This window comes from Rhinopithecus roxellana, chromosome 6 (genome assembly GCF_007565055.1).
Source record: "Rhinopithecus roxellana isolate Shanxi Qingling chromosome 6, ASM756505v1, whole genome shotgun sequence".
Classification (NCBI taxonomy): Eukaryota; Metazoa; Chordata; class Mammalia; order Primates; family Cercopithecidae; genus Rhinopithecus; species Rhinopithecus roxellana.
Window position 1 is genome coordinate 19,762,090 of NC_044554.1, and position 144,179 is coordinate 19,906,268.

The 144,179-nt window shown below is 36.9% G+C and overlaps 1 protein-coding gene across 1 annotated transcript; it reads right to left on the reverse strand.

Moving 5' to 3' along the window:
* Positions 1-41,194: 41,194 nt before the first annotated feature.
* GNAT3 (G protein subunit alpha transducin 3) lies at positions 41,195-102,943 on the reverse strand. Its single transcript, XM_030933041.1, has 8 exons — positions 102,688-102,943; positions 83,092-83,134; positions 77,243-77,384; positions 67,590-67,747; positions 62,948-63,076; positions 45,049-45,178; positions 44,703-44,856; positions 41,195-41,419 (listed from the first exon to the last, which is right to left on the reverse strand). The coding sequence occupies exons 1-8, from the start codon at positions 102,803-102,805 to the stop codon at positions 41,229-41,231; spliced, it is 1,065 nt and encodes a 354-aa protein (XP_030788901.1). The 5' UTR covers positions 102,806-102,943; the 3' UTR covers positions 41,195-41,228.
* Between the last annotated feature and the right edge of the window lie 41,236 nt (positions 102,944-144,179).

The following is a 144,179-nucleotide window of genomic DNA, read 5'->3' on the forward strand; positions in this document are numbered from 1 at the left end:
CTTCATAAATTATATATAACAATATTTGCCATACTCAAGGTCTGCAAATTTTGTGGGGAAATTTTGTGAGAGATAAAACATAAGAAAAAAAAGTTAAAAACCATGGAAGTACTTTTCATAACTTATTGTAAATAAGTTAGTCATTAAATTTCTAAAGGAAACATATTTCTGAATAAGAAAGACGAAAAAAAAAAACCTCTAGACATGAGAACTTTAAGAGCTAGCTGGCAATACACAAAGATGCTTTTAAAAATGTTATCCATCCATATGAAAAGGAGTGGAAATTGAAACTGTTAACATTGCTAACCATGTCTGGGAACAAAGAGAACTGGCCTATTATTCTGAGATGTCACATATTTCCAATGATAAGGTTCTTATCTGTTTTTTTAAAAAAAAAAAAAACATTATTCTGATATTCTCTACTAAGCTTATCTTTTTATCTTCTTTCCAATTTCTCTGCATTTCTGTCTTTGAATGTGTATTTCAGAAAATTGGGAGTTAACATCCTTAGCTCTGATCAGACTAGACTAATTCAAGGTCTATGTCTCCTCATTACTTTCAATAGTTCAATAAGACCTATTGACCAAAAACAATACTCAGAGTTTTCCTATAAAAACTAATATGTGCTATTAAAAACAAACAAATGACTCATTTCTGTCCGCTGTCTTGATTGATGCTGAATTAACTTTAGCAGTGCCTGCAAAAACAAGCTAGGTTTGACTTTGAGTGGCTTCGCTATGTATTTGACAGATCAGTCACTTTGAAAAAAGTAGTCCCGTTTTCCTGTCACTTACCTTCATTGTATTGTGGGAGTAAAAAGCTTGGTGAAATCATGGTCATATATAGTATTAAATTTTAAAAAATCTGACATTGCTATCTTAGAGGACAAGTTTTCTATGGAATAACTGGCAACCACAGCTAAAAGTCTGTTCTTGGTGTCATCTTTTACTCAACAAGTAAATAAATCACGTTGCTAGAAGATGTATGGATACTCTGTCATATGTACATGATCACAAACATCTAACACTTCATATTTTCCATTTGCGGATTAGGATAGAAAATTTCGAATAAAGAAAATTTAATGTTACAGGCTTTGAGATGTCACTGCAGTTTGTTTGTTTGTTTGTTTTTTGAGATGGAGTCTCGCTCTGTCACCCAAACTGGAGTGCAGTGGTGTGATCTTGGCTCACTGCAACCTCTGCCTCCAAGGTTCAAGCAATTCTCATGCCTCAGCCTCCCAAAAAACTGGGATTACAGGTGCACACCATCACGCCCAGTTAATTTTTGTATTTTTAGTAGAAACAGTGTTTCACCATGTTGGCCACGCTCATTTCAAACTCCTGACCTCAAGTGATCCACCTGACTCAGTCTCCCAAAGTGCTGGGATTAGAGGTGTGACCCACCACACCTGGCCTGCAGGTTTAAAAAGAAGCATGCACTGTTTCACATTAAAGTATAAAGTAGATCTGGTATTCTATGAAATTTCTTTAGTCTCTGCTTCTTTTAGAAAAAAGTAAATAAGGGCAGAATTCCCTCTCTGCGTTCTCTACATTCCAGATTAACTGACAGTGCCAAATTAACTAGACAAGAAGTAAATATATAAAACACAGGTTCTGTCTGAAATTTAAAGTAGTTTTTTCTAATTCTGTAAAGGAAGTCAAGGGTACCTTGTTGGGGATAGCAGTGAATCTATAAATTACACAATAGCAAAAACTTGGAACCAATCCAAATGCCCATCAATGATAGACTGGATGAAGAAAATGTGGCATATATATACGATGGAATACTATGCAGTCATAAAAAAGATGAGTTCAGATCCTTTGCAGGGACATGGACGAAGCTGGAAACCATAATTCTCAGCAAACTGTCACAGGGACAGAAAAGCAAACACTGCATGTTCTCACTTATAAGTGGGAGTTGAAAAATGAGAACACATGGACCCAGGGAGGGGAACATCACACACCAGGGCCTGTTGAGGGGTCGGGGCTAGCAGAGGGATAGCATTAGGAGAAATACCTAATGTAGATGACAGGTTGATGGGTGCAGCAAACCACCATGACACTTGTATACCTATGTAACAAACCTGCACGTTCTGCACATGTATCTCAAAACTTAAAGTATAATAATAAAAAAAAGAGAATGGTTCTACTACCATACAAATTTCCTGAGTGTGATGTATTAATTAACCGTATTCAGTAAAATGCAACATCATACGGGACTTCTGTAAAACAAGGATCTGTGCCAAGAATAGTTTTCAGAAAAAAAAAAAAAAAAGGAAGATGTGAAAGTCTAAACTGATAATTTAGAAATGAAAGTGGAGTTAAACCAGAGTGTTATACTTTCAAAATGAAAACGCTTTAAGAAAAAACAATTTTCAAAAAGGTTATTTGAATGCTTAGTAGATTTATTTGTTTAAATATGTTTAATTTTATTTTGATATTTGTATTAAGATATAATTCACATACCATATAATTCACCCATTTAAAGTGCACCATAGCAAGCCGAGCCTGGTGGCTCGTGCCTGTAATCCCAACACTTAGGGAGGCTGAGGCAGGAGAATCATCTGAGGTCAGGGGTTCAAGACCAGCCTGGGCAACACAGTGAGACCCTACAAAAAATTTAAAAATAAGCCAGGTGTGGTGTTGTGTACCTATACTCCCAGATACTCAGGAAACTGAGGTGGGAGGATAGCTTGAGCCCAGGAGGTTGAGGCTGCAGTGAGCCAAGTTCATGCCACTGCACTCCAGCCTGGGCGACAGAGTGAGACCCTGTCTCAAAAAAAAAAAAAAAAAAGTTAAATTAAAAAGAGTGCAGTATTTTTTCATATATTCATGCTTTCACAACCATCATCACAATCTAATTTTAGAACAATTTCTTTACTGCTAAAGGAAACCTTGCATGGATTAGCAGTCAATCAGCATTATCACACACTCCTATTGTCCAATAAGATCAATTGTTATTCTGCATTCTGTCTCCATAGATTTGCCTATTGTGGATATTTTATGTATATGAATCAGACAATATGTGGCCTTTTGTGATTGGCTTCTTTATTTACCATAATGTTTTTCAAGGTTCATACATTGAACACAAAATCATTCCATGTACCAATATGCCATTTCTTTTCATTGTTAAGTAATACTTCATTGTATGGATGTGCCACATTTTACTGATCCATTCATCAGTTGATGGACATTTGCATTGCTTCTACTCTTTGGCTATTGGGAATAATGCTGCTGTAAACAACTGCCTATCTCCACAATAGGCAAATCTATGGAGATAGAATGTAGATTTACAATTGATCCTGCTGGAAGATGGGAGTGGGTGATAATGCTGATTGACTGCTGATCAGTGCAGGGTTTCTTTAAGCAGGGAAGAAAATGTTTTAATATTACATTGTGATGCTGCTGTAAACATTTATGCACAAGTTTTTGTGTTTTCTATTCTCTTGAGTATGTAAATAGGAGCGGAATTACTGCATCATGTAGTAACTCTATGTTTAATTCCCAGGAAGGGTGTAGTGATGTTATTGTTATGGGATCAAGTCACAAATTGACTCTTGGAATTAACTGGCGAGTCCATTCTATACCAAGCTCACATGGTGGTTACTTTTACCTGTCAACCTGGCTAGGCTCTGGTCAAACAAAAGTCTAAATGTTTCTATATTGTACTTGTTAGATGTGATGAACATTTTAATCGGTTGACTTTGAGTAAAGCGGATTGCCCTTCATACTATGAATAGGTCTCATGTAATCAGTTGAAGGCTTTAAGAGCAAAGACCGAGGTTGCCCAAATAGGAAGGAATTCTATGTGTTTCCAGCCTTTGGACTCAAGACTGCAACACAGACTCTCAGACTTTTCAGCCTACCAGCCTACTCACAGATTTTCGACTTGCCAGGTCCCACACTCATATAAACCAATTTCTTAAAATAAATATCTCTGGATATATATTCATCTTCCTGACCTGTTTCTCTAAAGAGTCCTGTCTAATCCACCACATGATTTAAGATTAAGGGAGACGTAGTTTCACACAAGACATCAAGGTTCTGGTAAGAAGGACAAGAGGTACAAAATATGTGTTGGATGATAAAATCAATGTGGATACTACTAAAAATCTTCTGATGTTTTAATCTAATATCCAACTTGCTCTGAAAAGTTCGCTTGCAATGTCACTTTCTATATTAATACACACAATAATAACACAAATATTTTATTTTTTTGAGATGAGGTCTCACTCTGTCACCCAGGCTGGAGTGCAGTGGTGTGATTTTGGCTCACTGCAACCTTCACCTCTAGGGTTCAAGTGATTTTCCTGACTCAGCCGCCCTAGTAGCTAGGATTACAGGCATCTGCCACCACCCCTGGCTAACTTCTGTATTTTTAGTAGAGATGGACTTTCACCATGTTGGTCAGGTTGGTCTCAAACTCCTGACCTCAGGTGATCTGCCCACCTCAGCCTCCCAAAGTGCTGGATCACAGGTGTGAGCCCCCATGCCTAGCCAACACAAGTATCTTTGGAAAGGTGGAGGAGAGCTCTGATTAATATGTTATGTTTTCTTTCTCTGCTCTATTAAGATATTATTAGCATATGTTACTTATTTTCCATCTTGGACATTTTTGAAGAAACAAAGTCATTGGATGGCATAGAACAAACATGTTTTCATGTATAAAATGATTACGGTGTATGTCAGATCTATGAGTTTGGGTATAAGCACTTCATAGATGTTGCCAGAGTGAGAAGTCTGGGGTGAAAGTAAATATAGGTATACAGAGAGAAGTAGCGACAAGGAGCAGTCAAATACGTCTCTAATACCAATCTCACAAAGGTTTCCATTTATTTTATAGTTGTACAGATTCCCAGTGAATCCCAGGATTTGAATTTATTAGACATTGCAATAGTTATTCTCTAAAAATAACTAGGAGCTTGTCTACTAAGTATCAGTATACATATGTATACATAAACATATATACACATTTGATCTGAGTCTAATGGGATCTGGCAAGTGCTAGGTGGACATGTTCAGAAGCATTTCTAGATGATACCAAGAAATATGGAAATATAGGAATAATAAAGCATAGCATGTAAATCTATGCAAATTACAATAAATTTTATTGAATTCCCATTATGGGCAACACTTTGTGTTTGGCACTTAGGATAAAAAGGTACATGAGACAGACGACATCTCCCACAGATGTAAAAGTCTCGTTGAAACAGACAGCAGAAGCATTGTTTCCATCAGTCTGCTTTACTCTGCAAGTAGCCACACATCCAAATCACTTTGAGTTAAATAAAAAATAAATATATCACAATGTCACATCCTAAGGTAGGGAGGATAAGGATAACTTAATTGGCAAGTCCTGCCTCTGCTTCCCTTGACTTTCTTCACTTTGCTTGTTCTTATGTGGCAGTGGTGTGGACCTCATATCCAAGGTTTATGATTTTTAGAAGAAGGAGAATCCTATAATTCTAAGTTTTAGCCTTCCATGTCAGAGTCTTGGATAGTACCTGTCATTGAAACTAAAAACAATCTCTGAAACCACAAGGTTGCTGTACAATAAGAAGGGAGAAGAATGAGTTACTATGGAAAAAGCATCAATTTTCTTAATAAATATAAAAACACAAATCATGTGTGCCAAATTTAAGAAAAACACAATTATTACTACAGTAACTCAAAGAAAATAATTAACAGATTTGGAATTAATGGGAAGTCTTAATGGAAGGTGTATGTGAAACTGTTACAGTAAAGGTAAGAGTTAGAAAAGAGAGAATTTCATATATATATATCTCCTGAGCAAAGACACAGAGACAGCCTTGCACAGATGTGTTTAAGAAACAATGAATAAACCCGATTGTCTGAATACCATGTGTGGAGCATTTGACAGAACCCAGATTACAAAAGGTCTTATACGAGTTTGAGGAATTAGTATTAATCTTTTGACAGCAAATTATACAATTGTACAGAAAAATCAATTGATGCCGTCTGAGGCCTAAATTCTAGTTTGCTACTAACTTTGCAACCTCTGGTAAACCATTTAAATTGCCTAGGTTTAAATTTTCTCATTAATCAAATGAGTAGGTTGGAATACGTGATTCCTAATTTACTTTCCAGACTTTATTTCCTTTTGACTCTTCAAAACTCTGAAACGACAGTCAATGTGAAAGTTGTTCAGCAAAGGAGGAATACAGAAAGCACTGGATTAGAAAGGCAGGACTTACGAAAGTGTTTAAACCACTTTGAATGTAAAGGATATAGCTTCAGGGGGTTCAGGTAGGAGACAATTATTGTTTGGGGTCATGTGATAAGAACCCTAACTAGAACTGAAGCTCTGGGAATAGAAACAAAAGAATAGTTGATTTTGAAAAGAAAACATTTTTGGAGATTCAAGACTTTTGACAAGCTTGATGATAGGGAATAGGAAGGTGAAATAAATCAGGATCAATCTAGGAACATTAGCCTGAGTAAGGTATAAAACGTCAAAAATAAGAAAATTAAGAGCAGGAGACGGTTTGGGGAAAAGATATCATTGAGCTCTCTAAATAAAGACAGCCATCGGACTTTAGAACACATGCTGAAATGTGGCTGAGAATGGTGGATATGAGACTCATTCACAGAGGGGCAATGAGTGATAAGATAAAAATAAAGATAAGATCAGAAACCATACAGAACAAAATGGAAAGAGGCAACATGATGATTCAAGGGTATGTCCATTTTGAAGCAGTCAATGTGAAGGGGAAATTTAAGAAGGGAGGAAAAGAGAGCTGTGTTCTGAAACTGAAGAAAACCAGGTTGAGGCTGCAAATAGCTCACGGAGAGCAAGAATAGAGGCGTGGATATTAAATGTGGCAAAAAGGAGACCAAACATTGGTGACCTTGAAAATAAGAGTTTGGGTAGGGTGAGAAAAGTAGTACTATGTAACAAGGAGTAAGAGACAGGAAAGGGGCCAGGGCAGACTCATATTTAGAAACTTTGGTTTCGCAAAAAAAAGGCTGTGATAAGGCTACATCTCAAAACAGAAAAGCATGTTTGTGCTCAGGGAGGAAAATTCAGTACATAGGAAAAGAAGTTTAAAAGAGGGAATCATTAATAGAGAAAAGTAGCAGGTGATGTGATAGAGCTTAAGACGAAGAACACACGTGTGGGTGGAGCCTTCAAGAGAACCTGACACCATTCTCATAGGTACACACTGAGGTAGGGAGGGAAGTTGCCTCTGGAGAAATTTTGGTTTTGGTTGCAGAAAATACCGAGTAGCTAATTGAATTTTCATTATTACTTTGACACCTATTAGGCATGTATTATATTCCAAGAACCATGGTAAGTGCTTTCTGCACGGAATTTAATTATCACAACAATCTTATGAGATAATTAAGATTTCATGGGATAACTGACATTTTATAGATGATAAAACATAAGGCTTACTGTTTAGGCAACTTACCTAATATCACAGGACAATCAAGGTATGATGTAAAACCAGACCTGTCTAACTCTGCTTTCAACCATTATCCTTGTCCTTCTATTATGTCGGCCTCAATCTCTTTCAGAAATTAAAAGAGAACATAAGCCGGGGGCAGTAGCTCCCAGCATTTTGGGAGGCTAAGGTGGGAGGATCACTTGAGCCTAAGAGTTTGACACCAGCCTGGCCAACACGGCAAAAATTTGTCTCTACAAAAATTACAAAAATTAGCCAGGCGTAATGGCATGTGCCTGTAGTTCAACTACGAGGGAGGCTAAGATGGGAGAATTGCTTGAGCTCCGGGGCTCGAGGCTGCAGCAAGCCAAGATCATGCCACTGCCCTCCAGCCTGGGTGACAGTGAGAGCCCGTCTCAAAAAAAAAAAATAAATACAATAAAAGAGGACATCATTTGCTGACATTTAGAGTGAGTGTGGCATATGTTTGTGGACTAGATTTGTAACCTATTTTATTACTTAGAAACATAGTCTAGGGTGGACATAAAATATGAAAGCTTAAATATATCTGAGCCCTAAATTTCTACCTTGAACAGAGCTGGGAAAACCATGATACTAAGGCTCATTGTTGCCTTACCCGTGAATTCATGGCTTTGCTATTCTCCAGTAGGGAGCAGCACACAACCACCTATGCAACCATTTACTCGGTCGCAAATAATACAAGACAAAGAAAACCTTTTGAAGATTCCACTATAAGTAGTGAAGAAACTGAACCTCTAATAATTGGGTCCTGCCTTCAGAAAGCTTTTAATGAAATATGTAGATTATAGTTTTACCCTTTATTGGATTATATATGCATTAGTTAAAATAGCTATTTTGTCACTCCTATTTGAGAATCGTAAGAGAGCTTCTTAGAAATACTCTTGATTATAGATTGATGTAAAGAGCAAATAAATTTTAACCTAATATCAAACATAATTCTTAAAATTCAGAGTAATGAGAAAAATATTGTAAAATCAGTGCTTGGACATTGATGCATAAAAGATATTTCAGCATTTAAAACTTTGGAGTATAAATAAGAAAGGACTATTTGTCATTGATTAAATTAAAAAGGACATAATACTACTATAAAATGAAGGTTTTATTTATTTTTATTTTTTATTTTTTACTTTTTGGTTAGAAGGCTAATGCGCCATGTCAAGTTTTTGTTATAAGTATGATACATCCTATGTTTGTGATTTTATGAATTTGGTTCATAACACTGCTATTACATTAAATTCTTTGTTTCAAAAATAGTTTTGGGGTGTTGAAGGTATAATTATTACCAAACAGAAGAAAAATCATGGTTGTTGCTGAAGACACAGGCCAGAAATGTAAAAATGGAAGAGAAATTCAAATCATCTAGTGACTAAGCTTTATGGTTAAAGATAAATATTATGTTTCTGGGCAATCTTAGATTTTTTTACTCAATGAGCACAACATTTTAAAATTAAATACACTAGTTCTAGCTTTAGAACGCTCAAAATTAACCATAAGAAGTAAGCTTTGTTGTGTAGGGGTCAAGGCCTTTGGCCCTCTGGAGCTTCAAAAATCTGACATGAGGAAGATTAATAGGAGAAAAGACACATTTATTTGACATGTATACAGAGGAGCCTTCAGAATGAACACTCAACCCCCACTAAGGTACTGAAGCTTATATACCATCTTGAGGTTGTAGAAAGACAGTTGGTTCAGAACATGGGAAGAAACAGGTTATGCTGTTAAATCAGGATTTTGTGGCAAGATAGGTGATGGGAGAGGCAAAATAGGAGGCTTGCCTGGCAAAGGTGGTCTTGTTATGTAGATGAAACTGTTACGGGAAAGAGGTCAGATCCAGACCCCAAGAGAGGGTTCTTGGATCTCACACAAGAAAGAAATTAGGCCAAGTCTGTAAAGTGAAAGGAAGTTTATTAAGCAAGTAAAGGAGTAAAAGAATGGCTACTCCATAGACAAAGCAGCCCCAAAGGCTGTTGGTTGCCCACTTTTTATGGTTATTTCTTGATGATAATGCTAAACAAGGGGTGAATTATTCATGCCTCCCCTTTTTAGACCATATAGGGTAACTTCCTGACATTGCCATGGCATTTGTAAACTCTCATGGTGCTGGTGGGAGTGTAGCAGTAAGGATGACCAGAGATCACTCTCCTGGCCATCTGGGTTTTGGCGGGTTTTGGCCGACTTCTTTACTGCAACTTGTTTTATCATCAAGGTCTTTGTGACCTGTATGTAGTGCTGACCTCCTATCTCATCGTGTGACTTAGAATGCCTTAACTCTCTGGGAATGCAGCCCAGTAGGTTTTAGCTTCATTTTACCCAGCTGCTATTCAAGATGGAGTTGCTCTGATTCACACGCTTAGGACAAAACCTCAGAGGTAGCAGCCCTCAGAAAGATTAGGTGGTAAGTGTCTCTTTTTGGAACACTAAAGGTGTCCGATTCTTGGCTAATCTATCCTAGATTGAGGAAAGGATCTAGAAAGGGATCTAGGAAAGATTAGCTGCATTAATGGAGATTCTCTGCAGATGCAAATTTCTGCCACAAAAGACCGCTTTGCAGGGCCACTTCAGTTGGCTGGCCCTGTGGCAAGCAATTTCAAAATAAATTATGACTTCCTTTAGTTTGGTAACCAAGCGTTGTCCCGACCTGCAGGACAGTCGAATGGGCCCTGGAAGGGGGAGTGGGAATGGAGGAGACAAGAAAACACGAGAAATGGAGACAAGACAAATAGCCTGATCAAGTCTCGTTTAATGGTGGCAGTGCAATGCCTTATATAGGCTGGCAGAGGAAGAGGTTGGGCCAGGGCGGTGACAGGAGGCTGGGCTTACTCAAATTACAATTGCGCATGCGCAGTGGGTTTGTACTTTTCCCGGGCGCGGGATCGCGCCTGCGCCCTAGGCTGCATATCTTCCTGGGCGGGAAAATGTTTGCGCGCGCACGCGGGAAAGGTTGGCATGCGCGGGAACAGTTTAGGCGCGCTCGGGAAAAACTTAGGCTCACGCGGGAAAAGCTTTGGGTGCCCGCGGGAACAGTTTAGGCGCGCGCGGGAAGGGTCCGCAATAAAGAACCCGGAAATGTGCCGTCTTGTCTCCGCTTTGCGGAGATCAAGCAACAGAGGTCAGCTAATTCCGGGCCTCATGGCTCCGGACAAAGCGTGAGTTTTATGTATACTATTGTTAGAGTAGGTAGCTAGTCACACATGAGCATGGCAGGAGACGGAGCTCCCCACCCCCCACCAGGAAGGTCAGGTGACCATCAGGTGATGGTGAAGTGGTTGTTAACTGTCTCTCTAAAATAATAACTGGTCACAGCCAGCACCAGGAAAAGGCAGTCTCCCAATTAATACAAAAAACCTGAAACTGGGGATCAGCAACTTCCTGACAAGATCTTAGGAGTTGGGCAAGTGGGTCCAAGCATGCACATTAAGAGGCAAAATGGTGGAGTTTAGCTGGTATATGGCCTTCTAGGGATATTCAGCTAGTAAGGGAAGAACGCCTCAAATGAGCATGCATGTAGTTTCACTAAACACACTGTGCATGCTCCTCTCCCAAGTACTGGCAGGACACTGTGCATGTGGACAACCCACCCCAAGGGAAGAATCAGGGGAGAAGGGACACATGACCCCAGATGTATGCCAACATATAAAACCCAAGTCAAAGGTCATACAGGGCCCTTGACTCTCTCAAGACACCTGCATGGCCCTCTTTCAAGTGTACTTTCATTCCTGCTCTAAACTTTTTAATAAACTTTCACTCCTATTCTAAAATTTGCCTCAGTCTCTTTTTCTGTCTTATGCCCCTCAGTCAAATTCTTTCTTCTGAGGAGGCAAGAATTGAGGTTGCTGCAGACCTGTATGGATTCACTGCTGGTAACATTGTTGGTAAATACTTCTTACTACCTATTTACTACAACTTTCTGTTGCTGAGGCTCTGACACCTGGCACCAGTGACACAGCCTCAGGAGATGTGCTCAAGGTGATTGGGCTACAGCTTGGTTTTACACATTGTAGGGAGATATGAGATATCAATTAATACATGTAAAATGTATATTGGTTCAGTCCAGGAATGCAAGACAACTAGAAGCAAGGACTTCCAGGTCATAGGTGGATTCAAGAATTTTCTAATTGGCAATTGGTTGAAAAAGTTAAGTTATTGTCTAAAATCAATAGGAAGGAAAGTCCAGGTTGAGATACGAGGTTGTGGAGACCAAGGTTCCCATTATGCAGATAGAATCCATAGAAGGGAATGTTTCTTACCAGACTTAAGGTCTCTGTTTACATGTTAATGTTGGTCAAATGTGCTTGAATTCCAAAGGGAGGAGAGTATAATGAGGCATGTCAGACCCTCACTTCCCATCACAGCCTGAACTAGTTTTTCAAATTAACTTTACAATGCCTTTGGCTGTGAGGAGGAGTCTGTTCAGTTGGTTGGGAGGCTTACAATTTTATTTTTGGTTTACTTCTAATAAAGTTTTTGGATTTTTTATAATTTAGTTGAGGTATAATTGAATTGAAATATAATAAGCTGCATATATTTAAAGTATACAATTTAATTTGTTGTGACATCTGTATATGTCTGTGTAACCTTCACCTTAATGAGGATAGCAAGAATTTCCATAACCCTGAAAAGTTTCCTTGTTCCCCTTGCGACTCGTCCCTTCTTCTACTTTGTCCCAAGGCAATCACTAACTTGCTTTCAGTTATTACCACTTTCTTTACAATAATTTTTAAGCAGACTCACACCATTTGTAGAAGGTATAAGAATGGTGAATGAGCAGATGAAAAGTTCAATGTTTGTAGTCATCAGGGAAATGAAAACTAAAACTACAATGGTACTAATATATACGTATTTGAATTAATAAAATGTAAAAAGTTGGTGACCAAAGCACGTGTTGGCAGGGTGAAGCAATTGAAATTTTCATACATGGGTGTGGGAATGTAAAATGGTACAGCCACTTTGGAAAACAGTTTGACCATTTCTTCAAAAGTTAGATACACCTGTCATATGACCCAGTCACTCCACTCCAGGGCATTTACTCAAGATAAGTGAAAACATGTCCACGACAGTACTTTTACATGGATATTCATAGCAGCTTTATTTGTAATAGCCCCAAACTTGAAACAACTCAAATGTCCATCAGTATGTGCATGGATAAACAAATTATGACATATCAACACAGTGGAATATTACACAGTAATAAAAAGAATGAACTATTGACACATGCAGCAACAGGGCTGAATCCCAAAGGGTGTACATTTTTAAAGCCACTTCCCTGCCTTTAAATCAGGGGTTCTCAGTGAGGGAGAGTGAAGAAGCAAAAAAGGAAGAAGGGAGATCTGGCTTATTGTAATCATGTAAAGACTTTTTCCCTAAATGTACACACAAGATCAATTCCATGGGGTATATCAGGCAGAGAAAAACAGAAAGAAGCCTAATATATTTGCAACTTCTTTCCTTGTCTCCCTTCCTCCACGGAAATGTCAAACATGGGGAAAGGAGAACTAGATATATTTAACTTTCTTGGCATGTCTTTTGTCAAACTACACAGCTTTCAGCTTTTCTTAGGCCAAATGAATCCTAGATATTGACAGCATGAAAATATCCATGACTTTTAAGTATTTCTCCAAAATAGGAGAGACCCATGATGAATGGCAGATAGGAAACCCTTTTGAGCAAACAGATCTATTAGGATTTCCAGGCCCACATAGAGACCAAGCAAAACTGAGAGCCACAGTGCATTTTCTTTTGGGTAATATTACTTTGTAGTTGTTAAATATTGCTCAAAAGAAAAAAGAAGAAACATCATGAGTTAATGCAAAATATGAGCTATCTAAGGGACAACAAAATCGTTTTAGTTTTTTTATTAAGACTTTTACTTCCCTATAGCCTAATTTCTTTATAATTGGTCATCCTGATAGTGAAAGGAGGCAGTCAAATGCCCAGGCAGATAGGGGCGGGTACCCGGTGAAACCCCACCTCCAGGCTGAAGACAGTTTAAACCTGAAAGCCAAGCTACAAGCTAAATCCTGGGACTAGATTGAGAACTTGTCCTCTTGTTTGGTGTGCTTTCCTCTGATTGATCCCCACCCTTCACCTATTTTATGTACACCGACCCTTTCCTAATTGGTTTTCTATGCTGTTGTGCCCACCTTTGAGTCTTTGAGTGGTGTTTTCACTTTAACCTTTGTTACATACTCACAAATCAATCAGTATACACACCCCATCCTGTGCCTATAAAGACTCCAGACTCAGTCAATAGAGGGGGAAATGAACTGACTTTGGGAAAAGACAATCCAATTTCTTGGAAGATGACCAGTATACCCTTCCTGTCCATTCTGTAGCTCCCACTCCTCTGAAAGCCATTTTCATTGGTCAATAAAATTCTCTACCTTCACCTTCTTTCAACCATCTATATGACTTCAATATTCTTGGATGCTGGACAAGAGCTCAGGACCCACTGAGTGTGGGTACCCAGAAAGGCTGTCACACCAGCCCTTTGCTCTCATTGGTAGAGGGCAACTGCCCCATGAGCTGAGGTAAAGAGCCAAATGAGGGTCACAGGCACCCTCACATGGGCACTGCCGCATTCCCCTTGAGGCAGCATGCCTGGTCTGGCTAAGGGTACTACATGGAGCTTGTTCCTGTGTCGGCACCCTGTGCAGCCAGCCAGATCCTGCACTGACTCACTCTCATGTTCCCTCCCTCAAGGGTTGGAGTGCAGTGGGCCGAGTAGAGGAGGTGCTCCTGCCATGAGTCCAGCAAAAGGACTAAGAAAATTCCTGCATCAACTCTTTGATAAAGCTCTTCCAATTTCAGATATCCTCTTACTATATATTCAGTCATAATTTTTCTTTTTGCTATTCATTCTGAATGAAATGATTGCTGTTATTGTTATTATGGAAAGTTCTTGATTTGGATTTCAGTGTGGTATGTTTGTCTAGGTGCTTCCAATTGGCTCATGACTACTGTGACCTTTATTTTTTCTCCTCAATAGCAATCTCCCACTCATCTCAGGTTTGTAATTACAGCCGTTAAAAAAACCTATGTTTTTTATATCATTTTCCTTTTCCCATTTCAATTTCATCTTTCATTGTTCCAATAAACAAATCTGCTATTCTTATTTTTCAAGTTGATAATATGGCACATATTCAGCAAATCCCATAGCTCTATGTATGACCTAGACAAGGGCCCCTGTCCTTCAAACTGACCTTCCACATTTGCATGCATTCCCTATGTCTTGTTCCTATATTTTTGTTTTCTCCAGATGTTTTATAATTGCTTCCATTGTCTCTCTTACAAAAGAAGACCCCCCATAATAGTAATTAAAAGCAATCTTCTGCTTGGATCAACTAGACCAACATACGACAAGCAAAACCTCTTAGATAATAATAGGATCAGAATCTTCCTCCAAACTTGAAGACGGCAGATTTTTGGGAAAGTCATGATCAGCATATACATACCATAAACTGAAAGACACGTTAGCAATTGTAGAAGTTTAATGAAAAGTAGAAGAAAAACAAACAACTTTATAAACTTTGCAACAAATAGGAAGATAATTATATTTTACATTTTTTTAATGTGGGAAGCATTTTAATCTTAATGAAGTATTTATTTCTGTAAAACATACTATCATAAATTTGTAATTTAGAGTTAAAAATTAAGATTTTAAATATCTGTAATCAAATCCAATTAATGCAAAAAGGTAATTTTAGTGTATGAATTAATATATATAAATTATATTAATACATTAATTACTATTAATAGCCATAATGACTCAATCTTTCACACAATCCAAAAATACAGGTTCTAGTATTATTAGAAATCTACACATAGGAGACTGAAGCTCAGAAAAGATAAAGTAAATTGGAAAATATAAACAAGCTAAAGCAATAACAAAAATTCACTATGAGAGTATTATTATGCAATCAAACGCATAACAATGCAAATCCCCTCCTAGAAGGTGAGAGAAATGTCTCTAAATTATTTTGCTGGAATGCTTCTTGGAAGAACGATTTCTCTATCCATGGAAGTAAATTAAAGTGTATACATTTTCTTCAGAGGAAGTCTCCATCTTTCCCTGGCTCTCTGTTTATAAAAGCCTTCCTAAAAAGGTAGTTGTAGAGCAAATTGGCTGTTTTGCCTGAATGTGGAATAACATAAGAGTTTAATGGAGAATTGTCTCTCAACAAAAAGCAGTTGGACTATCCTCAGTGTATCTATAAAGGTGACTAAGTTCAGAAAACTAAGGAAGTTTATAGAGTTTGTGATATAGTTTGGATATATGTCCCCAACCAAATCTCATGTTGAGATGTAATCTCCAGTGTTGGAGGGAGGGCTGGGTAGGAGGTGTTTGGGTCATGCAGGCAGAATGGCTTGGGATATCCCTTTGGTGATAAGTGAGATCTTGCCCTGAGTTCACATGAGATCTAGTTGTTTAAAAGTGTGTGGCATCCACCACCCCCACCTTCTCTCTTTCTTGTCCCTGCTTTTGCCATGTGATATGTCCACTCCCTCCAGCTTTGCCTTCCACCATGATTGTAAGTTTCCTGAGGTCTCCCTAGAAGCTTAGCAGATGCCAGCACCATGCTGCTTCCTGTAAAGCTTGCAGAACCATGAGGCAATTAAACCTTTTTCTTTATAAATTACCTAGTCTGAGGTACTTCTTTATAGCAATGCAAGAACCACCTAACATAGTTTCTGTTATCTGAGAGTTACCCTTAAAAATGTATAATAGGCTCAAGGTGATACTTCTGAGAATTTAGCAGCACTGGTTGCAGGACGTTGGAGTATTAAGAGCTATGAAGACCAGTTCAGGTGATACTGAGGAGATTGCCAGTTTTCAGATATTACAAGAAGGGTAGGTATTTCATGAAGCCTAAAAGAAGAAAATAAATAAAAGATATGTCTTCCAAAAGAAGGAACGCAAAACAAGAGAGGGAGGAGGAAGTGGAGGAAAAGGAAAGAGAAAGAGACAGAGAGGGAGAACAGGTAGCATAAACACCCAATGGGTTAATTTTGCCCACTGCCCAGATACAGCTAATTTATTAAGACAGGGAAATTGGAATAGAGAAAAAGTTTAATTCATGCAGGGCTGGCCGAACTCTTGGTGTTGTACATTCTATGAGTTTTGGTGTTGTACATTCTATGAGTTTTGACAAATGAATGACTTGTATCCATGATTATAATATACGAAGTAGCTCTACGACCCTAAAAATCTTCTGTGTTTTGCCTGTTCATCCTTCCCTCCCCTCAACCTGGCAACCACGGATTCTTTTACTGGCTCCAGAGTTTTGCCTTTTCCAGAATGCCATATACTTGGAATCATACTGAATATAATCTTCTTAGATTGGCTTGTTTCATTTAGTAATATGGATTTAAGTTTCCTCCATGACTTATCATAGCTTTATGGCCTTATTTTTAAGAGCTGAATAATATTCCATTGTACCTCAGTTTGCTTATTCATTCATCTACTGAAGGACATCTTGGTTGCTTTCAAGTTTTGGCAATTATGAATAAAGCTGCTATAAACACTTGTGTATGGGGCTGGGAGTGGTGATGCATGCCTGTAATCCCCGCACTTTGGGAGACCGAGGTAGGCAGATCACGAGGTCAAGAGATTAAGACCATCCTGGCCAACATGGTGAAACCCTGTCTCTACCAAAAATACAAAAATTAGCTGGGTGTGGTGGCAGGCACCTGTAATTCCAGCTACTTGGGAGGCTGAGGGAGAAGAATCACTTGAACCCAGAAGGCAGAGGTTGCAGTGAGCCGAGATTGTGCCACTGCACTCCAGCCTGTGCAACAGATTGAGACTCCATCTCAAAAACAAACAAGCAAACACTTGTGTATAGCTACTTATGCCCACACGTAAAAGTACATTTGTGTACAGGTACTTATGTCCACACATAAGAACTCTGATGAAATAACCAAATAACTAAATAAATAATGAGACATTCCATGTTCATGGATAGGAGTACTCAATATTATCAAGATGTCAGTTCTTCCTAGCTTGCTTTATAGATTAAACACAATTCCAATAAAAACCCTAGTGAGTTATTTTGTGAATAACAACAGATTCTAAAATGTATATGGAGAGGAAAAAGTCTCAGAATAGCCAACTGAAACTTTACTTCTTAGAACAGAGTGACCTCATCCAAGCTCCTTCAATGTCAGACTGGAAACTGGGAGTCTTTCAGAGGCTTTTCAATGTACTTTTTGTCACTTCTGTATTTGTAAAAAGACTGCAGCCACAAAAATAGCAGCTAGTACCCGTTTGTTGTTTAATATGTACCAGGCATTGTGCTATGTACTTCATACACATTAGTGCACTTCTTATATAAATCAGTGGATTAGGAAACCATTATTATGGTCATATTAACAATGAGGAAACTGTCACAGTGGCTCACACCTGTAATCCCAGCTGCACTGGGAAGAGAAGGCAGGAGGACTGTTTGAGCCCAGGAGTTTGAGACCAGCCTGGGCAACATGATGGGACCTCCTCTTTACAAAAAATTAAAACATTAGCTATGCACAGTGCTGTGTGCTTGTGGCTCCAGCTACTCAGGAGGCTGAGCTGAGATGATTGCTTGAGTCTAGAATATCAAGGCTGCAGTGAGCCACGTTTGCACCACTGCACTACAGCATGAGTGAAAGAGTGAGACCCTGTCTCAAACAAATAATAAAGAAACTGAAGCTCAGCATTTAAGTCACAGAGTTAGCAAGCAGTAGAGCTTAGGTTTGAACTTGTAGTACAGCCTGGGTTTGAACCCAAGGAGTCTGGCTTCAGATCTTACATTCCTGAGCAATAGACTGTGTTGATTCATATCACACAGTATTACTTCTTTCAAAGGTAGCAGGTGGGAGAAGGAAGGAGTAAATAACAGGATTTCTCTCACTTAATAGTGTCTATGATTCCTCTAAGGGTTTCACTGAATAAAGGCACCTCTCTTATAGGAAGTTGCAGTTTATTCATCATAAGCAGAATTTCATAATTTCTCTCCTTATTCTTATTTATATCATGTTGTACTAATCTGCAGAGTATTAAAATCACATTCATTTATTACTCCTGCCTCAGCGATTTTTTTTTTCTGAAATCATTTCTGCCATCTTAAAAAAACTTACAAATTTATAGCAAAAAGTAAATGAGAGTTGGTGGCTCATGCCTATAAGTACAGCACTTTGGAAGGCCAAGGCGGGTAGATCACAAGGTCAGGAGATCAAGACCATCCTGGCTAACATGGCGAAACCCCGTCTCTACTAAAAAACAAAAAATAAGCTGGGTGTGGTGGTGGGCGCCTGTAGTCTCAGCTCCTGGGGAGGCTGAGGCAGGAAAATGGTGAGAACCTGGGAGGCAGAGCTTGCAGTGAGCCAAGATCGTGCCACTGCACTCCAGCCTGGGTGACAGAGCAAGACCCCATCTCAAAGAAGTAAATAAAAGTATAAAGAGAGGTTCCTTTTGTGTCTGGAATTGGTGAGTTCTTGGTCTCACTGACTTCAAGAATGAAGCAGCAGACCCGCGTGATGAATGTTACAGTTTTTAAAGATGGTGTGTTTGGAGCTTGTTCCTTCTGATGTTCGGACGGTGTTCAGAGTTTCTTCCTTCTGGTGGGTTCGTGGTCTCTCTGGCCTCAGGAGTGAGGCTGCAGACCTTCACAGTGAGTGTTAAAGTTCAAAATGGCAGCGCTGACCCAAAGAGTGAGCAGCAGCAAGATTTTTTGCAAAGAGTGAAAGAACAAAGCTTCCAGAGATTGCATGGGGACCCACCTAGGTTGCCAAGGCTGTCTTGGGCAACCTGCTTTTATTCCCTTATCTGGCCCCACCCACATCCTGCTGATTGGTCCATTTTACAGAAAGCTGATTGGTCCATTTTACAGAGCACTGATTGGTCTGTTTTGACAGGGTATTGATTGGTGCATTTACAATCCCTGAGCTAGACACAGAGGGCTGATTGGTGCATATACAATCCTACAGCTAGACATAAAAGTTCTCCAAGTCCCCACTAGATTAGCTAGACACAGAGCACTGATTGGTGCATTTACAATCCTTGAGCTAGACACAAAGTGCTGATTGGTGCATTTACAATCCTCCAGCTAGACATAAAATTTCTCCAAGTCCCCCCAGATTAGTTACATACAGAGTGCTGATTGGTGCATCCACAAACCCAGAGCTAGACACAGAGGGCTAATTGGTGCATATACAATCCTCTGGCTAGACATAAAATTTCTCCCAGCTCCCCACCCAACTCAGGAGCCCAGCTGGCTTGCCTAGTGGATCCTATGCCAGTCCAGTCTGGTGCAGGGCCGGCACTCCTCAGCGCTTGGGCGGTGGATGGAACCAGGTGACACGGAGCAGTGGGTGGTGCCCGTTGGGAGGCTCGGGCCACGTGGGAGCCCACGAGGCTGGGGGCCTGGGCTCGGACATGGTGGGCTGCAGGTCCCAAGTCCTGCCCTGCTGGGTGGCGGCTGAGGCCCAGCGAGAATTCTGAGCACCGTGTGAGAGGGCCGGCAGTGCTGGGGGACCCTGTGCAACCTCCACAGCTGCTGGTCCGGGTACTAAACCCCTCACTGCCTGGGGCCTGCCACCGGCCTGCGGCTCCGAGTGCGGCCCGCCAAGTCCACACCCACGGGGAATTCTGGCTGGCCCGCTAGCGTCAGGCACAGCCCCAGTTCCTGCCCGCCCTCTCCCTCCACACCTTCCGGCAAGCAGAGGGAGCCAGCTCCCGCCTTGGCCAGCCCAGAGAGGGGCTCCCACAGTGCAGCAGTGGGCTGAAGGGCTCCTCAGGTGTGGCCAGAGTGGACACCCAGGCCGAGGAGGTGCTGAGAGCAAGCGAGGGCCGCAAGCACATTGTCACCTCTCACATTCATTCAATTCATTTTGACAGGTCACCTCCTTCTTTGTTTAATTCTGAGATATCAAAAGTATATATTATTCACAGCAATGCAAAAGGTATACACTGGGTTTTAAAATTCATTAATAAGTCTTTACCCTTCTTTGGTATAATGGCTCTTGGATTTTTATCTTCTGCCATTCATCTATCCCCCAGCTATATGCTTGTTTTTCTCTTTTAATTAGCAAACTCAAAGGAGTGAGTCACAATTTTATCTCCTTTCCTATGAGTAGAATATTTTTGTCCATCTTTAATATAAAAAGCAGAAGTGATAAAGGCATTATAAGCTTTGTTTTGCATCTCGCTTGAAAAATTATTTTTAAACCCTTCTTAAATGAAAAATATTAACTAATTTAACACAGAGATTATTTTAAAGCCAGTACACTCCACCTTTCAGTAAATAATGATAGGAATGTTATGGCATGTTACTTGAACTAGTGTACCTTTACTTGGGTTAAAACCATGTATCTGGTCGGGCGCGGTGGCTCAAGCCTGTAATCCCAGCACTTTGGGAGGCCGAGACGGGCGGATCACGAGGTCAGGAGATCGAGACCATCCTGGCTAACACGGTGAAACCCCGTCTCTACCAAAAAAATACAAAAATCTAGCCGGGCGAGGTGGCAGGCGCCTGTAGTCCCAGCTACTCGGGAGGCTGAGGCAGGAGAATGGCGGGAACCCGGGAGGCGGAGCTTGCAGTGAGCTGAATCCGGCCACTGCACTCCAGCCCTGGCGACAGAGCCAGACTCCGTCTCCAAAAAAAAAAAAAAACCATGTATCTTTTTATAGTAATCTGATAGGGATGATTATGAAGTTTAGAGCACTATATCTTCATGATTTTGAGCTAATCTGAATTTCTATTCAAATGTTAATTCTCTCTCCTGCATTTTATGTCATTCTCATTAATTTTTACATGTAGATATGGAGTATAAAGCCATTATGCTCAGATAAGTCTCATTCAAATTTATTTGATAATCAATGAGAATTGTGATGTTCAGGAACTCTAATGAGCACTTTGGATTCACTGCTTCATTCACCTTTCATGGAAATCCATGAAGGAAGGTATCTCTTCCATTTTAGTTGAGCAAATTCTGTTTTAAAAAAGGTGAATTATTTATTGGTGGTTAAGTTTTCAACTAAATGGGAGAACTGGGGTGAATCATCTGGTGAAATTATGTCACACACTTATTGAAAAGAGGGGGAAGGAGAGACAACTTTAAACATGCTGTGGGAAGGGACAGGACTTCTGAAGTCTTGCTAGAGAGGGTGTGTTACAGCAGGACCACTAACTTCATTGATGGAGAGGCGCAGGGTGTATTTAACAGAAAATAAATAAACATAACAGAAATTTAAAAGGACAAGTAAGAAAGAGGTGATTGCTATTTTAAATTTGGGACATATAATAGTTGAAATGTTGAATGTCATTTGAATTCAACACTGCCTTTTATCTCTCTCATCTAAAAAGGGAAAGGTGCCACTCACTGCCGCCATTAGCCTCTTATCCCTTAACTTAATTAACTCATGACTATTATTTTGCCATTACTGTCAGCTGCATTGCTTTGCCAAAGCTTTGTCAGTGATATCTGCATCATCAATTCCAATGGATATTTTCCAGATCTCATCTGAGTTGAGCTTTTTCCATACTTACTACAATTAATTGCTCTTCTCTGATTTTGAAAAATTCTCCCCTGTCTTGCATCACTTCACATCCTGTAGTCCAAATCTTATTTCTTTTATTGCTCTTTTCTTTTCAGTTTCCTTTGCAATATCCTCCTCTTTGCCAAGTAACTATTACAGTTCTTCAAGATTATATCCCATGCTCTTTTTGCTTCCTATTCTCTATCCTTAGACAATCTCATTTGCACCAGTTTTTATTACTATCTACCCTTGATGATTCACAGATGTCTGTCTGCAGTCCAGATTTCTCCTCTGAGCTCCAAACCAGAATTTCCAATTGCCTGCTCAACTCTACTGGGATATATTGCAGGCCCCTCAAATTAATCATCTTCAAAACCATTCTCATGTTCTCTTCCTCCCTTCCTCAAACCTGATCCTCTTTTCCTATTCCCTACCTCAACAAGTCACGACCATCTCCACAACTGCCCATCATCCTCTACCACATCTTATGGTAATGAATTATCAGCAAGATATGTTAATTTGGCCTCCAGAATACGTCATACTTCTGTCTGCTTTTCTTATTCTCCTCCCTTAGTGCTGTCATTCAAGTTATTATTATATCCTTTAGAAACATTTTGAATAGTTGCCCAGTACAACCATATTCTTTCTCCCTTTAGTCATTTTTCCACAGGACAAAGTTATCTTCTCAAATTTCAAATCTCATTATTCTATCCACTGAGCACTTGTTTTTAAACTAAAGACAAAATTTCTAATGTATCTTAAAAGGCCCTGCATAGTCTAATATTTCCAACTTCACCTCACTCTATTCTCTCCCTTCCTCTTTGAGCTCTAACCACCACAGATTTTTACATGCTCTGTGATTTTTCTCACCTCAGGGCCTTGGCACATGCATTTCTTAGATCCTTGAATAGTTCTCTTCTTTGATGTCCTAACTGAAGCCTCATTCCCAATTCAAATTTACTTACTCAAAGAAAACTTCCTAACCCCTTTGACTAGATCATCATTTATTTACTATGTATGTATAGGATAATATCTATTGCTTTCACCTCAGATAGTGCATTTTATATGTATTATGTTGTTAATTTATGCAAAGGCTTTCTTCCTCTTAGACTAGAAGTTCCATGAAGGGAGAACTCATACTTGTTTTTGCTCATCATTGCAGCCCTCTAATTTGGCACGGTGCCTATTCTGTATAGTGCGTAATGTATATTAAGTCTAGAATGAATAATTGAATGACTTAACATAGTCAAAGTTGGAAACATAACCTCTACCCTACTTGAGTATTTGAGATACATAGTTTATACCCCTTACTACAGTAACTATTTTAAGAACAGACACTAGTTTTATCCACTCATATTTCCTGCAACTGCCTAAGTTTGAATATAATAAGTGCTTTATTCACATATAAACTGAAAAAAAATAAGTGGAAATAAAACAACACAAATCAGTGTTTTGTTTAGATATTTAGGTTTAAAGCAATGTCTGCCCTACTGCCTAATCATAAGAATCACAAATTCTTGGATGTTCTTCAGAGCAACAGAATCAGGGTAGAAACCCAGTGAATCTGAATCTGTAAATATGAGAAACAGCAGTTTAATACTGCTATATATTTATATTAATTATAGACATAGTGATTAGAAAAAACTTGACATTGTTCACACATGCCTTAAGGAAGCTATGTTCTTCTTTTCTTCTTACCTTCCTTTCTTTCCTCTATCCATTAGTTTATATTGACACAGGCCAAAAATAAAGTTTATTTTTGATAGACTTATAAATGTTCTCTTCTTTTTTCCTGATTCATATATACATTTTGTATTTTATCTGGCCAATTTTTTGCTAAGGACAGAAACATGTTTGTCCTCCTGTGTGGTAAGGAAATTGTTACTTATATCTTGAGGTAGGAGAGACACTAGTTAAGGTTGAATGCTAATAGTGTGGTTGTACCTGATAATATGTGATTTATCCTAATCCATAATGGTGCAATTGTGTCTCATATATTTGACCGCATATTCTTTTGGGAAATCTTAACCTAAGTGCTAACATTCTTCTAGGTTCAACCATGTGGACTAAATTGTCTGGAAAATAGCTAGGCTGAGGAAGCCAATGTTAAGATTATTACAACAGCATTTTAGTGAAGAATTAGAGTATTAAGGAAGAAATTTGCTCAGATGAATAACCTTATATTGATTTTTTTTTTTACAAAGGGACAAGTGGTTACCAAGAGAAAGGGAGAGAGAATCTTGTCTTTTGTTTGGCATGTTAAAATGCTGATAAATCAGATTAATAACATTCTAATGATTCCAATTTTGGAACAATCAAGATTTCTGCCTGTGTGGGATTTGGGTTTAAACATTACAATTTCATATTTTAAACATAGCCATCTTTATTTTTCATAACTTAAAGATAGCCATCTTTTTTTCATGCTCAATTCACCATGTAGAGTCAGGATAAAAGTCAAGTCCCTGAAGAACACTAAGGACTTCTTCTTACCCAGTGCTTTTTTTTTTTCCGTAAAGAAAATTGCAGTACAAAATTTCTTTCTATATTATCTAAGTACTATTCAGAAAAGAAGAGTGCTGGCTGCTGGCAGAAGCCCATTATCCAGAAGGCGGCCTTACCAGGTTCAGGACAATACTGCCTCCCTGCGAACTGGCCTTTGTCAGTCATCAAAGCTGCTCTTAACTATGAGAAAGTCTGTTTCCAATGTATGTGATTTATCCAAAGGGACACAAGTGGTCCCCCTATTTCATTGAAATTTGCTTTGGGATCACTTTATGTTGAACAGAATTGAAAATGAGGAAGTAGAAAAAGTCATTTCCAAAAACCACTCACAAAGTCCATGCAATAATGTTATTGATGTTAACTTGCATAGTATTTCCCAAACTAAATTTTCTATAATAAGAGTTGCATAAGTACGAGTTCAAAAAGAAAGCGTTCTTATACTGTGTTCCTTTTTTGAAGATGCATAGCAGTAAAGAAATATGTTGAACTTTATTTAACCTTGTATGTCAAAATCTTGTTTAAGGACACTAATCCCTTGCAGATTACCATAGACCAGGTGGTATAAGTAGCAGAGGTTGATTTCTCACAGGTTTGGAGGCTGGAAAGTCCAAGATTAAGGTACTGGCAGATTTGGTACCACCCACTTCCTGGTTCATACTACGCTGCCTGCTCTCCATGTCCTCACATGGTGGAAGGGATGAGGAATCTCTCTGGGGACTCTTTTATAATGGCATTAATCCCATTCATGAAGCCTCCACCCTCATGACCTCATCACCTCCCAAAGACCTCACCTCCAAATACTATCTCAGTGGGGATTAGGCTTCAGCATATGAATTTCTGGGGAACACAAGCACTCAGTCTATAGCATGTTAGGTTGAGTGTTTGTTGTCTCAATTTGAGAACAGACACAGACACCTCATATTGAACCTTAATCATTACACGGTAACTTTTAAGGTGCCCATTCATATAGTTATTTGTTAAAAACGTGAATGAATAAGTGAATGGATTAGTGGATGGATGGATAGAGGATAGATGAACAAATAAATTAATGAATAAAAATAATCCATAGGCCTAACACAATGAATATAATTATCGAATATAATTATAGTAAGGATGGAAGAAGAGTTGCTAAAGTCATATGTTACTGATAAGATGACCAATATGTGCAATAGATATAAAAAAATTCTGTCAGATCATTCTTTTAATTAATATGTTAACCTCTTAGAGGATGCTCCTTCCGAATCTCTTTCCATTTTACCTCTACTTTCTTCAAATCTCTTCCCCTTCCCCAACCAGAGGCATACTACAAAGAGGTATACTACAAAACCTCTTTATATTTTGGCTGGGAGTGGTGGCTCATGCCTGTAATCCCAACACTTTGGGAGGCTGAGATCAGCAGATACCTGAGGTTAGGAGTTTGAGACCAGCCTGGCCAACATGGTAAACCCCATCTTTACTAGAAATACAAAAGAGTAACTGGGTGTGGTGGTGTGCACTTGTAATCCCAGCCACTCAGGAGGCTGAGGCACAAGAATTGCTTGAACCCAGAAGAGGTTACAGTGAGCCAAGATCACACCACTGCACTCCAGCCTGGGCAACAGAGCGAGACTCCATCTCAAAACAAACAAAAAAACGAACAACATCCCCCACAACAAACCTCTTTATATTTTTATCATACAATATAATGATTACATGTTAACTGCCCCCTGAATTAATAATTATTCATCTTTACCATGTACCAGGTGCCAGGCACTCTTCTGAGCATTCCACACATATTATCTCATTCATTTCTCATTCATAATAACAGCAGTATTTCCTCATTTTATAGATGCAGATACTGAAGAGTTAAGGGCCTCACTCTAAGCTGCACAGCTAGTAAGTGAGAATGCTAAGATATCAGCCCAGATGTCTAACTGAAGAACCCTTACTTGGCACTACTCTTCTCTATTTATAATTTCTCCACACTGGGGAGGATGTTCCTCTTATTTTTTGTCTTTAAAAGCAAGGGTTTTTTTGCTCCTGTTGACTAGCATTAGCTCCTCATATACACAAGTTCCTGTAACAGTGAATAAAATGAAACCCACATGCCTAAATTGAAACTCTGACTATTATTGTGTTACATAGTAACTATTGTTCATCATAATGATTACAAGACCCTAAGAAAGGGATAAGCTATGTTGAAAATATTCTGCCTCAGAAGACAGAATAGTCTATAACACAGTTAAACTATTCATTATGCTTTAAGATACCAGGGTTTAAAAGGAACAAATGCCCTTATAGTCTAAAAACATTCAGTTTAGTAAAAAATCCTCTATGTAGCTAGGTGTTAAAAATAAATAATGTCCTTTGAGTTCTGGATCCCAGTTTTATTATATTCTGCTCACACAACTTGCATATCTACACAGAATTTTTACTGTCAAAATTTATACTCAGTTATACTTCCTCGCTTCATGACTTCTCTTGTTGGAATCTTAATAAAATACGGTCCTACATGAGCTACTTGATGAAGTGATTTAAACTAAAACATGTTTCCCATGCAACCCTAACATCCTTCGTCAGTTGATAGTTAGAGATTAATGTCACAGTTAGCATGTGGGTATTTAATATTCCAACCTCCTGGATTTGAAACACTCATAAAATGCTATGAGCTCAGCTGGGCATTTTGTTATCATAGATCACAAAGGTAATATAAACAGACATCTGCTGGGCCTCTGCCGAGACAGAGTTTGAAGATAGTCCTCTCATGGAGTAAGATTTTATTTAGGCCAAACAATAGACTTTCAAAGTGGAAACATTGTTTCAGCAGGTAAATATCACAATGCATTTTGTAGACTATTACATGATCATCAGAAAGTCAAATTGTGTACATTCACCATTCATGTTCTGAGTTTAATCAATTCCAAAATGGTTGCAATTTGGTCTGGTCATTATGCATGGGAAAAAATTTGCCTCTTCAAACCTCTTTTAAAATAGAAAGTGACACTAACCACATTTTTGGAATTTAAATACAACTAAGAGATAGCATAGGCTAAGTGTAAGAACGGTAGAAATTTATTGAATCTGTGAGTTTTTAATGCAATTTTTCAGTAATGAAACTCCATGAATTGTGTGCGAAAAAAGGTACAACCCTCAATCAATTGGACTTAAATTTGTGAGCTTGGAAAGGACTAAGTAAATGCTGGGTTTCACTAGTTAATTTTTTAGAAAACACTTATATATTTGGCAAAAAACGTTTTAGATTTTCATGAAGCATGAGCTGACGTAGTTGACTATATTCAGCACCTTGATGCTTTACAGCTAGAAGACAAAACCCTTGAAGTAGCTAGGCCTGATGAATTTATAAGTTTAAGGAAGGATAATAGAAGAAACTTGAAAATGTTATCATGACTTCCCCAAGTTACACACACAGGCATGGTGTGTACTCATACACACATATATCTATATGTGTACATATATATAATGTTTTGCTTAATAAAAATGATCATACTCTTCAGATACATACATCTAAAAAGTCGGTGCACAAGAAATTCTTATTGAACTTGACTTTTTTACTTCCCTTAGCATGAAACCATGAATATTCATTTATAATTTTAGTATTAAAATCATAGTTGCTAAACTTCCTCAAGAATCTATTAAATTTCAATAGAAGTCTCTCATAAATGGCTAAGTATATTCTTGTACATTTCATTGAGGAAAACTCTTTTTTACAAAAATATTTTAGGCCGGGCATGGTGGCTCATGCCTGTCTGTAATCCCAGCACTTTGGGAGGCCAAGGTGGGTGGATCATTTGAGGTCAGCAGTTCGAGACCAGCTGGCCAACATGTGAAACCCCATCTCTACTAAAAAGGAAAAATACAAAAATTAACCAGGCATGGTGGCACACACCTGTAATCCCAGCTATTTGGGAGGCTGTGGCAGGAGAATCGCTTGAACCTGGGAGGCGGAGGTTGCAGCGAGCCTAGATCGCACTACTGCACTCCAGCCTGGGTGACAGAGTGAGGCTCTGTCTTAAAAAATATAGATTAGATAGATAGATAGATAGATAGATAGATAGATAGATAGATACAAAAGATATGTAATATAAATGTGAGAAATTCAAAGGAAAAATACATTCATATTACAAAAAACTACAAATAAGAGTTCCCCTATTATCTACTTACAATTGTAGGCATTAGAAAGTCATTAACCTATTTATTAGTTATCCAAGTTATATTGCAAGTTTTGAAGTGTAAGCATTTTCCAAAGCTCTGTGATAAAACTTTAATCAGGTATATATGCCTTGTTATCTCTTGGAATGTTACAGACAGTGGTCATTTATAGTAGAGGTTGTTACTAGCTTTAATTTAGTACTGATATTTTGGTGAAAATATGTTTTAGGTTTGTGAAGTGGTTGAGTAAACAGTTCAGTATCTGTACTGACATTAAAGAGACAAAGGCTGTCCTTGGAAGGCTCAGAGATAGTAAGGGAAAAAGACTATTAAAAATATAGTGGTATATTTAAATAGGTTACACTGTATTTATTGTACAAATATAATTTAAAAGTTATAAAACAAAATGTTTAAGGATTTTGAAGGTTGGCTCCTTTACTATTGTGTTTTATTGCTCCAAGGACAGTGCTTCATATGTCATAAATCTGCTTTTGCAAGCAGTTAGACTGAAAAAATGCTCCTAAACAAAAATGCTCCTAAACACATTTCAAGGTTCGTGTTTCTTTTCTTTTCTTTTTCTTTTTTTTTTTTTTTTGAGACGGAGCCTTGCTTTGTCGCCAGGCGCTAGAGTTCAGTGGTGTGATCTTGGCGCACTGCAGTCTCCACCTCCCAGGTTAAAGCGATTCCCGTGCCTTAGTCTCCCGAGTAGCTAGGACTACAGGAACTCACCAGCACGCCAGACTAATTTTTTGTGTGTTTTAGTAGAGACAGGGTTTCACCATGTTGGCCAAGATGGTCTCGATCTCCTGACCTCGTGATCCACCCGCCTTGGCCTCCCAAAGTGTTGGGATTACAGGCGTGAGCCAGCACGCCCGTTCTCATGTTTCTTATATAATGAACAGATAAATAGTTACAGACCTTTCTGATGTGCTGTGCTTTGTTATCAAAAGACTAAAAATCCATTTGACTTGTATGTCTGCCCTTAGATCAGCAATCTTACCTCAAGCCTTCTGAGACACTGAGGTGGATCTCTGTTTACAGAAACATCTATCAGGTGGCAAAGGCAAGGGTTGTGTTGCTTTCTTTAACATGACTTTAAGATTCTACCATTACTTTGAATAGTGAAGGGTCTGGTTTCCTCTCTAGGAGCATGTATAACTTTTGTTGACACCAATGAAGTTAGGTAAATGACTTTGGGAGAACAGAGATTGCTGACCTTTATGTAGCTTTATTTGGAATATAAAATAAATGTGTAAAGCTTACCAATTGGAAATTTTACCAAATGTACTCAAGATTTAAAAGTCTGAATTGGGTAGAAAAAAAATGATGGCCTTTTACTCATAATAACTCATTTTCCTTAGACATTTTTATTATTCCTCCCTTTCCCACCAAGAGCATTAATACAGAACTGGGAACCTTAACACCGACATACATGTACATACATACACATGCTCTGTCACTCACAGAGTAACAGAGCATACACATAACTATGCTTATTTAAATGTGATTGTCTGTTTTGTGTACTATTCACAGAGATTTACTTGACTTTGTTACAGTGATGAGGGCCTATGAAGAAGAAGTACAAGTTGGTCAGAGATCACATAGGACAGACGGGCAGTCAAGAACTGGCTGGTAAAGGGAGCACTTTTTTAAAAAGTAAAAACCTAAAGGTTGAGTTAGTTAGTCAACCAACAGGGAGAAGAAGAATGTTCTGGGAGAGAGGTTGTTTGCCATTGTATTTATAAAGGTAAAAGATTGGGCTAGCCAGGTAAAAAGATGTCAGGTCGTTAAGAACATTTAAATGGTTTGGCAGCTGGACATTGTTCTTACAGGCATTAGAGAACCATGGAAGCATTCGAAGTTGTGTCACGTAATTGCTCTGCGTTTTAGAAAGAGCATCTGGTAGTTGGGTGAAAACACTGGAAGTGGCAAGAGTGGAGGCCACCGGACAGTTTAAGAAGGTGTTTCAGTAATCTCTGCAAAAGAGATCAACAAGACAAGGGGCAGTGATGATGGAGAAAAGCAGATCATTAAAAAAAATTTAGAATGAGAACACAGAATAAACAAAACATGTTGAAGAATTTGAAACATGAAAGAAAAGATAGGCCAGAGACAGTGACTCATGTCTCTAATCCCAGCACTTTGGGAGGCGAAAGTGGGTGGATCACTTGAGCCCAGGAGTTCAAGACCAGCCTGAAACACAGTCTCTACTAAAAATACAAAAAAAAAAAAAAAAAAAAAAAAAAAAAAAAAAAAAAAAAAAAAGATTAGCCAGGCGTGGTGGTGCACACCCACAGTCCCAGCTACTTGGGAGGCTAAGGTAGATCACTTGAACTCAAGAAGTTGAGGCTGCAGTGAGCAGTGATTGCACAACTGAACTCCAGCCTGGGCAACAGGAGTGAAACCGTGTCAATTAAAAAATAGAAGAAGAAGAGGAAGAGGAAGAGGAAGAGGAAGAGGAAGAGGAAGAAGAAGAAGAAGAAGAAGAAGAAGAAGAAGAAGAAGAAGAAGAAGAAGAAGAAGAAGAAGAAGAAGAAGAAGAAGAAGAAGAAAAAGAACAACAACAACAACAACTAATCCAGCTTGAATAACTCAGAGGAGGGATAGACTTGGTGGAGGCAATAAATCGTGGGTTTTTTTTTTTTTTTTTTTTTGAAATGTTGAGTTTTATTTGTCTGTATATGTTTGAAGAGACAGTTAAGATATGCATGTAGGGATCAAGAGACTAACCTTGTCTAAAAAAAACGAAGCCATGAAAGACTTAACATTTCTCAGAATATATAGAATGAGAAGAGAAGATGGTCTAGTGAATATTTTTAGTAATACTAACATTTACACGATAATTAGGGAAGCTTGAGGAGAAGAAACATGAGATACAGGAGAAAAACCAGGAAAGTATGGCATTCTGGAAGTCAAGAGCAATAAGGAAACTCTCTATGAGACCTCGGTAAATAATCATTGGCTAATTTGTTTATTAATTCACATTCATTCATTAAGTTTCTATTTTGTGTAAACAGCAGTTGGGGAAAAACCCATATCTGGTCTCTGATCTCAGGGAGTGTATAGTAATACGGAGAAATAAATATAAGTTGGAAAATTATTCACATAAATATCTCTTTGTAAACTTTAATAAGTAGTAAAGAGTAAAATTATGGGCTAGATACAGTGGCTTATGCCTATAATCCCAGCATTTTGGGAGGCTGACAGGGAGAGATCACTTGAGGCCAGGAGTTCGAGACCAGCCTGGCCATTATGCCAAAACCCCATCTCTACTAAAAATACTAAAATTAGCTTGCCATGGTGGTGTGTGCGTGTGGTTCCAGCTACTCAGGAGAGTGAGGCACAAAAATCACTTTAATCCAGGAGGTAGAGGTTGCAGTAAAGCCAAGACTTCACTCCAGACTGGGTGACAGAACAAGACTCTTCTTAAAAGAAAAAAAAAAAAAGAGTAAAATTTTGAAGACTTGTAGAAGCACATACAGGCAAATGAACTTCTATTCCTTGAAGTTTGAGAGCCCTGTCTTAAGAAGTGAATTCTAACCTAAGATTTAAAGAATGAGTAGGCGCCAACAGGGCTTGTAGGGCAGAGGACAGTCCTGGCAGATAATCCTGCAAGTGGACTTTGATCCTGCAAAGGAACGAACACGTGACGTCAGGGCCACTTTCCCTGAGTACCTGCACTTCTGAAACTTTGTTTTAACCCAGGAATGATCTCAACTTCTAGGTGTTTTCAAAAGCAAAATTTAACTATTACTTTTAGGCAACCAGCTATGCAGGGAATGTAGACCTATATTGACAGTGATGTTGAAGTTTGGAACATTTCCATTTCAAGCTGAGAGGTCACTGTGGAAAATATGGACTCATTATTTATTAATTTATGAAATACTTTTTAATTCTCTTACATAGGTGAGACACTATGTGTATGAATGAATGCCACATTATTCCTTTAAAAATCACCTTTATTATTTTCGTTGTGAGTTTTGGGAGCTAACATATATTGGCCCATTTTATGTGTTCAATTCAGTGATGTTTGGTAACTTACCAAGCTTTTACATTGTTCTTTAATAAAATTTTTATACATTAATTCATTTTCCCTCCCTTGGATGACAAGAGATGATCTTCCAGGCTTAACAATGAAATTTTGCCCTTGTGAAATCTTTACTAGGGGCAACATTAGATATCTGGTTCTTTTCCCCAGGAATAAATAACACTTTTAAGCCTTCAATTTAAACCTAAAATGAAAAGGAAATCACAATTTTTAAACATAAAGGTCATATTTTAAATGTTCATTAAAAATCTTTTGCATACCATTCCTCTTCCTCTTTTGTTTTCTTTTAATAAGAGTTAAGACAAGCTTACTCTGGTATCAGTTTTCAAAATAAATTGCTGAGTCAGAAGCTGAGTTTATGTTGGTCTGTGATCTGTGGTGGTTGTTTAATCTCTCTGTTCATGGGTAAGAAAAATTACCACCTAAAATAAACAACTATTTAATGTCTCACAGTGGATTGGTGCTCAAACTGGGATTTAAAATTAAGTCCTTAAACATAGCCCAGGCTTCCCTACAGTGACTATGTCACATGTCCCAGGAGGGAAAATATAGTTCAGGGGAACTTTTTTTGTTTGTTTGTTTGTTTTTGTTTTGTTTTGTTTTGTTTTTTGAGACGGAGTCTTGCTCTGTCTCCGAGGCTGGAGTGCTGTGGCACAATCTCGGCTCACTGCAAGCTCTGCCTCCTAGGTTCACACCATTCTCCTGCCTCAGCCTCCCAAGAAGCTGGGACTACAGGCGCCTGCCACCACGCCTGGCTAATGTTTTGTATTTTTTAGTAGAGACGGGGTTTCACCATGTTAGCCAGGATGGTCTCCATCTCCTGACCTCGTGATCCACCCACCTCGGCCTCCCAAAGTGCTGGGATTACAGATGTGAGCCACCATGCCTGGCCTAGTTCAGGGAAACTTTTTGCCACAAATTCACAGTGAAATACCGGATTAGAGATTTGCTGTTGGAATCTAAGTTTAATGAAGACTTACAGTTGTGCAGAGTCCAAAATATAACTGCATATGTGCTTCCACTACTATTTTAAGGTAAAAAACATCTTAGGAAAAACATAGCAAAGCAGCATCTCTGTGGCTTTAGATCATCAAGCAGTTGTAGGGGAGAAAAGCAGTATCTTTTCCTCATCTGTGACTAGGTTCAAGGCTGAAACCCTTATAACAAAAGACAGGGTAACAAGAGAAAGGCATGCAAATTTAGTACAAGATTTATGTGACACAGGAGTCTTCAGAAATTAAGACCCAAAGAAGCAGCGAAAACTGTGTGTTTTAATGCTTACATTGAGTGAAGGCTGGACAGTTGACATGGTTTGGCTGTGTCCCCACCCAGATCACATCTTGAATTGTAGCTCCCATAATCCCTGCGGTGTCATGGGAAGGACCTGGTGGGAGGTAATTGAATCATGGGGGTGGGTTTTTCCCATGCTGTTCTTCTCCTGATAGTAAATAAGCCTCATGAGATCTGATGGCTGTATGAAGAGCAGTTCCCCTGCACATGCTCTCTTGCCTGCTGCCATGTAAGACATGCCTTTGCTCCTCCTTAACCTTCTGCCATGACTGTGAGGGCTCCCCGGCTATGTGGAACTGTGAGTCCATTAAACCTCTTTTTCTTTATAAATTACCCAGTCTTGGGTATTTCTTCATAGCAGTATGAAAAATGGACTAGTACAACAGTCATGTGGAAGTATGATTGAATGAAAGAGGGCATGATGTAATGGTAATAAGCAAGGGGGACGTTAGCAAGGCCTGTTCAAATTATTCTCGGTGTCTCTGTGTCTTTCTTTCTTTCCTTTTGGTGTAGAAAGTATCTCTCTAGAATGAGGACTTTCTGATCCTACTTTAAAGGAAGGTCAGAGAATTCTTTTATGGCCTGCTTCAGGGAAGAATGGTGAGAGAAAGTCAGAGAGACCTTCTTATTCAATCTGTCTTCTCAAATACCAAAGTGCTACATTTTGGGGTACATGTGCTGACGCCGTCACAGTATCGTTTGTTCTTTTCTAAATATGAAAAGGAACACAATTGTGAAGATGAAATAAGCATTTGTGTCTTTTTTTTTATGCACTTTTATTTATTTTTTTTTAAGACAGGGTCTCTCTGTCTCCCAGACTGGAGTGTGGTGGCACCATCATAGCTTACTGTTACCTCAAACTCCTGGGCTCAAGCTATCCTCCCACCTCAGCCTCCCAAGTAGCTGAAGACAACAGGCACATTCCAACATGCTCTGCTAAGTTTTTGTATTTTTAATAGAGACAGTGTCTTACCATGTTGCCCAGGGTGGTCTGGAACTCCTGGGCCCATGCAGTCCTCCCGCCTCAGCCTCCCAAAGTGCTGGGATCACAGGTGTGTGCCATTGCACCTGGCCCATGTACGTTTTTTTAATAAAATTCTCTGCTTTTTGTTTCCAAAAGTGTAGATGATTATGCTATTCTGCCACATGTGTCATTGTAGCACACACCATATGTGGGAATAAAAAAGTTAAGGGATTATTTCTTGAATAGAGGCTAAGCATTTGTGGATTCAGGTGGACTGACATACTCACAGACCTCTAACTCCTAGGGAAATGAAATTGTTTCTTTTGCAGGTAAGTTATCTCACCGACATTGTGCTTTATATAAATGTACACTTGTATACCAATATTTTATGTATAACAAAATATTCACTTTAAATGAATAAGATGAGTATAGCCCAGATCATCTTTCTCTTTGGCATTCAGGATGGGGTGTTTTATATGACAGACTTTCTTATGCTAACTCTAAGTGCAATCATCTAGTTCTTTTCTCCCAGGTAAGGCTTTTAATGTATTCAATATACATATTCTCCATTACTTTTGATATTGTAATGCAATTAATACTTGATCATTTTTCTTTTTCAGAGGAGAAAACTTAGAGCAGTATACTTTGAAAAAAAAATTTTTCAATCACAGTTTGTGTGATTGGTTTTGTTCCAATCTGACCACTCTAGAAACTATAAATGTCTTTCACATAAAATACTGGCTTTGCCTGTGTCTCATATATTATTCCTTATCTGAAAGCTGTAATAATTAGAAGGCCATTACTGTCCCCCATGAATTAAATTAGGGTCTTTTTATTTCCTTTTTCTTTCTTTTGACTCTATTTATTACTTAACTAGTGTGACAAATGTGGCTTAAAATAAAAATTGTGTCATTATTAATGAAAAATGTGCTGGCCGCAGCAGTGGTGATAAAGAAAAATGTCATAGAGCATTCATTTTCCTCTTGATTTGGTGAAGTGGTCGTTGGGGAAAAGTTGTAATAAACAGAATAATGGAATGGTTAATGTTTTAGCAGAATGGGATTTTACTTTGATTTGCTGAAAAGATATACATTAATAAGCAGTCAATTGATTACAACTCACAAAACACAGTTGTCAGGCATCAAATTATATTTCTCCTACTAGTCCCTGTGAGCAAATCAAGATTTTAAACACAATACAGATAAATTGAAAGACACACTTTACAAAATTAATAATTACTTAGACTAAAATAGCAGTTAGAAAATGACCAAAAAAGTAACAAGATCGTGAAAAGAACTCTATATCTGTATAACACTCGACAGATTCGGAGCAGCTTCAGTAGCTTCGTTAATCATAAACTTGACTAAAATGTTACATATTATGTTTTCAAAATGTTATCATATACTACTGAATTAAAGGCAAAAAATATACTATGATTCTTAACAGGATTTTATTAATTGTTTCACTAAAGTTATTGGTCATCTAGATGTATTGTTTTTAATAGTTGGAGGGACAAACCTGTGATGTAAGTGTGCCCCCATGTGGTTATAGATTGGTTTGTAAGAACGTCAGAAAGGCATTAATGGAAAGGGGGCTTCAATGGGTTATATTAATATTATCTTGTTAATATTGACTCCATCCCAAGCAGAGAGTTGTTTCTCTTTTTCTAAGATAGAGGATTCTCAGTTTCTTCCATAATTCTTACAAACATACTATTTTTAGTAGTCATACATTTTAACCAATGTGTCTACTTCTAATTCTGAAGTGTATAACATAGTAAAGACACATAAATCAACACAAAAGATGTATTTTTCTTCATGTCTAAAGTATTTGGTTAAGTCAAGCCTAAGTCATTCTCTGCAAGTGTTTAAAAATACATTTTGTAATTAAATAGGATGATATATCCAGTAGGAAATTTGTATTAGGACAGGCCTATGGCCTGAGAAAATAGTTTGCCCATTTATGTGATATTTTAATAAGACTATTATTAAGTCTATTATTAAGAGTATATTTGTTCATAATTTTTTTAACCAACAGGATATTGGATATTCATAATCAATGTCGGCGATTCCACAGAATTTGAAACCCCTTTTCTGTACAGTATCTTTGTGGAGTTGATTACTTCCATAACATGTGTGTGTGTATATGTGTGTGTATGTGTGTGTGTGTGTGTGTATATATATATATATATATTTTTTTTTTTTTTTTTTTTTTTGAGACAGAGTCTCACTCGTTCACCCAGGCTTGAGTGCAGTGGCGCAATCTTGACTTACCGCAACCTCCACCCCCAGGGTTAAAGCGATTTTCCTGCCTCAGCCTCCTAAGTAGCTGGAATTACAGATGTGCGTCACCATGACCGACTAATGTTTTTGTATTTTTAGTAGAGACGGTGTTTTGCCGTATTGGCCAGGCTGGTCTGGAACTCCTGATCTCAGGTTATCTGACCACCTCAGCCCCCCAAAGTACTGGGATTGCACACGTGAGCCACCACTCCCAGCCACTTCCATATTTTGACACAAAAGTAAATCTTTATTTAACTCTTTAGTCACTAGTCCAGGATGCAAAGCCTAACCTATTGGCCAGTTGATGCTTCTGGAAAATCACTGTGAGGGTTGGTTGGTAATGACCCCATTGTATACAAGCCCACATCTTGTTTCTGAGGTAGTGCAGTGTGTTGGCATTATAATCATGTTTGAGCGAGTTTGAGTGGCATTCATTTTGTTTGTTTGTTTGAGCATGTGACTGAGCGGCAACCACAAAAAGCAAGTGCACTGACTGCGCAGACAGAAGCCTGAGCTTCAGCTTGAAATGCATGTTTGCCTTTTAACCAACATCACTGTTCTCAGTGGACGTTTCTTCAGGGTAGAAGCAAACTTGTCCTTATTTTATTTTGTTATATTTAAAAACTAGCCCCAAATGCTGTGTTTCTATTCTAACTTTTTATATTAAACTTTTGAAAGTGAAAACTGAAATAATTAAATTTTAAAGGTTGCAATCATTAAAGAATTAATACAAACATCTATTTAAGTTTTTTCTTTACTAAAAATTTTCTTTTCTTAATTAGAATTCATTGTTTAGCATGGCAATATTTGCAATGATGAAGACAACTTCTTTAAGTTAAATCATAATATTGGGAGGAATTTAACAGTTTTCTTTTTAAAAATAATAAGTCAAGATAAGTTCCATTTTCATTTTGGTCATTTAACATACTGTTTAGTGTTCTCAGGGAACAGTATTTTAGAAATAAATATTTATGCCTGTCACTTTGTGCACAGGGCAAAATGAGTTATGTACTTTGTTTGTTTGAGAAGGAGTCTCACTTTGTCGCCAGGCTGGAGGGAGTGCAGTTGCATAATCTCTGCTCACTGCAAGCTCCACCTTCCAGGTTCAAGTGATTCTCCTGCCTCAGCCTCCCAAGCAGCTGGGACTATGGGCATGCACCACCACACCCAGCTAATTTTTGTATTTTTAGTAGATATGTGGTGGTTCACACCTGTAATCCCAGCACTTTGGGAGGCTGAGGTGGACAGATCACGAGGTCAAGAGTTATGTACTTTTGAAAGGCAAATTGAACCATTTCTGACCCCACCCTTTCCACCTACATTGTCTAAAAAGTGAATCCTAAACTTAAGTCAGTAATATTTCAAATGATATATTTTCCTTCATGGAAGAGTCTCTTCACACTTACGGAAAAGAACAGGTTGAAGTAGAGTGGGAAGGGAGGAAAGACAAAGCAATGAATCAAATATAGTAATATTTATTTAAAATCTCATAGTATTGAACGTCTCCAACAAACTGTTGGATGGTTGTCATACAGATGGTGATTCTCAGCTAGAAAACTTTATGGAATGCCTGAACTAAATGATTGCTCGTGCTTTTTTTCATGTGTGCTTGATATCTTGGAATTTCAAATTAATTTTTTAATATAATTTTAAAAATTTGACTGTATTTGTTGATAATTGCTTTGTGTTTTTGGGGAAAAAAGCCACAGGCACTTTAGTGAAGATTATTCAATGAGTTATGATTATCTTTATGTGTTTAGAAGGAAAACATGTCATAGAAAAATGAAGTAGCGACACTGAGAGACAGAATTATCTAAATCCACCTAAACCACAGATTGGCAAATTGTTTAACTTATATTCCCTGTAACTCACCTAGCTTATAAGAATTTAATTAAATATTTTTAAAGAGTCATTATAAATCTAATAAGCTGACCTAATATTCTGACTATATATTATTTTCCAGAAGTATAGAAGGATAAATGATAGTGAGACATACTTTTTTTTTTTTTTTTTGAGATGGAGTCTCACTCTGTTGCCCATGCTGGAGTGCAGTGGCGTGATTTCAGTTCACCGCAACCTCCTGCCTCCAGAGTTCAAGTAATTCTCCTATATCAGCCTCCCGAGTAGCTGGGACTACAGGTGCACACCACCACACCCAGCTAATTTTTGTATTTTTAGTAGAGACAGAGTTTCACCATATTGGCCAGGATGATCTTGATCTCTTGACCTCGTGATCCACCAGCCTTGGCCTCCCAAAGTGCTGGGATTACAGACGTTAGCCACCGCACCTGGCCAAGACATGTTTTAAAAGTATGTTTTGCAGGGCCAGGAACAGTGGCTCAAGCCTGTAATCCCAGCTCTTTGGAAGGCCGAGGTGGGTGCATCATTTGAGGTTAGGAGTTTGAGACCAGCCTAACCAACATAGTGAAACCTTGTCTCTACTAAAAATACAAAAACTAGCCAGGAGGCTGAGGCGAGAGAATCCTTTGAGCCTGGGAGGCAGACGTTTCAGTGAGCTGAGATTGGGCCACTGCTCTCCAGTCTGAGAGAGAAAGTGAGAACCTGTCTCAAAAAAAAAAAAAAAACAAACAAAACAAAAACAAACAAACAAAAAAACAAAGAATGTTTTGCAAATGGTAGACAATTTATAAAAAGAAAAAAAATCACCTGTAATCTTCATAAATAATATGATTTACTTTCTAAAGCACCAACTTGGTTTTTTAAAAAGTAGACTTTGACCATTAGGATAAAATATGATAGTTAGAATGGACCATACAGTACCAGTGGAGGAGCTCAACATTTATCTTCTAAAAATCTGCTTGTTATTCCTTCCCACTTCTTATTCACAAAACACAAAACATACGAGTGCTAAAACATTAAATTATTTTTATCTCTTGAAGTCCAGAGTTATCATCCCAAAGCCCATGTGGTCATCAGTTGTAATAATGTTCCATGCCAATCTGGAATAAAATGTGGGGAATTGGTGTTCCATTAAAAACTGTTATTCACTTATAAAGCCTCACATTGTGTATTTGACCATACACTTCCCCCTCTATTCATCCAGGCTAGTGCAAAAAACACAAATTATTGAAATTTTCAACTCTAAGAGTAAATTCAGCATTAATGATTTTTTTTTAAAGAAACTAATGTAGGAGATAAAATTGAATATATTTATTTTGCAAATGTAATTTCCTATTAACAAAAAAGTGTATACAGAACATTTCACTTGCAGCTGCCTAACAGAGGGTAATTGACTAATAAATGTCTCATGCCCTTTTACAATAGTCTTTCCAGGCCAAGAGCCATGGCTCAAGCCTGTAATTCCAGGGCTTTGGGAGGCCAAGAAGAGAGGATCACCTGAGGCCAGGAGTTCAAGCCAGCCTGGGCAACATAGTGAGACACTGTTACTACAAAAAAAAAAAAAACTCACAAAAAAACAAAAACTTAGCTGGGCATGGTGGCATGCACCTGTAGATCTAGTTACTCAGGAGGTTGTGGTGAGAGGATCACTTGAGCCGAGGAGTTAGAAGCCATAGTGAGCTATGATTGTGGCACTGTACTCCAGTCTGGGCAACACAAGGAGACCCTGTATCTTAAAAAAAAAAAAGTATCTACAGTACTGGCATGGTTACATTATCAACAAAAATGAATGCCTCTCAAAATCTGGCCAATGGAAATAATATTATTGCATATTTCTTCATTATTCTATGAGTAAGAATAGTCCACATGTAGAAGTTTATTTCCAAGAAAATTCAGTGTCATTGATATGTACTCTTACAGTTACCAAAATATATCAGTTTTTAGACATAAGGACATCAAAGGCCCTCCCATTCCCCATGTTCCAAAGAAATTTAAACTTATCCAGATACAGATGATAATACATAAACCTTTTTGTGGGAAAACTTTTTGCTTTACAATGCTAGTTATATGTCTAAATAAGTTAATGTCTATTCAAACTAAACACATCACACAGCACCTTTTCTTTTATATTTTGAAAAGGATACATGAGCAAGAGTGGAAGAGAAAATGGTTGATTAGAAAAGCCCACAGTCTTTTAGATTCTCTTTGATTATTATATCTGTAACTGCATCAAACACAAACTTGACATTTTGGGTATCAGTAGCACAGGTCATGTGGGAATAAATTTCCTTATCTTCTTTTTTTAAATTCAGGTCTAGGAACTGGTTCTTGATGTAGTTTCCTGCATCTTCAAATGTATTTGGCCCTTGTTAAACAAAATATTTAAAGAGGTAACGATTAATCGTATGTTACAAAGAATAGACTATAAATAATATCAGTAAGTTTTAGGATTTTACTTTGATATACTAAGTATTGCAAAATCAAAAAGGCAAGGTTCAATTATCAGGGTGCTGGGAACCACGCTCACCCCATTGGGAGCTCCCGGTGGCTAAAAGTAAACTTTGCATCCAAAAAGCTCACAATACAGAAGAAATCCCAAAATATTTCTAAAACAAAGTGAGTGATACAAACTTACATATACATCAAATACTGTGTGTGTGTTTGTGGGTGTGGGTGTGGGTGTTTTTATACACACTAAAAGAGAAAACGAATGGAAAAGGTAGATGAGTAGGGTACAGAAGGAGATGGTATTTGAGCTGGACTTTGAGAGGTACCTACAACAGAGAAGAGAAAAGTAAGTGCAAGCAAAAAAGTGAAAGTGAGAATTGTACCGCTAGACTTGAGGGTAGGGTCAGGAAACAGATTGAGCTTTGAATAATCTACTTTGATAGAAATGAAAGATTTTTGTAGAGGAATTGTAGGAAATCAAGTAGAATAGATGTTATGGGCTACATTATAGACTATGTTACTAACAAAACAGGAGTTAGGATGAGATATAAAAGGCTATAGAGAGGTACTCTTGACTGATGTGTTATATAGCAGTAGTACGATGAAGGCTCTGCTTGAGAAACTTTAGTCCAATAGCAGGATGTACAATGAATCAGTTGAGAAAAGGCAGACATAAAACAAGTAGGCTAAAAAATACAGGACAACTAAAAATGACCTGTTGATGGGCTTTATAACAGAATGTGCTTCATGGGGACTTGACACAGGATAGAGCAGTAGCATAAAAACTTTCTGAAGAAATAAGGCTTTGTTTCCTACTTTATTGTAACTAGAAGCAAAATTCCATGAGGGACAAACTTTAAAGCCGTATAACATGGCTAAAATCCAAAACACTGGCAATACCAAATGCTGGTAAGTGCATGGAGTTATAGGAGTTAATTGCTTGTGGAAATGCAAAATAGTGCAGTCACTTTGAAAGGCAATTTGGCAGTTTCTTACAAAGCTAAACATAGTCTTACCATGCAATCCAGCAATCACACTTTTAGGCATTTACCTAGAAACTTATGTCTACACAGAAGCCTGCACATGGATGTTTATAGCATCTTTTTCCATAATTGCCAAAAATTGGGAGGAACCAAGATGTCCTTCTGTAGCTGAAAGGATAAACTGTGGTTCATTTAAGGAACAGAATATTAATTTAGAAATAAAAAAATTAGCTATCAATCCAGTAAAAAGATATGGAGGAAACTTAAATGCATATTTCTAAGTGAAAAAAGACAGTAAGAAAATGCTACATGTTATATGATTCCAGTTATATTACATTCTGGAAAAGGCAAAAGGATAGAAACAATAAAAAGATCAGTGATTGCCAGGAGTGTGAGGAGGGAGGAGGCATGAATGGGGGAACACAGGGAATTTTTAAGGCAGTGAAGCTGTTCTGTATAATACTGTAATGTTGGATACATGACCTGCATTTGGCAAAACACATAGAACTGTGTGACAAAAAGAGTGAACCCTAATTAAATGATGGACTTGGTCGGGCACGGTGGCTCACGCCTGTAATCCTAACACTTTGGGAGGGTGAGTGGATCATCTGAGGTCAGGAGTTCAAAACCAGCCTGGTCAACATGGTGAAATCCCGTCTCTACCTAAAAATACAAAAATTAGCCAGCCTGATGGTGGGTGCCTGTAGTCTCAGCTAGTTGGGAGGCTGAGGCAGAAGAATAGCTTGAGCCCAGGAGGCAGATGTAGCAGGGAGCTGAGATCGCGCCACTGTACTCCAACCTGGGCGACAGAGTAAGACTCTTGTCTCAAGAAAAAAAAAAAAAAAAAAGTGCACTTTAGTTGATAATGTAAAATGTGTTAATACCAATTCATCAATATAATTCATCAATTATAACAAATAGTACCACACCAAAGCAGTTCTCTAAATAGAGAAACTGTAGGAGGGAATGAAAAAGAAAGTATGTGGGAACTCTTCATACTTTCTGTTGAAACATTTCATTTCTCTATAAACTAGAAACTGCTCTAAGAAATAAGTCCTATTATATTATGTAATATAAAAGCTTTATGAGTTTATATTTAATTAGTAATATTCAATGTATTTGAATATTATTTGTAATATGAAAAGTATATTTAATCACATGATAAATGTATATTATAAATATTTATAATTATAGAAAAAAGATATAAGCCCTAATTGTAGATTGACCAATATAAGTATTTGTTTTGACAGAATGCCATGCTCCTAGTAACATCTGGGCAGCCTTACATACCTAAGTGGTAAAACTGGATTTGTATTTTGTTTAAATCATAAAAATGGCTAGGTGCAATGGCTCACACCTGTAATCCCAGCACTTTGGTAGGCCAAGGTGGACAGATCACTTGAAGTCAAGAGTTCGAGACCAGCCTTGGCAAACATGGTGAAACCCCATCACTACTGAAAATACGAAAATTAACTGGGCGTGGTGGCATGCACCAGTGGTCCCAGCTACTCGGGAGGCTGAAGCAGGAGAATCATTTGAACCCAGGAGACAAAGGCTACAGCCTAAGCGACAGAGCGAGACTCCATCTCAAAAAAATAAATTTTTAAAATGTAATTTTATTACCAATGGAACATCCAACTATTTACAAAAAGAGAAAAAAACTCTTTCTGAAGGAGAAACAGCCGTTCTGTGGGATTTCACATTTACAATCTCTGACTAACAGGATTAGCACTAAAATTCCAGGATCCAAGAAAACCAGAAAAAAAATGAAGATGTCATTATTCATTCTCAAATTCATTCATGCTATATCTCTAGAAACAACTCAGATATTGAAGGGCCTCTGAGATTTACTATAGCATTACAAGGTTTCAGTAGGAAGTACATCAAAAATGTCAGTTTGGAATAAGATTTGCATTCCTGTTATAATTTTGAAGACAATTCAGGTTCCAATGTCATTTGATAAATTCTATAGAGTAGCAACCCTGGTCCATCTAACCCCTTCCAGTTTATTTTATGAGGGTTTTGCTTTAATGTAGACAATGTAGAGAGGGTTCTTCTTTATTGTAAGTTTTTTTTTTCCCCTAATTTGGATCATAAAGATGACTCAAAAATGATCATAAGCTTCATCCTCATAAGTATTAAATGCCAAGATCCAGATAGGAAATATACGTTTATACAAAAATGTATTACTATGAAACTAAAAGAAAAGAATCTTACCGGTATATTCTGGAAAGCAGATACTAAGATGCACCTTGGTTACCTTTTCTTGAAAGATATCTTTTTTGTTGAGGAACAGGACAATGGAGGTTGTTGAAAAATACTTGTGATTACAGATACTGTTGAACAGGTGAAGACTTTCATGCATTCTATTCTGTTAGGTATCAGAAATGAGAATGGGTAGGATTATTATTTGCAAAATGTGAATGTTGCGCATCGTGAACAAGGATCTAGAACTAACATAAATCTTTGGCAAACCTTCAGGAGTTGGGCAATGTGGTAGTACTACTGAAAAGCACAAAGATTACTTTTAACCCTGGCTTTGTTGTTTTTCTTTTAGACTTACCACTTCTTCATCTTCCACGAGGACCATGTCATAGGCACTAAGTGCAGCACAAAATATAATGCATGTAACTCCTTCAAAGCAGTGAATCCACTTCTTTCTCTCAGATCTCTGTCCACCTACATCAAACATCCTTTAAGAAAACATCAAATGAATAATAAATCTTACAAATATCCTCCAAAATGTGCATTGAGGTTATTTAGAGGTATAAATGGGTGATCCCATATATTCAAAAGGTATTCCTTTGACTTTTATTGATTATAAAATAAAATGTATTTGGTCAAATGGCTGCTCAAGGACCACAGAGAAAAAACAGTTTTTAAAAATGTCTCCGTGCAAACTAGAGTAAAATGATTTACACACTGACTTTGAGAAACTGGGAAATTTAAAAGAGTTTCGAGTTTTAGTAAAACATTCATTAGCCATAGAAGATTTTGATCAAAGTTTAGACATGTTCTCTTGAATGAAAAGAAACTGCAAGAAGATTGGAAGTTACTGTAGTTCTGATGCTATGATTCTTGCCTATTTTCTTACATCTTTCTATATTCATTTGTTTACTCAGACAACTATTCTTTGCATTCTATGTACTAGACACTGTGCTAGGTCTGCTAGCACAAAGATGAAAAGATATGGTCTATATCTTCAAAGAACGTTCTGTCTTGTAGAGAAAAAAAAGTTACTATAATATTATGTAAAAATATTCTAATGTACAAGGTAAAATGTGAGCATATAGGAAGACTTAAGTTAGCCTGAGGGATCGTGACTCTTAGAGAAGGTGTTTGAAAACTCAACCCTTCCTCTACTTGTGTATTTTGGTGAGAGATCATTGTGGACAGAGGACTCAATTTTAGAAACTAGGAGCTAGGCAGCAAAAAGTTAGGTTTATATCAAAGGAACTGTTTAATGTTTGCTGCCTCAGGGCTTTCGCACACAGGTCTCTTTCCTTTTCCTGTGACAAAGATTTCTTTCTTCCTTCCATACCTGCTTTTTTTTTCTCAACTATGAAGTCTTAGCATCAATATCTCCTCCACAAAGAAGCCTCCTGGAGCGTCCATGTAAATTGCACCTCTCTCAATCCTCCATTTACCTTCTATAGCATCACTTTCTTTCCTTTATGGTAATCATCAATATCTATCATCTCCATAGTAGAATAACAGCCTCATGAGGTCAGGAACATTATCTGTATTAGTAACTGCTGTATTCCTAGTTCCTGGCACCATGCCCAACACATAATAGACACGCAAAAAATATTTGCTAAATAAATGAATATATTCCATGTTAACTGAATAGACAGGCAGGAAACACAGCAAACATGCTATGTTCTCTCATGCCTTGATAACTTACACATGTTTTTTATAAATATGTATAAGTTACCAAGGCATGAGAGAACATAGCATGCTTGGGGTAAGCAAGTTATTTATAGTTTTGGGAACATAAAGAATAAGGTAAAAACACCGAGCTATATGGTCTAATAATTATCCATTTATCCACTTATTCATCGTTTATTCAACAAATAATTACTAAGCACTTATTATATGCCAGGCACCAAGGATTCAGCCTTAAGCTTTTAAACTGGTGGTGGTGGTAATAGTGATTGGTGTGTATGTTTCAAAATAGACTTCAGATATCCATATAGGATATCTGGAGCAAGATGGCTGAATAGGAACAGCTCCAGTCTCCAACTCCCAGCGCGAGTGACACAGAAGACCGGTGATATCTGCATTTTCAACTGAGGTACTGGGGTCATCTCACTAGGGAGTGTCGGACAATCGGTGCTGGTCAGCTGCTGCAGCCTGACCAGCAAGAGCTGAAGCAGGGCGAGGCATCGCCTCACCTGGAAGTGCAAGGGGGAAGGGAATCCGTTTTCCTAGCAAGGGGAACTGAGACACACAACACCTGGAAAATCGGGTAACTCCCACCCCAATACTGCGCTTTAAGCAGACAGGCACACCAGGAGAATATATCCCACACCTGGCCAGGAGGGTCCCACGCCCACGGAGCCTCCCTCACTGCTAACACAGCAGTCTGCCGCGATCTATCCGCAAGGCAGCAGCGAGGCTGGGGGAGGGGCGCCCGCCATTGCTGAGGCTTAAGTAGGTAAACAAAGCCGCTGGGAAGCTCGAACTGGGTGGAGCTCATAGCAGCTCAAGGAAGCCTGCCTGTCTCTGTAGTCTCCACCTCTGGGGACAGCGCACAGCTGAAGACCAACAGGGGAAGCAGCGGGGGCCGGTGCAGATGTGAACAACTCTGTCTGACAGCTTTGGGGAGAGCCGTGGATCTCCCAACGCGGAGGTTGAGATCTGAAAACGGACAGACTGCCTGCTCAGGTGGGTCCCTGACCCCTGAGTAGCCTAGCTTGGAGACATCCCCCACTAGGGGCAGTCTGACACCCCACACCTCACAGGGTGGAGTACACCCCTGAGAGGAAACTTCCAAAGCAAGAATCAAAGAGGTACACTCGCTGTTCAGCAATATTCTATCTTCGGCAACCTCTGCTGCTGATACCCAGGCAAACAGGGTCTGGAGTGGACCTCAAGCAATCTCCAACAGACCAACAGACAGTCCTTCTGACTGTCAGAAGGAAAACTATCAAACAGGAAGGACACCTATACCAAAACCCCATCAGTACGTCACCATCATCAAAGACCAGAGACAGATAAAACCACAAAGATGGGGAAAAAGCAGGGCAGAAAAGCTGGAAATTCAAAAAATAAGAGCGCATCTCCCCCGGCAAAGGAGCGCAGCCCATCGCCAGCAACGGATCAAAGCTGGTCAGAGAATGACTTTGACGAGATGAGAGAAGAAGGCTTCAGTCCATCAAACTTCTCAGAGCTAAAGGAGGAATTACGTACCCAGCGCAAAGAAACTAAAAATCTTGAAAAAAGAGTGGAAGAATTGACAGCTAGACTAATTAATGCAGAGAAGATCATAAATGAAATGACAGAGATGAAAACCATGACACGAGAAATACGTGACAAATGCACAAGCTTCAGTAACCGACTCGATCAACTGGAAGAAAGAGTATCAGCGATTGAGGATCAAATGAATGAAATGAAGCGAGAAGAGAAACCAAAAGAAAAAAGAAGAAAAAGAAATGAACAAAGCCTGCAAGAAGTATGGGATTATGTAAAAAGACCAAATCTACGTCTGATTGGGGTGCCTGAAAGTGAGGGGGAAAATGGAACCAAGTTGGAAAACACTCTTCAGGATATCATCCAGGAGAACTTCCCCAACCTAGTAGGGCAGGCCAACATTCAAATTCAGGAAATACAGAGAACGCCACAAAGATACTCCTCGAGAAGAGCAACTCCAAGACACATAATTGCCAGATTCACCAAAGTTGAAATGAAGGAAAAAATCTTAAGGGCAGCCAGAGAGAAAGGTCGGGTTACCCACAAAGGGAAGCCCATCAGACTAACAGCAGATCTCTCGGCAGAAACTCTACAAGCCAGAAGACAGTGGGGGCCAATGTTCAACGTTCTTAAAGAAAAGAATTTTCAACCCAGAATTTCATATCCAGCCAAACTAAGTTTCATAAGTGAAGGAGAAATAAAATCCTTTACAGATAAGCAAATGCTTAGAGATTTTGTCACCACCAGGCCTGCCTTACAAGAGACCCTGAAGGAAGCCCTAAACATGGAAAGGAACAACCGGTACCAGCCATTGCAAAAACATGCCAAAATGTAAAGACCATCGAGGCTAGGAAGAAACTGGATCAACTAACGAGCAAAATAACCAGTTAATATCATAATGACAGGATCAAGTTCACACATAACAATATTAACCTTAAATGTAAATGGACTAAATGCTCCAATTAAAAGACACAGACTGGCAAACTAGATAAAGAGTCAAGACCCATCAGTCTGCTGTATTCAGGAGACCCATCTCACATGCAGAGACATACATAGGCTCAAAATAAAGGGATGGAGGAAGATCTACCAAGAAAATGGAGAACAAAAAAAAGCAGGGGTTGCAATACTAGTCTCTGATAAAACAGACTTTAAACCATCAAAGATCAAAAGAGACAAAGAAGGCCATTACATAATGGTAAAGGGATCAATTCAACAGGAAGAGCTAACTCTCCTAAATATATATGCACCCAATACAGGAGCACCCACATTCATAAAGCAAGTCCTTAGAGACTTACAAAGAGACTTAGACTCCCATACAATAATAATGGGAGACTTCAACACTCCACTGTCAACATTAGACAGATCAACGAGACAGAAGGTTAACAAGGATATCCAGGAATTTAACTCATCTCTGCACCAAGCGGACCTAATAGACATCTATAGAACTCTCCACCCCAAATCAACACAATATACATTCTTCTCAGCACCACATCGCACTTATTCCAAAATTGACCACATAATTGGAAGTAAAGCACTCCTCAGCAAATGTAAAAGAACAGAAATTATAACAAACTGCCTCTCAGACCACAGTGCAATCAAACTAGAACTCAGGACTAAGAAACTCAATCAAAACCGCTCAACTACATGGAAACTGAACAACCTGCTCCTGAATGACTACTGGGTACATAACGAAATGAAAGCGGAAATAAAGATGTTCTTTGAAACCAATGAGAACAAAGATACAACATACCAGAATCTCTGGGACACATTTAAAGCAGTGTGTAGAGGGAAATTTATAGCACTAAATGACCACAAGAGAAAGCAGGAAAGATCTAAAATTGACACTCTAACATCACAATTAAAAGAACTAGAGAGGCAAGAGCAAACACATTCAAAAGCTAGCAGAAGGCAAGAAATAACTAAGATCAGAGCCGAACTGAAGGAGATAGAGACACAAAAAACCCTCCAAAAAATCAATGAATCCAGGAGTTGGTTTTTTGAAAAGATCAACAAAATTGACAGACCGCTAGCAAGACTAATAAAGAAGAAAAGAGAGAGGAATCAAATAGATGCAATAAAAAATGATAAAGGGGATATCACCACCAACCCCACAGAAATACAAACAACCATCAGAGAATACTATAAACGCCTCTACGCAAATCAACTAGAAAATCTAGAAGAAATGGATAATTTCCTGGACACTTACACTCTCCCAAGACTAAACCAGGAAGAAGTTGAATCCCTGAATAGACCAATAGCAGGCTATGAAATTGAGGCAACAATTAATAGCCTACCCACCAAAAAAAGTCCAGGACCAGATGGATTCACAGCTGAATTCTACCAGAGGTACAAGGAGGAGCTGGTACCATTCTTTCTGAAACTATTCCAATCAATAGAAAAAGAGGGAATCCTCCCTAACTCATTTTATGAGGCCAACATCATCCTGATACCAAAGCCTGGCAGAGACACAACAAAAAAAGAGAATTTTAGACCAATATCCCTGATGAACATCAATGCAAAAATTCTCAATAAAATACTGGCAAACCGGATTCAGCAGCACATCAAAAAGCTTATCCACCATGATCAAGTGGGCTTCATCCCTGGGATGCAAGGCTGTTTCAACATTCGCAAATCAATAAATGTAATCCAGCATATAAACAGAACCAAAGACGAGAACCACATGATTATCTCAATAGATGCAGAAAAGGCTTTTGACAAAATTCAACAACCCTTCATGCTAAAAACGCTCAATAAATTCGGTATTGATGGAAAGTACCTCAAAATGATAAGAGCTATTTATGACAAACCCACAGCTAATATCATTCTGAATGGGCAAAAACTGGAAAAATTCCCTTTGAAAACTGGCACAAGACAGGGATGCCCTCTCTCACCACTCCTATTCAACATAGTGTTGGAAGTTCTGGCTAGGGCAATCAGGCAAGAGAAAGAAATCAAGGGTATCCAGTTAGGAAAAGAAGAAGTCAAATTGTCCCTGTTTGCAGATGACATGATTGTATATTTAGAAAACCCCATTGTCTCAGCCCAAAATCTCCTTAAGCTGATAAGCAACTTCAGCAAAGTCTCAGGATACAAAATTAATGTTCAAAAATCACAAGCATTCTTATACACCAGTAACAGACAAGCAGAGAGCCAAATCAGGAATGAACTTCCATTCACAATTGCTTCAAAGAGAATAAAATACCTAGGAATCCAGCTTACAAGGGATGTAAAGGACCTCTTCAAGGAGAACTACAAACCACTGCTCAGTGAAATAAAAGAGGACACAAACAAATGGAAGAACATACCATGCTCATGGATAGGAAGAATCAATATCGTGAAAATGGCCATACTCCCCAAGGTTATTTATAGATTCAATGCCATCCCCATCAAGCTACCAATGAGTTTCTTCACAGAATTGGAAAAAACTGCTTTAAAGTTCATATGGAACCAAAAAAGAGCCCGCATTGCCAAGACAATCCTAAGTCAAAAGGACAAAGCTGGAGGCGTCACGCTACCTGACTTCAAACTATACTACAAGGCTACAGTAACCAAAACAGCATGGTACTGGTACCAAAACAGAGATATAGACCAATGGAACAGAACAGAGTCCTCAGAAATAATACCACACATCTACAGCCATCTGATCTTTGACAAACCTGAGAGAAACAAGAAATGGGGAAAGGATTCCCTATTTAATATACGGTGCTGGGAAAACTGGCTAGCCATAAGTAGAAAGCTGAAACTGGATCCTTTCCTTACCCCTTATACAAAGATTAATTCAAGATGGATTAGAGACTTAAATGTTAGACCTAATACCATAAAAACCCTAGAAGAAAACCTAGGTAGTACCATTCAGGACATAGGCATGGGCAAGGACTTCATGTCTAAAACACCAAAAGCAATAGCAGCAAAAGCCAAAATTGACAAATGGGATCTAATTAAACTAAAGAGCTTTTGCACAGCAAAAGAAACTACCATCAGAGTGAACAGGCAACCTACAGAATGGGAGAAAATTTTTGCAACCTACTCATCTGACAAAGGGCTAATATCCAGAATCTACAAAGAACTCAAACAAATATACAAGAAAAAAGCAAACAACCCCATCAAAAAGTGGGCAAAGGATATGAACAGACATTTCTCAAAAGAAGACATTCATACAGCCAACAGACACATGAAAAAATGCTCATCATCACTCGCCATCAGAGAAATGCAAATCAAAACCACAATGAGATACCATCTCACACCAGTTAGAATGGCAATCATTAAGAAGTCAGGAAACAACAGGTGTTGGAGAGGATGTGGAAAAATAGGAACACTTTTACACTGTTGGTGGGATTGTAAACTAGTTCAACCATTATGGAAAACAGTATGGCAATTCCTCAAGGATCTAGAACTAGATGTACCATATGACCCAGCCATCCCATTACTGGGTATATACCCAAAGGATTATAAATTATTCTACTACAAAGACACATGCACACGTATGTTTATTGCGGCACTATTCACAATAGCAAAGACTTGGAATCAATCCAAATGTCCATCTGTGACAGACTGGATTAAGAAAATGTGGCACATATACACCATGGAATACTATGCAGCCATAAAAAAGGATGAGTTTGTGTCCTTTGTAGGGACATGGATGCAGCTGGAAACCATCATTCTTAGCAAACTATCGCAAGAAGAGAAAACCAAACACCGCATGTTCTCACTCATAGGTGGGAACTGAACAATGAGATCACTTGGACTCGGGAAGGGGATCATCACACACTGGGGCCTATCATGGGGAGGGGGGAGGAGGGAGGGATTGCATTGGGGAGTTATACATGATATAAATGATGAATTGATGGGTGCTGACGAGTTGATGGGCTGCAGCACACCAACATGGCGTAAGTATACATATGTAACAAACCTGCACATTGTGCACATGTACCCTAGAACTTAAAGTATAATAAAAAATAATAATAATAAAAAAAAGGATATCTGATGTGGATTCATATCTTATATGAATATCTGAAGATAGACTTAATAGGAAATATCCATATGAAAATAGACTTCAGATATCCATATAGGAAGTGGAGGGGGTGGGTTGTCATTTGAAATGGAGTGATCAGAAACTGTAGAAGATGACAGAAGTGTAAAAACCTAAGGAGATGAGGGGTTAAGCCAACTGGATATCTGGGTCAAACAATGTTACAGGCAAAGGTGACAGAGGAAACAGCAAGAGCAAAGGACTTCAGGAGTGAGCCTCACATGATCAGCCAGCAGTGGATTTGCTGGTCCCTTCACGTTACATGAGAAATGAAGATTTAATATTGCAGACCATAGAGGACTATGGGTGATTTTCAGATAGGGAATTGACATTTTTTTTGTCTGTTTGTTGTTGTGTTAGATCACTTTGATCTGAGTCCAGAAGTTGGACTTAATGAGGAAGAGGTAAGAAGCAAAGAAATAAATTATGGGGCTATCATAATAGTTTAAACTCAAGGTATTAAGTACCCAAAAGCATCCAAGTTGTACAGACTTCAAGGGTAATAGTTATACTTGGAGTAATAAATGTCAACCGATCTGCTTATTGAAAATAATCAAAGTACAATATATTATACTTCACATTTCATATATGAACCAAGTAAAGATATATAGAACTAATATTCCCCAAATAATGTACCAATGCAAAATCACTCCATTAAGCAGTAGACTAAAAGAGAAGTTGCTCACAATATTGAAGATAATGGTTAAGCGTTCAATAGTTAATAGTGTGGAAATTTAAATTTGGTGTTGATAAAGAATATTATATGTGCTACTAATTACCAAATTACAGTTTCAGACTTGCAAAATAAATGGAGTAAGGGGACCAAATTTGGACTTTACGGTTATATGATGTGAAAAGTAACCAATGCATTTAATGTTAAAAAATTAAATGACATTCTTACAGAAACAAGGATAATAAATATGCATTCAGATATTTAAATTGTTCATCAACTGTTTTGTTAATCCACAAAATACCTTAGTTTTTTTTGACTTCATAAACTGGAGTTTTATTTATTTATTTGTTGAAATTACTTTTAAAGTATAAATTACATTTAAACTATAAAATGTGGTGGAACTAGAAATCGTTGAGATCATGACTTTCATGTTCCACATCACCAGTTGTAATGGATTAATCTTAATTTAACACACCCAATAAGAGTTTACTATTTGTCGGGCATATAAGCACCTTACAGCAGTGAACTCATTTAAACGTCTTCAGGAACTTACAAGGAGGTAGATTTAGCATTCTTGTTTTTTCAGAGGGGCCCCTTAAGCAAATTGCCTAAGAATTATATTTCAACTAATATTTGTTGAGGCTGCTATGTACGTGGCACCATGATAGGTTCAATAGGTTCTATGGCTATGACAGCTATGCTGTGAAAGTTGTTAACTTGCTAAATATAAGTCTGTTTACTTAGAACAGAGGTGCACAACTAGTACTAGTGCCTGCAGTTAGCGCTCAAACCCTCACTAGTGGACAGAAATTATCTTCACTGTGCAGTCTATCCTTCTCCCAGACCAGGCAGTAGTTCTATGTTGTCAAACAGGTCACTGGGCAAAAAATTTAAACTCCCTTCCTCTGGGAGGTTTCGTTCTTTTCTTTTAATGAAGATAATCACCTAATGTGTTTCAGATGTAGTACATATATGCTCCATTTGGTCATATATGAATATATTGTGGATCATTTTTTGGCAAAGAAATGTGACACTGTGATTGAACAATGATGATTAACTTACGGATTTGGGGTACCTGAGGGTAGAGTATCCATTACTAGGTTTAAACTCCTGGTGGGCTTTTCAAAGTGAAACCACCCTTCTTAACCCCACCCACGGACTTTTTAACTCGCAAGGATTGCCATAGTCCTAATCTCTTTCACTCTAATCCCCACCTCAGGGGAAAAAAATCCCCCTTTCCCTTGCTTAATGACAAACCAGTCATGGAGCCAGGACAAAGAGTCATGGAGTGTTTGTGCTAAGGGAGCCCAATGTGCCATTTCCACAGCAGTGATGGCAGTGCTGTAGGAATCGAATTCTAGGATGCCTCTGGTAAGTTTTCTCCACTAAGCAGAACTTGCATTAGTCTTGTCAACCTTTGTTTGTAGTCTCCTTTTCCCTGCTTTTATGCCCAATTGTGCCATTCTGTTTCATTCCAATTGATATTTGTATTCTTTTAGTCACATTTTCAATTAGATTATATATTCAGATTATATTTACATCTTAAAAGTGTGAGAAACTCCTCTCTTTAAGGTGACTTTGTAATTGCTCAGATTTCCTGCATAGTGACCAAATATTTTATCTCAGAGCAAAATCATCTTATTTCTCTCATGTTAATAGTTTTGTTTTGTTTTTGGTGTGTGGGGGCTTAGTGACAAAAATAATAGTAGGAATTATTAAGATATGGGAACTCTAACTTGTGGGTTCTATGGGGGACATAAACTACCCAGGAGGAGGAAGAAAAAGGAACCTCATATACTTCCTACATATTTATTTTCTACAACATAATGTCCTCAAATGGTTTTTCCCCATATCTGAAACATCTGAAGCATCTGAGATGAAAATCAGAGTAACAACAAACTCATTGGCTATGCCTTAATTTTCTCTGATGATTCAGCTTCTTTGCAGCCTACTAATGATGTGTTAACAGGTGTAAGAGGTAGCTATTCTCCTCTTCTGATAAATACGTACAACTGTGATAAGTAACGATTGCAGGAAAAATAACTTACGGTAGAATAAAAGTCACATTGGAATTGTGTGCTCTCCCTGAAAAATAAATTCTAATCCATGGCTTTCTGTTGCTCATAACAATTCTTTGAAGGGAAAATAGTATTTACCCATTTCTTTACCAAAGTGAAGAAACTGGCCTTTGAGAGGCTAAGGTGGTTTGTTCCTAAACTCACAATTAATAAAGGATAGAACTGATGCACTATGACCCTTAGCCTAGTGCTCTTTCTGCATATCATGCAGCTTCTAATAAACATGTTTTAATTGGCTTAGCTTTCTCCCAAGGAAGAGAGGACAAAGATTGCTCAGTCTTAGCATTTTGTTCATATAGATAAAATGGGAAGTCTGTCTTAGGTTGAATGCATATAATCTTCTCATTTTATGACTCATTTGATAAGCAATATTTTTGTGTGTGTGCAGATTGACGTAGGAGACATAGGTCCAGGGAGCATTGATCATTTCTCTAATGCCATCTGCTATTATTGAACTGAAATGCTCATTAGCAAATCAGACCAATAGCCAGAGTTTTGTTTTTGTATTGATTCTCTTGGACACTATGTTAGCTCTAAGAATAGTGACATTTTGTTTTGCTAATATTGTAGTCATTTATTTTTCATACTTCTCTCTTCAGTTTTAGCTTTTCCCCTAAATTTTAATTTAGTCCTTATTTTATGGAATTGTAAAGTATTGCTACCTGTGAAAACATTTTGAAGATCCCCAAAGTGAAGTAATTGCTTATATTTTTTGGCTGAAGAAATATTCTCCCTTATGTATAAACATCAAACAAAACAAAAAGCTTCATTGTGACCATTCTGTGAGAGACAAAATTAAAATCAGAGAAAACATGTATATTTGCTGCCTGGAGTTTTGGATTGGTCAAATACAGTAGATTATTAATGAGGGAAATGGACATGCTTGAATATTCTCAACTCTCTGAATAAAATAATAAATCTTAACTACCATGATGTTACATGGAACTTACAGTCCTCATTTGGGATTTTGTGTGGGGTTTTTTGGTCTTATTTATTTAGTTTTTTTAAGGAGGGATAATATGTATTTTGTTATTAAGTCTGACATTGGTTGGAATTCTTAAAGTTAAAAAAATTTAAATAACTAAAATTTATGATGAAGCTGAAAATTGATAGGCTAGTCTTTTAAGTGAAATTTGAATACTGATTATTTGTTAAATTGCCCAAGGCATTAATACAGGGCAAACCATCAGATTTTTATGGCTTTATATTAAACAGTTGACTAAACATTTGTGTTTTATAGTTCTAGTAAGCGGTTAGCAAAGCTTTGAGGTTTATGGTTTATGTTAAACAGTTGGGTAAATATTGGATCACATGAGATTATTCACATTTCATATCAGAATAGATTATAATATAATCTGCTCCTTATAATTCTTGTGAAATTAGTATATAATCTAGAGTAGCTAAAAATCAACAACGCTACTGCAGCTAATTTTTTAGATGTCTCTGCTTATCCTATAAGCATGTACTTATCTTTGAAAAATCAGTTTCTGACATTCTCTACTATGTATTTGATGACATAAAAATAAAACCCAATCTGAGTAGGAATTTATTTTAAGGTATTCTATTGAATGGGATTTATTCAAGATGTTAGTCTCTATCACAGTTGTTATAATTTTTCATCATGGTTACATATGAGACCAAGTGAATCTGTGTCTTCACTACACACCCATAGCAAATGGTCTAACCAATCTTTCCCTTGTTTCTGGTCTTGAAAATAGAGAAGGGTAGATACTTGCAGACAGGAAGGATGTGCACAGAAGTCTTACTAAATCTCTTAAATCCTCATGATTAAAAATCAGACTCAAAAGGATTTATAACTGTAAGGGAGCCAAGGTCTCCAAATCATCAGAATCATTAATACCATTATACGCTTTCTACTAAATGTGTGTTGTGTGCATTTGAAACTTCAAATAATTCTCTGATTATTTAATAATGTAATTCATAAAGCCATTAAAATAAGTTCTGTCACTAGAATCAATTAGACATATTTTATAACTTATTATTTTGGTAATACTAATCATAAACATGCCTGAAACAAATATATAGTATATATGAGTTATTGCTCTATGAGATCTTATAAAGACTAGCAAAGCCAAATTGAAATGTAGCTGCTGTGTGGACAGCCAGATTCACTTGCAATCTGAGATGATGCATATGCCACACAAATGACCACAATATACACGATTCAACATCATATCTCAGGAAAACTGTAGTTTCTTTTATATCATAGATCTGCTCAAATATTCTTATAAACAGTTGTGGTAATTTATGAAATCTAAAGCTCTGTGTTGTAATAGTTGTTAACCTTTTTTCCTTAGCTCCCATATAGTTTCAGGTCCTTTCAATTCTGTTTTTCCATCATGGAAAAATTAGGGAGAAAGTTTTTTCTCTGTAATTGTTTGCTAAATCCCTGTAAATACATGTCTAAGTTATTTGTTCTGAGGAATTATTCTGTAACAATAGGAGGGCTTACATTTGCTCCGCATTTTCCACTTACATAGTATATTAATGTCTATAAAGATAATTTATCAGTTTGACAGCTGCAGTTCTGGTTTGATAAGAACTCTACAGTAAGTGCCATTGAATTAGATGATACACAATTATGTTCCAGTACATTGGCAGAGATAATTTTTCATTTTGGTGTTCCTATGTAAAAGTTTAGAGTTCTCTAATTTAATATGTAAATTGAGCTTTTGGTTTTAAATAGTCATAAGATGTCTTATGCTATGTGAATACAAATCAATGCTAATGTAATATATTTTAATACCTGGGTACTTGCTGAAATAAAGTGGGAAGGTACATTACTTTTATGCATCTATTTTGAAATACTACAGAATTGTACACTCCAAAACCCTGTGCACTTTTGGACTATCCTATGTAGCACTTGAAAGAAAAGCTATTTAACGGTGAGAATTGATTAAAGGATTAATCTATCTTAATTGCTCTAGCTAAACTTAAAACTGTATTTAAATAATTTTAAATAGCTCCTCAAGAAAAATTTTAAAATATTTTGTAACAAAATTTAAATATTTCCAAATTGTATTGTTTAAATAAAGACTTGTTTTTAGAAAAATTCCTTGCATTGGAGTAAGGAAGTACTATATCTTCTAACCTCTTCCTCATTGAAAATGCCTTTAATAACATTGTCTTGAGTCAGAGGAAAATCAAATGCTCTTAAGAAAACAAAAAATCTTGAAACCTGTTTTAGTATACAGCAAAGAGGTGGTAGTTGCACAGTAAAGAGAATGTTCTTCTCTTTTTCCTTTTTTTGAGACAGAGTCTTGCTCTGTCACCCAGGCTGGAGTGCAGTGGCGTGATCTTGGCTCACTGCAACTGCCACCTTTTGAATTCAAGTGATTCTCCTGCCTCAGCCTCCTGCAGAGCTGGGATTACCAGGGCGTGCCACCATGCCTGGCTAATGTTTGTATTTTTAGTAGAGAAGGTGTTTCACCATGTTGGCCAGGCTGACCTCAAGTGATCCACTCGCCTCAGCCTCTCAAAGTGCTAGGATTACAGGTGTGAGCCCCCATGCTCAGCCAAGAGAATATTATATAAAAATAATTTCTAGCTTGGTTTCACAATCCAGTTCACAAACACCTTACATTTTAGCATTGATACTGTAATAGAGAGTTAGCAAAACCCTCCTCATTGCTTCACAAGGATCAATAATATGAGAAAGCAAAATAGCTCACCTTCATATATGACTTAAGATAGTGCTTCACAAGATAAACCACAAAACTACAAAAGGACAGAGGAAAATGACTATGTACCAAAGGGGGTCTGGAGGTCTAAACTGAAGAGTCCTATTGTAAGAAAAAAATGTATTTTAAAATTAATATTTTATTTTAAACGTTAATGCAAATGTTATATTCTACTCTGTGATGATTAATACTGAGTGCCAACTTGACTGGATTGAAGGATACAAAGTATTATTCCTGGGTGTGTCTGTGAGGGTGTTGCCAAAGGAGATTAACATTTGAGTCAGTGAGCTGGGAAAGGCAGACCCACCCTTAATCTGGATGGGCACAAGCTAATCGGCTGCCAGCACAGCTAGAATATAAGCAAGCAGAAAAATGTGAAAAGAGAGGCTGGCCTAGCCTCCCAGCCTACGTCTTTCTATCTCTGGGAGGGCGGCTGATGTGGTGGCAGTACCAGCTGAGGGGCGCTGAAGCAGGAGAAAGATGTAGGCTGGGAGGCTAGGCCAGTCTGTCTTTTCGCATTTTTTTGCTTGCCTATATTCTAGCTACACTGGCAGCTGATTAGATTGTGCCCACCCTGATTAAGGGTGGGTCAGCCTTTCCCAGCCCACTGACTCAAATGTTAATCTCCTTTGGTAACACCCTCACAGACACACCCAGGATCAATACTTTGTATCCTTCAATCCAATTAAGTTGATAGTATTAACCATCACATATTCATAATTGTTTCAAAATTTTGATTGTTTATATTACTTGGTTCAGAGTGAAATAGATGTCTCAGAAAATGACCATGATTTTCTGAGGGTTTATGTGTTTGACAGTCGTCTTGTACCCTGCTTTTAGAAGCGCTGACTTATAAAGGACCACAGGACCCTCCAACTTAAAAGATATTTCCCCAAGAGGCTGTCATTTTACCCTCCCTCCGCCTTCTCTCTGAAAGAGATTATAAATCAACAACACTGAAAAAAACACTCTCTGTACAGAAAAAGAATGGTTTTCACCCCAATTTATCTAACAACTAACTAGTGCCGTACAGTGTAAGGAGTGTGGTCTTTGAAGACGGAAAGATATGCATTTTAATTCCATCTCTAGCACTTCTGTGAAAGACCTTAGGGGAAATCTTTTATCTCAGTTTAGCCTCCAGTTTTTGAGGCTATCCAGTTAGCCTCAGGATAACCAAGATTGTTTATCCTGAGTATGGATAGCAATACTTAGCTCGTGATGCTACTGTGTAAGTATAAAGATTGTGTACATACAGTGCTTGGCATAGTGCCTTTACTCATTCAGCAAAAATTCCCTGCATTCTTACTCTGTGCTAGCCACTATGATAAGCACTGGAGGTACAGCTATAAATAGACATGGCCCCTAGCGTCCGGGAGCTCAGGGGCATATGAGACAGAAACAGAAACAAAAAGAGAAAACTAATAAAGAAGTAAGACAATCTCATATATTGATAATTTTTTCTTAAAAAAAGGAAAGCAGTGTGATGTAACAATATTGTAGTGACTATGGCTCACCCTGGCTTAGTTAGTGAGAGCTGTTTATCTGCATTTCTCCTCAACTCTGCATTTAGTGACATCACCTTGGTTGACTGAAATTGGCCATGGTGGGGTTATTTGCACCAGAAAAATCAAGAGCTACAAATCAGCGAGCCCTCCATTGCTTTACTGCCTCAGAAACCCTGCTGTTAAACAATTATTAGCATGCTGCAGGTTGTATAGCAACAGGGGTAAGCATGGATGGTACATAGATAAGATGGTTACACCTCCATGAGGAGATGCATTTGATTTCAGAGCTTAATGATAAGAAGGAGATGTTTCTTGCAGATTCAGGGGCAGAGCACTTTAGGCAAAGAGACTAGCAAGTGCAAAGGCTTGAAATGTTAAAGAACAGATATATAAACAAGATAACTTTTTAGAGTGATCATTTTTGAGACAATAGCAAATTGGTTGGTGTTGTAGGGAGTGACTCGGATGCTGAGCTTTTAGGTATTCAATGGGTAGCATTAATTGTCAAAACAGGTTTATGGTCCAGACAATCTAGGACCCAGAGAGTTGTACTGGCTTATGAAAGGTAAGCTACATCAAGTTATAACTCTCTGCTAGGACTTTACTTCATCTAATCTTTACAACAAACTCATTAGGTAAGCAAGTAAAGAAAAGGTTAACTGTGCTTCTTAACTCCTACTGCTAATTATTAGATTATCTGGAATTGGAACTTTGGTCAAGGCCCACACTTAGTTCTAGTCTGTTTCAGTGAGACATCTGGAGAAAAGAAAGGAGAGTAAGAGAGAAAAGGGACAGTGTCAAAAATGCTTTCACTGGGGTGGGAGGGGCAGAGGGGGAGAAACAACTGAACTCAAGGCCCCAGAGGAAAACCCAGAAACTGGATCAAAGATGAGGAGTCTGAAAAAGTAGTTGCCACAAAGAACTATACAATAGTGAAGCCAGGACTGATGACAAACTTTTCCTGCATTTGCCAAGACAGGATGTTGATCCCAATCGGTGCAGTCCCTTTACCCTCGTTTAATCTTTGGCTCACCTTTCAGAAAATTAACTATTTGTAGGCCTAAAATTTAGATAGGAATTTTGAAGAATTTTTTCTGTATTAGTTGAAAATATACTATCTACATAATAGGTATTCTACTTAGATATTATATATAACACATACTTTAAAATAGTTGAAGCTTTGATCTTACTAAAATAAATTTATGATGTTGATTAATTACCATTTTCTTTTTCCTCACAAATGGATATGAATAATTCATGCCACTCTATCTCCAGTTTTTTACTCTTTAAGATTATTGTCATTATTCGATGTATGAATAATCTTATTAGTTATATTTTTATTGATTTTTGTCATTACTAAACAATACAACTAAAACCTGCTATTAATGTTTAATATTCCATATTGTGCACAATCCATACAAAAAGTATTTAAATATTAAGGGATATTTTCTAACATTATAGTATGGGTTTCCATTTCTTGTTATAGTAAATGAGTGATTTTGCAGTAGAATTTCTAGGAAGCTCTCGATAATACAACAGCAATGAAAATAATGATTCATTTTCATACTCAAAACATGGTTATAAAATATGCCTTGTTATTGCAGTAAATAGTATCATATTCAAATAATTCTCTTCTTGGTAATTTGCAATTTTTAAAATTAAGGAAACAGATGTAATAGAAATATTTCAAGCAAATAGGAAAATAGAAAGGCAAAGGAAATAGGATTCCTGGCACCCATTTCTTGTATATTATTTAAATACATTTTCTTTTTTTTTCCCCAAAGTACAGTGCCAGTTTTAAAAATGAGGAAAGTAAAATCTAGCCCCCACCTACTCAAGCCAGAAGCATTTTAGCCTGGAAGGAGGGATGAGACTCAGGATGAGAGGTTGGGGTGAGAGGCTATAGGAGGACAGTAAAGGACAGTGGTACTGAAGGTAAACTGGAGCTAGTGAGTACATCCAAGAATTATTGAACCTGAACATGGGCTAGAGCTTTTCTCCACGAGGGAATATTAAGCCTGATGCATACTTCTGTCCACAGTTAGAAAAGATATTTGATCATACCTGAAGTGCAAGTCTTTAAAGGAGAATTGAGTTTCAATGATTCCAGTTGTTTTCACTCGAGAATGGAGAACATCTTGTTCATTTGGCACATACCCAGATGCTGTTATTCTATCTAAATCATTAAGGTAGCTAATAAAGACAAAACATTATGTATGTGAATATATAATACATAAATACATACATATATAATACATATATATGCATATATACACATATATATGTATATATATTACATACATATGTGTGTGTGTATATGTGCATTTTTTAACTTTGCATTTGAGGAAACCAGGATTCAGTATAAATGAATTTTTAGTGTAGGATCTATTAAAAATGATAAATTGTAGACGTGCTTTCCAAACTCTGATCATCAGAATTACAAGTTTGGTAGCTGGAATGTTGCAGAACTCAGAGTGCTGACTGTGGTACACAGCTGACCCCCAGCGTCCTCTTCTAAAGGCACCTAAATCAACACTGCCTTAACCTGTATTTTATGTGGTTTATGTGATAAATTTGCTGGTATATGGATAGAAGTATGAAAGAAAATTTCTCTTTATAGTGCCTGGATCACTACAAAGCTAAAAGCTGCCTTATAATGGTAGTGGCTAGATTATCCTCGAAATTCTGTAGTTTGAATTTAGGCATTTTCAGTTTTATGAGAGTGATTGGTTTGAATGTACTAATTCAAAGGTTGTTTGTTATTTTTGCATGGATTTGCCTCATCAAAACTCAGCCATTTCCATTAAATGCCGTTGCAATATCTAGTTAGCGCAATAAAAGAAGCACTATTTGTCTCTCTTCCTGGTCTATACTGGAAGTGACTCATGAATTTGCAAACCTACCCTGACTTGGCACTCCTGGGGACAGAAGGGTGAACGTACCCACTAACCTCACTCCCACCTCCTCTTCCATCAATGCATCACTGTGTCTTTACCCCTTCCAGGAAGCTGTATTAAAAATTCCTAGTATTATCAGGCTGAATATGGTATTTTTTTCTCCTCACAGGATCTAGGTGTGGTGATGAACAGGAATAAGTCTAATTAAACTGTGTATGCTATAACAGTCTGTTAAATTAGAGGAAAAAACCCTGCTCTCAGCTTCCTGCTCTCAGCTTCCTAACTCTTGAAACCAGATAATGTCTTTATACTAAAAAAAGTGTTTTATTGCTTTAAAAATAATTTGAAAGCCACTGGTCTAGACTGTAGATATTAAGCTTTTAGTGGCTTAGCAATATCACTATTTCTGTACAAATTTTAGATACAAATAGTAATAGCATGGTAATGCTTTTATGACACATTTCACCATTACACTGAACCACATTTATAGAAAGATAAGATTCGAATGCTTCCATTGAGGCAGAATGTGTGAGGTAGAATCCAGCTGAATGTTAGTGTTAAAAATTGTTTGTTCAGTGATTATGCTGAGAAGCTGTTATGCCTTAGCACCTAGCACAAAGATTGAAAAAACAAAACCATTTTATTATTTTAAAAAATTCATTATTAATATAGGTAATTTATTCTTGGAGGAGCTTTTTCCTTTTAAGCTGAAACAAATTAAGGGTGGACAAGTGTCCCAAAGGGATTTTGCCAAGAGTAAAAATCACACCTCAGAAACACATAACATATATAATATGAAAATTTCTATATATAGTATAACATATATAATATGAAAACAGCCTTGTTTTAGTCTAAAAAAGCTTAAGTTTTCTTTTGAAAAAAGAGTGATACATCAAGATGTAAATGTATTAGAGAAAGTACTGGCAGAATTTGCTAGTGTATTTATTTTCTATTTTGGCAAGCAAATCCCTTTGTGAATTTTCTATTAACTAAGCCTGCATGTGTGATAAGTATATTGTTGGTCAGTTCATGCAAGAGAAACAACAAACAAAAAAACACCAAAAATATACCTACCAAAATAAAGATTACATTCACTTCATAATAGCTAAATGAAAGCCTTGGTAAGGACACATTTATTTGCATGTATAAATGATTTCAAGCAAAGCAGAAGCATTAGCAGACTGACAAATTTGCATTTAAAATGCTTATTTAAATAAACAAATATAGAATGTGGGAGTTCAAGCCTATAATCTAAAGCTCCAACCAAATAGAGGCCCTTAACATATATGAATCTGATCACTGAAAAGTACTAAATTATTTTCCAATTATTTAAACTAGGATTTTTCCTGGTGTAGTCTATGGTAATTCTTAAAGCATGTGGAATTTTAAAGGCACACTACATGGCTTTACTGCAATTAGTAAACCATGCTGTCAACTAAAATGTTTCCTCTGATTGTCCCTGCCATACCCCTCTCCTTTCAATGTTCTGGAACTGATGAGGTTATGTTGCCAACTATGGCATTCCTTTCCCTTATTCTGATTATATTCACTTTTTTGTTAGCCTTAACTTGAAGGATCTCTATATTTGAGGAAACAAGAAGTATCTTACTTATACCAAAAAAAAAGAAAAGAAAAAAAGTATTAGAGACCTTGCTCTATATAATGTATATGAAATAGATAAATTGTAGTACCAATCTCATTTTATATCTAGTTTTCCAGTATAATTCAGTGTTTGAAAAAAATCTGCTCTTAATTTCTGGAGGAAAGCAATGACCATTCAACTACCTTTCTCAGCAAGCTTTCATTTTAAGGACACCTAAGAGCAGAAAAAAAAATAACACTTTATTATTATTATTACTTTTTGGCTTATGTATGAAATTTCTCTGAAACAGGGAATATCAGCTTTTCTTTTGTTATTCTATTGCACCTGCAGTAATCTGGGTGGTTGAAAACTATTACAATATAGGAAACATTTATGAAATGAATGCAAATTTATATTGTTTAATTGTTTTTAACTTGATGAACAGATTTAAAATTTTACTATGAATCTATAATGGAGTAGATAGTCCCAGTGTAAAACATACTTTAAGTGTTTACATAAAGGAAAAAATTAAAATTAAATACTAGAAAATACAATAAAATGCCATTTATTTGCCCATTTTAACTATGTGGTTTGTACAAGACTAAATATATTAATGAGAGCCCACTTTAATCTATCTTTCTCTCTGGCTCTCTACCCAGAGCTTTACTGAGCAAGATTTTATGGGAATATTCCACAATTCAGCTTCTTACTCATTGTGACTACCCTTACCAATGAATAGTATAGAAAAGCAATGTTTTACTCCACTGCAGAGATCCCTTTTACTATTAAAATGTGATAGGTGCTGAGACACTTATGAAAAGTTATTCAAGTTGATATAATCACAAAATGAGATTCATTCTCTCCTTCATCAGAGAGCTAGGAAAAACTCTTTCCTCCAAAAGCAATGTGTCCTTTGAAATTGGGGTCTAAAATAAAGAAGAATGAATAATTACAGAATTTTTTCCCTAGAATTTATATAGCTTATTTCTCTCCATAATCATTCTGTCCATCAGCGATTAAAAATCTGAAGTGTCACACAAGCTTCATTGTTCTGTCTTTACTGATCTTTTTCATTTGTTTCACTTTTATATTACTGTTTTGCTTTTGTTTAATTAAATGATGCTAGTAGGTTCTGTTGGTGGGAGGAGTTCATCAAAAGAAGTATATTTATACTTTTTCACACATATGCATGAATGGAAATAGAAAATGAGTAATTAGATTGTATTTACATATGCACATATCTTGCAGGCATGTAGTGGCAGGGCTATCTTAGGAACCACTTACTAAAAGAATTGTTTTTGGGGTTATTTTGGTGACAGGGTCTTGCTCTTTTGCCCCGGCTGGAGTGCAGTGGTGCAATCTCTGCTTACTGAAGCCTTGACCTCCTGGGTTCAAGCAATCCTCCTGTCTCAGCTTCCCAAGAAGCTGGGACTACAGGCATGTGCCCCCACACCTGGCTAATTTTGTTTTTTTTTTTTTTTTGAAGCAACTTGGCTTTGCTATGTTGCCCAGGCTGGTTTCAAATTCCTGAGCTCAAGCTGTCTGCCTGCCATGGCTTCCCAAAATGCTGGGATTACAGGCATGAGCCACTGTGCCCAGCACTAAAAGAAAATTTTAAATCACTTTAATAATGAAATTATAGTGTCACAAGCCCCTAATTTCCTTATGGTTAATTAGTACTAAATGGATGATATAAGCAGTGAAATTTATACAATTTTTTGAGACTCCAGAAGAATCCCCTGGTATATAAGTGTTTTGGAAATCAATTCATTAATTTCTTCTAGAATTTTGTATCAAGGTCATCAACCCAGTGAGCCAAGGCACGTGTCATTAATAAACTTAACCTAGGAGATGATTTCACTAATATGAATAGAGATGAACTGAATAGCCCAAAACCTCAGTGTGCATGTCACCAGACTGTATAAGTGTGAAAGGCTATGCTTAATGGTTAACTCTTTTTAATCAAGAGAAGATATTTGCAACATAATATCTTCTCGGGCAGTTTTAAACTTAGTTATTTAAAATGCTCCCCTGCTTATATTTTCTTACATCTCATTATGTCACCTTGCTCATTTTCATTTCTCTTCAATTGCTTTTTATTTTACTCTAATAAAATGTAACACCATTTATTTTCTTCATTTGCATTTACAAATGCAAAGTATGCAGAATTATAATTCTTAATTTTAAATGTTTTACCTTCAATTCCCCTTAAAGTGAATTCACTTACTAAGCTGCTGAGTCATTGAGCTGATACTCAGATGCCCTTTCAAAGCAGGCCTGAATTCCCGGATCTCTCCACAGCCGTTTTATTACCTCAGCCAGTTGAGGCGTCATGCCACCATCTTCCAGGGTATTTGCCATTGCATAAAGTTGTCGTTGGTCCTCCTAGAACAATGTTTTGGTGAGAATAAGAATGTATTATTTGGAATCACATACTCTGTTTTCTAATAGAGTATTTTAATGGGATGATTTTAATCTTATTCCTTTAGCTAATAATTCCACCAAACATCTTTTTAAACTATATCGAGGTAAATAGAACTAAAGTTTCTCATGGCTGGTTGATGTCCAGAAGAGTTCTCCTTTGCAAAAACTATAAAATATTATGTGAAGAAATTAGCATATTTTGAAATATATCACTGACTTCTGAATATGATATCAAGAAGGATAATAATACTTTGCTGTATTCATATTGAGTTTGCAGAAGGTCTACATATTATACCAAGGTAAAAGAAAAATTAACCTGATTTAATCTGGTATTTTCTTCTTTTTTTAATCATTGCCATGAATTTTTCTAGAAAAAAAAGCCAAGTAAAAATTAGAGTAGGCCAGGCATAGTAGCTAACACCTGTAATCCCAGTACTTTGGGAGGCTGAGGTGGGTAGATCACTTGAGTCCAGGAGTTTGAGACCAGTCTGGGCAACATGGCAAAATTTCTCCTACAAAAAAATTAGTCAGGGATGTAGTGCATGTCTGTAGTCCCAGCTACTAGGGAGACTGTGGTGGGAGAATTGCTTGAGCCTGGGAGGCAGAGGTTGCAGTGAGCAGAGATTGCACCACTACATTCCAGCGTAGGTGACAGAGCCAGACCCTGTCTCCAGAAAAAAAAAAAAAAAAAAAATTAGAGTAAAAATGGGAAATGAATTCGTTATTCTAAAATTGTATTTTTTCAAAAAATTAATATGTAATATTTTTTGTCATCAGGTTACCTCCTCTTAATCATACAAATAAAGAATGGTAAACATTTGGATCCATTTAATATTTTTGAACATCCCTGTAGGTATTGTTGATTGCATGCCTTTGGAATAAACCAGTAGGGCAGAGGTGAGAATTTTTTATGCAAAGCAAGGAATTATTGTCTTAGTCCTGTTGGGATAAGATCTGGAGCTTACCAGGGAAGAAGGAAATAGAAGTTTATTGAGTTTAAGTATAAATACTATAGTCAAATATATATTGAGTTTATAGTATAAATACTATAGTCTGTAATTTATTTTAGCTAATAATCTAAATAGCTTTATGACAATTTTTTTTTTTAAAGATTAAGAGGTTGAGTTTCAGAATAATTAAATTGACTGTGGTAATAGTCCAGGCAAATGGAGAAGTCTGAACTTAACCTTGTTGTCAGCCTCCAAAGCTGATATCCTTTTGAGTTCATAATCCTCCTGGTGCATATTATTACAGTTTACAAAACTATACATAAAATATCTAACATAATCCTCACAACTATGAGATAGATACTATATTTTCTCCATTTTACATGTGAGGAATCTAAAACGCTCAAACTTTTAGAAACCAGTAAACCAGTATATACAATAAGCATCAGAATATGAGTCAAACACAAGCACCTTTTGTGCCATGTCAGGCTGTTACTGCGACAGGAAAGTGGTCCCAGTCCAGATCCCAAGAGAGGGTTCTTGGATCTCACACAAGAAAGAATTCAGGACGAGTCCGTAGAGCAAAGTGAAAGCAAGTTTATTCAGAAAGTAAAGAAATGAAAGAATGACTACTCCATATACAGAGCAGCCCTGAGGGCTGCTGGTTGCTCATTTTTATGGTTTCTTGATGATATGCTAAACAAGGGGTGGATTCTTCATGCCTCCCCTTGATAGAGCATGTAGGGTAACTTCCTGACATTGCCATGGCATTTATAAACTGTCATGGTGCTGGTGGGAGTATAGCGGTGAGGACAAGCAGAGGTCACTCTCATGGCCATCTTGGTTTTGGTGGGTTTGGGCCAGCTGCTTTACTGCAGCCTGTTTTATCAGCAACGTCACTACGTCGGCATCTTATGCCGACCTCCTATCTCACCCTGTAACTTAGAATGCCTTAACTGTCTGGGAATGAAGCCCAGTGGGTCTGAGTCTCATTTTCCTCAGCTCCTATTTAAGATGAAGTTGCTCTACTTCAAATGTCTCTGACACTACCAATGAAGTATGTTCAATAAGAACTTACTGCTTTTCTGATACAATTCAGATTATTATTATTTTGAACTGACTACAGTTTTATTCTACCATTTTATCAAGAATCTGCTTGCTCTTTGTATAAAAAATAAGGGTATGTCACTTATTGTTAAAGAGACACAGGTAAGGGTAAAACAACAACAACAACAACAAAACTTATTCTATCTTTCTTCACAATCAGCTTTTATTGTTAAAAGTAAGCTGATCAGATGATCATTGGTCCACATATTCAATGTGTAAACCCAAAACAAAATTCTGAGTCCCCCAAGCAACAGAATTCTAAGCCCCACAACCAACAGAAATCCCTTTTGGCCAAGAGAATTCCAAGGGAAACTTGAAAAACTAGGTCAGGCCTGATAGGAAGGGTGGGGTCAGACGTGCCTCATTAGGCCCTCCTCCCTTTGGAATTCAGGCACAACTCATCAGCATTAACAGTAAAACAGATAATCTTAGGACTGATAAAACTGACTCTTTATAGCAATAAGATTCCAAATTCCAACCTGACTCCAGTATAGAGCAGGCCCTGAAATAAATTATTTTATCCCCAAATATATTTTTTTGGCATATATAAAAGAATAAAAGAAAATAACAATAAAATAAAAGCTGTCTTTTGTGGGGGAAACTTACACTGTGTAGAGAATCCCCTTCCCTTTTCAAGTCCTTTTCTGATCCTTGTGAGATTAGCTGAGAGTCTAGCACTTTTTAAAGGTCTAAACAGGAAATATTTGCCATCGATTGCCTCTAAGGGTGCCACCTATGAGCCTTCATCTATATAATAAGAACCTTGGTCTCCACAACCTCTTAACCCAGAGACTCCTTTCTATTCATTCTAGGCCTTTAGACAATGACTTAATTCTTTCGACCAATTACCAATCAGAAAATGTTTGAATCCACCTATGACTGGAAGGTCCTGCTTCAAGTTATCCTACCTTTCTGGTCCTTGCATGTATTGACTGATATCTGCCTGTAACTTTTATCCCCATAGAATGTATAAAATCAGGCTATGACTTAACTACCTTGGGCATATGTTCTCAGGACCTTCTGAGGCTATGCCATGGGTCATGGCCCTCACATTTGGCTCAAAATAAATCTCTTCAAGTATTTTACAGAGTTTGGCTTTTTTGTCAACAAATGGCCAAATCAAGTCTCAACCTGATTTTCCTGCATCAACACAGGATAGATTTTTAAAACCCCATTTCTCTATTAAATGGATATGAAAGAATACTGCAAGTTCAGCGAAATATGCTCTGGTCACTTTTGCTAGCGTCATGCTATTGGCTCCTTCCACTATTAAAGTGCTGTTTAGAACAAATGATGCAATAAAACAACCACTACACAGTTTTATCCCTAAGGAGAAAAAATTATACATCTTCTCAGCATAGCTTTACAAACCAAACACACTGTTTCATTTCTTCCTTTTTTCTTTTTCTCTTCTTTTCTTTCTTTTTTTCTTTTTTCTTTTTTATTTTATTTTTATTTTTTAGATGGAGTCTTGCTCTGTCACCCAGGCTAGAGTGTAGTGGCATAACCTAGGTTCACTTCAACCTCCACCTGCCACTTTCAAGCGATTCTCCTGCCTCAGACTCCCAAGTAGCTGAGACTACAGATGTCCGCCACCACACCCAGCTGATTTTTTTTTTCTTTGTAGGGACAGTGTATCACCATGTTGGCCAGGATGGTCTCCATCTTTTGACCTCGTGATCGGCCCACCTCGGCCTCCCAAAGTGCTGGGATTACAGGCGTGAACCACCATATCTGGCCTTCCTTTTTAAAAAAAAAATATTCTATTTTAAATTTCAATATACTTTATTTGTAGAGGTATGATGAATATAGTTCTAAACACTTAAATGTTACAAAGTCTCCCTTGACCACTTCAATCCTACTACCTCCCACAAAGGCAAGTTATCCTATCAGGTTGGTTTTTGTGTCTCCAGACCTTTTACTTTTAAATTTATGCATGCATAGGTGGAGCCCATGGAGAGGATTTTCAATCCCGGCTGCACATCATCAGCATATGGTGTACCCTTAACAATGCTGATAGCAGAACTGCAACCTAAACAAAATGAATCAGAATCTCTGCATATCAGGCCCTGCAAAGGTAGCTTTTAAAAGCTTCAAGGTGATGCAACTGTTCTGACTGCAATAAGAATCTCTGGCAATATACGGTTGTTATTTTTTTAACCATAAATAACACTTTATTGAACATAGTGTATTTCAATTCTTGATGTTCTTCTGTGCTTATTGAAAAGCTGGTATAATTTAAATAATTCTTTAAATTTAAAATTCTTTAAAGCTTTTAAGGGATTGAGCCTACCCATCAAATGTGAATTTTTAAAATATATAACACCAAAATGTATAGGTATAACAAAAAGTTATCTTCTCATAATGGCCAAACTGATTGAACACTTAAGTCCTACTATTTTATTGTTATATTTTAAATCTCTAGTAATTTCTCACCACACTCAAAACTCAAAACCCAAATCCCTTATCCCTTACTGTGACTCACAAGGCTCGACATGTTTTGACCCCCTCTTTCCCTCCTTTCTCCCTTTCTCTCCCTGCCCCCAAGACTCAAGATTCACCAAACAACTTGTTGCTTCTTGAATTCACCAAGCCCCCATTTCAACGCATTTCAACAGTTGTTCCCTCCATGTCCTTCCTGTGGTTCACTTTCTTTTTCACTCAAGTCTCTTCCCAATACCACCTCCTCAATGAAGACTTCTCTAATCATCCTGTCTGCCACATTTTTCAAATAACACCCTGTGGATTTGAGTGGCATCCCAAATAAGCTTTATTTCCCTATGAGGTATTTGGAAAGGCTTGGGAATTACAGTGGGCCTGGAATGGCTCATTCTCTCTCTCTCTCTCTCTCTCTCTTTTTAAGAATATTTCTTTTATTTATTCATTCATTTCTTATTTTACTTTAAGTTCTGGGATACATGTGCAGAACATGAAGGTTTGTTACATAGGTATACATGTGCTATGGTGATTTGCTGCACCTATCAACCCATCTTCATTCTCTTAAGATTGTGTAACTTTGGGACTACATTGTATAGAAAATATGTGTTTTCCCTGCAGATTACTCAGACCTTCATCATTAATATTAGGTATCCCAGGTAGTCTTAGAACTTTGTGGAACTTATTCTGAACCCTACAGTCATATTTCCAAAGATCACGAAAAAAAGCATCAAAAGAAAGGAAGGCTTTGTCATTTACTTAGTAATTGTGAGAAACGCTAAGTTAAAAATGCCATGTTTTGTTGCTACTGGGTTTTCAGAATCTTTCAGTAGTAATATTGGTTGAAAATTTCCAAGTTGTTGTTGTATGCATATATATCAAATGGATTTGATCACAGAACTTCAATTGTAGAACATCTTGAGGAATCAGTTGCTGCTTTTTGGTTCATATTGTAGAGTTTACTTTGTGGGGTTCTATGTCCAAGATGATGACAACACCATTCAAATTATGTAGTAAAAGTGTTATAATTTTCAGCATTCTTTTATGTTGGTTGAGTGGATTCTATATGCTCCAAAATAGGATATAATAATATGCAAAAGGTTGAGTAGTTATTTACTAAGTATCTTCATTATTTCTCCTTTCCTCTTTCTTCAGTTTAACCCTCTTTTCAAGTTTTATGCTTATGAAATATAAGTCTATCAAATACTAAACCACAACCAATGAGAACAAGCCCCATTTAGCTGCTTCCCCTCTAACTACATATCCCATCTCTCTCCTACTCCTTGGCTATAGGTCCTGAAAATATTGCCCTTAACTGTTCCAATAGCCTATTCTAATTTTTCCACATACTCCACAGGAGTCCACCATTCTTCTGAAACCTCTCTCACTATATTCCCAATGGCTCCATATTTCTAAATCCAATAGATTCTATTTAATAGTCTCCTTTCTTGACTTCTCAAGACTTTTCAATGTCTATAATTCCCTTTGGAACACTTCTCTTGAATTCTGTGATTTCATACTTCTGATTTCCTTTTACTCCTCTATCCTCTCCCCTGAAGTTTTCTTTTCCTAACAAGTGAGCAGAAAATATTGTGTTTTTTTTTTTTTAACACTCTTCCCTAGACTCTGTTATCCCTAATACCTTTCCCTTGTTAATCTAAGTGCTTCATCTATTCCATCCTACTTTCTTAGTATTAATTATATGCCATAGTATAATGGCATGCCAAAAACACCTAGATTTAGATCTCTAGACAAAGTGTCTATTTTGGGCTTCAAATGCACGTTTGTAATTGCTTACATATGTAGATATCAAATAGAACTTACAAACTCATTTCCAAAACCAAACTAATTAGTTCTTTTCCATCCGCATTTAATGTTAGTGTTCCCCTTCTTAGTATTACCTTCTTTCAGCAAGGATGGAGCTCCACATTTAGTCACACAGCCTTTTTGAAATAGCGTATCTTTTGTAATTATTTGTTAAACATCAAGCTATCCTCTCCTGATGACAAATATTATTTCCATCTCAGTTACTGCTAAGCCCTCACTACATTCCCAGTATCCAACTAAATGTCTACCACATAAATAGTTTATTAAAAAATAATTTTTTCAAATGATGTTGGATGCATAGATTTCACTACATAAATTTTAATGAGCCTATATTCAAAACAAGTATTGAAAAATAATAATACCTAATATTCATTGAAAATTTTCATTCTATAATACTCTGTATTATAGTAGATTTCTTATGTTTTTGCTTCCTCTTTTAATAGTCATTGTAACTCAAGGAGGAAAACCATAACATTCTGTGGAAGCAGACACTGAAATATAGAGAGGTTAAGTTGTCCAAACTTATAGACCCAGTGACTAATAAAGCTCACATAAATTTTCTATCAGAACTTCCTCTCTTTGGCAATCTGTGTGGTGGTGTGCAAATGGTTGTGTAAAAGCATATGTACTTGTATAAATAATTGAGAGCTAATCAGAACTCTGAAAGTCACATGTAGGTAGTGTTTAGCAATCAATCTGTTAAATAAACAATTTTAAACAGGTCAGAGTATATTAATCTCAAAATCAAGTACTAGAATGCAGTTGAAGCTGCTAGAGTTTACATCAGTTGAGATAAAAATATGAACTACGTTGTGCCTGACAATTGTGATGTTCTGATAGTTGAGGACATAGGTACTCCTGAGAAGTTATGGCAATGGCGAGGTGCTGCTTAAGTTGCTCTATTTACACTATTCGAGGGACAGTTTGAATAAACTGTATTTTATTTTTAATTAGCATGATGGCAGCAATGTGTAGAGTTTATTATTTTCACTTCCCCTGTATGTCAAATCATTAAGACTTTTACTAATAAATCTCACGTCTCTCTTTTTTTTTTTTTTTTGAAGACAGGGTCTTGCTCTGTTGCCCAGGCTGGAGTGCAGTGGCAACATCACAGCTACTGCAACCTTGACCTCCCAAACTCAAGTGAAACTCCCACCTCAGCCTCCCAAGTAGCTGGGACTACAGGTACATGCCACCATGCCTAGCTAATTTTTTTTTCTTTTTCTTTTTTTTTTTCTTCTTCTTCTTCTTTTTTTTTTTTTTTAAATAGAGACAAGATCTGGTTATATTTTTCAGACTGGTCTGGAACTCCCGGGCTCAAGTAATCCTCTTGCCTCAGCCTCTCAAAGTGTTGAGATTATAGGCATGAGCCACCACACCTGGTCAAATCTCAGGTCTTTCGTGATCAGAACATCACTTTTTCACAAACTCTGGGTCATATGAAGGATACAGTATAATTAAATAAGTAGCAATAGGCAAGGTGATTTCTAACTTCTCTGACACAAATGCATGGAATACCATATTGCATCTACAAATTTAAACATCATTAAATCATTCTCAAAGGAATTAAGAAGGTACATCTATTTTAGTGACTATTATTGCCTAAGATAAAAAGATAAAATATTTCTAATGATTAAATCCTTTAAAAGCAAAAAACACTATAATGGAATCCAGGAGAAGTGGGTTTTGCCATAAACTCTAGCTACTTAATGTAAACCAAACTAATCTTCTTTGAGCCTTGTTTTTTAAATTAAGGTGGTTATGCTATGTCGTCTCTTAAGAGTCAATTTAAAATCCTAGTATCTTAGAAAAAGCCAAGGTTCAGATCCATAACTGAACTACACTTAAATAAGAACATGATCACTAAGTCATAGAGAGATAAAGAGTAAAATGATCTTGGAGTTCAGCTCCTCCAAGTTCCCCTTTTACACATGAGCGGGAAACTGTAGCCAGAGAGATAGATTGGAGCAAACTGTGGAGAAAGCTAGAAATGGGAATCAGTAAAATACCTGACTCCTTGCTTTATAAACTATTTGCCTGAAGACCATACTTAGCATTTCTTTGTTCTTTGAAGAAAAGTGACAAGAAAAAGGAGGATTTACCCTTTCTTTACATTAAGAGCATGGAAAAGCCGCCTTTGTTTGTTTGTTTGTTTGTTTGTTTTAATTGTAATGATTTCTAGTGGTCATTTACAAGATCCAGTGGCCATTTATAAGGTCCACTAAGCTGAGTGAGGGAGTTCAAATGACTCCTCTTTCTTTATCCTTACTATGCTTTTGTTCTCTATTTTTATTGTTTCTATAGCAAGGTTTCCAAGAATTACATTGGTAGGCATTCAACTGGCATCCTCTGGAGGTAACCAGATGCCCAGCTGCTCCTGGAAGGGACATATGGAAATGGGTGAGTTCTTCTTGTGGATTCTACTCAGTTACTCTTTTTTGGGTGGGGTCAACTATGGTTCTTTGGATAATACTATAAGTTTCATTTGCCAAATACTTCTATATATTTGCTTATAAACTTTTAAAATAAGTAGATTTCAAATGTATTTTAATATAAAATAACTATATAGCAAAATATAAAGTAGGGAGAAAATAATTTTGTTGTTACCTTACAAACAGAACTATGACTACTTGAATATACTTAATATACAAACATTTGCTTGCTCCTACAATTTGAATTCTTTTTTTAAAAACTTAGCATTATAATCATTTCCCTGTTGCCACACAGACTTTGTAATCATCATCAAACATTAATTATAATTGTTGTGTTATTATTAAACATTTTTAGTCTCTTTGAAATGACATAACTAAAAAAATTAATGTAGAGATATTGCAAATTGTGTTTATGCCATAAACTTTTGTATTTAGCAATCGTAAACAATATTTTTATTTGTTATGGTATATTATTTGATATTAAGTTTAATCCTCAGGAAAACAACTAATGTTGAATAATAGTATACAGTAAAAATGTTTCACTTCAAGGAAAATAAGGAATCTTACACAAAACATGATTAATGTTTCAAAATTCATGTTTCATATTTTTAAATTTTGGGTATAGATTAATACTATGAACTTATTAAGTCCTCTTATGGCTCAAACTCTATTGCAGGACATACAGCTGTCATTATTTGCGTACTTACTGCACTTCTGGGATTTACATAATCAATTCCAAGGGTAGTCATGGCTTTCACAATAGCTAGGATGGATTGCAATGTATTACTGTAAATTACTGCTTTGAACTCCATGCATTCTTGCTCACTGTAACCATTCTTATGGATGATCCTATAATTTAAACATGAAAAGTTTCTGTGAGTTGAGTAATTGATTGTAACACTAAAGCACATCAAAATAAGTTACTTGAATACACTTATAGTATATTTTCATTAAAAAGGAATTTTGACCATATGTATACGCTAAATCTAAACAATTTTATGCCTTTGGACTTTCATTATCATTTCATTCATACAATATTTTCTTTCTGGGCTACCATGATAAATACGAAAGGACTTAGGATTTGTTATTTAAAAATACTTTTCTGAAATGAGTAAATCGGAAGCATTATACTTAAAAAACCTGTTTTTTTTTTTTTGTTTGTTTGTTTTTGTTTTATTTGTTAAGAAAAAAATTTCTAGATTCCCAGGACAAAGTTATATTCAGAGTTTTGAAACTTGGCCTTGTGTTCACAACCTGAAGTCTAGAGGAAGTTAAGTCATTTAGAACATTCATGACTTTTCCAATTGCTGGAAAATAGGAGTGCCTGCTTTCTATTTACAGTATCAACAAAGGCATCGTTTTTAGTACAGGTTTGCCCTGTGTTAAATCTCTTGTCAGTTCTCCATCTGTGTACGTGCCACTGAGTTATAAAAGTTGAAATGCCTGACATTTTATTTGGCTGAACTCTTCTCTACCTTCCACTCATTCAGCCAAACTCAAGATTTTACTAGTAGTTTTGGAATAATAGCTTAAAATAGATTTACCTATCAAAAGCTAAAATCATTACATGTGCCAGTTACGTATTTTTGCATCTTTATTGTAGAATTGTTTTTGTTCCTTTCTATAATTTTTTTATTGTCTTGAAGTGCTTTGTATTCATTAGGCGTCTTTTTGGATGTCACATTACTAAATATTTCTATTGTGTCTACACGTATAAAGGCTTTAGCATGGGGGAAAAGAGCACAAGTGCCTCTTTAATGTCTTTGAAGATATTAGAACCTTCATATACAAGAAATCTCAACGGAAAGGAGTAAAAGCAGGGCCTATATTTGTTATTTGTTGTTTTTGTTATTTGATTACAAATCATTGCTGAACTTCTACTTTAAACATGGTCATGTTTGTCTTGCTGCATTGAATCATTAAATAACTTAAGTAAACAAAATAGACAAAGACCGTAGAAAAAATGCAGTAAAATGTCTTTATGGATAGATCAAAAACAAGTTTACTAAAGAAATCCCAGTTTTCTGTCAAATTGAACTTGGAAAATTATTTTAATTATAAAATGGCAACTGTGAATAAACGTGGGGTACTTAGGTGTTCTTCATGAAACAAGTTCTGACTGCTCTCAGAAGATGAAGAAACATTCATCACAAAGAAAAATTATAAAAACAGATGTTAACATGTCCAGTTGAAGTGGGACTTTAAACAACATCATTTTTCCAGGAGCTGCATATATCAATTTCTGTGAGATAGAGCACTCCAACTGCAGAGTTGGTTCCTAGGTCTGTTGAAATTCATAAGCTTTCACGGGGCATTTTCTGTGACATACTGTGTTATGTGGTAAAGAGAATATATTATACAAGTCCCTCCTTCCCAAACCATAGACTAGAGCACTGCTGTATAATACATTAGTCACTAGATGATTAATTAAAATTAAATAAAATTAAAAATTTAATTTCTCCATCACACTATCAACATTTCAAGTGGCTACTAAAGCCACACGTGGCTAGCAGCTGCCATATTTTAAGGCAAGATAGATAACTTTCCTATCATCACACAAAGTTCTGTTGAAGAGTACTGAGTTATAAGAAGGCAGAGCATATAAAGAGATTTTTGAACATTATGATAATGTATAGGACCAAACGCTGCATATAGTAAGATGCTATAGAAAATAAAAAGTGATAAACTCTACTAGGAGTTGGTGTAAGGTATCAAAGAAGACATCTTGGAAGCAGTGATAATCAGCTAATTGTTCAAGGATAGTTATTCCTAGATGGTCCAAAGGGCAGAGAATCATTCTAGGCAGAAGGATCAATATGAACAAATAGATGTTCACAATTTTCAAGCGTTCAATATGTGCCAAGCACTATTGTAAGCACTTCATCTGTCTTCATATTTCTGACAATAAGCCCTTTAAAGTAGATACAATTATGTTCTACATTTTATAAATAAGAAATGTCAGCATAGATAAATTAAGCAAATACCCCCAACTTAGTCAGCTAGTGTGTGGTACAGCTGGACCACAAACACAATCTGATTTACAGTCCATGGTCTTAGCCATGAAGCTCAGCCTTCTATAGTGTGCTAGTCTACAGACTTACAAAAGGTCAGCATTAGTGAAGCAGGAAGTAGGAGGGGAGAAATTATAGGACAGGAGGATGAAGACATCAGCAAGAACTGGACTCCAGTGTCTTGTGTGCCATGGCAAGGAGATTGATCTCGATAGCATGGGTGAAGAGTTGAATTCAGGAGATACAATCAGCTTTAAATGGATCGGTTCATGGCAGTGCGGATAATGTAATAAAGGGAAGGGCAGGGAGGTAGAAGCTCCTGAGGAAGATACTGAATTAATCTAGGTCAGAAATGATGACCAATGGAGATCAATGACGTGTTTGGAGACCACTTGTGTAGATAGATGTAGCATGACTTAGTGAAAGGGTGAAGGCTTAGTATAACTACGCTGAGATTTATTGCGTTGTAGGCTGGTGGTGTTGTAATCAATTTTAGGGCAATAGAGGCCAGATGGGAGATAGGTTTAATGTTTATTCTGATTTGGACCTAGCCAGAGAATATAGCAGTAGATGTGTCTGCCTCCCTAGTTTAGACAAAGTGTGTGAGTTTGAAAGAAATACTCTGAAACAGTCAGCTTGAAGATTCCAGTGACAATCATAGAACTCTGGAAGTTTTTGTTTGAAGGTGCAGAGTAAGTAGAGAAGTGCCAGTGTCTCCTGGTACAGTAGAGACACTAACATTTTAACTGTAGTCAGAGATAGAGTTAGAAGAATAAAGGAGATAGAGTTAGACGAACTGGGAAAGATTTCTAAAGAAGCTGAAGAAAAATTTTAAGAGGGAAAAGTGATGTAATCTGGAATTAACATAAGGACTTAAGGAGACTTCAAATAAAATGACTATTCAAAGATGACACAATAAATAATCTTCGTAAGGGCAACTTCTGCAACTTACCAGAGGCGAAAGTGTGATGAAAATGGCTGAAAATGGAAAGTGGAAAGTAAAGAGAGCAAATTTTGATTATTTTTTACAGAAATTCTACTGAAAAAAGGAAAGATAAAGCAGAACAAGGAAACTTGCTCTTTTTAAATAATAAAAGAAGTGCTCACTGTAGAAAATGTGAAAAGCCTAACAATATTAAAAGCAAAGGTGCTTTGAATTTTAAATTCTACTATTGAGAGAAAATTTATTTGAACACTAGTGTATGTTCTTTCATTTTAAAAAATTATCTATTTGATCATACTTGAGGTTAAAATGTTCATGCACCGGGCACAGTGGCTCATGCCTGTAATCCCAGCGCTTTGGGAGGCTGAGGCAGGTGGATCACTTGAGGTCAGGATTTCGAGACCAGCCTGGCCAACATAGTGAAATCCCAACTCTAGTAAAAATATCAAGAAGAAAAAAAAATTAGCTGGGCATTGTGGCAGGTGCCTGTAATCCCAGCTACTCGGAAGGCTGAGGCAGGAGAATTGCTTGAACCTGAGAGGTGAGGGTTGTAGTGAGCCAAGATTGTGCCACTGCACTCCAGCCTAGGTGACAGAGCGAGACCCTTTCTCAAATAAATAAATTAAATCAATAAAATAAAATTAAAAATGTTCATGCAATTTTGTAACCTGTTTTTTTAGTTAACATAGCATTTCCACATATTTAAACCTTCTCATATACATGAGATTAATACATGATTTGTAATAGTTATAATATTGCAATTGAAGAATGAATACTCCTGTAACTATGCAGCCTAATTGTTTATGTTTTATTTTAATTTGTGGTACTTTATTCTATCCCATATTTCATTATCTTAGTGATATAAGCCTTTTATACAGGCTTTTATATTTTATATTTTTGAATTATTTTATTTTCACACTTTTGTATATTTTATCATTTTTAACAATTCTCAGAAACATATTTAGATCAATAATTTTAATTTTCCCAGCTTACTATGTATATTAAAATTATTTTTATAAATTTTCTGTAATATATAATTTTACAAGTAGCAATTAAAAATATCCATTTCTCAAAATCTCATTCTTATTGGGTAACATTATTTTTAAATTATTGTTTGTCAATTTACTACAATGAAAAATTACCTCATTATTGATTTGATTTTTAATTTTTATAATTAACGAGGTTACACTAAAATACATTATTTATCTATTGAATTTTGTCATTTCTATACTCTCTGTTCATAGCCTATCCCTATTTATGTATATTGGGAAGCTTATTGTTTTACTTAGCAATCTGTGGGCCTTTATATACTAGTCACCAATTATTTATCTATCATATTTATTGTAAATATTTTCTAGTTTTCTAATTTTGGTTTAATTTTATTTATGGTTTACTATATTTAAAAGTTTTAATTTTTATGTAGCCAAATAATTGGTCTTTTTTTTCTTTAAGCTCACAGAGAATGGAGAAATGAAAAAAGATAAGAAAGGTTCAAGCATGATCATAGCCTGGGAGACAAGAGCATGCCGATACTGTGATAATGCAATAAATGAATGCCAGATGACTTAGTTGCCAGGATGGTCCTAAAAACTCAAAAATTATACAATCCCAGGGAACAGAATAAAGGAGCTCTGTTCTTCAGACACAGTAGGAAAGATCAAACTGTTTGGTTGCAGATAAGTGAAGCTTAAATATTGGTTGATATAAAACTTACATGACATTATCACATAAAAGGAAAACAGTGGCTTAGATTGGAACCAATTTCATTATTGACTGGTGGGCATCACTCCCTCTTAAAATATGTCCCAAACAATAAGATCCTTTAACATATACTTTAAAAATACACTCAAACATGGTCCTCCTCCTCTTTATTCTCCTTTTTCCTCCTCTTCCTCTTTCCTCCTCCCCGCTCCTCCTCCTTCTTTCCTCCTCCTCCTCCTCCTGCTGCTGTTGCTTCTGCTTCTGTTTCTTCTGCTTCTTCTTTTACTTCTTTTTAGCAACAATTATCCTTTAAAATTCTCTAGCAGTAACAAAGCCATGAGGTTTCACCCATTTACCTTTACTTGTCAATTACCATTTTATTTAGGTAGACACTGCATTCTTTTTGGTTTTCGTTATTTCCTTATTAAGGAATTCAGATCTAGTTATTTCATTATAAAAAGGAAAAAGTAGAGAAAACAAATGCAAAAATACATCAAAATTCATGGTAGTAATTAAGCATTTTATTCCCAGGTAGGAAAAATGCCAATGAGATTAAAAATACAAATGCATCATTGATTGACATATTTTAAAATATTTACAGTTAATGATCACATTAAAAAGCTCTTGATATACCCAGATGAATATAAGTAATACATAATGCTTTAAGCATTGTCTTATTGAGAGGCACATTTAAAAAAATGGAAATTATAATATTATTCAACTGCTACACTTTCTGCTAAAGGATACAAAGTATATTTGCACAGGAACTATGACCACTCTGTTATAATCCATGATTTAGAAAAGACAGTCAATCAGCATTTACAAAAGCATGTATTTTAAGAATGGTCAAACACATGGACAGACATCAAATATTAAACATTTGAGACAGATGTGTACCTACTTCATTTGTTTAACAATAGTACTTTTGCCAGATTCTCCTGCTCCTGCAACATAAAAAGAGGAATATTATTAACTGATACACCAAATTTGTATAGATATTAAAAACTAATTATCACTTTTCATGGATAATCTTTAATTTTTTTCATAGGTTTAGGGGGTACAAGTGCAGTTTTGTTATATGGATAAACTGCATAGTGGTGAAGTCTGGTCTTTTAGTTTACCCATAATCTGAATAGTGTACATTGTACCCAACTGGTAATTTTTTTCATCCCTCACCCCCTCTCGTGATCCCACCGTTGCAAGTCTCCAGTGTCTATCATTCTACTCTGTATGTCCATGTGTATGCACTGTTTAGCTCCCACTTATAAGTGAGAACATGTGGTATTTGACTTTCTGTTTCTGAATTGTTTCACTTAAGATAGTGGTCTACAGTTCCATCCATTTGCTGCCAAAGACATCAAAGACATGATTTTGTTCTTTTTTATGGGTGAGTAGTATTCAATTATATATATATCAGATTTTCTTTGTCCAATTTTCCATTGATGGACACTTAGTTTGATTCCATGACTTTGCTATTATAAGTAGTGCTGCAATAAACATACAAGTGCAAATGTCTTTTAAAAATAATAATATGTTTTTCTTTGGGTATATATGCAGTAGTGAGATTGCTGGATCAAATGGTAGTCCTATTTTTAACTCTAAGAAATATCCATACTGTTTTTCCATAGAGGTTGTACTAATTTACATGACACCAACATTGTATAAGTGTTCCCTTTTCTCTACATCACTGCCAGTATCTGTTGTTTTTGACTTGTTAATAATAACCATTTTGACCTAGTGTAAGGTGGTCTCTCACTGCAGTTTTTCTTTTTCTTTTTCTTTTTCTTCTTTTTTTTTTTTTTTTTTTTTTTTGAGACCGAGTCTCACTCTGTCACCAGGCTGGAGTGCAGGGGCGTGATCTCGGTCACTGAGACCTCCACCTCCTGGGTTCAAGTGATTCTCACGCCTCAGCCTCCCGAGTACCTGAGATTACAGGCATGTGCCATCATGCCTGGATAATTTTTGTATTTTAGTAGAGACGGGTTTCCCCTTGTTGGCCAGGATGGTCTTGATCTGCTGATCTCGTGATCTGCCCGCCTCAGCCTCTCAAAGTGCAGGATTACAGGTGTGAGCCACTGCGCCCAGCCTTCACTGTAGTTTTAAATTACATTTCTTTTACAATTAGTGGTGGTGAACATTTTCTTACATGACTGTTAGCCATTTGTATGTTGTCTTTGAAAAATGTCTGTTCATGACCTCTGCCCACTTTTTGATGGGGCTATTTGCTTTTTTCTCATTGAGTTGTTTGAACTCCTCTTAGATTCTGGATATTAGTCCTTCGTTTGATGCATAGCTTGCAGATGTTTTCTCCTGTTCTGTAGGTTGTCTGTTTACTCTGTTGATTATTTCTTTTTCTGTGCAGAGCTTTTCAGTTTGTCCCATTTGCCTATTTTTGTTTTTGTTACATTTGCTTTTGAAGTTTCAGTCACAAATTCTTTGCCTAGGCCAATATCCAGAAGAGTTTTTCTTCTAGGATTTTTATAGTTTCAGGTCTTAAGTCTTTAATCCATCTTGAGTTAATTTTTGTATATTGTGAGAGATATAGGTCTAGTTTCATTTTTTTTTTCTGCATATGGCTGATTTCCTATTATGGGAAATCTTTAACAGATACCTCTCCTAGTGTACCTTCTAAAGCAAACATCATACTGTCAAGGAAAACATATATTATTGCATTTGAATATAATTTGGGAAGCTTGTATCTCCTGGCTTGCAACCCAAAAAAGTGGTCCTCAACTTCATAGTCTCTAGATTACTCTCATTCTTCCAGAATGTCTCCTCGTATACACTATTGATTGAATAGCAAGAAAAAAATACCCAACAACTCGGTAATAACTTTTGATTTTTCAGAATGGTTCAAAGCCTATTGTCATTGGAGGATGGGAGCTTGTCTGCAGCATCCCATTTACCTTGATATATAGATATTATAATTGCTTCTGTTTTAACAAAGGAATATTGCTAATAACACTAAGCAATTCTAAGGAGGCTCCAGGTAAGAATCAATATGGGAGTATTTCAAAATGGGTTACACATATCTGTGAAGGAGCAGGGCCTGGGCAAAAGAGGAGCTGGCAGTAATGTTATAGAGAAATGCGTTGCATTTATCTAAAACAGCTGTTTTAGTTGATGATATACAATATAACACTTGATTTTGTATCTAGTAAACTTTGCAAACATCATGTACAGGAATACAAAATGCATAATATAAAAGAAAAAGCATGAATCTTTGGGGAAAAATCAGTGGTTGCTTCATGCTATGCCTCAAGTTGTTTTGAGGACATTTTTGAATCTACTTTGTTGTTAAGATTTGTGTGTGTGTGTGTGTGTGTATGTGTGTGTGTGTGTGTGTGTGTGTGTGTGTGTGTTTTGAAATGAAAACTAAGAAGTATTGAAGTAAGGTGTAATGACCTAGGCTTGAGGATTTTTTTCTGTCCGTGTGTGTATGTGTGTGTGCGCATGTGTGTGTAATATCTTCAGTAAGTCTTTTAACTCCTTAATTTCCTCACCTACAAACTGAGAACACATACTTCACAAGATTACTCTAAAGACATAATAAGCATAAAGTTGTTTGCAGGATACAGTGCAAAGTCAAACACAAAGCAATGTTATTTGAGAATACAAGCATCCAGAACACTTTGCAGTTTTTTTCATGCAGAGAAGTCTAATACGTTACTGTAGATACCCTATATTTATTCAGCAAATAATACTGGAGCAATTGAATATCTACATGAAAAAAGAATATTGCCTCATATCACAACATACTAAAAGTTAAATGGAAATGGCTCATAAACTTACATATAAAAAATAATGCCAAAAAATCTCTAGAGAAATAAGTAGTTGAAAAATCTTTGCAACCTTTAACCACCAAAATTTTCTTAGATAGTATATGAAACATTGAACCAACAAAAAGTAAAAATAAAACAAATTGGACTTGATCAAAATAAAATGTAAAAGGACAAGCCACTGACTAGGAGAAAACATAACACGTGTTTATCAGACATAGGCTAGGGACCCAGTAGCATAAATGTAATAGGGCTAGGGAGGATTAATATAGGGATGTTTAAAATGATTAAGAGGACAGGAATGTGGCCAGGCACCATGACTCAAGCCTGTAATCCCAGCACTTTGGGAGGCCAAGGTGGGCAGATCACGAGGTCAGGAGATCGAGACCATGCTGGCCAACATGGTGAAACCCCATCTCTACTAAAAATACAGGCTGCACTCCAGCATAGTGACAGAACAAGACTCTGTCAAAAAAATTTTTTAAAAATGCAGGAATTCCATATGAAAACACACTAAAAATGACTATGGTTCATGAGAATTAAAAAAAGAGAATTTGAAAATTACTATAATATGTAGGGTATGGAAAGAATTAAATCTTAAAATTTCAACTTATCTATGAATCTTGGACATGTGGGAATGGGGGAGGGGAAGGAGTAAATTCAGGCAACTTGTTGAAGTTTGAAAGTTTTGACTTTACAGTAAGAGAAAACCAGGAATTCACCAAAAGTAGATAAGATCTGATAATAAAAATTAGTTCATAAAATTTTTAGATAAAATTAGTTGTAAATCTCTAAAGTGTTGTTGTGGAAAAATGCAGCATTTTATAATTGATATGAAATCATATCTTTAGAATGTGTCCTCAGGCTACAACCAAAATTTATCAGCAGAAATGTGATCTTGACCTACATAGTCCAAGGATCTAATCTAAAATAATGATCTTTGAGTACTATTTTTTATGTCTCTAGGAGAGGCAAAGGTCTTCACATATTACTGGCAGTTCCAAAAATTAGGTCACAGGACATCTTTGACGTCTCAAGGTATCTGTTAATTTTGGACAGATTTCAACGTAACACAATTAAACCAATTTTTGAGATTTCCCAGGAAAATCCAAAATTCAGGAATTATAGGCATGGATATATCCTTGACTACTCATTGTAGTCAACAGGAATGTTTTACTAAAACTAGTAAGATTTTATGTAAGCAAAACTAATATGACTTTTGGTAACCCCAAATCCCCACCTTTCTTTTGTTGTTGTTGTTATTTGGGATTTTTGTTGTTGTTGTTGTTGTTTGAGATGGAGTCTTACTCTGTTGCCCAAGCTGGAGTGCAGTGGCAAGATCTTGGCTCACTGCAAACTTTGCCTCCTGGGTTCAAGCGATTCTCCTGCCTCAACTTCCTGAGTAGCTGGGATTACAAGCGTGAGCCATCACGCCTAGCTAATTTTTGTATTTTTAGTAGAGACAGGGTTTCACCATTTTGGCTAGGCTAGTCTCAAACTCTTGGCCTCAAGTGATCTGCCCGTCTCAGCCTCCCAAAGTTCTGGGATTAGAGGCGTGAGCCACCGCACCTGACCCACCCTATTTAAATTTCTAATTCGACTCTCACCCACTCAGTCTTCATTTCCCTATTCTACCTTCACATTTTTCCTAACACTTTTCTTCTTCTACATGCTTAGGAATAATTCATATATCATTTAAAAATGTTCCTGTCTTTCATCACTGCGAAGTAAATTTCACATTGCAAAGAATCTTTACCTGCTTCGTTCACTGATTTATCCAAAGCACCTAGAACAGTGCCTAACTCGGTAGAATCTCAATAGAAAAAAATGAATTCTTTGACTCAGACTTCAGAAATGAGATTTTGTCCTTTGTACTGCATATCATTTTTTCCTCACTGAAATGCTTCTGCATGATTTACAATGTTTTCTTAAGCCTCCGTGAACAGATTTAGCTACACCTACATTTAATTCTATTCAGGACAACTATATATATATTTTTTTTTTGTCAGCCATATGTAAATGTATCTAGTTTCTGCAGTTGTCTGAAACAGCTGTCCACCTTATGTGATAGTGAGGAAATAAGAGTGGTAAAGCTATGGGAAATAATGTTTCATTGCTGGGTGTCCACATATAGAGTCTTTCCCTTGAGAAAGCCTCTAGAACACACCTCTCCATGATTTTGTGCTAGTTGGCTCTCCATCACAGGTAGTGAAATATGACACCAAAGTTGATAGATGCAAAAATCAAAGTAACTTGCTAAAATTTCTTTACTTATTCAAACACAAACTGACAGATTGAGAACAACCATCTCATTTACTAGAGACTGCAGTGCCCAAGAATAAAACAGTTGAGAATAAAATCAAATCACCGTGCCCATTTTCCAAAGACAACTGACCCTATAATTTGGCATGGCTGAGAGTTATTTGTTTGTGAGAGTGACAACAGTAAATGAATGAGCTTCGCACAATAGTCTGGTTTGCTGGCTTTAAATAATTCACTATTTTGCTGTAGGAAGTGCATCACTTTGAAAAAAGAGTCATCCAATAATATGAAACTGTCCTTGATAGATTTTGTTTAAAAACCTCTAACAATAGAACTGAATATTAGAAATTCTAGCATCATCCTGTACAAATGACAGAATCTCAGAATATCTCATTTCTTTCTCTACATATATGTGTATATATATGTATATGTGTGTGTGTATATATATAAGTGTGTGTGTGTATATATACATATACTGTCATAAATCACAGAGCAGTGGGGATGTGGAAGAAAAGTCAATGGGCTTAGTAGGAACTGCAGTACTTGCTCATGCAGGTATATTTAATGTTGTATTTTGTTCAACCAAAGTGTTCAACTAGAAATGAGAAAAAAGTCTCATTTCTCAATGCCAGTTAAATTTATTTAAAGGATGATATAATTTCTACAATGAAGTGAAAATACTTAGACCACTTTCTTTTAAATGAATTGTCTATCTTGAGATATTGAGCCTAATGAGAAAAAGTGTGTCAATGATTTTCCAGAATTGTACCAGTATATGTACTATAGAGAAATATTTTATTGATTCAGAACCACCTTTGGGCAGATTAAAAAATCACAACCAAATTTTATTTGATTCACTCTATATTATTGACTAGTTAAATTTATGATAAATTTCTGAAAAAGTGACTTTTAGACTATGTCAGTTAATGTACATTCAGAATGGTCTTCTGTATTTCATAAATATGGCCATTTGGTAATCATACTGATGACGCTAAGTCATGGCATTTCCAAAAGTATTTCTAAGGCTAAAGGGTATGTTATTGTATAACAATTATTTGTAACTTAGCTGGTAATTCATGCTGTATGCAAGGTTAGCAGAATAATCAATCACTTTTTATTTTTTATTTTTTTTAAATTTTTTATTATACTTTAAGTTCTAGGGTACATGTGCATAACGTGCAGGTTTGTTACATATGTATATTTGTGCCATGTTGGTGTGCTGCACCCATCATCACTTTTTAAAAAATGACATGTACTTTTAAATGAAACTACATATTAAAAGTTAATATTTTCCCTTGAAAGTCTTTAAAAAGGTGTCTGTACCATCCTTGCTTTATGTAGTGACTTCAGTCTTCTATGTAAAGGTCCAGTATAGTCAATTACAGCATTAACAGGAAAATTCCTAAAGAAAAGTCTATCTACTTAAAATCTCATTTATTATTTGGAACTGTATTGCAAAGTTCTTTCAAAAATAAATTATTGAGCCCCATTCTCACAATGATTCTAGGTCATAGTTCACAATAGTCATTTCAGTCTTGTAAGATTAGATCATGTTACAGAGCCAAATATAGACATTATAACAGCATGTTCACATACGCTGATGGTGTCCTGAAATAATCTCTTCCTTCCAAATTGTGGTCATCGCTAATATTAGTTTCTGGGTCAAGGGGTACCAAGAGAATTTTAACAAGATATGCATCTGTTTCTTTGAAATAGGTAATGTTACAAATAATTACATATTTACATTTATACTTAATTCATACTTAGATCCTCATAAATTATTTTATTTTTAATAAGAATAAGGAATCCTGTTCCACATTTTTAAATCTTAAAATATTAAAAACAATTTTAAATATACCCAATATTTATACATGTAAGTGAACTTCGATTGAACACACAAGACTTGATTGCTCATTTCAGATAACTTGTTCAAACAGGCAAAATGAGATTACAACATTGCGACTTGTAATCACACATAAGATTTGTTTTTTGTAGGTGGTCTTAAAAATCACATAATTGTATAGTAGAAAGAAACCTTAGAAATCAACCAGCTATGTACATTTCTTCAGTCTATGCATGAGAAAAATGAATCCAATAGAGATTATGATAATCATGCAAAGTTTCAGATAGGTCTTCAAACAAAGAAACTATGTATTCTGACACTCACTAAAGCTATGTCATATCACTTTCTTTTTTAAGTAGGCACTAATAAATACCAAAATGGTTTCAACACTTTAGAAATTATTTTAAATGCATTTTTTATAAGTTAGTATGAGAGCAGTGTACTTTTTTTGTTGGTTGGTTTGTTTTGAGACAGAATCTAGCTCTGTTGCCAGGTTGGAGTGCAGTAGCACGATCATGGCTCACTGCAACCTTGGCCTCCTGGGTTCAAGCAATTCTCCTGCCTCAGTCTCACAAACTGCTAGAATTACAAGCATGAGCCCCCTACACCTGGCCTTGAAAGCAGTGTACTTTCAGAAACATATTGGTATTGCTGTGTCAGCTTGTCATTCACAGGTAGACTGTTGGTATAAAAGATTTTTAGGGTAGTCTCTTTTGAGCCAACTTAATTTTGTTCCACGTATTATTTCTCCTTTTCATGTAGCGACATCAAGATTCTCTGTCCTTTCCACATGACAGCCCCTCACATAGCTGGATTCATCGTGTTTTGGAACTAAATAGATATGAGCTTGCACTAATTTCTGACTGTGACTAAGTGTCTTGATCAAATTCAGTCTCTCTGAAAGTCAGTTTCTTCTATTACAAAATTGGGTTAAGACTTGGGAGGATTAGATTACAAATATAACTTACCTGGAACATATATATAGTGACCTCTAAGAATTTTCTATTATTTGAAGAATGTGCTCATATCCTTTTAAAGAAATATTTCAAGTATAATATGATCCACTCCTTTACTCCTTTCTTGTGGAACATAATTTTTAGATTATTTGTCCTCTGAACCATACCCCATACAAAAGCCAATGTCTTTCTGAAATGTGGTACTGAAAATTGTGCTGTAGATACCAGATTTATGAACAGCACTGACATTCTGTCACCTAGATCTGCCTCACTCCTGGTGCTTATTTATAAATAAGTAATTTTCTTAATAAAGACCGTGATTAGTTTGCCTCCTTTCTTTTTTTTTTTTTTTTTTTTTTTTGTGCCCATGTTGAGCTTGTGGTAATTAAAGGTTTTCTGTTTTATTTCACATCTCTTACCCACCAGATTCTTCCACAAACCACATGTATCTAATTGATTTTGAACCTCAACAAAGATACTTATTAAATTCTATTTTGCTTATTTGTGGCAAGCATTTCTGCTAGTAGAGGTCATTTGGAATTCTAACTTGGTTTTGTCACTATATCCTTCCAAACTGAATCTCAAATTTGAAATGCCTGCTTTATCCACCTTCACCCAAATCCCTGACAGGAGTATTGAAGAGAAGAAGGTCAAGGGCGGAAACTATGTTATACTCTAGGGTCTGTTCTGTTAATAGGAAACCCATTAATCATAAGTCCTTGTTCACTATCTATAGTCAAAAATGCTAAATGTTGGCCATTAGGTATGATAATTACTGAAGGTTTTTTTTACCTACAGTTTATCTGGCTACTAGAAAATTCTCTTCTATTTCTACTTTAATTGGTGTTTTTAAAATCAGGAATTGATAAGGAATTTTATTTAATTATTTTTTGGCATCTTCCGCCATTGTTATGATTTTTCTCTTTTAATTTGATAGTGTGAATAATATTAATTGATGTTCTAATCATATTCTAAAAATGCATTGTTGGGATAATCACTCTTCCTCCAAAACTCCCCCTAACCTTTTTCCTTTTTGCATTTTATGTGTTGCTGGCATCGGCTGGCTAATATTTTGCTTTGGTTTTCATATTTATGCCTGTGAGGATGGTTGATCTCCCATTGTCTTTGTCAAATTTTGTTGTCAAGGTTGTCAAATAATAAATTGAAAAGAATTTTCTAAAAATGTTTATGTAATTTTGAAATGCTCTGCCCATGGACTGTTAGATAGAATTCCCTTATAAAGCAATATGAATAAATTTACAGATAAATTTGTACATTTTCTTTTGCCAAAAAAATAAGTAACACATTTATTTTTCCCCAAACTTTTTATTTTGATAATTAATTAAAATACCTACAGAAGTTCAAGAATATAGTGCTATAGAAGCCCGCATTTTATACCCTTCACTGTTTTGAATTAATTATTTGTCCTGTTTGTGTTCTCTCATATATGTATAAATTTACATATACATATATGAACATATTTTTATTTTTGTTTTGCTGAATATGAGATATTTTACTCATAAATATTTCAAAATGCATCTTCTAAGAATAAGACAATTTTTCTACAAAACCAAAATACTATTTCCATGCTTACGAAAACTTATATTCTAAATGTTATCTAATACTATATACTCCGTATTCAAATTTATCTGATTGTTTCAAAAAAAAATGTTTCCCATACCTTTTTTATTTCTTGTAATCATAATCCAATCAAGTTTCACACTTTGGTTTGTCGTTATGCTATTTAAAGTCTTTTAATTTATAACATTTCCCTTGTAATAATTTCATTATTTTGTTTTGTTGACACTGGCATTTTTCTAAGACAATTTTTAAAAGATATTCAATTATCTGTATTCTCTGATGATTAGATTTAATGTAAATATTTTAGATGAATACTATATACGTAACATTATGGATTTTCAGTTTGTCATATCAGTAAACATGTGTCAGATATATTAATATGACTATAAATACCTATTTCTGTGATACAGATAAAATAAGCATCATGAATCTGTAAAATTCCTCATCGTCAAACTAAGTGTGTTTCATTTAAGAGAAAGAATATCGTGGCTATGTACTATCTTTTGTTTTTAATGATTTTTTATTTAGATATTCCAACTTTCAATTTTATACTTATTTTTAAAATATCTGATAATATTTATAGTGCCTGTAGTTACCAATACTGTACTGTACACTTAAAAATTCGCTGAGAGGGTAGATCTTATGTTAAGTATTCTTATATAATAATAATAGTAATAATAAATAGGAGGACAGGAAACAACTTTTATAGGTGACAGAGTTTACTATGTGGATTGTGGTGATGATTTCACGGGTGTATGCTTATTTCCAAGCTCATCAAGTTGCATACATTAAATATGTACAGCTTTTGCATATCAATCATACCTCAATAAAGTGGTTTAAAAATGTTATATGAGCTTTCTTGGATTTTGAGAAGCATTTTAACAGACATTTCACTTTTTTTTTCTTATTAACACACATTTTAGGCTAAAAAATGACGACACTAAAATACAGAATTACATGATTTTTCCCACACAGGTCTGTTGTAGATAGATATTTGTCTAAGTGTCCATTAATTGTGGGAATAGTCATGTATACAATTTTTTAGTATAAATACATATTGCAACAATGATTTTTAAAAAGGCCTTGGTTAATCACGTGGTTTGCGTATACTCACAGGATATCTGGAAAAAGGAAAATATAAAATAAGGAAAATGGAGGATTGAATTTATCAAGCGTGTAGTTCTTACTAGAGTTATTCCTCCTAATTTTCAGACCCATATGTTGATCTAGTAGATATCTCCATTTGGTCCTGCTAAAAAAATCATAGGCTTGAATATCCCAAATTATTACTCCTTTCCCTTTTCCCCAGTCTTATATTTATCCTGCACTTCACATACTAGTGAATAATATAATCAACCATACCCAATTCCACCCCAATCACTCATCTCATTTACCATCCACATGCAGTCTGCCACCAAGTTCTGTCACTTTGTCTCCTAACATTCTTCAAATCTTATTTTCAAACTTATAATTTCTGTATTAATTCAGAATTGCATCAAGAATTTGCACAGTAGTAACAGTTTCCTAACTGTCCTACCTACATTTATCCTCCTCATTAAATCTTTGAGCCATAGTATAGCCAAAGCAGTCTTTGATTTTTTTTAAAAGCCAAGTATTATCATTTTAGTTACATAGTTAAAAAATCTTTCAATATCTTCTTATTGACTACAGATACAAAATAAAATTCCTATGCAATAACATATAAATGACTTTCTTCTTGCTCATTTCTACATGCAAAGGTATACTTATGTTCTAGCCACCATGAACAAATCACAAGAATATTTTAGATTCTGATTCTGTCATTCTTCCATTTGCCATACATGCATCCTTTCCTATGCCATAATTCAATAAAGAACAAAAGCAGATATGTTCTTTGTTTTCATAGAAATTAGAATGCAGACACTAACTTAAAACTGACACATACAAATAAAAGGCTTTGCTTGGCTGTAGATAAACATTTGATATTTGGAAACCAAACTGTATTCTTAAGTTGTCATTTTCTTTTTATCTGTATCATGAAAGTAGTATCTATTTCATAAAATTTTCTCCTAGATTAAAGCAATAACAGAAGAAGTAGATAAAGAGAAAAATATGAGATTTATGCCAGTAGAGATAGAACTAAAACTAAATCTTGTGACAACATTGACCTTTGGACAATGGAGAGGGAATAGTCATAGAGGAGCTAAGGAGGATTGAAATATCAAGTGGATATAATGGGAAAGGGCATAACAAGGTACCTCATGGAAAACGTAAAAATACATGGGCAGCAAAATAAACTTGGGAAATTATTTTGAGATCTCCCAAAGTGTGATCAGGTCACTGACAAATACAAGAAATTTGAGAATAAGGGTCAACAAATTGAGCAAATGAAAGAATTTTGGAGTCATATCAATTAAGTCCTGGTATGAGGTCCTCAAAAGAGAGTATAACGGAGTATAGACTAAAACCCACCAAGGTTTAAGAACAAACCGTGGTAGATGAATCCACTTACGGATGGAAAGAAGAAGCAAGCTTCAGTGAAGAGAGGAATACAGGGATATAAAATTGAGAACTGTTTAGGTCTGACTTAGTTTAAAAGTTATTGCTGGGGGTGGAGGCTCACATCTGTAATTCCAGCACTTTGGGAGCCCAAGACAGGCAGATGACTTGAGCCCAAGAGTTTGACACCAGCCTGGGCAACATGCTGAAACTCTGTGTCTACATCCCAGCTACTGTGGATGCTGAGGTGGGAGGATCATTTGAGCCCAGGAAGTTGGGGCTGCAGTGAGACGTAATTGCACCACTGCATTCCAGCCTTAGGTGACAAGACCCTGTCTTAAAAAAAAAAAAAAAAAAAAGAAAAGAAAAGGAAAAATTGTTGAGATGTGAATTTTGTGAATTGGCCATTATCTGTACTCTGTAAGAGATAATTTTTTAGTAGAGAAGAGCATATATACAACTTACATTGCAATTAATGAAAGAGATTAAAGAGGATAAGAAAATAGAAGCAATGAGCATAGCATCCTTTGAGAAGTATTTCAGTATAAAAACGTTTTAAAAGATATCTATATAAGGTGAATTCAAGGGTGGGTTGAAGTCAAATAAAGTTTCTTAGACTAAAGAAGGGAAACATCTGTATTTTCCATGAAGAAAAAGCCAGTAGAGAATTTTGAAGATGGCAAAATGAAAAAAAATAATTGATGGAACAAAATTTTTAAGATATGAAAGGTGATAGACTTTTTTAGCACAAAGGCTGAAACTAATCTGAAATGAAAATGGAATACTCCTTCTTTAAAAGTAGTGAAAATATAAGAGAATACATGAATATTTAGTGAGATTTGGAGATGATCATTTAGAATTGTTTTGTTGTATATTAGTGAGCATTATGGGTGAGGTTGTGGGCAGAGTCACGATGAAAGTGATGTTGGAAATGTGGGACCAGCTGCCTTTGAAGCATTTTAGAAGAAAATGAAGAATAAGCAAAATAATTTTTGGCCCAGCTAAATTTAAAACACGATATGTGTCAGCTAGTAGACTGAAAATGATATATTGTTTTATTCTACAACATCTGGGAATGAAGGAAATTAAGAATTTACAGAGGTATCAGGGTTAGATCAGCACTAAGAGCTGAAAAAGCTGTTAAACAGAATTACTTTCAAGAAAATCAGTTGGGAGAAGTGTATTAGGACAATGGTAAATGGAGAACTCTGAGGGATTATCCAGGGTTGAGGGTTTCAATGTCAATTAACATAGATTAAGGAGGTGAAATATTCCTGAATTTTAGGAGGAACACAGCTGAAACGGTTGGCCCTGTTTAAAAGGAAGTAGATTAAATCAGACAACTAATTCACTAAATAGGGAAAAGTATGAGAGATAATAGAATATAAAATTCTGGTTAGAGAGTGGTATTTCTAGATATTTTTAACAATTTTAAGTAGTAAATTTATTCTATTGGAATGTAAAATACTGAGACAGGAATCAAACCCATCACTTCCCCATTTTTTAAATTAGCACTGCATCTTGTAATGAACAGAATGGATATTTTTCATATCTTATGGATTCTTAAACTCAGTTTCACCTTTAATCCTACTTCTTCAGGTTCAAATTCTACATTGATATATTTGCACACCAGTATTTGGAGGGAAATTATTGAAAGTAATGGCAAAAACTGCAATTACTTTTGCACGAAATTAATAAATAGGGGTATGGATTCTGAACTTGGGTCTAATATGTTAAGTGGAAGTATATTTTATTTTATGTGAAACAGATCATGGAGTCCTTACACTATCAAATGTTTTGCTACCTTTCCTTTCGAACAGTATGGAGAGGTAAATAACTTTTTTAAACTGCTCGTGTTGCTTATATAAATATTTTTAAAGGTACAATGTTTGTCTTGAGTCTATAATTCATGCTTGAACAAAAATACATGAATATAAATATGTTCTGTAATATTACTAGAGAGCTTGTTAAACTGTAGTTAGCAAGAGTCATTGTCAGCAAGACAGAATTTTCAACTTCCTTAGCAAATACAATTATTTGGCGAAGTGTAGAATGTTTTACTAAATGGTTTGCATCTTTTATGTGAGTGCATTTTGAGCCTTTTTAAGATGAGTTGATCAATTGAGATAGATACATCTAAAACAATCAGTCAAATATACACAAATTATTTGTCTATGTGCTTTTGCTTGTTTGAAAGGAGGGACATTATTGGAAACTATTTGATGCTGCCCTGGGCCATTCTTATAGATAGATGCAACATTGTAAATATTTGACAACTTTTTTGTAAACTGTAACTATCTGGAACTTTCAAATTGTTGTAGTGCAAGCAGTTCCTTGCATTTTGGAGAAAAATTTACTCTCCAAGTAGGTCTTGTCTGCCTAAAGTTTTCTTTCCAGTTCACTGAGAAGCAGTTTTAAACATTTGCATTAAGAATATTCATGCATCCGAAAGATTGGATACCTCTAGAAACATAAAATAAATAATTTGGTGATTTAAATTGACAGAGAGCATGACATGTATTTGTTGTGTACATCGTGGCATTTTGAAATATATATACATTGTGACATAGTTAAATCTAGCTAATTAACATATGCATTATCTTGCATAGTTATTTTTGTGGTGAGAACACTTATCCACTCTCAATATTTTTCAAGAATACAATATGGTATCATTAACTGTAGCCATTCTGCTATATAAAAATGTTTTGCAATATTTATAAATATGTTTAAAATAAAAATGTACTATTGTTGGAGGAAGGAAAGAATGGTTTTAATTCGGATACATAAAGAAAAACAAAAAGTTGGAAACATTATTGGGAATTTGTTTTACATGTTGTTAAGAAGGTTCTTCTTTTATTACCAGCGGTCAGAAGGGGACTTATTGGTTAATCCTAATATATAATTATTCCAAAGAATGTGTTTATCTGATCTTATCCATGGACAGGCATGGACTATGTTGGTGTAATAAAATTTCAAAATAGAATTTCTTAGAGTTGATAAACTTTTAGTATAACCAGTAACTCAGAAACAACTCTAGTTTCCTGGAATCTCTGCCACTCATATCTAGGGATAATTAAAAAGAATAAAGACTGATTAAAAAGCACACATAGGATAAAAATAGTCACTTTAATTTAACCTGAGTCTTGAGTCCTCACTTCTCTTAGTTGCATGTTAAAGAAAGACAAAGGAAGAATAATGATACATGTTTATTGACATTTGATTTATTTCAGATTTAGGAATCTATTATGCCAAAGAATAAACCACATTTGTCTAGATCTTTACAAGTTACAAAACACTTTGACATCCATTATTTCTCTGAGTTTATGTGACTAGCCTAAGGTCACTCTGGGAAATACAAAACGCATTACACTTGATGAAGGTATTAATAAATCAATTTCTACCTCAGGTGGTTTAAAAATACTTTCTGTTCTAGTATTAAATTGTATTCTCCTCATTCTGCTCCATGGCTAAACCTATTTAGCTAATTCTGCTGTGTAAGTTTTATTTTACTAATTATTTTGTAACAAGCCTTTAGATAGCGTCAAAATCATAATTCTCCTACTACATACCTTCCAGAATACCCATTTGTTGAATAAGTGAAACCATTTGAAAAGTTTGAAAATGTTAACTACAATAAATATATTACCTTTGAAGTAGTTTTTGATCTCTAGATCCCATCCCTATTCATGTTTCAAAAGGCAGAAAAGTGGAATAATATTTTAAAACAATAAACTCAGATTACATCATTAAAATAATAATAGTGTGATGCCTACAATATAGCACAAAGAAAAAATAAAAATAAAGGGTTTTAGAACTAAAAGAAAAGAACATCTATGATGAACTTCCCATGGTAATGCTGGAAATCACTAGCTAACAGTGAAAATTTGTAGAATAAATGCTAATTATATATATAAATGTTGCAGAGAGTATTTTGAATATGAAGAAAAAAGAAAGCTATTTTTTTCCCTGTACTTTCCATGGCGCTTCAAATCTAATCAGCCCATGTGATGGCAATTTGCAAAAACACAAACAAAACTGATGCAGCAAAATAAACTCAAACCGAAATTTGATATAATAAGCATAAAGGGAGGAGAAAGGAAAAATGGAAACATGATCCATATTGAGTTTACAATTAAATAATAGGTATTACTTTGAATAAAAATACTATTGAATGAAACATTTATAAATAAAACTTTAAAAATGTACTTAGATACAAATGAGAATATTTTATCCATTAGAATTTGTTTTTCTTATTAAAATATGCTGTTTCTGGAATATCTTTGCAAGTGAATTTTTTAAAGCATATGACATTATTTTCTTGATTGCAGTTATCAAATGTGCTCAGCAATGTGTGAGTCATCTCCAGTGTTTCCTAAAAGCCTACTTTTTGCTAAAATAAAACACAGATTTGGCATCTGTTCTGTAATTTTACTGAAGGTCTGAAAGGTGTAATAAAAAAGGCATCTGTCTGCAAGATGACCCTTTAATTGTAAAGTCGCACTTTGATAGCTCTTCAGATTCAGTGAAATCTTGTGTTCGATAATACCAAATGGTTACATCTGCTTTGCAGTACATGTTAAATACGGAAAGTTGGTGTTATGAGTTTAAACTTCTAGAAATTCATTAGATGAAGATCAACATACAGGAAAAATATCTGTCAAAAGTAGTTTTTAGATTTCTTATTTTTGTAAATGTAGGTATTGACTCAGGATCTGGTCACTACTAAGGTTAAACTGATTAGTTCTGTGTGACATGTACTCACTGATAAACTTAAAAGTGCCATTCACACCACACTGATGAATGAGAACATCATTTCAATTATGGGAAAAATTAAATAGATTTCACTGGTGAGGAGGTTTGAGGGTGGGAGAGTAGGAAGTTTTGGTTTAGTTCAACTGAACACTTTTATAATGTCTTAATGAGGTCAAATTGAATATAAAAATTACAGTTTCAAGATTTGAATTCAATCCAAACATGAGAATGAAGTAGAGCTGTTATAAGACTGTTATGAATTTGATAATTGTATCATCATTTGTAGAATTCAGATGGGACTCCAGAAGGGAAACTTAGTCAGATGTTTGTAGTATAATTGAAATAGGAACAACTTAAGAGAATTTCATTTATTTTGTATAAATAAAATGTGACAAAGGAGTTTAGTGAACATCGTGTTGGAACCAAATAAATCCAAGTATTTTACTTAGTAATGATGAAACTGAATGTATGAAATTGTAATCACCTTGGGAAAGTAAAATATGCAATAGTCCCACTAATGATTCTTTTACACTTCCAGTACAAATGTTGCTCTTTCTTCTTGATCTAACCACCACTTAAGTCTAAAAATAATTGATCTGATTTATTTTTCATTTGATAGCATTGCATACAATAAGTTGGGTCCCAGTCAATGGTTTTGTGGAGTTGTGAAATTTACTAATTCTGGAACCCCATATATGTCAGTAGTCTGTTGATTTTCAGTTCCAAATTAAAAAAACAAACAAACAAACAAACAAAAAAAAACTCTATTTTGTCCATCATTACACTGAACCTTTTTGACTCAATTTTCAATGATGTATTTTCAGTCATCTATACATATCCTTTTTAAACATTTTTAATTTATTTTTTAATTGACAAATAACATTGCATGCTTGTATTGTGTACAACACAATATGTTAAAGTAAAAATACACTGTAGAATGGTTAAATCTAGCTAATTAGCAAATGTATTACTTCACAGTTATTATTTTTGTGGTAAGTGCACGTAACATCCATTCTCTTTACATTTTTCAAGAATACAATATATCATCATTAACTTTAGTCACCTTGCTGTACAATAGATCTCTTGAAATTTATTCTTCCTATTTAACTGTAATTTTGTGTCCTTTGACCAACAACTCCCTTTCCCCTTGTTCCCTCCAACCACCCTTGCCCCTAGAAACCACCTTTCTACCTTGTTCTTTTCCATCAGAACTGAATCTCTAGTTGACTGGCAGCTCCGATATGCTTATCTCAAGAGTCATTGCTTTTGGCATGTTTAATAGTTTTTGTCTTAGTCTAAATTGTGGTATTAGCTCTTTCATTGTTTTGGCTTTCCATTTGTATTTTTACAAAATAAGAGAATATGTAAAAAAATAGATAATTGGTATATTGAAAACACACATCTATTGAAATGTTATTTAAACATGGAGATTTTTAATACATTCCATCACCATTCTTATGCCATTGATCTTAGTACAAGAGGAATATAAAAATACATTTGTAGGAATGCTTATCTTTCCCTTTTACCTTTCATTTGCTTTGCCTGTGTGCATATTACTTTCACTCTTGCTCAGAAACTAAGAGAATTATCTGATGTGTTAGGAAGCATATATTTCCTGTTGTCATTAGCACTTAACCCACATCTTTCTAAGTCACCAATCTCTGGGTGGTTAGTGACAAGTGCTGTGGGCCTGTGTGCTGGCACAGAACCTGTGTGTTAAGGGGCAAGAATGTTTCCTTTCCTTTAAGAAGCAAATGCTGGGAGTCCCACAGTTGGCTTCTGAAACACTCTTGCCACTGGGAGCAAATGAGACACAATGAAGGAATACTTAAATAAATTTAAGTATTTAATTCATTTAATATTAAGTATTTAAGTGTTTAAATACTTACAATATGAGGAAATGTGTTATGTGAAATATGCACAATTCTGAAATAAAATGAAGTCCTTTTGTGTATAACCAAAATCAGGGAGAACGTACAACTCATAATTGAATCAGAATTAAGTGCTTGTTTTGTATTCTTTACGTAGGTCATCATTTTTATTTCAAAAACACATTTCTGTTTCAGTGACAACTGTATGTAAAATGTTTTATGCTGCATATAAAATGTTTTATGCTTTATAGAAAACATCTGCATACAGATTATTTTTATTCTTTCAATTAATTGCACATTTATTGAATTTATAGTCAAGGTAAAACACTGTTGAGTTTTGAGAGAAGGAAAAAAATAAGAGACATAAATTCTGACCTGAATGAATATATAAATGCTCTAAAAGGATTTAGGTAGAGTATTTATCAAGTGTACAGGCAATATTTCAGGCAGTATTCAGGAGCCTAAGTAATATTATTAATATAATTTAAAGTACCTTATCATTATTCTCTAACTTGACTAATTGATTTTTAACTGCACAAGTAAATAACAAACATTAACTTCAATGTCAAACAACTCAACATATTTCTGTTTAAACAAAATAATATAACTCTTTATAAATTGTAACTAAAAGATTGCTTTCAGTATTAAAAAGCTGAGATTCAGAAAATGATTAGGGTGCAACAAAATAATAAATGTATCTGATTTTTCTTTTAATAAGAGGAAATCTTATTATTGACAGAAATAAGCTGATAAATATTTACCTCTTTGCTTAACAAAAACATGTAATAAAATACTAAACAGAAAAATTATAAAATATTGATAGAGTACAAATAAAGTTTCCTTAAGTTTCCAAACACATTTTTATAATAAATTTCCCATATGATAATATACTCGAAATTAAAGTTTGAGAAAAGTAAATGTATCACAACTGAAAAAAAAGTCAGGTTTTTGAAAGTAAAAGGGAAAAGAAATTACCTAATAGTAGCAGCTTTACAGTTCTTGCGTCTCGCTCAGCCTCCTCCTGAAGCTTTTTCTCCAGTTCTTTTGATCTTTTGGCTGACTCCTTGCTCTCTGAACTAATTCCACTTCCCATCTTGTGATGGTAGATACTTGTCAGTTTATATGTTCAAACTTTTCAAACGTTGAGCACAGCTCTGGTTTGGACATAGGATGCAAGAGTAATGCTCTGCTGAAGCACCCAGCAGTCCATTCCCTCATGCTCTAAAATTCTGCTTTGACTAAGGAGATTCTTTCTCATCTGTCACCTGATCAGGTGGTAAAACCATACCACCCTGATGGAGGCTAGAGAGGAAGTTCATTATGCTTTCAAATTAAATGACTGTTTCGGGTGCATCTTTGAAAACATGCTTATCTGCCTTAAAGAATAGTATAAAATAATGTAGAAAGTTGTAAAAATCTATACACTAGAGATGATCTACAATAAGCAATTCAAATAGAATGTTTCTCACTACTGGGCAATTTTTATTACTGTGATTAAAAGTTATTATTACTAATGAGTGATGCTTACATCTTCAGATACTTGGCTCTTCGATTTCTTTATAATAACTCCTATATCACAATCTGAATATATACATGTAAGTTATACAACTTTTATGGTCTGCCTATGCTTAGATTGTTACTTAAAGCTATTGAGCATCTATTAGCATCTGTCAGGGAACAAAAATAATCTTTTTTTAACAATGGATACAAATACATATAGTTTTTATATTTGTACATATTGTATTGCTACAAATATAGAATTCAACACGGTTTTCTTAAATTATTGATTTCAGTCTCATGGGATCCATCTCTATAAATTGAGCTTTTACCGTCTGTGAGAAAGTCAATCCATCAACACTAATTGAGGGCCCACTTGGTGTAGACACTGAACTATGTTCAATTTAGGCAGCACATTAACTCTTTAGGGCCATTAAGCAACAGCTGCTGTGCTGGAGGGACTTTTATTGATTTGGTACCAAGGGAATAAAAACCAATGTTCTTTGGAACAGCAGGTAATTTGGTTTTTCCTACAAACTAAAAACAGTAATTACACCTAAATATGTTCCATATCTTTTAACTACCCCAACAGATACCATGTACTTGAAAATCTTCAGGATTGAGGGCAGAGATTATGTTGCACAATTTTTTATTTATATGAAGCATAAAGCACTTGGTAGCTAGTCAATCAATATTTTCCTTATAATCAGAGTTGGTTGCCTGTGGCACCAGGTAAGTCTTTCAGTGTACATTTTGGGATTTGTGAATGTGCTTAACCAGAAAATGCTAGATTACAGTCAGCCCACCAACCTGTCAGTGGTGCTCTTCTTGTGGGATCATGTGCAAAATTTGAACAGGTGAATTTTTACATATTCATACAACAAGAAAATAGGCTGCCAGATTAAATACATAGTCCTGCTTTGTTTACTTTTTCCACATTAAAAATATTAGGCTGAAGATACATAAACATAGTCAAAACTTCCTGGGTTCCATTCGTGCAAAGCCATATTATGATAGTATAAATATGTGCAGTGGTGGGTAGGCAAGGATTTGTGCAAATCATGTGGTGTTGTTTTTACAATGCAAATGGCCTGTCCCAAAGGAAGGAGATTTGCACTGCCTAATGCTCACCTGTGGATACAAAGCCCACTCTGAAAGCAACACTTAGCATATTTAATCTCTTTTTGCCTATTGCTTTTTATATAGAAATTGAATATAATAGCATCCTGAATAAACTGAATTCTTGCATGTTCCATGGCAGCAATGAACTGACAGGCTACATCATATAATTTACATTCAAGTATAAATATACCTCATAGCTTTTGGGCAGAGACGTACCCTGCTCTTAAGAACATACGTGTTTTACTAGGGCTTCCTAATTGGATTACTAATTAAAACTGACCAACCCTTTCGGGAGTAGAAATAGACATTTTCTACACTGTATAAAACGATGAACTTCCACTTTTCTGTTGTAACCAGTAATGTTCATCAACTTTATGAGATTATCATGTAATTTTTCATCAGTGATAAAATATTCTTGACATAAAACTCCAGGTATGTCTGTGTTACAGAGAGAGAGCAGGAGAGCTAGAGAGGAAAGAAAGACTCATTTCTCAACCTTCTCCTCTGGGTGCCTGGGACGCAGCATCATTAATGAGCTGGGCTTACTACAGCTATTGGTTCATACTGCTTCACTTAGGCACATAGCTTTCTGTATGTAAAGAAATGAGGAAAATCAAAATAGGAAACTCTGCTAGCATGGTAATAATATCTTACTAGCTTGAATGGCCTACATGCTATATGGCACAGTACTAGTTATAGTAAATGTTCAAAATTATTTCTTGCTGACAAGCTGATAGAGGCTGGAGGCCCTTTCTTTCTTGTGCTTAGTGACAGTATACTTAGGATTTCTTTTCTACAATTTTAGAGTGACTCAAAAAAATATCAATAAAAAGCCCAATTTTAGTTTTAAATAGTGTCAGTATATACAATTGTAGCTATTAGTCCAACAGTCACACATTTGTTTCCTCAGTCTTTTCCTCACTGTTCTACAGTGAGGGAAAACTGATAGAAGATGACAACAGAAAAAAAAAAAAAAAAAAAAAAAAAAAAACTAAATTAGATGCTGTGACCATAAGTTTTGTTTGTTCTTGAAAACAACAAATGTGAAGCTAGCCAAACATCAACATCATGTTAGAGTTTTACACATACATACACGCACACAGACGTACACATGTGTATATAAGGTTCGTGCAAAAGTAATTGTGCTTTTGGCACAATTGTAAAAGTAATTACAAAAACCGCAATGACTTTTGTACCAGCTAGGAGAGATGGTTGCCCCGTGTACACACACTTGCACACACAGACACACACAAAAACGTGAATGCACAAGCCCATGCACACACACAAAAAGCCAGAGATTGTGTTGGAGTACTGTGGTATTTTAGAATAATCACTGAGAATGACATTTAAGAACATCGTTTCTTTATTGCATCACAGTAAAATTGATTTGAGAACAAATACAGAGATTGAACCACACTTGAGCTCCAATAGCCACTGAAATACCACAAGCATGGAGGATGAGAATAAATTTTCTCTTGCTATTTTTGGTTAGGATCTCTGTGGAATCTTCAGAAAGGAACATTAGCCTTTAAAAAGCTTCAGTAACCACTATTTTACATTGATGATTAAACATGTAGCTTGAGGTGACTTGCAGTTATTTGCTACCTGGTTTTAATAACTAGATTTCAATCCATGTTTTTGGCGATGTCTCTTTTGCCAGTATTACTTGTGTTTCTACAGTCATCAAGCTGAATTTCTCATGGGGATGTTACATGTGGTCAACTTCAATGACTTGGGGTTGTTACATCTTAGGGATGTCTCAATGGCTCAGCTAGTGCTGGAAATTGTCAAAACAGGCTGTGATTGGTGTTACTCTTTCTGTTGTTTCCAATCTTATAGGAGGTGTTGATTTCAGGCATTCTATCCCTAGGTGGTTTGAGTCATGGCTGCCTTAGCAATGACCTTTCTCCTTGTATATTCCCATGAAACTTGAGGCAAACCATCTCTCCTTTGCTAATGGTACTCAAAGGCGCACTTCAGGGAGCTCCAAGCATGGTATTTCTTCCAAAGAGTTCCTGCCTTTTGGGGCTTCCTAAGAGCAATCTTTTGATCTTGAGGGAATAAAGCAAACCTTACTCTTTCAAGTTACTACATTCAGATGGTGCAATAAGTTTACATTGCCAACATTAAACAGCTCTTATGTACTAATAGGTAACACAAATATTTATATTTGTGTTCATTGGAATTGATTTCTACCTTCCTACATTTTTTTATGAATTAGGATAGAATTTTATATATGATTATTGGATAAGAGTCACAACTGTTTACCAGGGTGCTCCTGTCTCAAATTCTGTCTCTTTTAAGATTTTAAAAATGCTCTTTAACACACTTCTATTACTAACTCCCATAATCATATTTCTCAGCAATTTCAGCCCTGATTATTGCAACAGCCTCTCACTTAGGTTTCCTTGCTCTAGGTTCCCCTGTATCCCAGTCCAATCTGTCTGATTGTACCAGGCTAAATTCCCCCACAGGCAAGTTTAATTATTACTCCTTTCTGGCTAGAAAAAAACAAATGATTCTATATTTACTACTTCCTCCTGTGTTACTCCTGATACCATGTACTCAATAGTATAGTTAGCACTATCTAACTATCCAAATATATTTCCCGATCACAGGTGGACCTCAAGGATATTGCAGATTCTGTTCCAGACCACCACAATGAAGTGAATATTACCGTAAAGTGAGTCACACAAATGTTTCAGTTTCCCAGGGCATATAAAAGTTATGTTTATACTATACCGTAGTCTATTAAGTGTGCGACAGCACTGTGTCTAAAAAAGCAATGTGCATACCTTAACAAAAAAAAATTGCTAAAAATGCTAACAATCCTCTGAGCCTTCAGCAATTTATAATCTTTTATAAATCACTATAAATATTAACAAAATAAATGTTTACAGATAAACACAATATATTCAACATCAAGAGGTGCAATTTCATTGGCCATTGAACATGGTTTCAATACTTTTTTAAATTAAAGTATAGGAATATCGATAACTTGGAAAACAACACAAACCTGAGTTTTACATAAAGCCTAACAAGGAAATAGTTGCTACTTTTTGTTGTCCTTGTTATATAACTTCTTAGGAGTATTTATGTAGTAGTATATAAATAGTAGTCTTTTTGTACTTCTTCTTCAGAGTTCTGGGTTACCATGTGCATTGTCAATATCAATATTTCAAAAGGATATTTTGAGCAGTAAGTCTCAATAGTGGGCTTAAAATATTTAGTAAACCAGACTACCAACAAATATGCTGTCACCCAGGCTTTATTTTTTCCATTTAAAGAGCACAGGCAGAGTATATCAGTTGGAAGGACCCTAGGATTTTTGGAATGGTAAATGAGCATTGGTTTTGACTTAAAGTCACCAGCTGCATTAGCCCCTAAAAAGAGTGTCAGCCTGTCTTTCAAAGCTCTGAAGCTGGACATTAACTTCCCTCTCTAGCTTTGAAAGTCCTAGGTAGCATCTTCTTGTAATATAACTACTTAATGACATTGAAAATCAGCATTTAGTGTAGCCACCTTCATCAATGATCTTAGCTAGATCTTCTGGATAACTTGCCTCAGTTTCTGTATCAGCACTTGCTGTTTTGCTTTACGCTTTTATCTTCTGGAAATGGCTTATTTTCTTAAATCTCATGAACCCACCTCTGCTAGCTCCCAAGTTTTCTTCTGCAGCTCCCTCACCTCTTTCAGCCTTCATAGAATCGAAGAGAGTTAGAGCCTTACTCTGGGTTAGGCTTTGTCTTAAGGGAATGTTGTGTTTGGTTTGGTCTATCCATGGCCACTCAAGCTTTCTCCCTATCAGCAATAAGCTTGTTTCACTTTATCATTTGTGTGTTCACTGGAGTGGCACTTTCAATTTATTTCAAAAACTTTTCGTTTATATTCACAACTTGGCTAACTGTTCCAGGAGGCCTAGCTTTCAGCTTATCATCTCATCTTTCGACATGCCTTCTTCACTAAGCTTAATCATTTCCAGATTTTGATTTAAAGTGAGAGGCATGTGATTCTTCCTTTCACTTGAACACCTACAGGCCATTGTAGGGTTACTAACTGACCTAATTTTAATATTTTTTTCTGTCAAGGACTAGGAACGCTGAAGGAGAGGGAGAGAGAGGGGAACGGCCAGTTGGTGGAGCAGTCAGAACACACACGTGTATTACGTTTGTTGTCTTATATGGACACAGTTCATGGTGCCCCAAAGCTATTACTATAGTAATATCAAAGATCACAGATCACCATAATAGATATAACAATAATTGTAAGTGTGAAATATTGAGAGAGTTACCAAAATGTGATACACAGACACAAAGTGAGTACATGCTGTTGAAAAAATGGTGCTGATAGACTTGCTGACGGGATGCCAAAAACCTTTAATTTGTTTTAAAAAATGCCATATTTGCAAAGCACAGTAAGTGAAGCACAACAAAATGAGTTATGCCTGTACTTCTCATAACAGTCTCTATTACAGGTGGGCTTTTACTCTTTCTGAACTAGGAGTCCTATTTTAGTTTTCACTCATTCTCCTTTTCCTCACTAGGAATATCTTGCTCTTCCACAGATGACTTTTTTGTCATATATAGTACTCATATATTAATATTCATTAAGAAAGAACCTACCATTATAGTACTCATTCATTGAGAAAGAACCTACCATTACACTTCACATCTACTAACATCCATTGGGTGATCTTTTATATTTTCTTTTCTCTTTTCTTTTCTTTTCTTTCTTTCTTTCATTCTTTTTTCTTTCTTTTTTTTTGAGACAGGGCCTTGCTCTGTCACCCAGGCTGTAGTGCTGGCACAATCACAGCTCACTTACAGCCTCAACCTCCTGAGTTCAAGTGATCCTCCCACCCCAGCCTCCCAAGTAGCTTGGACTATAGGCGCATGTCACGACACTTGGCTAATTTTTAATTTTTTAGTTTTTCTTTGTGTGTGTGTGAGAAAAGGTATTGCTCTATCACCCAGGCTGGAGTACAATGGCACAATCATAGCTCACTACAGCCTTGACTTCCCAGGCTCCAGTGATCCCCCCACCTTAGCCTCCCAAGTAGGTGGAACCACAGGTGTGCACCACCATGCCTGGCTAATTTTTTTGTATGTTTGCTAGAGATAGGGTTTTGCCATACTGCTCAGTCTGTTCTCAAACTCCTGAGCTCAAGCAATCCACCCACCTCAGCCTCCTAAAGTGTTGGGATTATAGGTATGAGCCACCGCACTCTGCCTAATTTTTTAATTTTTCGTAGAGACAAGGTCTCACTATATTGCCCAGGCTGGTCTCAATCTCCTGGGATCCTCCTGCCCTGGCCTCCCAAGCTGCTATTATTATAGGTGTGAGCCACCAGGCCCAGCCTGGGCTATTCTTCACTTCTCAGATCTCTAGAGGAATCTACTGCAATTGTTTTGTCCTTCTTCATCAGCCAGACAGTACACTTTCCAGTGACCTTGCTCTCTAGTTCTTCTCTTCGATTTGTGGGTTCTAAGCTGGTAGTACTTAAAATAAATATTTGTTTATTGAAATGGTGAATGGTGGGAGATCAATAGATGTATAGTATTAAAGAGCTCTTTACTGCATATTAAAATTGCATAATTCTCTTTCCTAAATGATTTCAAGTATGAAATTTTAGTTCTGGAATTTTAGGAATCTGTTTACCTAACAGTGTTCTCCTGTTATGTGTCAGGAATGAGAGTTTCAGCAGTAAACAAAATAGTTAGACACATGCCTTCATAAAGCTTAATTTCTAGTATTTGTACCTGTGTATGTACATGTCTGTGAGGTTAAAATTTACACAGACAATAAGATACATCTGTAAAGTATATGGAATTATAGATGGTGACAATTGCTAAGAAAAACCAGAGAACAGATGTAAGGAGCATGGGGATGGAGTTGAAGATGAAAGATTCAAATTTCACACAACGTGTCCAGAAAAAAAACTCACTAAAATAAATTGTGTTAGAGTACGTTCTCTGAAAACTGACTTTAAGATGAAAAACACATAGAGGAATTTTATTAGAAAGTGTTCTTTGAAACCACCCTCATAAGTGAGTGAGGGAAGCAGTATTGGAAGAGGGAGGAGTTGGATACACAGCAGTTGCAACAGAGAACTCAGCCAATCTTGTGGGGAGCTCTGAAGCTGAGGTAGTTGTATGATTTATACTAAAAAGAGACAAGAAGACTGGACTGTTATATCTCTTTCAAGAAACAGAAATTTAATGTGTGTTTGCCCTGGAAAGAGGATAAAACTGATCCTTTTCTCTGAGGGTCATTTCTGAGCAAGGCCTAAGCTGCGACCTGTCAGTCAAGGGAGTGATTTCTTAATCTTGAAGAGGAACTATGGGCAAAGTACTTGAGCTTTTGTTACAGTTCACCTCCTGTATTACTTGGATGCAAGTAAGTTGAGTACACTCACTACATCTGGGCATGCCCAAAGACTGCAATTACTCTTTTTCCTCAGGAAACTTACAAGAAGGTGTTCAGTGACTCAAACTAACATCCCTTGTCAATGCTGCTGGTCTCAAAACTGCAACTGTGATTCATCATCTCCCTATTCTTCGACCCATGCGAGGTTTCCTTCTCCTACATTAACACCTAGGGTGACCATCTCTCCAAGTTTTTCCAGAACTGAAAGAGTCCCTGAGACTTGGGACTTTTACTTTTAAAATGGGCAAATCAACACTGGGACTGGGACTACAGAGTTTCTCAGGATGTGAGATTTTTAGTGCTAAATCTAGGAAAGCCATGGAAAACTGGGAAAAGGGTGGTCATCTTACTAACACTTGTACTTGTGTATGTGACTTATCTGTTGAGATGATGCAGATTCTTTCATGGTGAATTGCAGGCCCCTGAGCATCATACACTTATCAGCCTGTGGCTGCTGCCCTTGCTGTTTACTATTAAGGTTGAGCAGGGAATTCTCAATAAACATCTCACCTGGTCACCTAGGTGCCGCGTGTATGCTGGCCTGATGTGATTGTGTAACAGTAGTCAGTCCTGCTCCTAATGACTAGGGTCAATTGTTCACACCTGGTTGGTGACTACTTTCCTTGCCTGCTGGTTTCTTGGCACAAAGAAGCCTGAAGTGATAAAAAGACAGCTGTAATTTATAGTTTAATAGGACCCTTATTGTGCACCTGGTGGAAGGATTGCCTTTCTGGAAACCAGAGCTAGATCCCACAAAGTTGAATTTTGTACATGTAGGAAGCACAGATTCCCCACATGGGACACTGGGGAAGATGGTAAGTGAGGTCACTTCTACTTCCATCTCATAATTCTCAGGTGTGTCCCTTGTGACCTTAGGGACACAAGCATTGCATCATTTTTAAAATGCATCTAGAATATATATGGTATCCTCAGGATGACTGCCATTTCCAAGCTGACAGATTCTGGTTGGTGCCACATGAAATAGGACAAGTAGATCCCCTGGTTATAGGTCCACTGTTATGTCTCCTTTTCTACAAATTGAGTCCATTGTCTGGGTCAGTAGATCAAATAGTCTCTAAACCCCAGGAGGGTGTTACAACCAGTCAAAGTGGATGTCTGTCTCTTCCAGAGTAGAGACAAATGATTGGTATTCTGACGGGATTGTGCTCTATAGGGGAATCAGTTAATTTTTGTTGCTGGGAGGTAGAACATTTGGCAGAGGCAGTAATTATGTCAGCCTTGGTAAGTGGGAGGTCATGCTGTCAGGCTCATGCATAACCTCCATCCCTGCCACCATGGCTACTCCATTCCTAAGCCCATTCGTCTAGCACTGGGGATCTTTGTGTCTGCCTATTGGTTACTCCAAGCCTCTTCCATGCTGGATGCTCATTACTGGGTGTTAACATGCCCTACAAACCTTCAGCAGGTTCATTCACTCTCTTCCTCAGAACTCTTTGTCCCTCACCTTCTAGTCATTACATTTCCAGGATCCAGAGCATCCAGCCAATTCATTCACAGCTATCCATACATACATTTTATGTTGTATTCTTTTTTTAATTCTTTCTTTAAGACAGGGTCTTGCTGTGTTGCCTGGCCTGGAGTGCAGTGGCACAATCACGGCTATTGCAGCCTCAAACTCCTGGGCTCAAGTTACTCTGCAGCCTTGGCTTCCCGAGTAGCTAGGACTACAGGTGTGCATCACCACATTTGGCTAACTTTTTAATTTTTTGTTAAAAAATGGGGTCTCACTGTGTTAATCGGCTGGTCTTGAATTCCAGGCCTCAAATGACTCTCCTGCCTTGGCTTCCCAAAGTGATGGAATTACAGGCGTGAACTACCACCCAGGCCTGTTTTGTTTTAAGAGTAATTTATTTTTTCACACAAAGTGCATAACCAGGTGTATTTACCACAGGTCCACTCATTGGAAGGCTTTCTTTTTCACAGGTGACTTTCGGTTACACCCAAAGAAGGCAAATGACACACCAGCTGTTTCATTATTGTTTATACTTGTCTCTCAAGCTGAGCCACCTGTGAGCTTAGCTTGGCTTTTTTCCTCCTTCATTACCTGGCTATAAATGTCAGCTAAGGGAGGAGCACTGGTGACTGTGTCACTTGATTATTCAGATTACTTGTGCCCTCTTTTGGGCCAAATCCCAGGTATAATACTCTGACTGAACAATGGATTTCTGTTAAGCACACCCAAGTTTATGATTTGGTGGGTCTTATGAAACCTATCTCCTGATGAGTAGCTCTGATCACATGGTCACCTGATGTCCTATTTTCCAATAGTCCAATTCCACCAAAGCTCAGTAACATAAAAATAATGCTTCCAAATGGTATATATTTCTGCTATAGATGGCATTACTTTGCTCCCTATGGTTCTGCCTTATGATTCTCCAACAGAGCTTTCCATTAATTCTACAATGCCCAGGACACTCCACCCCACCCCCTCACCCCTGTGCCACATACAACAAAGAATTATCTGATCAGAAATGTCAATAGTACTGAGGTTAAGAAACCCAGCTCTAGTACTGTAACTCTACTGGGACATAGTCGCTCATATTGCAGAACTTCTCGTATGACTTCCTAAACTTGCTGAAATCTTTGTTCTGGAAGCCTTTTGTGTCACCTTTATCAATAAGGTGGAGCTGGAATATGCTGTCTTTGTAACTCAAGGAAACTTACAAGTGGTGTTTGATTAGGTACAAGAGTCAATAATTTGCTCTTTATTTTAGAGGAAGGCCCTGGCATGTTTCAGACTACCGGACTCCTGGAAACTCTGCTGATCTGGCAAGGCCTTGAATCTCTTTAGGGCTTTTGACCATCTTCTAGAGTTAATGTGTCTTACCAAGGTTTCCAAATATACTTGTCATTTCTTGCTCATCTTGTCTCATTAACATAATGTTATCAATACAGTGGATCTATACAGTGTGCTGAGGAATGTTAATACAGTTCAGGACTCTTTGGAATATTTATGACAGAGTATGAGAATGTTAATATAAATCAGGACGAGTCCATAAATGCTTACAGCCATTTATCTCACATGAATACAACTATTTCTGTTTCTCCTTCCAGGTAGGAGTGGAAAAAAAGATTTTCACTAAATCAGTGGCCACACACTATGTACTTGACGTTTTGTTAATTTGCTCTAGCAAAGATGCCACAATGGGCAAAGCAACTGCAATTAAGGTTACTACTTAGCTCCACTTGTAGCAGTACTTTGTCATCTGCCAGGATCTGTTTGACTTGTACAGCTAGTCCCCTAAATTAAATAAGATATGATGGGGTCCACTATTCTTAAGTCCTTCATATATTTATGCTGACAACAATGTGTATCATTTCCTCTAGGGTGCAACAAGGTTTCATTTATTTTACTGGATGATGTATTAGTCTGCTAAAGTTGCCATAACAAAATACCACATACTGAGTGACTTAAACAGCAGAAATTTCTTTTTCTCACAGGTCTGGAAACTAAAAGTAAAAGATAAAGGTACAGGTGGGTTGATTTTTTGTGAAACCTCTTCCTGACCTGTAGATGGCTTCCATTTTATTGATTGGCTACCCTTAGCCCCTAATGATTACCCTTGATGCTTCTGATTATTTGTATTTAGCAATACTCATATCAGCAGCTCATTTATTTTGGCTCTAAGAACACTGATCAATTCTACCAATCATTTCCATAGGTCTCTGCAAGTCCAGATCTCCTGGCTGCTGCTCTGATCTTGACTCTTATGACCACATTATATTTACTTCAGTTATCATAATTAAATGCTGGCACCTGGCCTCTATTATTTGGAGATCATATTATCCCCATGCTTTGAAATGATGCTTAGGTGTTCAGAAACACTTTCATCAAGTAGTGTAGCTTCAAGCACATTTTAAAAATTATTTTTTCTTTCCTCCTTTCCCCCAGTCTCAAGATGTAACCTTGAAACAAACTATAAAAATATTTTCCTTAGTCTTAAAATATGGCCTTGAAATGTACTATGAAACTGCACTCCTGTCTCTTTCCCGTACACTCCTTCAGCCCATGCACATTTATCTAACTGTGTGTTTGTTAAACTTACACAATGCACACATCTAACTATATGTTTAAGCAATTCCAGGGGCTAATTTAAAATAAACCAGGCATGAAGGCCCAGCTGCGGAATTCTCCTCCATGTAAAGATTGGCTCAAGTTGGATAATCTACAGCTCAGTAGCTGTCAAGATGACACCAGGTCGCACTTCAGGTGGGCAAAAACTCAAAATAGGCATTGAAGCAAACCAGACAGCCCCTATACTCTACACAACTCCTGCATGCCTCCCATGTCACGCTTCCCCTTTTTTAATCCCTGTCCTCAGCCCAAACTTTTGAAATGGTTTTTTGGGGGTTTGTTTTGTTTTGTTTGTGTTTTTGAGACAGTGTCTCGTTTTGTCACCAGGCTGGAGTGCAGTGGCGCAATCTCGGCTCACTGCAACCTCCTCCTCTTGGTTCAAGAATTCTTGTGCCTCAGCCTCCTAAGTAGCTGGGATTACAGGCACGTGCCACCATACCCAGCTAATTTTTGTATTTTTAATAGAGATGGGGGTTTCACCATATTGGCCAGGATGGTCTCGATCTCCTGACCTTGTGATCTGCCAATCTCAGCCTCCCAAACTGCTGGTATTACAGGTGAGAGCCACCGCACCCGGCCTGAAATGGTTTCTTTAAGACAAGAGACTTGACCATTTTCCCACTACTAGCTCAAGAATAAAATCACTTTCCTTCCACCGCACTTCCTTCTTGTTCATTGGCTTTGCAAGCGGCAAGCAGCGGAACCGGCCTTCAGTTACAAGACGAGGTCTCTTACTATTTTCTCTATTATCAACCCTGGCTGCAACCCCTCTCACTAGTGGATTCCTTTTAAATTTTAGTACACATAAACCTTTCTGGCAACTTGTTGAAGTCATTTATTTTCCAGCCTTATGTATTAATATTATTCTTTCTAATATGTCAACTGAGTCTTTTGCTGCCTTCTTCTGCCATTTGTCATAGTATAATACTATATTCAGGCTTCCAAGAGTCATCATAGAAAACATTAATGCTATCTCTCAGGGTGTTGAATCTGATACAAAAAAGGGCTTCTCTCTGATATGTATCCTTTATCCAACTGTATTTGTTACCTTCCTTTAATTTAGCACTCTTAGAATTCAGTATCTTTCCTGAAATTTCACATTGGCTCCTGCAGCTCTTTTGGTATATGGTGGTACATGGTCTCTTTCTTCTGTTAGCAGGTCCAGAACTTCCCTGGCTAGGTATAGTGTAAGTAGATTATACTTATTAACTTGTTCTCCAGAAGGAGAAGAAAACATGGATCCCCACTAAGGTTTAAAGTGCATGTTATCTTATGAGACAAGGGCCTGGGCATTGGCTTCATGCAAGAGGGATTACTAGCCTTTAAAAAGGAAGTATGCCACGTCTTCCAGCCCAAAGGGTCCAGGGGAATTTAAGAATTCAATCTTTTGATACATCAGCCCAGGCATCCTTATTCTAAATCTTAAGGCCCCACTCCTTCCCTGTGAAGACCTTCATCTTGTAGTAGATTTAACAAGCTTGAAAATTCAGTCCTCTCTGGAACTTGCTATCTTTCTCATTAAGTCCTGCACCTAATCATTATGTTTTCAAGCCTCTTCTCCACTGAAGGAGATAAGTGCTTGTTTTTATGCAGCCAAAAAGGCCCTCTGGCTTTTACACTTTATATTAAATTAGTGATTAACCACTGTTGGCCTTCCATTGTCTTTCTCTAGTGAATTGATAGTTTTCAGCAACAGTCATCAGTGCTATAGTTCTTATAATTTCCACTTTCCCTACACCTCTCAAACTCTGAAATTTGCCCCATCATTGCCTCTTACTCAGATTCCATTTTAGGTCACTATCAATGAAAGTTTAAAAAATTGTTCTGCTACTGCAAATCAGGAACTACAAGTAGCACACCTGCGAGTAGTAATGAGGTCCTAATTGCCCAGCTGGCTGAGGGGTGGGGTTCGGGTTGGATAATATGGTTTCAATATCCCTTTTTAGAGTCTGCATCCTAGGACCACTCCTGGCGCCAACTCTCTTAGATTAGGTTTCCTGGAAACAGAATCTAAGACAGATATTTGCATAACATGGGAGAGTGATAAGATACACCATCGGCCTATATACCTGCATGGAGTGAAAAAGACGGGCAGCGGAAACAGTTGAACTACAGTGGCGGTGCAAGAGAGTCCTCTGCTGATTCTAAAGGGAGTCTATAACTGGAAAAACTCTTCAGCATTAAAACTGAAAGGAGCGTGAACCCTCACGCTCCTGTTATCCAAGTCATTGGATGTGGCTGCCCTCAGGTACGAGTTATAACCCTGGCCAGGGAAGTCCTTTCTGTTAAGGACAATTTCTGGAGGGGAACTCAGCTGCTAATACTTCCAGTAGCTGTAAGAATGAGTGTCTTAGTCATGAAAGGGGTTCTAGGTGGTATAGCAGAATATTAACTCCAGTAACATTTGGGCAAAGACACTAAATAAATTAGGAAATGAAAAACACATACATCAGGAGAAAGACAAATCTAAGCCAAGAAAATAATAATTGCAAAGTCTGTGAGGCAGGCACTTGCCTAGTGTGTTTGGAGAACTGCAAGGGAATCCGGGCGTCTGGGGTAGAATGGGTGTAGGAAGAGTAGTACATGAGGAAGGTAGAGGCTGGGCGCAGTGGCTCAGGCCTGTAATCCCAGCACTTTGGGAAGCCGATGCAGGTGGATCACTTGGTCAGGAGTTTGAGACCAGCCTGGCCAACAGGGTGAAACCTCGTTTCTACTAAAAATACAAAAATACAAAAAATAAAAATAAAAAATAAAAAATAGCCGAGCATGGTGGTGGGTGCCTGTAATCCCAGCTATTTGGGAGGCTGAGGCAGGAGAATCTCTGGGACCTGGGAGGGGGAGGCTACAGTGAGCCAAGATCATGCCACTGCACTCTAGCATGGGCAACAGCAAGACTCCATCAGAAAAAAAAAAGAAAAGAAAAAGGAAGGAAGGAGGAAGGAAGGAAGGAAGAAAGAAAGGAAGGAAGGAACAAAGGAAGGATGGAAGGAAGGAAGGAAGGAAGGAAGGAAGGAAGGAAGGAAGGAAGGAAGGAAGGAAGGAAGGAAGGAAGGAAGGAAGGAAGGAGCAAGCATTAGTGGGCACAGGTGTGGGCTGTCCAGATTGCTGAGGGCCTCTTAGATTAGGTCAGGACTATGGCTTTTCTCTGTGAGAGACTGAAAAACATTGCAGGGTGTTGAGGAGGGGAGTAAACTGATATGAACGTGTTGAAGATACCCTGAAGTGATCTAGGGCAGAAACAGAAAAATTAGAAAAATTTTGCAATAATCCAGGTGAAGACAACATAATGTAGGCAAGAGGATCACAATGTTAAGAATCGGTGAGATTTTTGGTAACTTTGACGGGTAAAACTGGCAGGATTCGCTAAAAGATGTGGGGTTTGAGCAAAAGAAAGGAGCCTGAGTAATTGTAAGGAAGAATGTGCTATATATTGGGGTAAAAGGAGACTGGATAGCAGCAAGATGGTGGAGTAGAACTTCCAGTGCTCACCCCTCTGCAGAGTCATCAATTTGAATAACTATCCATGAATGAACATGCCTTCACAAGAGCTGGAGAAACCAGGTAGAAAGATTACAGCACCTGGGTATAGCATAGAAATAAGAAAAGGCACATCAAAGAGAGTAGGAAACACAGTTTTATATTACCCATCACCACCCCTCCCCTAACCCCAGGCTGTACAGAGTGGAGAGAGATACCCTCCAAATGGGAGAAAAGAAAAGCAAGCAAAAGGCTTTGATTTGGACCCCCAAATCAGGTTCACCTCAATAAAACTGAGCACTGGCCAGTCCCCCACCACCATCCAGGCTGGTGCCCTCAGACCAAGCTTCCAGGTCCATTCGCTCACTAGGCTTGTCCCATCAGCCCCAGCGCCAGGCCAGTACCTGCAGTCCTGGTTATAGCTATATAGTCTCTAGGCCTCCCAAGCATCAGTTCTGTCCCTGTAGCCTCAAGCTCCAGGCCCACCTCAGCCTTCATACCAACCCAGAATAAAGTTATCTCACATAGCTCCAGGTTTCAGCCCCACTTCAGGTCTAGGTTGATACCCCTGGTCTCAGTCACCAGGCCAGCACTCATAGACATAGACTCCAGGCCTGCCCAGTGCCAGGCCAGCTCCTGTAGCCCCACCCTCCAGGCTAGCCCCTGTGGCCTCATGTCCCAGCAAACTTAAGGTTTAGGTCCATTCCAGTAGGTATTAGCACTGAGCTGGCTCCCAGGAAGTCAGGCTCCAAGACTAACCCTGTGGTCCCAGGTTTTAGGCCACTCTCACAACCTCAGACCCAGGGAAGCCATCACAAACCTAGCCTCCAGGCCAGGGCCCACCCAGCCACCTTCCAATCTAGCCCTCACAGATCTGTCTCCAGACAGGTCTCAAAAGTCCCAGACTCCAGGCCAGCACTCACGATCTCAGGCCCCCAGAACTCAGACTGTATACCCGCCCCAGCACCAGGCTGGTCTCAGGTTCCTGTGGATCCAATGTCCAGGCCTGCTCCAGTAGACCAAGGATCTGGCCCACCCCACTAGACTGTAGGGTCAGGTCAGTCCCTGTGGACTGAACCTCCATGATCACCCATACAGAGCCAGGCTCCAAGCCAGCCCCTGTGGATTCAGGCTCATGTCTTATCTTGGTGCCAGGTCAGCCCCTGTAAACCCAGGCTTCAGGCCATTCTCCATAGGACCTGGCAGGCCCACTCACTTGCTGAACCAATCAACTAAGCATTCAGGCAGTAAGCCTGATCACAGACCATACTACATCCCTTCCCCAGAATCTCTGGATGGGCTCACTGGTGAAGGATTTTCCCAAAACCGGTCTGCAAAGACTAAAAATGTCCCTACTTCTTCAAATGTGCAGACACCAAGGATCAAGAAAAATCAGGGAAACATGGCACAAAGGAACAAAAGAAATCACCAGTAACTAACCCTAAAGACACAGATATTTATGAACTGCCTTAAATTCAAAACAATTGAGATGGGAAAGACTGTAGCAAGCAGATTTGGAGAAGAAAAACTGTTATGGTTTGAATGTGTCCCCCAAAAGTTTATGTATTAAAAACTTAATCCCTCTGCCTTCAAAACGAGCTCTCTCTGGCTCCCTTGCTCTTATTGTCTCACATGTGATGCCCTCTGCCATGTTATGATGCAGCAAGAAGGCACTCACCAGATGTTGATTCCACACTCTTGGAATTTCCAGTTTGAGGATTATGAACTAAATAAACATATTTTCTTTATAAATTTTGTGGTTTGTGGTATTTAGTTATAGCAACAGAAAATGGACTAAGGCAGAAAATCAATACCTCAATTTTGAATATAATATGTTTGAAATAATTATTAGCTAAATTAAGTGTTCAATCTGTCCATCTCACGTATGAGACTAGAGTTTGGAATCATGACTAGACTCTAATTTGGGAGTCATCAGCAATTGATGGCCTTTAAAGCTACAAAAGGAGCTGAAATAATTGAGAGATTATGTAAAACTGGAAAAGAAAAGAATTCCAAAGACTGTGTCCAAGATAACTTAAAGGAGCTTAAGAAGTTGCAGCTAATACGAAAATTAAAAAGTCAGGAGAATGTATTGTTCTCCTAGAAGCCAAGTAATGAAAAGGTTTTAAAAGAAGAGGGTGATTCAGTTTGTCAAATACTGGTGATTGGTCAATTTAAAAATATATTGAAAATTAATTCTTGAATCCAGCCAGGCCTATAACATTTTCAGCTAGAGTGTCATTTGAGGGACATGTACTACATGTCTAAATATTTGTTATTAATCAAGCTAACAAACTATTAATGAAATATATTTTTTCCTCTTACTTAGAAAAAGTAACTTCATAATGCTGTGAAGAGCCATGCTGAAATTTAGCACTGTTTGACTTTTAGAGTTCTATGCTGAAGTGTGGAACTGCAAAAATCTTGGCCCGTTATTCCCCCATCGGAATTGCTAACAGCAGCTGTTTGCAGGAGATTAGCAAACTTGCTTGTGTAACAGTTCCATCATGGCAAAGCACAGAACTGATAGGAGGAGAAAGGGGATCTTGGCCTACTGTTTGAGTTGGAACATCAATCTTTTCCTGTCTAAGAACTAGGATCAGTAATCCTAGTTCTTAGACCTTCAGACTCTGTCTAGAATCTACACCACTGGCTTTCTGGTTCTCATGCCTGCAAAATACATCACCAGTTTTTCTGGATCTCCTCCTTGCAGGCAACAGATTGTGTAGGACTTCTTAGTCTCCAGAATTGAGTGACTCAATACTCAACAATATATCTGTTTAAGAAACAATATATCTTTTAAGAAACAATATATCTGTTTAAGAAACTTATTTTGATTTATTTAAATTATGTATATATCCATTTATCACCCATACTAATTGATAAACTGTAGAGTTTGGAACCAGAAAAATGTTACATCATTAGTTATAAGTGGCTTAGTGAATACACCCACCATGCTATGGTTCAAATGTGTCACCACCTGAATTCAGGTTTGACCAATGGGATAGTATTAAGAGGCAGGCTCTTTATGAGGTTGATATGGTTTGGCTTAGTGTCCCCACCCAAATCTCATTTTGTAGCTCCCATAATTCCCACGTGTTGTGGGAGGGACCCAGCGGGAGATGATTTAATCAAGGAGTTGGGTCTTTCCCATGCTGTTCTCGTAATTGTTGATGGGTCTCATGAGATCCAATGTTTTAAAAACTGGAGTCTCCCTGTACAAACTCTCTGTTTGCTTGCTGCCATCCACGTAAGATGTGACTTGTTTCTCCTTGCCTTCTACTGTCACTGTGAGGCCTCCCCAGCCATGTGGAACTGTGAGTCCAATTAAACTTCTTTGTTTTGTAAATTACCAGGTCTCAGGTATGTCTTTATCAGCAGTGTGAAAATGGACTAATACAGTAAGTTGGTACCAGTAGAGTGGGGTGTTGCTGAAAAGACACTCAAAAATGTGGAAGCGACTTTGTAACTAGGTAACAGGCAGAGGTTGGAAGGGTTTGGGGGGCTCAGAAAAAGACAAGGAAATGTAGGAAAGTTTGGAACTTCCTAGAGACTTGTTGAATGGCTTTGCCCAAAATGTTGATAGTGATATGGCCAATAAAGTCCAGGCTGAGGTAGTTTCAGATGGAGATGAGAAACTTGTTGGGAACTGGAGTAAAGGTGACTCTTGTTATGTTTTAGCAAAGAGACTGGTGGCATTTTGCCCTGGCCCTAGATATTTGTGGAACTTTGAACTTGAAAGGGATGATTTAGAGTATCTGGTAGAAGAAATTTCTAAGCAGCAATGCATTCAAGAGGTGACTTGGGTGCTCCTAAAGGCATTCAGTTTTATAAGGGAAGCAGAGTATAAAAGTTTGGGAAATGTGTAGCCTGACAATGCAATAGAAAAGAAAATTCCATTTTCTGAGGAGAAATCCAAGCTGGCTGCAGAAATTTGCATATGTAACGAGGAGCCAAATGTTAATCCCCAAGACAATAAGGAAAAGGTCTCCAGGGAATGTTAGAGGTCTTCACAGCAGCCCCTTCTATCATAGGCCCAGAGGCCTAGGGAAAAAATGTGGTTTTGGGGGCCCGACCCAGGGTAGGGTCTCCGTACTGTGGGCAGCCTAGGGACTTGGTGCCCTGTGTCCCAGCTGTTCCAGCTATGGCTGAAAGGGGCCAATACAGAGCTCGGGCCATGGCTTCAGAGGGTGCAAGCCCCAAACCTGGGCAGCTTCCATGTGGTGTTGAGCCTGCCAGTGCACAGAAGTCAAGAATTGAGGTTTGGGAACCTCCACTCATATTTTAGAAGATGTATGAAAACCCCTGGTTCCCCAAGCAGAAGTTTGCTGCAGGGGGAGGGCCCTCATGGAGAACCTCTGCTAGGGCAGTATGGAAGGGAAATGTGGGGTCAGAGACCCCACACAAAGTCCCTACTAGAGCACTGCCCAGTGGAGCTGTGAGAAGAGGACCACTGTCCTCCAGACCCCAGAGTGGTAGATTCACTGGCAGCTTGCGCCATGTGCCTGGAAGAACTGAAGACACTCAATGCCAGCCCATGAAAGCAGCTGGGAAGGAGGCTGTACCCTGCAAGCCACAGGGGCAGAGCTGCCCAAGACCATGGGAACCCATCTCTTGCATCGGTGTGACCTGGATGTGAGACATGGAGTCAAAGGAGATCACTTTGGAGCATTAAGATGTGACTGCCCCGCTGGATTTTGGACTGGCAGGGGGCCTGTAGCCTCTTTGTTTTGGCCAATTTCTCCCATTTGGAATGGCTGTCCTTACCCAATGCTTGTACCCTCACTGTATCTAGGAAATAACTAACTTACTTTTGATTGTACAGGCTCATAGGCAGAAGGGACTTGCCTTGTCTCAGATAAGATTTTGGACTGTGGACTTTTGAGTTAATGCTGAAATGAGTTGAGATTTTGGGGGACTGCTGGGAAGGCACGATTGGTGTTGAAATGTGAAGATATGAGATTTGGGAGGGGCCAAGGCAGAATGATATGATTTTGCTCTGTGTCTCCACCCAAATCTCATCTTGTAGCTACCATAATTCCCACTTGTTTTGGGAGGGATCTGGTGGGAGACTATTGAATCATGGGGGTGGGTCTTTCCCATGCTAGTCTCGTGATAGTGAGTGGGTCTCATGAGATCTCATGGTTTTAAACACTGGAGTCTCCCTGCACAAGCTCTCTCTTTGCCTACTGCCATCCACATAAGATGTGACTTATTCCCCCTTATCTTCTACCATGATTGTGAGGCTTCCCCAGTCATGTGGAACTGTGAGTCCAATAAACCTCTCTCTTTTGTAAATTGCCCAGTCTTGGGTGTGTCTTTATCAGTAGCATGAAAATAGAATAATACAGTGTTGGGGTGATCAGACCTAACACCAAGTTGTGGGGGCGATGAAGTCCGGCAGAGTCAAAAGATTGAGAAAAAGACAGTTTGAGAAGTAAAGTGGGACCAGGGGGCCATCGCCATTGTGGAGGCTGTGAAGGCCCCTAGCTCTGGGATCCCACACTATTTATTGGTAATCCAACAAAGAAACAGGTGGTGAGGATGTAGGGGTCAAAAGGGCAGGTGCATGATCTACAGCTGTGACGGTTTAACATTTCTATGGAACATGTTCTGCTACTTGAGATAACAGGAATACAATGAATCTAGGTGCCTAGGAGGGCTAGAAGCAAGGAGTCAGCAAGTCCAGACACATTCCAGAGGATACTATGTCAGACGTGCAAGCCCTGCCTTAGTATTTTTCCCCAACATTCAGCTTTTTCCCAACAATACAGAGCTGATTAGGCAGTGAGGGCTCCTCTCTGGTAAATGGGATTAAGGCCCTTATAAAAGAGGCTTCATGCACCTTTCAGTTTTCCTTCTACCTTCTGCCAAGTGAGGACACAATGTTCCTCTCTCTAAAGGACACAGCCCTCACCAAACAACCAAACCTACTGGCACGTTGATCTTGGTCTTGCCAGTCTTCAGAGTTGTGAGAAAATACATTTCTTTTATTTATAATTCCCCAGTCTGTGGTATTTTGTTATAGCAACACAAATGGAGTCAGTCAGTCCATAGCCATTTATGTTTGAACCTTTCATGAATTTCCTTAGGTAATAAGATGGAGAGAATATTGTCAGGAGACATAGTTCATACTTATACCAGCAATACTGAGGATGTTTGAATTGCAGGACAACCACATTTGCCAAAAACAGGATTAATAAGTTCAGTTACTGGTTATGATATGGAGAAATGAATGCTCTTAAAATATTTGGTGGAAATTAAATTGTTTTAGGTACATTTAATCTGTCAACTTCAATAAATATTGACTTTAACATAAAGAAACAAAAATAAGGTAGGGCGCGGTGGCTCAAGCCTGTAATCCCAGCACTTTGGGAGGCTGAGACGGACAGATCACAAGGTCAGGAGATCGAGACCATCCTGGCTAACACAGTGAAACCCCGTCTCTACTAAAAATACAAAAAACTAGCCGGGCGTGGTGGCGGGCGCCTGTAGTCCCAGCTACTCTGGAGGCTGAGGCAGGAGAATGACGTGAACTCGGGAGGCGGAGCTTGCAGTGAGCGGAGATCATGCCACTGCACTCCAGCCCGGGCGACTGAGCGAGTCTCTGTCAAAAAACAAAAACAAACAAAAACCCCAAAAATACTGGCATGTATTAGTTTACTAGAGTTGCCATAACAAAATACCGCAGACTGGGTAGCTGAAACAACAGGGACGGATTTTCTTACAGTTCTGGAGGCTGGACATCCAAGTTCAAGGTGTTGGGAGCTTTGATTTCTTCCGGGGCCTCTCTCCATGGCTTGCAGATAACTGCTTTCTTACTGTGTCCTCACGTGGTCTTTCCTCTGTACCCATCCCTGGATATACTATTTTCTTGGTTATTATGTAATCTTGTGAAAATTTTTATTTTCCTTCCTTATAAAATTAGAGACTTACAAAGCTCTTTTGAATATTAGAAACTCCTAGTATGGTTCTTGGAAGACCAATATAGAGTAACATTTATGATTTTTCCAGTTGAAGAAAACTGCATGTCCTGAGATCTTGAGGCAGGAATCTCCACAGACATAGGTGAGATTGAGAGACAGTGTGGTGAATTACCATGAAGAGGTCAGTTTGATTTGAGAATTGTGTGTGTGTAAGAGCAATAAAAGACAAATATATATTTAAAAAATTGATTCAAATAGGATTGTGGCTGGCATCAAATTCCAAGGTAAGGGATTATGGTACATGTTGGAAGGAGCTAATAGATATTTTTGAGGAAGGGAATGGCCAAGTAGAAGCAGCGTTTTAAGAAAAAAATATACCAGTGCCATACTACATAGGTAGACAGAAAAGAAAATGGAAATAAAGAATCAAGTAAGAGTTATATTACAATATTTAAAAATTAGAAAATAAGAATGAGAATTAGGGTACTGAACTGAATATGGGAAAGTAATTTTAAAATGTCCAAATACTAGAAATAGTATCAAGAAAAAGATAACAATAGATGCTTCATGGGAAAAGAACATGGAATGAAAATTTAGTGCTGTGAAAGGAACACTATTTTTGGAGTCAGAGAGTCTTGGGCTCAAATTGTGTCTTCCCTGGTTTTGTGGATTTAATCATATACTCAGCTCATCTGTAAAGCAAAAGTAATCATGCCGGTGAGTTTGCTATGGTATTGTAATATAATAAAATAGTAAGGCCTCTTTTTTATTTTAAATTGGGATAATGTTAATATAAATGAACAAGATTGGGGGTAAAGGGAAACACATTTGAAATACAAAATAATAAGACTAACACTTATTTGTTTGATTTGATATGATGGCAGGGTCTCCATAAGAAAACGTATAATAGGCATTTGAAAATTCATGACTAATACTCAAGGGAGAGATCATTACTTTATTCTAAAAGTGAAGTATGTTTTAGAAGTATGGGGAGAGAATTAAGGCTGGGATGACACCAAATTGCAAAGTAAATAAATATGGAACTCTTCATCTTCAGTTTTGAGCCATGATGAACTCTATTTAGATCATGGTAATAGTTTTTCTAGCCAGCTGCTGTCACTTTTCCCATTCAGTCTCCATAATACGGCTAAGTATATTTTCCTATGCCCCCTTTAAAAACCCCCATGGTTTTGGAGGTTGACATTCTCATCTCTCTGCTATATGACTCGAATATACCCTCCTCATCCTATATCTTATCACATTTCTGTTATGTTCTTTGCTGTTCCAGGCAAAATCTCCCAGGACTTTTGAATTATTTATCAAAACATGCTCTTTGTCCTAAAATGTGAAATATCATCATAAATCTCATGCATTTTCAGTATATCAGAGTGTATTTATTTTAAAATTGAAAATTTGTGCAATGTAAAATAGAACATTCCTTCTAGGTGTGCATGGATCTAGCAGTCAATTAAATTTATATTTTGTTATTTGTTGACTCAAACAATTTGAGTCGGATGCAAAATATGTAAGAATCAGATTGACCTTCCTTTGTTTCAGCTTCAAGAAGTAGTACAAACCCAACCTTTTCCTACAATGGGCAACAACAAACCACTGGGAGAATGTAGAGAAAGTCTTTGTTATCCTCCTTGGAGTTTGCGTAGAATGGGCAGCTGACATTACTGCATAATAATTGGCTTTTATTTTACCTAAAACCAAGCCGTTTAAAGAGAGAGTTACCCTAATGTGAAGTGAGCGAAATTGTTATTTGCATCATTCTACCTCATTTTAAGAGTTCTTTTCTTCTCCTCTCTTGGCACATTCTTTCTTAAAACTCAGAGGCTTCCCAGAACTTCCCATTTTCAAAATACGCTTCGTCCAAACTCTTCCACTAGACAGAACACCGTAACTCAGACCTATTCTATCCCTGAAAATGGAAGTTATCAAAGCTTTCTTAGTAAGCAAAATGGGGTGATAGAAAGTCAGACAGAACTTGTTGGGCTTAAGTTTTCTTATCTACACATGATGATGTCAAAATCTGTTGTTGCAAGTGAGTGAACAGGCACATGGCAGTTGTTCAAAATTGTATTCTTCCTTGTCCTGTGCCAAAAAGAGTTGTCCTGATAGCACCTGCCTAAATAATTAACAATGATTATATCTCCAACACAGTTCTTTTCTATTGAGTAGCCTAATGACAGGTTTGTTAGACTTTCCCATCAGTATCCTGTTACAGATGCTGTGCCCAGCCAGACAAGACTGGACCTCCCCCACCCCCCAGTTGCTAGAATGCTAACAGCAGAGAGCTGTCATTTCTCTCTAGAAATTTCTCTTAGCCAAAAATATCTACCTTACCCGTGGTCACATACTTCTATGAGGGATAGCCTACATCCAATGACTGGTGCCTCAAATTGGGATAAAACTGAAGGCCCATCCCAGCTTCAGAGCTCCCTGTGGAGTTGGCTGAGACTTTGTTACTACTGCACTGAAGCCCATTTGCAGCCCTTCTCTGTGTAATTCTGCTGCTGTCACTTCCCCCACAGGTGCTGAACCTAAGCTTCCTTCATGTTATCCTGTTTTATAGTCAGCTTCCCAGAGAACCACATCAGAAACATACTTTAAGCCAAGTATGTCCAAAGCAGACAACCACCACCCCACCACTACCACCTCCACCAAACATGTTCACACTGCATTTTATGAGTTAAATAGTACTTTGACTCAACTGCCCAATGTATCATTCATTTTCACTTCATTCCCACATTCGAGGAAATGATCTTTCTAGTTTTAACTCTATAATTTCTCTACAGCCTAAGGCTCATTTCCATTCATATTTCTCCTGCTTTTGTTCAGACAGTTCATCCCTGACTTATTATAGTAGCATATTAACTGGTTTCATATTTTCTTATAGTTCCTGTTCAATATGTTTAAAATATATTATTATTGATTCACATGGAGTATTTAGCACACAGTGATTTCACCAAAGCCACATGGACATACTTGTGATTTACAATAATTTTGAGGACAGAAGATTATTAGATTGTCTGATCAAAGGATCACCATTTCCTCCACACACAAAAATTAAGGTATTGAGAAATATACTTTTAAATAACCTTAGATAAATTTCCCAATGAATGTTGTATTCCAGAAACTAAAGTCATTTGTGTTGTTATTATTGTTTCCACTTGGCAGTGAATGGGTTAAAGATCACTTTGTAAAAGCAAGTCTTGCTAAAAATTAGAGCAGAAGGCCGTAAAGACTCAGAAGCATGTAAAGATACGGAAAGGAGGACACGAAATGGGAGCAATTGGGCAGAATAATAAACTGGTGTCACAACTGACAACAGTAAATGTCCAGTTTACTGAGAAGTGGCCTTCCTACCACTCATTTTCTTCTGAAACCAATTGATCTTATTTATTGTTACACTCTTCTCATCATCTTCCTTCACTATGACACTCCTTGAGTGTCCTTGGAGAAAAGCACATCTATGGTTTTGCTTGCATTAACAGTTTTCCAAGTAACTCACAAGTAAGGAATATCGTAAGTTAACTGCACGTGTTCAGACACATACCTTGGGGAAGACACACACACACACACACACACACACACACAAACACACATCATTCATGCAGGCTGCCAGATTGAAAGCTTGCTTGACTTGGCTTCTCAATTCAGCCAGCAGCAGTTTGCCTTATTACTTATTGCATTATCCAGCTCTTGTATAACTTCTAGTCTCTTTTCAGGTCACCATCCCAGAGCTTATTGTAGGGTTGGCTGAGACCTTGTTAGAATTCTCCATAAGTATCCTGTTGTGACACTAACAGGAAATTCTAACACCACACTCCCTCTCTAGTCACACTAAGCATCTTAGCCTCACAGATATACATTTTTTGTTTGCACTCTAGGATACTGGACAAACTGTTCCCTATGCCTTGTACTTCCTCACTGCCTTAAACTCCCCCAATTTGGACAGCTCTTTCTAATCTTTCAAGTGGCAACTTTGACGTCTTATCCTCTTAAAATAAAAAATTTAAAACCCTCTCTTCTACCCTAGACTAGGTCAAATATTCTCTTACGTTTTCCCCTAAAACTTTTGGCTTACCATGCTAATAACATTCATGAATACATAAAACTGAGTAATTTAATTTTTAACTCTTCAAACTTAGGCTCCAAAAGGACTAGAAATGTTAAATATTATTCACCGTTGTAGCGGTGGATCTTGACATAATGCCTGACATATCAGAGACATTCAAATTTTTTTTAAAGAATGAGTGGTTTCTGTGTTGAAATGAGTATTCTTTTTGCTCTCTTGAAAAAATAAAGTTTTTGCTTTGAATGTGGTTAAACATGGCCCTAAGATATGAACATTAATTTTTTGGAATGTTTTTCTCTTGGAATTATTGATTTAATAGAATTGTATGGCTCTGCATCTGTCAAAATGGAACAAGTCATACTTGCATTAACAAACAATGCCGAAACTCAGTGACTTGAAATAATGATTTATTTCTTGCTCACTGCTATAGTCTAAATATTTATGTACCCCAAATTGTATATGTTGAAACCTAATCCCCAAAGCAAGAGTATTTGGAGTTGGAGCCTTGGGAGGTATTTAGGTCACGAGGGCGGAGCTTTCATGAATGGCCTTAGTGCCCTTACAAAAGAGGCTCCAGGGTGATTCTTTGCCCCTATTACCAGGTGAAGACACAGCAAGAAGCCTTCTTTTACGAGGAAGTGACCTTACCAGACATCAAATCCGCCTGTGCCCTGATTTTGGGGTCCCCAGCTTCCAGAACTGTGAGGATTAGATGTTTGCTCTTTATAAATCTACCAGTTTTTGGTGTGTGTGTGTGTGTGTGTGTGTGTTTTATAGCAACCAGAATGGATTAAGACATATTATATGTGAATACAAAGACACGGAGAGTATTCATAGAATGAGGAGGACAGAATGCTGATGGTAGAGTATTGGGGAATAATTATAAAGTAAATAAGAAATTATGTGTATTTAAGTGTAATTACATGATAATCATTTATATCAGTTTCTGCTGCACAGAAATGCGTTTATATACAGTTATGTGAACAAAAGTAAATAATTGGGTGTTTCATAATATTTGCATATCCAACCTATTGCCATTAATGAAATTCTTCTATAAAACTAAGTAATTTATCTTTTGCATTATTTAACTATTTTTTCAAAAGAAGTGATTATTTATTTAAATTTCCAGTGATCATCTAGAATAAACCCATATAAAAGGATATAGTCTTTTTATGTATATGCATTAGTGAAAATGGAAATCTTTCTCACAGGAGGCTTTGATGACAATTTGCAAATTGCTTGCAAGTTACTATATTTATTTCAGGTTTTATGTTTTAGATTAGTGCTGGTCAAATTCTAAGACCTTTTTTAATTTTTGAAATATTTCTTTATTACCAGTTTTTTCCAGATATTTGTGGAATTGTCTTCCTAACTGATACCGGTTTTTTCCAGATATTTGTGGAATTGTCTTTCTAACTGATGTGCTAGTATTCTCTAGATTATTTCTCACAGGTAAAGAGAAAGTCTTACTTTCAGAATTTTATTGTTAATGCTTTTAACTACTGAGAATGCAGATTATAGCATTGTGTTAAATGACAATATGAATCATCTCCTACTATTGCTCAACTTTTTTCTAGTTTAGCCTTGACTTTCTTCTTCTGTAGGCAATATTCTCAAGGCAGGACGAATTCTGCTAATGAGTAGAATAGGCAGATTGATAGATAGCTGACAGAATGTAAGTGATTTCAAAGTTCTCCAAAAACTTGTCCCAGTGTCTCATATTCCCACATTAGCTATACTTCTAAAAATTAGCTATTTTGGCACTTTTACAAAGTTAACTCATTAAATAAATTTGTTTATTTGGTTTCTCTATGTTATTGGTTTCTCTGTGTTATTCCCCTCTTTTCACTTTTCATTTCTCAGAATTTTAAAGAACGGTGTCACATTGTTGAGCTATTTTAAAACTGTAAATAGAGAGGAAAGGAAAAGAGAGGCTTCAGTCACAGGCCAAAAGCTATTAGCACAGCTGAAATCAATCACTGTCTTTCTTGTTCCATGGGAATGACTACTCAAGAGACAGTCAGAAAGGGTCAAGGAAAGCTATTTTTCTTCCCACGATTTGGAAATACATCTTCTTTCCTATGATGAAAGCGATGTGATGTGTGTGTGTGTGTGTGTGTGTGTGTTCCTCATTCTTACGCCTGTGTGTGTGTGTATATATATAATATATTATAATATATGTTATATATTATAAATTATATATATTATAATACATATAATATATATACACACACGGAGAATTATATTGTAACCATTTTATTTCATATATATATATATATATATATATATATATTCCTCATTCTTACTCCTCATTTCATTCACTTATTTCAGCATCTTCCAATAATTCATCTCTCTAATCAATAAAAAGTAAATGGTGGTAGAAGTCACTCTATTCCATTGAAATTATTGCCACACTGCTTGGGTAAGATTATATGTCTCCTGAATTGAACTGAAGACTTCCTGAGTAGAGTAATTCTATTTTTTAAAAAGCTTTCATAGTACCTGGCACATCAAGGCCTTCAATAAGTCTTATAAGAGTAATGAATGGACATATGAATTGATGAGAGTACTTTAAAACATTATATAGTTGTTAAAGAGATTTCTGAAAGTCATAGAAAATCTGTTCTTTTGAGTGGTTTTAAAGATTTAAAATTGATTTCCCAGTAAACAGATAGTTCAAAATACTCAGATAAATTCACAAGATTGTTGTGAGTAATCAATAAGGTAATAATTAATAAAAATAAACAAGCAACAGAAATAAATAATTTTTAAATAATAAATGTTTTAATATAGGTTAACAAAGTATTTATCTGTGAAAGATACTATGTACTCAATAAGTGAACTGCCCTTAAAAAAAAAGTGTTTTCCAAGATCTCAACAAATAAACCATGATATGCCAACTATAAAGTACAGATAATCTGCTGACCAATTCCATCAAGCAAATCACATCCACATCAATCCAAGTAGACTATCAGGGAGGCACCAAAAATCTCACATGGGAAGATTAATCACACTTTCTGGGAGGCTTTTGTGTATAAAGGTTAATTTGAGGTCTTCTTTTTTGAAGGGACATCACAGTAGCTTCAGAATTCTATGACTAATGAGTTTCTCACTGAATCAATCCACCTTGGATCTGCTATGTTATTTTATTTGCTTTTATTCCTCTGTCCAGTTACTTCTTTAACATGACTATATTTAGTTTTAACTGTCCTCAATTCATCAACTCTGGGGCCCTTGAACACAGTTGAAACTATCTTTGTAAACAAATGCAAAAAGTATTTATGAACATGCTCTTTCGCTTTTCTTCAAAGGCATAAAAAACTCTTATGGTGCAGACTAGTATTAGATCTCTAAGAGAAAAATGCAAAGGAATCACATGAAAGATAATATTTAGTTAAAAATTCAGTTTTGTTTAGGACATCAAAGGATTCCAAAACCTTAAGCTAATTCACCCTCAATCAGTGATTTAGTCATTCTTATATAAATAGTTGTAGACAGATGAGAATAAAAATGATTCTGTTTTTGCTAACATTTGCTTGAAATTTTTGCAGAGAAATCCCAAGTTGTTCATTTATATCCTTTTGAATACTACTTACCATAAATTTTCTTGCATTTTATTCTCTTCTTAGGCAATGGGCATGCAGAGCACAATACTTGGGCATTATTGGACTGATAAGAATCTGTAAAACATTTTCTTTCCTTGATGAAATCTGCAATTTGCCTATAGCCTGATTTCCTTAAGGCTTTTGCCTATTGACTCATCTTTGACAACCAGCCAAAAGGAATTTCAAGATAAACACAAAGTGAAGAGTCGCAGTCAGCTTTTTCTACACTCTTGGGAAAGCCTTTCTGGGTATGAAGTTATTCTTGATTTCAGTTTAGCTAAAATTCATAGAAAAATGTATGGAACAGGCAATTTGGGGGTTTGGGGTTATAAATTTTTGAAACCCATTACATCTTCCTAAGGCTGTAATTTCTGTTAGAACCTACCCTTTCTGTACTTCCTTCTCCCTCCCACTGGATTCCAAGAGTCTTCTTTCTTTCTTACTTCTCAAATAACAAACTATGGAAGTCAGGCCACTTACCTGGAAGATCCTTCTGAACAGAAAACATGTTTAATTTTAATTTCAACTTACTTTTTTATACAGGGTCTTGCTCTGTCACCTAGGTTGGAATGCAGTGGCACACTCACAGCTCACTGCAGCCTTGACCTCCTGGGCTCAAGTGATCCTCCCACCTCAGCCTCCCTAGTAGCTGGGACTACAGGGTTACACCACCACGACCAGCAAATTTTTATATTTTTTGTAGAGACGGGGTTACCCAGTCATGTTGCCCAGGATGCTCTCGAACTCCTGGGCTCAAGTGATCTACCTGCCTTGGCCTCCCAAAGTGCTGGAATTAAAGCAGCTGACATAGTCTTAAAAAAGATTTAAAATATTTTTTAAACGTTTATCTCCTCCAGAGTCCCTAAGGCATAGGAGATCCTTAAAACATATTTGATTGGCTATCTGACTGCATTCCTAACTAAAGGTCCATATCAGAGAGAAAATAAATGAATGCATGAGCATATTTATTGCTACAGATAATATCCTACTTTGCCCTCTCATATATTATTGCCTGTGATTTTAAGAAAACAGTCACAGTAATTAGCTATTTGCTTATTCTTCACTGTATTTTAAATTAAAAAAAAATATTCTTAACAGTATTTTAATTTATAACTTAATAATACTTGTTAATTTAAATGCCTTAAATTGACGACTAGGTAAAAAAAAAAAGTTATCAAAACACTGGGGATTTGATCTAGGTCCTGCTGCTCACCACACAGAAAGCCAATCACTGAGACAATGAGTATTGCCAGGGAAGAAGGCTTTAACTGGGTGCTGTGGCTGAGAAGATGGGAGGTCAGTTTCAAATCTGTCTCCCTCACTGACTAAAATTAGAGGTTTATATAGCAGGGAAGACATGAAACCATGTGTGAGAAAATGGAAATTAGAGATGGACAAGGCAGAGAAATTGGTCAACAGGCAGCAGGTGGTGCAGTCATGTTGGGTGAGGAGTCTGGCCTCTCTTTGTCTAGGTGCACTGATCTGGTAAGTTTCAGCTCTGTGATATAATCTGGGAGGCCTGATGGCTGGTTTCCTGAGAAGGTAACTCAGGTAAGACCAATGTAACTCTCAAGTGTTAAGACTGGGAGGATTAATTTCTATGTTTACTCCAAGAAATTATGAACATCATTCTATGGAACAATTGGTCTAGTTTCAAAACTAGTATGCTCTCATAAATATTTGAAACCAACATTGTTTTCTTTTTCTCTTTTCTTCTCATTTCCTTTGTGCTTTGGAAATATTATGCTGAAAGAAAACACAATTTGTTTAAGTAAAGGAAATATTTTTCATAGACAGTAGAGTACAGTTTCTTATGATTCTTCATCTGCTCCTATAAGACTTTCAAGAAGGAACATCCAGAAATTGTAAGCCTTAAACAATTGAGTAATGCTTTATTTCGCTTTCTGTCTCATAGAAAGTCTACAAATTCAGTTATAAGAAGAAGGAATGAAATAATAGGTAATTGATATGGTTTGGCTCTGTGTCCCCACTCAAATCTCATCTTGAGCTCTCATAATGCCCCACCTGTTGTGGGAGGGACCCAGTGGGAGATGATTGAATCATGTGGGCAGGTCTTTCCCATGCTCTTCTTGTGATAGTGAATGGGTCATATGACATCTGATGGTGGTTTTAAAAACAGGAGTTTCTCTGCACAACCTCTCTCTTTGCCTGCTGCCATCCATGTAAGATGTGACTTAGTCCTCCTTGCCTTCCACCATGATTGTGAGGCCTCCCCAGCCATGTGGAACTGTAAGTCTAATAAACCTCTTTCTTTTGTAAATTGCCCAGTCTCAGGTATGTCTTTATCAGCACCGTGAAAATGGACTAATACAGTAAATTGGCACCAGTAGAGTGGGGCATGACTGAAAAGACACCCAAAAATGTGGAAGCAAATTTGGAACTGGGTAATAGGCAGTGATTAGAACAGTTCGGAGAGTTCAGAAAAAGAGAGGAAAATGTGGGAAAATTTGGAACTTCCTAGAGACTTGGTGAATGGCTTTGACAAAAATGCTGATAGTGATATGAACAATAAGGTCCAGGCTGAGGTAGTCTCAGATGGAGATGATGAACTTGTTGGCAACTGGAACAAAGGTGACTCATGTTATGTCTTAGCAAAGAAACTGGTGACAATTTGTGCCTGCCCTAGGGATTTGTGGGACTTTCAACTTGAGAGAGATGATTTAGGGAATTTGGTGGAAAAAATTTCTAAGCAGCAATGCATTCAAGAGGTGACTTGGGTGCTCGTAAAGGCAGTAAGTTTCAAAAGGGAAACACAGCATAAAAGTTTGGAGAATTTGCTGCCTGACAATGCAACAGAAAAGAAAATCCCATTTTCTGAGGAGAAATTCAAGTCAGCTGCAAAAATTTGCATGAGTAATGAGGAGCGAAACATTAATCCTTAAGACAATGGGGAAAATGTCTCTGCATTGTGTACAGCCTAGGGACTTGGTGCTCTGCATCCCAGCTGCTCCAGCCATGGCTGAAAGGGGCCAATGTGGAGCTCGGGCTGTGGTTTCAGAGGGTGTAAGCCTCAAGCTTTGGCAACTTCCACATGGTGTTGAGCCTGCGAGTGCACAGAAGTCAAGAATTGAGATTTGGGAACCTCTGCCTAGATTTCAGAAGAACCAGGAAAATGCCTAAATGCCCAGGTAGAAGTTTACAATAGGGGTGAAGTCCTCATGGAGAATCTCTGCTAAGGCAGTGCAGAAGGGAAAGGTGGAGTGGGAGGCCTCACACAGAGTCCCTACTGGGGCAGTGCCTAGTGGAGCTGTGGGAAGAGGGCCACTATCCTCCTGACCCAAGAATGGTAGACCCACTGACAGCTTGCACCATGGGCCTGGAAAAGCCACAGACATTCAACATCTGCTTGGGAAGGCGGCTGGGAGGGAGGCTGTACCCTGCAAAGCCACAGGGCTGAAACTGTCCAAGACTTTGAGATCTTACCTCTTGCATTAGCGTGACCTGGATGTGAGACATGGAGTCAAAGGAAATCATTTTGGAGCTTTAAGATTTGACTGCCCTGCTGTATTTCATACTTGCAGGGGGCCTGTAGCTCTTTGTTTTGGTCAATTTCTCCCATCTGTAATGCCTGTATTTACTCAATGCCTATACCCCTATTGTATCTATCTAGAAAGTAACTAAGCTGCTTTTGATTTTACAGGCTCATAGGCGGAAGGGACTTGCCTTATCTCATATGAAATTTTGGACTGTGGACTTTCGAGTTAACGCTGAAATGAGTTGAGACTTTGGAGGACTGTTGGGAAGGCATGATTGGCTTTGAAACATGAAGATATGAGATTCGGGAGGGGCCAGAGGTGAAATCATATGGTTTGGCTCTGTGTCCCCACCCAAATCTTATCTTGTAGCTCCCATAATTCCCACGTGTTGTGGGAGGGACCCAATGAGAGGTGATTGAATCATGAGGGTGGATCTTTCCCGTGCTGTTCTTGTGATAGTGTTTGGGTCTCATGAAATCTGATGTTTTACAAACAGGAGTTTCTCTGCATAGGCTCTCTCTTTGCCTGCTTCCATCCATGTAAGATGTGACTTGGCCCTTCTTGCCTTCGGCAATGATTGTGTGGCCTCCCTAGTCACGTAGAACTGTAAGTCCAAAAAATCTCTTTCTTTTGTAAATTGCCCGGTCTCATGTATGTCTTTATCAGCAATGTGAAAATGGACTAATACAGTAAATATACTTGTCAGGGTTACACATTTTAAAATATGAAACCTGGAGTATATAATGTTAAGTGAAATAAGCAAGGCACAGAAAGACAAATACCACATAATCTCACTCATATGTAGAATCTGAAAAAGTTGATGTCATATAAGCAGAGGGTAGAATGGTGTTACCAGGGTCTGCGGCAGTTGAGGAAACGGGTCTGGGAAGATGCTGGTCGAAGGATATAAAAGTACAGTTAGATGGGAGGAATAAGTTCAAGAGCTCTATTGTACAATATAGTGATACTATTATGTATCACAATATGGTGATTAGTAATATATAGAATTCTTGAAAAATGCTAAAAGTAATATATAGAATTATTGAAAAATGCTAAGAGTAATATGTAGAATTCTTGAAAAATGCTAAGTGTTCTTACTACAAAAATTATAACTACATGAATGAATTCATATATTAATCAGCTGGATTTACTCATTCCACAATGTATATACACCTTGAAACATGTTGTACAGGATAAACACATGTGATTTTATCTGAAAATTTGTAAAAATTGACAAAAGTGATAAAAGAAATAAATAAAATAGAACTATAAGAACTATGCTATAAGGAGAATGAACAAAATGGAAATAAAGATATTGTGAAGTAAAGTATTAAAATTAATGGTATAAATACCTGAGAAAAGCCTGGAAGTTTATGAAATATGCAGAAAAACAGAAACTTGAAATTTTATGCCTAGGAGATAGAGATTATGTAAAAGTACATATAAACGTTTTTATATCATGGATTGAAAATCTGGATTTTTTCTCAAATAAATCATTAAATTTAGGGCCAAGACAAAATTAGAATCCATGTTTTCCTACTTCACGTCTAGTGGAAGATCACTTTAAAAGGATCTTTCAGGCCATTAACATAAGCTCTTTGATCACAAAGATTTTGCCACCTTCATTGTGGTATCTCTAGAGTCCAGAACTAGACCTGACCCCTGTATTGGGCACTCAGCTAATGTTAGTGAGATACATGAATGGGCACTAAATACATTGATTCATTAAGACCTAATTTTTGAAGGGTTTGTGATAAAGCTCACAGGTTAAATAATTAAGGTCCAGGGTATGAAAGACCTATAATATGTGATGTTATTTTCTTTAAATACTTGTAAAATTTTAGTAACTAACTTGAAACATGTTAGCTACTGATATTTTAATGTTTGAGATATGAAAATGACAGTTTCTTGTTTCAATTTAAAAATCACTGATATAACTTTAACAACAAATAATTCTAAGAATGTGAAGACAATAATGCTGTATCATTTTAGGAAAATAATCTATAAGCCATATTATTGATCTCTGATAATGATCAAAGGGTCATTTTATTTGATTAGGCTGGGTAGTTTAGCATACGAATCATTCTGAGAGCTTGTTAAAATAGAGATTTCTGAATCCCTACCAATTAAGATTCTGGCCTAGAAAATCAAGTGTAATTCTTTGGCCTGGCATTCAGGTCTCTTGTATCAGGTCTTGGCTTTCCTATCCAGCACCATCTCCTCACCAGCCTGCTCTGTCCCCTTCTCTCCCAATCATACATTTTTGCATTCTTAAGTCTCCTAATTCTATCTCAAATGCCATGCCAGTTTGTCAAATTAATAGACATATAAGCCCTTTCTTCATAAATTTATTATTTTATTTATTATCCATCTCCCCCACTAGCTAGTAAAACCCTCTGTGGCAGTACCATTGCACTTGCATTTACCAAGACCCTGGTACCTTTTCCTGCTAAATAGAATGTGACCAATAATTATTTGTAATATGCATAATTGAATGGCATTTGTCCACTTTGTTTAGTATAAAGCCAAATAATGTAAACATGAAACAGAAATACATATTCTATGCAGAGGAACTGCAGAGAGTATATTTGTTCTACAAGGATGAGTGGTAGTTTTAGGAGAGTTGTTATTGAATTAGTGACAAGTCAGGTTTGAGTTTATGACTGAAGGCTAGGGATTTTGTCCAGAAATAACTACTCACTAAGGTTCTTAGTTTTACCTTTATTTCATTCTTATTCTCAAACTGGTAAATGTCATAAATATTTTTTTCATTAGCTTCCCAACTAGTAATGTTTGTTACTATTTACCCCTTATCATTGTACAAAACCTCATTTTCATTTTCTTAAGTGGTAATTCTCTCTGTTCACTTGTTTCTTTAACACAACTAGTTTACTGTGATGAGTCTTCTTCTCTTTCATAATGGACTCCTATTCGTTGTCCATCATTATCCTGGAATCTGTGCTCAGTATAAGAGGGAGTTGTCTTTTGGAAGCATCCCAGAACCTCTGACTTGCGATTTATAACATTTACTTAGTGACACAAAAGGAAACAAACAAAAGGACATTTTTGAATAACCCCAGAAACTTTCCCCATTAACATCTAATTTTAGATTATATCAGTTCCTTCTGTTGGAGGTCTTGGAGGCTGCCAATTCACATAGTGTTTTCAAATTTATAGGACAAGGCAATGAGAACATATGGGACCAAAGTTCTGTTTTTCGCATTCTCCATTTTAACCTTTGCCTTTGAAATTTAATCAACATGAAAGGAAATAAACACTTTTTGTCTTCCTTGTACAGTGGGAGTGATATCCTCCTCCATTTCCCCAGTGATAGTCAGATTCCAGATACCTGCCTTTAATGGCAAAATTTAAATCATGCTGACTCCTACGAGCAACTTGGCAAATATTTTTACCAAGCACAGGACAACTGATAGAGCCAAATGGCTAAATACTTCTCTAAGGCTAATCATCGGATTCACAATTCAACTTTGGAGTAAAACAGCTGTGTCAAAAAAAAAAAAGAACTGTTTGACATTTCACCTGCAATGTAACCCAGAAGAAAAAATTAATTACAAACAGAAGACTGAAATTCGTGGAGCATTGTTTAGATATCAAGATCTGGGATTTGCATTTCAGAATATTTTCTGAACAATTACAAGGATGTTAAGTTGGAAAGGGAAGTTGACAGAGAATTGTTAAGGAGCCCGCTAATTTTTCTGCGCCGTTTCTCCTGCTTCCTGGGAGAAAAAGAAAGAAGGACTTCTGAAAATCTATGTATCTCAAAAAGTTGACTCATTTCTTTGATTTGTTAAAAAAAAAAAAAAAGCAAAAATCATTAAATATCTATTGCTCCATTCTGATTATGTGTGAAATGGTATTGTGTAGATATTTACTCCCTATAGTGTTTACACTTAATGGTTCTACATTTTATTGACATCAAAATCAAAAACAAAGGTTTTCATTCTTTAATCTTAGAGGGGAAAAACTATGCTAAATATAAGAGAAGGAAGTTTTACCTTTCTATGATTCTATTCTTTTAGTGAGTAATCTCTTTCGAGTCTCTCTTTGTTTTTGTTTTTTTTTCAAGGCAGACTTGATCAATTTACATCAATTCCTAGTTCAATAAGTCTTAAGGCAGATACAATTATTGTTTTCCTCAATTGTTTGTTGAGGTATTTTCATTCTATCCAAATGTTTTGTCACTGGTCACATTCTCTTTCCAAATAATTTCAGCAATTAGATTATTGCATCATTTAAGAAACTTTTCTTCCCTATATAGTGTAAAATACATAGACATTATTTTAAGTAGCAATTGTTCTTATTTATTGAGACCACTTGTGTATAAGTTACTATGCTAAGAACTTTGGATACACTATCCTCAACTTAGAGTTTTCTCATGTAGAAAGGGGATAATAGAGGTATTTTCCTCATTATTTTGTTGTGTGAAATAAAGAAAGCATTTTGAACGGTACTGACTATGTAGTAATTTCTATGCATTAAATATTACTTAAAATTATACATCAATATATTACTTAATAGAGTTGTCCTATGAGGTAGGTAATTCTTAACATTGAAATACTGAGGAAATTGAAGCTAAGCAGTTTAAGTAACTTGCTCAATTTTACGAAGTAAGTAGAGGAGCCAAAATTAGAAATCATGTCTCTCTAACTCCAAAGTCCAAGTTTGTAATCTGTGTCTCCTTTTGCTTTAATATTCTCCACCCCACATACCATCTCCCAGCATATGTGCAACGTGAATGTGAGGAAGACACTACATCTTCACACATGAAGCACTTGTCTGAAGCACATCCCATCCATACATGGGATGTTTCATTCCATTTTGTGATTAGTGGATGCCACTCCTCTTTTCAAGTCTCACTTCTGTTTCAGGTTTGTTGCTTTCTGACTCTCCTGCTCCATTCTCCTTCCTATTATGTCTTTCATCTGCAAGCTTAGAGGAAGAAGGATACTCTTTTAAAGTAAAGCCATTCAGTCTCTCATAGTGAAAAACAGAAAGTTTTCCCTCTACAACTTCATAGGCATAGTCATAGGCATAGCACAGTGCTTGCTTCATGTAGTCTCAAAACCCCTTCTTAATTTAGTTTGCAATTTTAAGAGAGGTTAGGAATACCTCAAATGGCTCTTAAAAGATTTATATCTTTTTAAGACTTTCTTAAGCTACTGTGTAAATTTATATTGAAGAAATGAAACACTAAAGCATTTTTAGTGAATCTGGTGCTCAGAATCAAGCAACACATGATTACTATTGAGGAGAAAGGCCTCATTCCTCCCCAGGACAGCTGACAGAAAAGTATTTCATTTCACTGCTTGATGCATCATATGAACTTTGTAAAAGTAAACCCAGCCAGAAAGGTGTAATTTGGCAAAACCCCACAAATCAGGGAGAGATTTTTTAAAACCCCGTTTGAGTATTAATTTTCATCTTCGATGGTATAGAAATATTTGCTATCTAGGTCAAGAGAACTTTCTGCATCTTTAACGAACAGCTGAACAATTGTAAACATGTAATTACTGGGACAAAAATCAAGAGGAAAAGTCATTCTGCTACTTCCTGCCTTTCAATTAGGAATATAGAAAGACCTTCTGTTTCTCTTCCTGTTCTCTTAGAATTAACCTCCATCCCACTGGCCCAGAGATAACCTTTCCTGATAATAAGTTTTTCCAGCAAGAATAATTCAATAACAATTTCTCATATAAGGACTGAGTTGCTATGGAAATGGGGGCTACTGGTATTGATATTTCTCAAAATACTACTCTAAAATGCTGACTTTCAATTGTTTAATGTTTTAAATATGCTAAATAATCTATCAGGACATATAACATATATTCATAATGTATAAGACATCCAGAAATCAATATGGTTCCATAATATAGTAAGAGATCTGTTTTTCTGCTGTCACCAACTCTGGGTCACAAATCCTTGAATAATTTAGTCAGGTCAAGCTGATAGTATGGCTAACTTGGGACTAATTCAAGGAATCAACTAGTTCTTCAGGGTGACTGAACACTTAGTTTGAAATAAGCATTTTGTAGAACTTAAGAATAGTTTTCATGCAAACAAAAGTACAAAAATAAAGTTCTAATTCAACTTTCAGTACTTCTTCCATGGTGACTTTTATTTATGAGACCAAATGTATTCTTACATAACTTAGTAATTTATCTGAACACTGTTTTTCCTATCCATCCATGTCTCTTCTGTTCAGTCAATTTCCACATCTCCAATAAAAACTTTTCATTTTGCTCAATTTACTAAATTTTATGACCTTCAATTCTTTGCATGTGACTCGGAGTCCTATGACATGCACATGTTGAAACATGTGATCCATGTGGCTTTGGAGTTTGAGGATATATAAATGTTGATTCCACTTGGCTGAAAACTCATATTCAAATCTCAATAGATACTTTTTGGATAACAAAGTAATCTGCTAGGGAATAATGCTAACTGCCAAATTTTTTTCAATTCTCTAGAAAATTATCAAAAATTTATAAATTTTTTTATTTTTCTTTCCATTTTTTCACTTGTTTCTCATGTTGAAAAATATTTTCTAATAGTATTATGTTTTTGCTTTTGCTGTTGACTGATTTTGTTGTTGTTGTTGTTTGTTTGCTTTTTGAGACAGAGTCTTGTTCTGTCGCCAGGCTGGAGTGCAGTGGCGCAATCTTGGCTCACTGCAACCTTCGCCTCCTGGGTTCAAGTGATTCTCCCACCTCAGCCTCCCTAGTAGCTGGGACTACAGGCGCCTGCCACCATACCTGGCTAATTTTTTGTATTTTTAGTAGAGATGGGGTTTCACCACGTTGGCCAGGATGGTCTCAATCTCTTGACCTCATGATCCACCTGCCTCGGCCTCCCAAAGTGCTGGGATTACACGCATGAGCTACCACGCCTGGCCTGTTTACTAATGTTCTTATTTAGCTTCACTACTCCTTTTTTTTCTTTTCATTAATTTATTTTATTTCTATTTCAATAGCTTTAGGGGTGTATGCCTGTTTTGTACCAGTACCATGCTGTTTTGGTTACTGTAGACCTGTAGTATAGTTTGAAGTTGGGTAGCATGATGCCTCCAACTTTGTTCTTTTTGCTTAGGATTGCTTTGGCTATTCAGGCTTTTTATTCTCCATGTGAATGTTAAAATAGCTTTTTCTAGTTCTGTGGAGAATGCCAATGGTAGTTCCTTAGGCGTAGAGATCTTTCACCTCCCTAGTTTTTCTAGCTATTTTATTTTGTTTTTCTCTGTGTGTGGCAGTTGTGACTGGGAGTTCATTCTTGATATGCCTGTCAGCTTGACTGTTTTTGGTGTATAGAAATGCTAATGAGTTTTGCACATTGATTTTGTATCCTGAGCTATTGCTGAAGTTGCTTATCAGCTTAAGAAACTTTTGGGCTGAGACTATGGGCTTTTCTAGATATAGGATCATGTCATCTGCAAACAGAGATAGTTTGACTTCCTCTCTTCCTATTTGGATGTCTTTTTTCTGTTGCCTGATTGCCCTGGCCAGAACTTCCAACACTATGCTGAATAGGAGTGGTGAGAGAGGACATCCTTGTCTTGTGACAGTTTTCAAGGGGAATGCTTCCAGTTTTTGCCCCTTCAGTATAATGTTGGCTGTGGACTTGTCATATATTGCTCTTATTATTTTGAGGTATGTTCCTTTAATACCAAGTTTATTGAGAGTTTTTAACATGAATAGCTGTTGACTTTTATCAAAAGCCTTT

Bases quoted from the DNA above. Each gene is read 5' to 3' on its own strand.
- GNAT3 (XM_030933041.1), bottom strand. From the start codon at position 102,805: ATGGGAAGTGGAATTAGTTCAGAGAGCAAGGAGTCAGCCAAAAGATCA. The intron at 63,077-67,589 runs GTAAGTGAATTC...TGTCTTTATTAG, and splicing joins CTCAATGACTCAGCAGCTTA to CTACCTTAATGATTTAGATA. The intron at 44,857-45,048 runs GTAAGTCTAAAA...GATACCTAACAG, and splicing joins TCGTGGAAGATGAAGAAGTG to AATAGAATGCATGAAAGTCT.